At 42.3% G+C, this 144179-nt stretch overlaps 1 protein-coding gene across 3 annotated transcripts; it reads right to left on the bottom strand.

Moving 5' to 3' along the window:
* Positions 1-24660: 24660 nt before the first annotated feature.
* Positions 24661-132782, bottom strand: LOC127584055 (mesoderm posterior protein 2-like). 3 transcript variants are annotated; one of them, XM_052040592.1, is made up of 3 exons: positions 131829-132782; positions 85572-85684; positions 82278-82631 (listed from the first exon to the last, which is right to left on the bottom strand). In XM_052040592.1, the coding sequence occupies exon 1, from the start codon at positions 132501-132503 to the stop codon at positions 131883-131885; it is 621 nt and encodes a 206-aa protein (XP_051896552.1). In that variant the 5' UTR covers positions 132504-132782; the 3' UTR covers positions 82278-82631; positions 85572-85684; positions 131829-131882. The 3 variants fall into 3 exon arrangements, with proteins under 3 accessions (XP_051896553.1, XP_051896552.1, XP_051896551.1); XM_052040593.1 differs by lacking the exons at positions 82278-82631; positions 85572-85684 and adding an exon at positions 24661-24819; XM_052040591.1 differs by lacking the exons at positions 82278-82631; positions 85572-85684 and adding an exon at positions 130215-130358.
* Between the last annotated feature and the right edge of the window lie 11397 nt (positions 132783-144179).

Here is a 144179-nt window from a genome sequence, read left to right as displayed (position 1 = left end):
TATCTCCTGCATTTCCTGTTCTGATTCCAAGAGAAAAAAATGTAGCGGTAATAACTGGCTGTCAGAGGGAACAATATCCTTTGACTAGAGAAACAACTGACAGTGGGCAAAGGTGTTTGAGTGACACCCCTGAGTGATCCAAATCAAGTCCACTGAAGGATCTAATTGCCTTCTAGTTGGTGCACTGGGAAGATGGCAGTTTGGGCAACCAATGGCAGGAGCATGAGGTCAGGGCCACCACTTCAGGAAGTCATGTGATGAGACTTCAAGGAATCTGTCCAATAGAAGCTGATAGTCTGAGATGAAATGAGAATGGTGCATTGGGCATGGGCTAAAAAAGACTCTTGGCTGCATGAAACCAAATTGTTAACCTCACACAGAGGATAGAGGTCGACCGATGCAAGTAGATAAATTCACAATGTAGGACAAACTCATAGAGTCACAGAGTCATACAGCACAGAAACAGGCCCTTCAGTCCAATTCATCCATGCTGATCAAGGTGCTCATCTAAACTAGTTCCATTTTTCCATGTTTGACCCATATCACTCTAAACCTTTCCTATCCAGTTTCTGTCCAAATTCCTTTTAAATGTTGTTATTGTACCTGCCTCAACCATTTCCTCCGGCAGCTCATTCCATATACTGACCACCCTCTGTGTGAAAAAGTTGCCCCTCAGGTTTCTATTATATCTTTCCCCTCTCTCCTTAAACCTATGTCCTTTAGTTCTTGATTCCCCAACATTGGGGAAAAATCATTGATGATTATGCCACAAGTAGGTTGGCATGGAGATGATAAAAGTTACACAATGAAACTCATCATGTTAAAGCTGATTTGGGGGCTCTTAATGTTAACTCTGGGAACTTGGGGGTGTGAAAAATGTTCCAATTCTTGGCCAAGGCTTCCTTTATCTTGGCAACCACAGTTCACCAAAAAATAAATCAACTGTAAAGGGTTTAGATACAGTAAATAAGGAGAAACTGTTTTTATTGGCAGGAGGGTTAACAAGCAGAAGGCATACATTTAATTGAACTGGGGGAAGGGGCAAATCATACACTTATTTTCAAAGTGTGTTGTTAAGAGCTACAGAGTCGTACAGCACGGAAACTGGCCCTTCGGACCACCTCATCCATGTTGACCATCTGAGCTCGCCCCATTTGCTTGCATTTGGCCTATATCCCTCAAGGCATTTTGTATCCTTGTACCTGTCCAAGTATTTTTAAACATTGTAATTGTATCTGCCTCTGCAGCGATACCCTCCAGTTTTAGACTCTTCTATCCTGGAAAAAAGACTGTGGCCATCCACCTTATCTACACCCCTCACAAACAGTTCTCGGGAACCGTACCTTGTAACCTGGGGAGCACCCGAGGATGTCAAAGTGCCCAATCTGGTGGGCCTGCAAACGTGCTTATTCTGAGGAAGAAATGCACTACTCACCAAGATGGAACAAGCATTAAAAGAGCAGTCAGTTTTCCTGTGTCCGAGATGTGCAATAGGGCTTCTGCATTTGTAGATAAGGAGCCTGACACTTTAGGAGCCTACTTTATTTATCTGGTTCCCAATGACATAGATACCCCGCAAAGTGAAAACAGATCACCATCCAGCTTAACCAGCAGTGGTTAATGGGACAATTGACGAACTGTCTGAGGATGCCCAGAAGGAATAATACCTCGACACAATGGGGTAAATGAAACCCAATGTCGGTCAATCTCAAGCCTGCTCACACGATTTATCGGTGGGCCTAATTACCCCAGCAACTCAATATGAACCAGCCTCCAACCCTGTCTATTTGATGCCTGTATTAATGTCCATAATGACAACATTGTGTTAATGACAAAGTCCACATTTCAAATACCCACTTGCTAATAACAATACAGTGTTAATGACAGCCAACTTACAGGCAGTGTGAAGTTAGTATTTGTCATTTATTTTTTCATTCAGTGACTGGGGGATGCTTTAAATTCCTGTCTTTGGAAATCTACCTTCATGAAGCTGAGCTGGGAAAGTTTCTTCTAGCCCCCAATGTACTGGATGTGGTGAAACTGTAACTGTGGTTAGCAAGGGAGTGTTTATGATTTATGACCATGCCAGTGAAAAAAGATCTATCAAGATTAATCCCAGCTCTCATTCTGTAGCCTTGTGATACATTAAGGTCTCTATGACCTCATGATCTACCTTGTTGTGACCTTGCACCTTATTGCACTGCACTTTCTCTGTAGCTGTGACACTTTACTCTGTACTGTTATTGTTTTTACCTGTACTATCTCAATGCACTCTGTACTAACTCAATGTAACTGCACTGTGTAATGAATTGACCTGTATGATCGGTTTGCAAGACAAGTTTTTCACTGTAACTTGGTACAAGTGACAATAATAAACCAATACCAATACCAATACCAGCTACTTTTAAAATGTATTGAAGTTTTTCACCCTTTCAGGTATGGAGTTCCAGACCCCCAACTGCTCTTCTGATGTAAAACTCTTCCTCAACTCCACTCTCAACCACAGAGTCTCAGAGCATGGGAACAGGCCCTTCAGCCCATCAAATCCACACTGACCATAAAGCACCCATTTACATTGATTTTATACCGATCCCATTTTATTCTTCCCATATTCCCATCAACTTCTCCAAGATTCGACTGCCACTCACCTACACACCAAGGACAATTGACAGTGGCCAATTAACCTGCCAAACTGCATACCTTTGGGATGTGGGAGGAAATCGGAATGCTGGGGGAAATCCATGCAGTTGCAGGGAAAAAACGCAAACTCCACATGGACAGCATGGGAAATCAGGACTGAACCCAGGCAACTGAATGTGTGAGGTAGCAGCTCTACTACCTGCACCACCATACCATTCTATAGCTCTGTAAACCATACTCCCATTGCCTTAAAATCTATGCCCCAGAGTTAAACACCACAGTTTGTGGAACTGAATAGACAATCAGAAAGAAATGAGCTGACAGCTCTCACTGGAGTGCAGGAATCTGCATGACGAGTGAATGCTTAAAAACCATGGACTAGGGAAGTACAAAGAAGCAAATTCCTGTGGATGTTGGAAGTCTGAAATAAGAGCAGATAGAGCAAGAGATGCTCAATACATCAGGTAGCATCTGCAGAGGGATGGAAATATTTAATGTTCAAGACCAGTGGCCAATAAGTTCTAAAGAAAATGTTATCAGTCTGAAATATTAACTGTTTCTCTCTCCACATATCCTGTATAAAGTCATGCAGAGACAGGGTGAATGCACACAGTCATTTTCCCAGGGAAAGGGAACCAAGAACTAGAGAGCATAGGTTTAAGGTGAGAGGGGAAAGATTTAAAAGGGACCTGAGGGACAACTTCTTCATGCAGAGGGTGGTGGATATATGGAATGAGCTGCCAGAGAAAGTAGTTGAGACAGGTACAATAACAACATTTAAGGGACATTTGGACAAGTACATGGACAAGAAAGGTTTAGAGGGACATGTGCCAAATGCCAGCAAATGGGACTAACTTAGGTTGGCACCTTGGTCAGGATGGATGAGATGGACCTAAGGGCCTTTTTCTGTGCTGTATAACTCTATGACTCCGCATGTTGCCTGACGTCCAATGTTCCTAACATTTCTGGAAAAATAAATGGGTGTGAGGTATAAATTTTGTTTTGGAACATCTGAACACCAGAATCCACAGAAGTGCATTGAACTCTTGAAGGTGACTCCTCCTAAAACAAGTTTTTTACGACCATGGAGAGAAAAGGTTATTTTTAAATTATTTGTTGGAGGTTACCAGGAAAATCACTGTCAGCAACCGAAGTGATAAAAATAACCTCGCAGGCAATGACGTCTATTTCTGGAGAGGTTAAGCAAACATAAAAATCTGAGGTTCCTGGGCAACAGACTTGTAACAAACATAATAATAAATAAATCAGGAAACGTTGGACCGACAGCTTTGGATTATGAACAGGGCTCTGAGCTGTGAAATTCCCTTCCTGATTCTTCACGCCTTTTCTCCTCTCCTTCCTGCTTTAAGATGCACCCTTTAATCTAACTTTGCAGAGCTTTCCTTTTATGTTTTATTTTATATTTCCTTATGACATGCAAGGAGGGCATTTGACCAGCCAGGTCTATGCTGGTTCTCAGTGTAAACTCATTAATTGCATCACACCAGCCATTTCCCCATAACCTATTCTTTCACACATGCCCAGCAACTCCACCCAACTTCTCCTGCCATGCACTAATACTTGGGATAATTTACCAATTAACCGACTGACTTGGGATATTTGACCCAGGGAAAACCCACAGGGAGAACATGCAAACTCCACACATACAGCTCCAGAATTTAGGGTTGAACCCAGGTCACTGGAACCATGAGAGTAACAGAATTACGTCCAGCTTCCCTCAAATGCTGAACTTCCGTATCTTCTCTTTATGGGTATTGGTGATGAATTTTGTCTCATAATATTCATGTAACTACATTAAAGGCAGTATATGAAATACAAGTTGTTGTTGTGAATAAGAACTGTACATCTTCTCCGTCCAATTTCTTCCCCTTGTCCACAATATGGCTCCCCTTCCTTGGACATCAGGCAATGAAGTGTAAACACATTCAAAAGTATAGGCTGGGCAGCTGGAAATAATAAGATTTCCTATATTTTCCCCTAAATAACTGCCTGACCACCTTCCTCACCCCCAAATGCACTCTAATGCAGTCTCTTGGGTCTCCAAAAATTAAATGTGTTGAGTCCATAAAATTTGTAAAATATCCCTGGTACATGGTATGGACATCCTTAACTTGACGTCACTTTTCAAGTTCAAGTAAGATTTCTTTATTAGTCACATGTACATCGAAACACAGAGTGAAATGCATCTTTTGCGTAGAGTGTTCTGGGGGCAGCCCGCAAGTGTCGCCATGCTTCCGGTGCCAACATAGCATGCCCACAACTTCCTAACCCGTACGTCTTTGGAATGTGTGAGGAACCGGAACACCTGGAGGAAACCCACACAGACACGGGGACAATGTACAAACTCCTTACAGACAGTGGCCGGAATTGAACCCGGGTCACTGGCACTGTAATAGTGTTACGCTAACCGCTACACTACCGTGCCTGCCTAACCTCATTCGAATGAAATTCCCAGGGCATCATTTGCCTTCTGCACCCAAGACAGACCTTAAAACACCAGTTCCACCACATAATTTCTTAATCAGATATCATAGATGCTGATCTTTATTAATATATTCCTTCCACCTCTTATCCTGAAAACCTTTGATGTCTTCAAAGTTCACCGTGACATCCACTGCTGCAGTCCTCCTATTCTTGCAGAAGATGACATCGGTATCCATGTTACCCCTTGATCAAGGTTGAATTTTGGTTCCTGAGGGAAGTTCTGGTGGTTACCTTATCACAAGGCATATTGAAAATCCTATAATGGTGTCTAATTCTAACGTCCTTAACAAATAAGCACCTCTTGGAGATATTTGAAATGGTTTTGTTAATTAAAAGGCAATGTGTAAGCTTCCCGGCCTTTCTAGTTTTATTGTTATTAGTACGATTTATACTCCTCTGAATTTATGTCTCTCCCTCCACTGGAATTCTCACAATTTCCTTTTCTTGCTTTTCTGGGATCTTTTCCTCAGGGTCTCCCTTGTCTTGCACCTTTGGGCTTCTTGTATCCATTACTTTTGTCATTTGGTCCATCATCACTGGTTTACGCCTTCTTCCTCCACTTTGTGATCGTAGTGTTGTCTGCAACTTTGAGACTCCACTCTTTTCCTTGGCCTCTTGATCAAAATATAGTTCAATAAAATTTGATCTTGTCTCTAGAAGAGATCTGGCAAAAGGATAGTATTTTCGATACTAAAATTAGATTATGGGAGAACATTCCATTCTAGGATCAGGAATTTTGAACTAGAATGTTATGCTTGGACGGGGATCCCTATACAATGGCTTTGAGTGGGATGTAATTGGCTAGAAGACTATATTTGGAGACATGAACTGTGAAAACAACATTTTATCATTTGCCATGAATGCACAAGAATTAACTTTTGGTTCTCGGGGCACACTGTGGGCAGGATATGTTTGAGTGATAATATTTTAGTGTCGGCAGTTGTTCACTTCACATGACCAAACATATTACCTTGTATGGCATCGGCAGGCACAATCTGAATCTGGATGCGAATTAGCTGGGAATCCAATAACTCAAGGAGACCAGTTCACCATCAGTGAGTTGGAGCAGGAGCATGGTGGTTGGAAGGAGCTGGCAGGACATCAGTAGGCATTGACGCAGTAACAGTAGAATTTCAGTGAAGTCTTTTACATACTTTGGCATGGAATTTAGGCCATGTCCATCTTTGAGACCACTGGAGAAGGTGCTACTCCCATAGAGAATTGTGTTTAGACCACCACTTTGCTGAGAAGTTCTCAGCTAAATCCCAGAAATAAGTTGGAAGGGGCTCTAGCAGAGAACAAGAAAAATATTTTTAAATTTAATGAATGACTACAATGGGTGCTGAAGAATCCTGAGCAGGTAAGCATATCCACAGGTGTTAACACATTCAAGAACCTTGATTATATTCTAAGCATTGGCTGGGAGCCATTGAAATGGGCTTCATGGACTTAGCACAGGGGCTACACCAGTTATTTTTTTTAATCCAAATACTTTTTACTTCACAGAAAATATTCTGATAGCAAAATATGTTCATGCATAATTCATGTAAATTAAGGCAATGTTTATAGTTAAAGACATTACATTTTATCATTATACATAGTTACAATCAAAATAGTTATACAATTGTGGAGACAGCACTGGTGCAAAAATACCACCAACACTCTCTCCGTTGAATCTTCCAAATTCACTGGCAGGACAAGCAAACCAATGTCAGTGTTCTCTGCCTGGCCAACATGCCTGGCTACACTCAATCAGTTCTGTTGAGCAGGTCACGTTGTTCACAATCCTGACTCCAGACTACCAAAACAGACACTCTATTCTGAACTCTGTCACAGGAAGAGGATTAACAGGCACACAGAGGAACAGATTCAAGGATGTGCTCAAAGCCTCCTTGAAGGAATGCAACATTCCCACTGACTCCTGGGAATCCCTGGAACTGGACTGCTCAATTTGGAAAGAAGGGGCATTCAGGATGTTATTGAGAACCTTGTGTCAATGCATTGGGAACCCACAGAGGATCTGTGTAAGCAGCAGTGGATCAGGCCATCTGACAAATTACCCACCTGGCCCCCATCTGCCACCAGTGAAGAGTCTGCTATTTCCGCATTGGCCTCATTACTGACAAAACTTGAGCAGAAGAAAGTTTTCCTCAGTTCCAAGGGACTGCCTAAGAAGAAGACAAAAAAAACACATTCATTGTGTAGTCTTCCTTTTATTTGGATAACTTCACATGGACTACATCCTCTCATGCATCTTGTGCACATATGACAAAGTGCAGAAGGCATTAGATATAAGCCATCCTTTGTCCGTGTATGCTTTTGCTGGAGAATATCCCCTTGCTAATTGGCGTCTTGTTGTAGTCTACAAACCTTGCCTCTCCATCCCGTGACACCATTTGAATAACCAATTCTCATGTAAATTTCATAAGTGTTAAACGATCTTTCTCTAAAAAAGAATGAACCGACATAAAAATAAACCAGAAGCAGAAGCAGTCTCACCCGAGACTGTGTGAAAATATAAACTGAAGAAAGGTCATTTAGTCTATTGACCTTGGCAATAGTTCATTGTGCCTTACTCAGCTATTTATGCACATTGGTGCCTCTGGACTGAAGTTCTCAAGGTGAGAGCACAAGCCTGGAAGGTTCGACATCAAAGTAGTGACCTGGGTTTCATGTTTGTTTTCTCTCTGCAATTTTCCTTTTGCCAGGGATTGTGTGGGAATAGTCAAGGGTATCCCCACTGCACTGCTCTGCAACTAGAACCTCCCTCCGTTGCTCAAGTTGACAGAAGGTGAAGCTTGTGATAACCGCGTGTAAACACAGAACAAGTGAATGATGGAATCAATAGAAAATTGAGACTGGCAACAGATCAATTCAACATGGACAGTGGATGAGAAAAGGAAAGGAATTAGCACAGAATTTGTACTGAGTAGCATGGACAATGGTTATGATAAAATTGAGCACATTGAAGTTTACTGAAAACTACATTTGCCCTTGGTTTAACGATAAACATGTGAAATAGTGGTACGGTGTGGCTTTTGAATGTCTTTTCTGCTGTTGTCAGTGGAACTGAATTTTGGACATGGAGTATTTGCTTTATGGTGGATTTATCAGTACTGACCAAAGACAAACTTCAGATATTAGATAGCAGTCAAAAATACAAGGGCAGTTTCATTACACATGTTTAACAGCTTCTTGCTTGGACCAAATTGCAGGGTTGAATGACAAGAACAACTGACTATTTTAATTGGAATCGGGAATAGGCAGTGGAGAGATGGAGCTGGGTCTTGTCAACCTCCAAGTGGAAGTTAACCCTTCAGTTAATGTCATCAAGGCAGCATGGTTGAGGATGAATCCTTGACCATCTCCAGAGACACCGGTAAATTAATGCGTTATGGCACAAGTTATAACATGCCCATTTACCTCTTTTGTGGTTATTGTGCTAAATTTGTTTCTTATTAAGTTCAGTTGCTAACAATCCAGAAAAAGCTTCAGAATCAAGAATTTAATCTTTATTGGTCAAACATTTCCATTAAATTAAATACACCTGGCAAACATATACCAGTTTTGGTCAGAGAATATTCATCGGACAGTGGACAGAGATTGACACCAGTACTAACATCTGCACTAAATCTAATCATACAGGTAGTAACTGGATATCACATCACAGGAATAACAACTCACATTTCAACAATGCTCCTCACATAGAAATGCTTTTCAGCATCCAGGAAGGCGTCTGGATGTTGGGTTGCATGGCACTGTGTGATCCAGAATCAATCTTACCCAGAGTGAATCTTGTTAGTGATTGTTTCCGAGTACAATTGTGACCTTTGCAAAATTGGACTAGGCACATCAGTTGGGATCCTCACACTCTGTGTGCTGTTTACACAATGTTGGTCATATGTGTAAGGATATTGTATATTTGGCATTGCACTTTTAATCCTCTGCTGGCCAAATTTGGGAGAATGGCTATCTTTTGATTGTCCTTGAAGCAAAACATGCTGAAATCCCCAAGACACAAGTTAAAGGATCTCCATTCTGTTCTTGATACTTTAATCACTACATCCAGGAGCCTCATTTTACAGTGCACAAAATAGTTATAAAGTTATTATTCTTTTGCCCATAAGTGTTTGCAGCCTTTATACATTATACACCTGAGTGCAAAATGTTACCATGTATACCTGTGATCATCCAAAACCTTACATCGATGTTAGAACGTGCTTGGCACCAGATGATCACATGAGGTTTGCCCACATACACCGATCATGATGCCCCACTTCTGCTGCATTTTACCTCACCTCCAAAGCAGCTTTTAATGCACCCTATCTCAGGTTGCCATGGGGAAATGTCTTTTAAGGTCTGCCCATGTCAAAAATGCAAATGCTGCAAGCTTTTCTGTCCGGCCCTGTGCAGCTTGAGATTTGTCACTTCTTCTCTGGGAGAAAATACTGGAGGACATTTTCAAAGGACTTATAATCCAATTAAACAACTTTCTTTTAAAGAGGCATCAAACTGATGCTGGTATCGTATGCAATGACATTTTAGCACATCTGAATTGTTCCTTTTAATGTGTGCGATGAGAAGGTGGAATCAGCACAATCCAGGAGAAATGTTGGAAACATTCAGCAGGTCAGGCAGCATCTGCAGAAGAAAAACAGAGTTAATGTTTCAGGTCCAAGAACCTGTGTCAGAACTGGGAAAGACAAAAAAAGGTGATATTTAAGTAGGAACAAGTTGGGAGGAAGAGATGGATGAGAACATCTTTGAGAGGTTGAGGCCAGGGTTGCCATGGAGATGAATTGTTAAAGGGACAATTAGAAGATGACAAATAAATGTGATGTGTATATAGAGGGATAAAAAATCTGAGCCAATATCATTGATAATTTGCAGCAGAAATTCCCATTTCTGATATTGACAGAGAAAGCAAGTTATTGGAAGTTGGAGAATTCATTGTTTTAATACTTTGATATTTTGAGAAGCCTTTGGAAGGCAATAATGTGATAAATAATCAAAAATGAGTCCCAAAAATAAGGGACATAAGTCCTGAAAAATCAACCACAGGTCTCGACTTTTTATTGATTCCATTATTCACTTGTTCTGTGTTAACATGCGGTTACCGCAATCAAAAATCAGCCTTGGGAAGGTTAGAATAGGAGTAATTTAAGCTCTTGTCTATTTCACTATTCAATGAGATCTCTTATCATGGCTGATGTGTGATCTATCTCCTTTGCTTCTTATTATTTTTGGCTAAAAAATCTGATCCCAGATTGAAAACTAACCAAGCATCAACTGCCACAGGCAGCAGAGATTTCTGTTTGTGTTCGCTTTGCATCATGTCTTCCAGCAAAGTTAATCACAGGCAAGTTCACTATCTGGGATGGTCCAAAGTATCTCCCATTCCTTTGTAATATCAGTCAAGATATATCAGGTTAAACAAACTAGCAGTCCTTTCATCAAGTTTATGATATCAGGATTTGGAGGTATGATCAGAATGAGCCACAGCTGGTTTTAAAGGTAGAAGTCTGGGACTTTGATGTTTTGAGAAGCTTTTTGAAGGCAATGATGTGATAAATAATCAAGAAATAAGTCCCAGAAAGAAGGGACATTGACCCTGAAAAATCAACCACTGACCATGAGAAAGACCGATTCAGGAGAACAAATAGGAGATATCTCTGAGAGCCATGGAAAGTCCAACACCTATCGGGAAGGTGATCTTGATCATCTTGGGTCTGCAGGAGTCCAGATTGTGTAAGTCTACGGTATAAATGTAATAGTTATTGTATTATTAGTTTCTGGGTAATAAGTTCGCACTGACCAACACACTGGAACCTGAACTTGACTTTCTTTTGTAAGGTATGAGTGGCATAACGGATAAATCATTGGACCAGCATCCAGAGTCATGAGCTTGAATGGCAGCTGGAGAATTTATATTTAACTCATTGGGACTAAAAAGTTATCATTGTTAATAAGTCTTGGGACTGTCATTGAACCTGCTTGATTCACTATCGTCCTGAGCTCTAAATCTTTAGCCAGTCTGGTCCATACATAGTTGTAAACCCACCTATATGATTGAGTCCAAAATGAGTCAGCAACCCAGTTAATTCAGGGGACAATTAAGAATGAACTATAAATAATAGCCTTACCATTAATTATTGAATAAAAGTTCCAAATATTTACTTTCTTTGCACTTTTCTTAGTTTTACTCTTCAAAAAGCTGTCCTTTACCCTTTGGACCATTTTCACTCATAGTCCTTCTCTTCCCAACCAGTGGAAGTAATTTATCTCCTTCCATCCCATCAATTTCCCTCAAAGATTTGGATGTCACTCCATATTTTTAGACATTCAGCTAAATACTTCTGTAGTTTGTGTGATTCCTTACTTACTCTAATAGTTAAATTATAAGGGACTTGGAGGAGCAGAGATTAGGATGGAAATTATCATTGAGATGGTGCAGAAGAGACCATGGAAGTGGGGATTTAATCAGGACTGTATGAGACACAGATAAAACATTGACAGGCAGTAATATTTCCTTTGATGGCTCATTGTCTATGTGGACCCCGCCAATACAACCTAAGAATGTAATGGCTTATTTTAGATGGGAAATAAGGATTTTTAGGACCTGTAGTCTGGGAATCTCCAATACTATTTCAAATTATCAACTGTTCTTCGAATTCAACTATGCAGCATGCAATGTGCTGAATGATGTTAGACAAGTATGGCGTAAAATTGCCTTGGAACATAACTCAATCCTAATGTTCAGAAAAGTCCTGTCACAGCAGCCAAAGAAAGCTGGGGAAGAGAATCTAAACAGCTTCCGAAAACCTCAGTGCTCTCAAACAGTTTATGGTCCTTTTTTGGATTGAACATTCTAGCTCAAGAATTTTTGCATTGAAGCAAATGTTACCTGAAATATTCTTGCAAACTGCTCGCGAGCACCCCCATTGAATCTATAATTGACATGTACTCTGTGTAATGCATTAAATTGGAATTGGAGTCGGTGGTTGCCATGTCAAAATTGGCATTAAAGGGGGTGCTTATTTTCCACAATGATCACTGTTTATATTCAGACTCCAAGATGAGGGTTCCATTCACACACTGTGACCATTTCCTCTTCCATTCACAAATGATGTACCCATCGTACAGTTGGATGTCCTGAGGATGCCCCATCCAACTGAAAACCACAAAGAAAACAGACAAAAGTAGAAACTTCTAAATAAGCAATTGAAGTTCGGGGTACATTTAGTACATGTGTCATAAACATTTTGATACTTCAGTACATCTTCATCTACCTTTTCCAGTAACATTCCCCAGTTCCTTTTATTTCTACTTATTCCTCCTAAGGCGGTCCTCTCCAACCTCTACCTCAACCAAGGAAATTCAGAATCAATGTCTGTCTTAGCTGCGGCTCAGTGGGTAGTTGTCTTGCTTCAAAATTAGAAGATTTTGGCTTTTTGAGAACAAAACTCTCTGTGGATACTCTATTGAGGGAATGCTGCAAGGCCCCATTTTTTCAAAGAAGAGCAGGGTGTGCTCACTAGTGTCTTGACAATTAATTATCCAATCAACATCAAAGAGAAATACATTCTGTGGTCATTAACAACTTTTGCTGTTTGTAAGAGCTTGCTGATTGCTACTTAGCTGCCTTGTTTCCAACATTGTCACAACAACTTCAACAGTACTTTATTGGCTGTGAAGTGCTTTGGGACACATCTAAAAGAAATGTGGAAGGCATTATGTAAGACAAGACTTTCTTTACCAAAATACTACATGCAAAAGAATTATTAAAATAGTCCATGAGAAAATTTGTTAAGTTTGCCGGATTTTTTATTGTAGTGTTGCTGTAGTTATGGTGCAGGATGGTCCTGGTTAGGCTGATGTCAGTGGCATATAGTATTGGGAATCAGTGCCCTTGGCTATAGTATTTCTGCACTAATGATTCCTCCTGAGTATTGTGGAATTGGTTGTTAAATGAAGACAATATCACACTGAATCATGACGCTACACATGATTATATGGCATCTTCAACTGCAAAGGTTGAAATGTGAGGAAAGGTTGATTATATGGCATCTTCAACTGCAAAGGTTGATTTGAACATAGGACATTACAGCACAGTACAGGCCCTTTGGCCCACAATGTTGTGCCAACATTTTATCCTGCTCTAAGATCTATCTAACCCTTATCTCCCACACAGCCCTCCCTTTTCTCTATCGTTTATGTGTCTATCTAAGAGTCTCTTGAATGTCCCTAATGTATCTGCCCCCACAACCTTTGCTGGCAGTGTGTTCCACGCACCCACCACTCCCTGTGTAAAGAACGTACCCCTGACGTCCCCCTTATATCTTCCTCCAATCACCTCAAAAATTATGTCCCCTCATGTTAACCATTGTTGCCCTGGGAAAAAGTCTCTGACTGTCCACTCGACCTATGCCTCTTATCATCTTGTACACCTCTATCAGGTCACCTCTCATCCTCCTTCTGTCCAAAGAGAAAAGTTCTAGCTCACTCAACCTATCCTCATAAGACATCCAGGCAACATCCTGGTAAATCTCCTCTGCACCCTCTCTAACTCTTCCACATTCTTCCTATAATGAGGCACCAGAACGGAACACAATACTCCAAGTGTGGTCTAACCAGAGTTCTATAGAGCTGCAACATCACCTAGTGGCTCTTGAACTCAATACCCTGACTAATGAAGGCCAACACCCCGTATGCCTTCTTAACAACCCTATCGACCTGCGCGGCAACCTTGAAGGACTATGGACGTGGACCCCAAGATCCCTCTGTTCCTCCACACTGCTAAGGTTCCTGCCATTAACCTTGTATTCTGCCTTCAAATTCAATCTCCCGAAGTGTATCACTTCACACTTTTCCAGTTTGGACGAGGTTCTAGAAGTGGTGCAGGTAAACTGCTGAACAAGTCCAGGATTTTGATGTTGCTGTATGTGAGAGAGAACTGCTCTGCCTGCAAATAGAGTGGAATCATTGTAAACTCAGGAGAAGGGGTTGGCTCTGCTGGAGTTGAGGAGAATGTTCTCAGACATATGGGGATTGGCCAGGATGGTGGAGAATTAGTCATGATCTTATTGAATGGAAGAGTAGGTTTGACAGGAGTGAAGTGCAAATGGCCCACTCCTCCTTCTATCACTTGTGTTCTTATGTTCAGCAGCCTACAGGGCATATCCCACACCAACACTTACTGACATGAGATTTATTTGAATCCTTTCATGTACTAATCTTAATCCTGCCCTTACCCAAGATAGAAAGCAATTGGGCTGAAACATAGGATTTAAACAATGAGCAACAAGGATAAACCAATCCATAAAACTTAGTATAAAGCTGTTCTAATTCATTGGCCCCACTATATCATTAGGTGATTGATGTGGAATATTGAAGGGTATCCAACAGAATGGTAGCTTGAACAGTAGATGTGAACATGTTTGGAGCACACTGTTTGACTTGTGTCCATTCCACTGTTGTTGGTCACTGAATAACAAGACAGTGTGGTATTCAGCCTGGTCCAAACCTCGGTTCCCAGAAATCCCATTAATCACATCAGTGAGTAAGAGAGAAGGAGAAAAAGCTAAAGCAGAAAGAATAAGATCACGTATAAAAGAATGACATGCTCCTCTGTCAAGCTATGATATTTTATTAAAACCACAAGCTACCCAAGACAACAATGCAATAACTATATTAGCAGAGAATATAATTCATCAATTTTCCTTTCCACCTTCTCCTCAGATTTCCTTGGCTGTATGGGCTCCTAAGCTGCTTATTGCCTCCAGTACCTTGTCCACATGGATGAAGCCAGGCCGTGATTGTACGACTGAAGTCTTGTTATTTTAACTAGCACTAATAATTAGCTGCTAGTCATCACCAATCAGTAGCACTAAACAAACTATCTGGTTGCAACATCGTCGCATTTTCTGCCTCCAAATTTCAATCCGTTGAAATCAATGGAGCAAATTTCAGAGGGAGAGTGCAATACTCTGATGCAACTACTTAGCAGGTTTAGGAAGAATTTCTAGGCAATTTATCTCCACTCATTGTTCACTGACACGCTCAGTGCTCACTGACATACAGTGGCTCCCAACTTTGCAAAAGGCACAATCTTAAAATTCAGATCCATGTTTCCTAATCAGTCTATGGCCTCATCCTCCCTATCTCTGTTATTGCCTTCAATCTAATAACCCTCCACATTCTGGTCTTCTGAGAATCCATTTATCAGAGGGTTGTTATATACATATAAATTGTTGTTTTGCCTCTGTGACAGTGAACATATCATACAGCCAACATTCCTTGTAAATGGGCAATGATATTTATCTCAAAAAGTAGTGTTTCTGAGCTGAAAAAGTACATGTGGAAAACCCTAAAGGCATACAAGATAAAGAAATGCAAATTCTATCTTTGACTCTAGGTGAGGCATTATATCAGATCATGTTTGGGAATCTGATTCATTCATTTACCTCTAAGTCGAGGGGTACTGAGGACAGCTGCAACTGCCCCAGTGCCACCCTGCACCAAAGCATAGAACAAGTCAAACAATCCAGTAGTATTCTTTGCCGAGACGTACATACTGTATGAAGAAGGACTTCTTGAGCAAATGGTGCCTCTTGGCACCATTTCTGACTGAGCAATGACCCAAGGACAGGATGTTCTTGACAACTATATTAATAACATATCGTTGAATCTTACAGCTCTGAAGGAAGCCATTTGGTCTGTTGTGCCTGCTTAGGCTCTGTGAAAGAACATCAGATTTAGTCCAATCTGTTCACAGTAAACTGCAATATTCCCAAAGGCAATTATGAGAAAAGACTTGACAACCATCCGTTAATTGGTTACATTGCATACTGTGGTAATGTGGAACATCTTCACCTATTATATTAATAAATAAAAATTACACAGAAAGAACAGTAGGCCACTAGAACAGTGGTTAAATTACTAAATTAGAATCCAGTGGCCCAGACTAACGATGACAGTCATGGGTTCAAATCCTATCATTGCATTTAGGAAAGCTAAATTCAAATAACTGGAAATAAACTGCTTGAATGGTGAATATGAAACTACCAGATATTCATGAAAGGTCTGTAGGTTCATTTTCTCATTTATATGAGACTCCAGGCTCACTATTGTGATTGATTCTTAAATGCCCTCTGAAATGACTGAGCAAGCCATTCAATTCAAGTGGAAATTATGGATGGATAGAAAATGAATCTACATCACTGAATTAGAACATAGAACACAAAACACTTCAGCACAGTACAGGCCCTTCGGCCCACAATGTTGTGTCAACATTTTATCCTGCTCTAAAATCTATCTAACCCTTACCTCCCATGTTGCTCCCCATTTCTCTACCACAAATGTCCCTAATGTATCTGCCCCCACCACCTCTGCAGGCAGTGCATTCCACGCACCCACCACTCTCTGTATAAAAACGTACCCCTGACATCCCCCCATACCTTCCTCTAACTATGTCCCCACCTGAGCCATTGTCGCCCTGGGAAAAAGTGTCTGACTGTCCACTCGATTAATAAGATAAGATAATATGTACAAAAAATCCCGTGCAGTCTATTCAATCTGGCAATTTTGTTGTGTTATTCAGTTTGAACATGGTTGATCTTTATATTAAATTCAGTCAGTCAATTTGTTTCTGTGATCTTACTCCCATTGCTTTACAATCATTGGTTGAAATTTTCAATTAAGTTCCAGTCTTAAAAGCAGTTTGCTTGAAATGGTTTCAGGTTTCCACTGCCCTATGTGAGAAGACATGTTTCTTGACATTACCCTTGAGTGGTTCCACCTTGACTGCAGGTACTTGATGTAGAGAATGGGCTATGTGGAGGCTTGAGCAACAGTGATGTGAATGGACCTTATCCTTTATCCAACAGAGGGGAAACACACAAACACCAGCCATCCACATGCTGGTTACATGCCTTCCATTGGAACAATGAAGCTGTGTTGACAAGCTTAAAAATAGAACTTCCCTTCCAGGTATTAGTCTTTGTCCAGCATTACATTCTTCCCTTTCCTGGACTCATGCCTTGTGTCAGAGACTTGAGCACATAATCTGGGCTGCCCCCTTAGCCATCCTAAACTGCCAAAGATTTCATCTTTCAGATGAGGTAACAAACTCTGCTCTCTGAGTTCATGTAAAAACCCCACAGTCTTATTTAAGGAAGAACGAGGTAAGTTCCTCTTTGTGAACTGCACTGAAGAAACAAGTTATCTGGTCCTGGTTTCACTGTTGATGGTGGGAGGGGAGCTTGCTATGCAGACGTTGGCTGCTGCGTTACTGACATTACAAGAATGGAAGCACGCCTGAAGTGTAGAGTCCTCCGGAATGGCCTGCGGCCATGAAAGGTGTTAAATAAATGCAAGTTCTTTTTGAACACGAAATGGGTTTCTTTACATTTGTAAGTTGTCATGATCATAACTGTGTGCATGTGAATGAGATGGGCTATGTATTCATGCATGCATAAAGTAGGCCTGCTAACATTTATAACAGCCACAGCCACATTTGCATGAGTTCCAGATTTGTGAATTTATGTGGAATCATCCAATGTACAGTCCGTACCCAATGTGATTTTTATATCTGAGGGGTTAAAAAAAATCTTCATTACATGGCTTTCATTTCCCTGAAATTGTTGAAAGACCATCTCTAAAACTGGGCTCTGATTCAAAACCACATGGGTGGTCTGCTTATCCAAAATTCAACCACAGCTATTACAGTGCAGGATAACCATTAGTTCTTAATTCAATCCTGTGGAGTATTAACCGGCTGATCCCACCACAAGATAGTCCTCAAAATTATTTGAGGTTGTAAGCTCAAAGCAGAAAATAAACATTTAACATTTTCTTTAAATGTATATTTGAGGCTATTTTTGTGAGGTTTAACTAACTGTTTTAGTTAAAATAAAAGCCTAAATGATTTTTAAAAATGACTTCTTGTTGATTTTATATATATAAATGTGTTTAATTACAGAGTGTTTGATTTTGTGCAATGCACATTCTTCCAGAAGTGCACCATTGTCTAAGTCTGTTGGTATAATATATACATTTGATTTGAAAGAATACTACTCCATAATAAGGTGGCCACATCTGAACACACCAAGTGAATCAAATCAGAAATGCACGCTAAAGAATCACTCATCAATGAGAAATCAAAAATATGTGCAGAAAATTTTGAAAACATACAGTGGGTCAGCAGGGACCTAATAATTTACACGGGATTCTTTGTCAGAATGGTGACAATCAGGTATGTGAAGGGTCTTTGTAGGACTGATTAAAAAAACAGTGACCTGGTATGAAAGACATTAAATCTGGACTTTCAGTGATTTTGTGCAAATATTAGTGTGCACATGCTTCACATATTTTCTCTCTGCTATTTGAACATGATTATAAACCCCTTTAAAATAAATAGATTAAAACCTCAGTTAAAATAACATTATGTGAATATATTATGCACATGTGCACAAAATGAATCTTCAATAAAATAAAACTACTGTTGAAAACATTCAGCAGGTCAGGGAGCATCAGTGGAAAGAGAGACAGTGTTGACATTTCAGGTCTTTGACCCTGTATCAGAACCGGGAAAGAGGGAAAACAAGTCAGTTTTATGTCGCAGAATGGATAGGGGAGGATGGAGAAAACAAAGGGAATATTTCTGATAGGGTGAAGCTAGGTTTGCCTGAGGGATAAGCTGTAGATGGAGTCATCTGGTTCTTAGGTTGAACTTACAGAACATAGAACAAATACAGCACATCACAGGAACAGGCCCTTTGGTCTGTGACAATCATGATGTCAATTTAAACCAATCCCATCTACCTGCACATGGTCTGTATCCCTCCACTCTGTGTCTGTTCATGTATCTGTCTAAATGCCGCTATCGCATCTGTTTCCACCACTGCTCCTGGCAGCCCGTTCCAGGCATCTACCACTCTCTGTGTAAAAATACTGTGCCTTGTAAATCTCCTTTAAACTTACTCCCACTCACCTTAAAGCTATGTCCTCTAATATTTGACATTTCCACCGAAGGAAAAAGACTATCTACCCCATCGATGCCTCTCATAGTTTTATATATTTCTATCAGCTCACTCCTCAGCTTCCAACGCTCAAAATTTTCCCACTTCTTACCTTCTTTGCCACGCATGGAAAATGTAGGTTTGGCCTGGCTTCAGCATGCGACTGACCTGCCCAGCACACTCATCTTCTCTACACAGCATCCTTCCCTTAGGTGTGCAGCCGTGGATTGTCCAAACTCACGCCCCTGGTCATCAACTGCTTGCCAGTTTGGGAAAGAGACCACCAATGTCACGCTTGTGAAGGGCGAGCCTCGAACACAAATGGGCTTCCCACAGATGGCTTTGCCAATGGGCAACTTTCCCACTCTGAAGTTGAACTTCCTCGATGTCAGAAGATGCAGCCATGCTCCCACAATCAGTGTTAACATTCCTCACTCAGATGAACGCAAGTTATAGAAGCGCAGCTTAAGGCATTCTGTTTATACCAGCTATCAGGTGTGGGGTTGTCCATGAATATAGATTGCCTGCAGTTAGACTCAAATCAGCAAAAGATTTTTTTTCTTCACTGTCTGGTATAATTTATGAATGTTTACTTATTTTTATGTATAATTTAGCATTCATTTCAAGAGGACCAGAATATAAAAGCAAGGATGTACTGCTGAGGCTTTATAAGGTGTTGGTCAGACTGCATTTGGAATATTGTGAGCAATTTTGGGCCCCGTATCTATTGGCATTGGTATTGGAACTGGTTTATTATTGTCACTTGTACCGAGGTACAGTGAAAAACTTGTCTTGCATACCGTTCGTACAGATCAATTCAACATGCAGTACATTCTAAAGGAAGGATGTGCAGGTCCAGAGGAGGTTCACAAGAATGATCCCGGGAATGAAAGGCTGAGGAGTGTTTGATGTTTCTGACCCTGTGCTTGATGGAGTTCAGAAGGATCAGGGGGTATCTCATTGAAATCTGAAAGGCCTGGATAGAGTCGACGTGGAGAGGATGTCTCCATTAGTCGGAGAGTCTGGGATCCAAGGGTGCAGCCTCAGAATAAAGGGACATTTAAAACTGATATGAGGAGGAATTTCTTCAGCCAGAGGGTGGTGAATCTGTGGAATTCATAGCCGTAGAGGGCTGTGAAAGCCGTCATTGGATGTATTCAAGGCAAAGATTGATAGGTTCTTGATTGGTAAGGAGGTTAAGGGTTATGGGGAGAAGGCAGGTTGGGTTGAAACAAAATCAGCCTTGATTGAACAGTGGAGTAGACTTGATGGGCTGAAAGGCCCAATTCTGTTCCTTTATCTTGTGTCCTAATGTTCTGTGTGTTGTTTGAACCTACATGCCTGTGATGTTGCTGTAAGCAAGTTTTTCATTGTACCTGTACCTCACCGTACTTGTGCACATGACAATAAACTCAACTTGACTTGATGTGGACTTTAAGGTTCAGAGCTGGTTACTGGCTGGAACAGTGGATGGGGATGAAGTGGCAGATCAAATGAAATGGATATGAGATGTTAAGTCACCCCATATGAACCACACCTGCAGCGAAAATGGATCATGGAAAAATACATTTCACAGTTCAGCAATTTCTGACTCAGAGAGAATCAAAAAAATGAAACAAGTAACAGCATTGCTTAAGATAATTCGGAGATAAATAAACTTGACTAAATTCCTTTATAATAAACATTGAAAAACACTTTCACTAATATACTCCAAGAAGAAATTATTTACCAGATATTGTGAAGGAAATTAAGAGTTAATGGAGTTTCTGATAACTTTGCATCTGGGTAAGTTGTGAGGAATGACTTCATAGTTAACAGATTCTAATCTCATGTCCAACTTTTGTTATATTTTATTAGTGAGTATTACTCTCGTTCCAACTTCCCACCTTAGTGTCCAGACACTGAATAAACAGTGAGGCCTAAATAGTTCAGATTTGGGAAAAGATTCAAAATACCTCTGAAATAATAAGGCACTGTGTGCCCTTGGTGTGTTGCCAAATAAAAAAATTAACCATTGCTGCTTATAGGCCAGCAATGAAATGCTGACTAACGTACAATTCATGATCACCTAGAATGCACTGTCTCAAACGCAATGTCCTTGAAGAACCAATGAACTTCCAATTACCAGATAACTCTCATTCATATCATACCTTATTGAAATAGAGAGAAGTCACAAAGTTGAATCAACTTGAATCTTATTTGATTAAAGGGCCCATCAAGAATGATTTCTATTTTCCATAACTAATGTTGGAGACAGTTTGGGTATTCTTACTATTACTATTGCCTTGGAGTTAGAGAGTTAGGGATTCATTTCTTACTCTAGATTTGAACATATAAACTTTGTCGGAAGTAAATGTTGGGTTGTCAGAGGTGTTGCTCACCAGATGAGATAGAGTTATGGAGTCATAGAGTAACACAACATGAAAACAGGCCTTTCGGCCCAACTCGTCCATGCTGACCATGGTGCCCACCAAGTTAGTCCTATTTCACTGATTTTGGCCCATATCCCTCTAAACCTTTCCTATCCATGTACTTATCCATGGAGAGATACAACATGGAAACAGTCCCTTCAGCCCAATGAGTCTGTGCTAACCATCGGGAACCCATTTACACTAATCCTACATTAATCCCATTTATATTCTCCCCACATTCTCATCAATTACCCCCAGGTTCTACAACTCACCCTTACATTAGGGGAAACTTTCAGCAGCCAGTTAACCTGCCAACCTGCACCTCTTCGGAATGTGGAAAGAAACTAGAGCAATCAGAGGAAACGTACGTGGTTATAAGGAGAACGTGCAAACTCCACACAGACAGTGCCCGAGGTCAGGATTAAATCCGGGTCTCTGGCGCAGTGAGGCAGTTGCTCTCCCAGCTGTGCCACTGTGCTGTATTGATGTTACATCAATACTTGATACAAGAGTTTTCCTATAGTTTCTGCTCAACACTTATTCATCCAACATAACCTGATAATAAGGAAAGAGAAAAGAAAGGAAATTATTTCTGTACATTTTAGCTCATTTTTGTAAGCATTCTCTGTAACAGTAACACTTTATTCTGCACTCTGTTATTGTTTTCCCTTGTACTACCTCAACGCACTGTTGTAATGGAATGATCTGTACGGATGGCATGCAAAACAAAATATTTCACTGTACCTCGGTACATGTGACAATAATAAACCAATTCTAATTCTAATTCCCATCTCCTAGAGAAAGGGTAGAAATTCAATCATGTAGTGCAGTTTTATTTACATGCTAAGGATGTCCTATTCTGCCTAACTTTAATTAAGATTTGCAGTTGTTACACCGTTGTACACCTTTCATTAATTTGAAAGTCGAAGCATGTCGTTCCTTCTGCACTCTACGGACACTCACTGAAACACACAGATCTCCTGTAGAGGTCGATTGACAACTGCCTCGCCTCAATGGGCAGTAGATGTGCACCTGACAGACAGTATGAGGCAATCACAGGAAACCAGGTTTGAACAGCAGTCAGATGGCCTCATCTTGCATTATTTAATGGGACTATCTATCTATTACATGTGAGTTGGATGGGAATCCAATTATGGGTCTGCAGTTTGGAACTGCAGACAGATTTTCCACTTGGTGAACTGGACGCTGGGTGCCTTGCTAGTGGTGTTGGAGGGCCCCCGGTGTGACCAGGAGCAGGTGAAGTGGGTTGAAAACAATTTTAAGTTGGAGAGTAAGGATAGAGAGCTCTAGATAGCAGGGTCTTTTTGTCTATTCCTCAAGAGCAACAAACAATCTGCTGGAGGAACTCACTGGGTTGAGCAGCATCTGTGGGGTGGTGGGACGGGGAAGAATTTTTGACATTTCAGGTCAAAACCCTGCATCAGGGCTGGGCAGGATTTAACTCTTTTCCTTCTTTCTTCTTTAATTCCTCCCACAGATGCGATCTGGGACATGCGGCAGGAAGTGATTCTGAATCTTGACTATCTCCCTATGGAGGAGAAGCTCAGAGCTACAGGTCATTCCAAATAACCACAGACTAATGTCTGCCATATCAGACATTGGCTGCCCACAGTTGCAATTCCAGCATGACAGAGGCTCTTTACTCAAGAAGCGATTTCATCCCTTCTCCTTAAGTCGAGCAGAGCAGGCATTGGATTAGTTATGCAGATTTCCAAATGATGGATTGCACAGGTACGGTGATCAACACTCTGTGTGTGGACGCCAAGCTGCTCGTCATCAGAAACAACAGTAGTCTCTTTCAACAGGACCAGGATTCCACATGGTCCAAGCTCATGGGATTCATTCATTTTGAAGAAATCTGATGTGCGCAGGCTGATGACCCCTCAAAGACATTTTAGAATACTGTAGGGCCAACGACGACATTCTGATACCTTGCCCATGTTTTTGTTACTCTAGTGTGAGTTTTGTGGCTGAGAATTGGCAGATAAGTTGGTGTCACTGGGCTAGTTATTGATTGATGCTCACCAGTTATGTCTATCCCTGTCCTTTTTCAGTATCCAAGTGTTTTTTCAGCAGGAGGTGTGTCAGTCAAGTCTACCCAGACTCTTGCACCCTCCTGAGATTGTGTCACTAATGTGGGTGAAGAACTGGGGGTAAAAATGGAGAAGACAGGAGGGACAGAGAGGAAAATTTATATAATTCATGTGTGAATAAATAGAGATAATCTGTTGCCTCATTTAATGTTAAATGACTTTTTTCCTCTAAAAATAGACTTAGTTATATTAATACAACTGATCACTGCCTTCACATACTGAACATTGAGACTGCTTCAGTCATTTGCTCAAGATTCAGGTACATGGGAACTGTTAACATCCTTGCATCCAATCACATACCCTTTGGACTGATCGACAGGTCTGCAGTGAGATGAACACAAAGCTTTACTATAATTGTGGTATTTTGGGGAGATGAGATGTTAATTATACACAGTTAAAGTTATTTTGGAATTTAGAATTAAATAAAGCAAAATGTGCAGATTTTAAAGAGCTTTCCTGATTTGAAGTGTTACTTTTATTTAGAAGCCTCATATTGAGTGATTTAATTGAGTTACCTATTTTTAAATAGTTTCTACCCCATGATAATTATTTTTACTCCAACAGACAACTTTAAAATTTGAAACCATGAAACAGGATTTTACTTTATGAAAAGCATGGTTTTAAAAGGATCTCCATGTAATCTCTTTGCCTGGTACTGCATTTTACAGCTTGTTATTAGCTGAATATCTTCAGCATAATTACCAGTCCTGGCAAAGAAACTATCAGTCACTACTCTTGTGTACTTACGTGCAGTCTTGCTGATTTCTCAGTAGAGACTTCGAACGATCCTGTGGTAAAAAGGTTAAGTGCCCTGAGGTAGCAACAGTGGCTCCAACTGTGGCCCCAGGATGCCACGTTATTGTAAGATTCACCTTAGATTAGCTTTCGGCAACCATTGGGAACAGAAAAACTGCAGATGTTAGAAATTGAATGAAGAGTCATTGACCTGAAATATTGACTCTTTTTCTCTTTCCACAGATGCTGCCTGACCTGCTGAATATTTCCAGCAGGTTTTGAACCGTTGATAACACATGGACGCAGGTCCACTGGGCAGCAGAGTCTGTTTCAGCAGGTTGCAAACCCTGACGTGAAAACCCGACGTTCCTGAGATACACGTTCAGGGAAGCCGACCTGAAATAAAAACAGAATTTTTGTATTTTGTTTTCCTCTATCAGGCATACCTTCCTGCTCTGCATTTTGCAGATTCCACATTCTTTTGTCTATGTTCTCACTCTCTAACTGTTCCATTCGCTCATTGACCAGATAACATTGTTTACAGCTTATCCCTATGGTACGGCGAGCAATTAGTGAGGCAGACAGTATGTTGGCCTTGATTGCAATAGGACTTGAGAACAAGAATAAAGACAATTTACTGCAATAACATAAGGCCCTGGTATGACTACTCCTGGAATAGAGTATACCAGTCCAGTTCCCCTTACCAATGTTACAGAGGGAGTGAAACAAAGGTTCACCACATTAATTTTTGCTTCACCAGATTTGTCCCATGTTGGAGAGTAATCTCCTGGGTTTAGAAGAATAAGAAGTGATCTTATTGAAATGTAAAATTCTTTCAGGGCTTGAATGGTTAGGCGCAGAGATAACATTTCCTCTGGTTGGGTGCCTAGAACCAGGATTATACCTCAAAATAAGAGGTCAGCCAATCAGAAATAAGATGAGAAGAAGTTTCTCCACCCCAGAAGCTTGTGAATCTTTGGAATTCTCTCCCCAAGTGGGCTGTGGAGGCTCAGCTTATCTATGTGGTCACCCACACCCCAACCCTCCTTGCAACTTCTTTTGTCACCTTTATAGTTCTGTCGGTGCCTGACCTGAAATGTTAGCTCTGTTTCTCTTTCCACAAATCTGGCCGGACCTGCTGAGTACTTCCAGCATTTTCTGGTTTTATTTTAGATTTCCAGCATCTGCAGGGTTTTTTTTACTTTAAGCTTACCAGAAGGCCCTGTTTGCCAGGTACGGCCTCCAGTGAGTAGCCAGTCTCTGCTGATCCCTTTCCTCCCTCCTGCAAAGCTGCAAGGCTCTGAGCTGCAGGTTCCTGCTGTTGTAACTCCTGCTGGAGGTCCGTAGCCAGGGTATAAAGTGCCAGAGAGCAAGAAGTAATAAGTCGGAGCTCCAAACCTCCAAAGTGTGTAAAGTAACCTTTCAGGATAAGGACAAGCAGGCAAAAAAAGAGCTGTGAAGACTTAATATTTGTTGACATGTTTGCCAGTCACTGAGTCAGCACTTTAATTGCTGCCGTGTTCTCTCCTCGTTTTCATTGGCAACTTCCAGGAAGCATGGGAATTTCATGGAGCCAAGGATATCCTCCGAAGACCATGTTTATGTTGCTGCAATAGAGTGATTAACATACTTAAGTTGACAATCATCTCTCATGAGAGGATTACTTGCTGTTCGATGGGGGAGTCAATGTGTTGGAACTGGTCTCCTGTCCAACTTGTATCTTCTGGAACTTCACCCTCTCAAAACCAGAACCCACACTTACTCACATTAAAATAACCTTCTCCAGGTAAGGAAACACTATTGGAGAAATTAATGGCACTGAAAGGCAATAAAACACCAAGTACCAATTCGTACCAATGTCGTTGTCGTTGTCGTGGCTATCCCTCGAGGTCGAGGATGATGGTCTTCATTCTGTTGATCTATTTATGTGCTCTCAAGTGGCTTATTTGGTACCAGTGACAGAGATAGAGAAAGAGAGGAGGTCCTGAAGGAAAATTGCAGGGAGTTAGGAAGAAGGTTGAGAAGCAGGACCTCCAGGGTAGTAATTTCAGGATTACTGCCCTGTCACGTGCTAATGAAGGTAAGAATAGCAGGATCAGGCAGATGGTGGTACCGTTGATCCTTCGCTTAAATTTGAGGAAGTTTGGAGTCCATTTATTCAATATTTTCACATGATATAGATCCCCTTATAATAACCTTTCAATTTAGAGGAACGGAGTTGATGACATAATATTGCTCTGTTTCTATTGAGAAATATTAGTCCAGTTTTTTTTTGTTTTTTTTAAAATTTTTTTTCTTTAGCTTAGTTTAGTTTGATATATTGTTTATAATTTTTCTTATTGTTTTGGGTTTTTTTTCCTTTTTTTATATTTTATAATAAATCTTTTTCTTTTATATTACATTCATTCACTAACAGATCATTGGATCTACAGATTTTTTTTATACTCTATTGGTTCTTTATGATTATCCATGTTATGATTGTTCTCCTGATCTTTTTGTATTACATGTAGAAACATTGATATATTAATCTGTATTAATTTGAAAACTAATAAAAAGATTGAAAAAAAAAGAAAAGGATCAGGCAGATGACTGTGTTGCTGAGTAAATGGTGCAGGGGGCAGGGCTTCAAATTCTTGGATCATTGGGACCTATTTTGGGGGAAGTATGACCTATTCAAAAAGGATGGGTTACATCTGAACTCAAAGGGGACCAATATCCTGGTGGGAATGTTTAATATAGCTGTTAGAGAGGGTTTAAACTAATTCGGCGGGGGAAGGAAAGCAGGATATTAGGATAGAGGAAGAGGTATATTAAAATAAGTCCAAGATCGTATGCAGCAAAGATGGTAAGAGGGACAGGCAGGTGAAAAGACAGCATAATTTGCTGAGAAATAGAAATACAGCAAAATCGGTAGCAAATGCTGGTCTAAATGTACTGTATTTAAATGCACGTAACATTAGAAATAAAGTGGATGACCTAGTAGTACAGCTACAGATTAAAAAATATGACATTGTGGCAATCACTGAGTCATGGCTTAATGATGGATGTGATTGGGAGCTTAATGTCCAGGGGTACACAGTATATAGGAAAGATAGGTGGGTAGGCAGAGGGAGTAGTGTGGCCCTGATAGTTAGCAATGATATAAAATCAATAGAAAGAAGGGACATAGGGTCAGAAGAAGTAGAATCCTTCTGGGTTGAGTTAAGAAATGGCAAGGGTAAAAGGACCCTAATAGCAGTTACATACTGTATAGGCCCCCTAACAGCAGCCAGGATGTGGCCTACAAGTTACAGTTGGAAATAGAAAAAGCGTGTCAGAGAGACAATGTCAAAATAATTATGGGGGATTTTAACACGAAGGTGGATTGGGAAAGCCAGGAAGGTAGTGGACCTCAGGAGAGACAGTTTGTGGAATGTCTACGGGATGGCTTTTTGGAGCAGCTTGTTGATGAGCCCACCAGGGGTTCGGCTGTTTTGGATTGGATGCTGTGTGATGAACCTGAGGTGATCAGGAAACTAAAGGTAAAAGAACCATTAGGAAGTAGTGATCATAATATGATTGAGTTCAGTTTCAAATTTGAAAAGGAGAAGCTGATATCAGGTGCATCAATATTTCAGTGGAACAAAGGAAGTTACAGTGGCATGAGAGAAGAGCTGGTCCAAATTGATTGGAAAAGTAAGCTAGATGGAGGGACGGCAGAGCAGAAATGGATGAAATTTCTACAAGAAATAAGGAAAGTGCGGGACAGACATATTCCAAGAAAAAAGAAGGTTATGAATGGAAAAATGGCACAAGTGTGGCTAATGAGAGAGGTTAAGGCTAAAATAAAAGCAAAAGGGAGGGCATACAAGGGACCAAAAATTAATGGGAAAACAGAAGACTGGGAAACTTAAAAACTCACAGAAAGAAACTAAGAAGGTCATTAGGAAAGAAAAGATGAATTATGAAAGGAAGTTGGCAGATAATATACAAAAGGATACTAAGAGTTTTTTTAAATATATGAAGAGTAAAAGAGAGACACGGGTAGATATAGGACCAATTGAAAACAGTGCGGGAGAGATTATAATGGATAACAAAGAGACGGCAGGAGAACTAAATGAGTATTTTGCATCAGTCTTCACTGTGGAAGACATCAGCAATATACCTGATAGTCAGGGGTCTCAGGGGATAGAACTGAGTTCAATCAAGATTACCAGAGAGAATGTGCTCGGGAAGCTAAATAGACTAAGGACAGATAAGTCTCCCGGAATGGATGAAGTGCACCCTTGGGTTCTGAAGGAAGTGGCTTTAGAGATTGTGGAGGCATTGGTGATAATTTTCCAGGCATCAATAGACTCTGGCATGGTTCCGGAGGACTGGAAGGTCACAAATGTAGTTCTACTGTATAAGAAAGGTGGGAGGCAGCATAAGGGAAATTACAGACCTACTAGTCTGACATCGGTGGTTGGAAAGTTATTGGAGTCGATCCTCAAGGACAAAGTTATGGAATACCTAGAAGTGCAGGAAAAGATAAGTCCAAGCCAGCATGGTTTCATGAAGGGAAGATCCTTCCTGACCAGCCTATTGGAGTTTTTTGAGGAAATCTCAAGTAGGATGGATAAGGGGGAGGCTGTGGATATTGAGTATTTGGATTTTCAAAAGGCCTTCAACAAGGTGCCGCACAAGAGGCTGCTTAACAAGACGAGAGCCCATGGAATTACAGGAAGGATATTAGAATGGGTGGATCATTGGCCGATAGGCAGAAAGCAAAGGGTAGGAATAAAGGGATCCTTTTCTGGCTGGCTGCCGGTTACCATTGGTGTTCCGCAAGGGTCGGTGTTTGGGCCGCTTCTTTTTACACTGTATATCGATGATTTGGATTATGGAGTAAATGGTTTTGTGGCTAAGTTTGCAGATGACACCAAGATAGGTGGAGGAGAAGGGAGTATTGAAGAAACAGGAAGGTTGCAGGGAGACTTAGACAGTTTAGGAGCATGGGCAAAGAAATGGCAGACGAGATTCAATGTTGAGAAATGTGCGGTTGTACATTTTGGAAGAAGAAATAAACAGGCATATTATTATCTAGATGGGGAGAAAATTCAAAGTACAGAAGTGCAAAGGGACTTGGCGGTCCTCATGCAGGATACCCTAAAGGTTAACCACCAGGTTGGATCGGTGGTAAAAAAAAGCAAATGCTATGTTGGCATTCATTTCAAGAGGTATAACGTATAAAAGTAAGGATGTGTTGATGAGGCACAATGGGGCACTGGTGAGACTTCATTTGGAATACTGTGTGCAGTTTTGGGCCCCTTATCTTAGGAAGGATGTACTGATGTTGGAGAGGGTTCATAGAAGATTTACGAGGATGATTCCCGGAATGAAAGGGCTTACATACAATGAGCAATTGTCGGCTCTTGGACTGTACTCACTGGAGTACAGAAGAATGAGAGGGGACTTCATAGAAACATTTTGAATGTTGAAAGGACTGGACAGAGTAGATGTGGCTAAGTTGTTTCCCTTGGTGGGTGAGTCCCATTCTAGAGGGCACAGTCTTAGAATTAGAGGGTACCCATTTAGAACAGAAATGAGAAGAAATTTTTTTAGCCAGAGGGTTGTGGATCTATGGAATTTGTTGCCACATACAGCTGTGGAGGCCCGATCAGTGGGGGTGTTTAAGGAGGAGATTGATAGGTATCTAATTAGTCAAGGTATCAAGGGATATGGGGAAAAGGCTGGAACTTGGGGCTAGTGGGAATAGTTTTGCTCATGGTGAGGTAGCGGAGCAGACTTGATGGACCGAATGGCCTACTTCTGCTCCTTTGTCTTGTGATCTTTTGATCTGATGATCTGCAACCCAAGGTGGCCAAGGAGATTCTGGAAGCAATTGTTGTCACCTTCCAATATATATTCCAGAATGGTTCCTGCACACTAAAAGATAGCTGAATCAATGTCATTATTTAAGAAAGGATATGGAGAGAGAAAAAAAGAGGAGATATAGACTGGCTGGTCAAATATCAGTAATAATAAAATTGTTAGAATCTATGTTTAACGACATGGTAGCAGGGCGCTTAGAAAAGAAATTGGCTAGAGTCAATATTGATACAGTATGAAAGGAAAATTGTGATTGACAAATTTTTTGGAGTATTTTGAAGGTTATAACTTGCAGAATAAATAAGTGTGAACCAGTGACTGTGGTGTATTGGACTTCCAGAAGGTCTTTGATCAGTTGCCACAAAAGAAGCTGTTGAATGGAATTAGAACTCATGGGAAGCAGTGTGATGCACTAGCATGGACTAAGGATTTGTTAACAAACAGAAAACAGAATAGGAATAAATGGGTCATTTTCGAGTTGGGATGCTGTTACTACTCAGCAGCAGAGCTGTTCACGACCCACAGTGCTGCTTTGGTTGAAGGGATCAAGTGCGATTTATCCAAGTTTGAAATCATTCATCTTCATAGAAAAGATAGAAAAGCAGAGTATTTTTAAATGGTGTAAGATTGAAAGGCGTTGGTGCTGTTGTTCAAAGGGACCAGGGTATCCATATCACTGAAAGGTAATACGCAGGTATGACAAGCAATTAGCGAGACAAACAGTATGTTGGTCTTTATCAGAACAGGATTTGAGAACAAGAATAAAGACATCTTACTGCAGTAATACAGGATTCCACTGTGGACACACTTGGAATATAGTGTGAAGGTCCAGTTTAACCTTTGCACTGTACTGCTGCCGCAAAACAACAAATTTCATGACATGTCAGTGATAATAAACTTGAGTCTGATTCTGATTCATCCAACCTATGTAAGTATGTGCTTCCATGTAGTAGAGGGAGTACAGGAAATGTTCACCACATTAATTCTTGATTCACCGGATTTGCCCTCTGTAGGAAAGTTAGCAGACTGGGCCTGTGACGCATGGGTTTAGAAGAATGAGAAGTGATTTTATAGAACTGTAATATTCTTACAGGGCTTGAATGTCTGTATGGATCAGTATAAATATAGTAGGCTGAGGTATCAGCAGAGGAATCTTGACATGTGAACAAAGCTGAGACCTACCTAACAATAAATAGATGCAAACTCTAGACCTGAATGTGTTGATCTTCTCCAAAACCTCACAGTTATCATATGGCCACTCTCCAGAAGTTTAAGATATTGATCAGACTGAATTTTTTAGATGCAGTAAATTCAATTTACACTGTAATTACGGGCAGAGAACATGGTTTGCAAGATATCATCGAAAATAATCTGAGTTGTAGAAGCTTATCTTCATTGCTCTTGGACCCAAGCCCAGCTGCTCCTTTTAGCAATTTTTGCTGCATGGCTGTATTCTTCTGTAATTTTGGAGTACAAATCTGGGACTGAACACATTGATTGAGATGTTATTGGCTGAAGTACTGGATGGCTAATGAATCTCTACCCTATCGATTGTAAGGGGAAAACACAGAATCGATCAAGTATCAGCTCTGTTGTGTGAATACCCTGAAATATGGAACACTATGGACTCTCACTATGTATCAGGAAGTCCATAGAAAGAAATCCCAAATGCATGTCAGATCCTTGTGCGATACAAACTCCATTCACTTGACTGTGTTGGATGGAAGCTTCAGTTCTTCGCTGCAGACATTCTGTCCGTATCAGTAGTCCCGATGGAGGATCTTGACCCGAAACGTCGACAGTTCCTCCCACCTCCACCCCGCCTTCCCCCTCCCAAAAATGCTGCTCAACCTTGAGTTCCTCCAGCAGTTTGTCTTATCATCCTACCAGTACTGGTAGATGTAACATTATCACTCTCCCTTTACACTTCAGATTCTATGGGTGCTCACAGTGTGGGTCTATTTCTTGTCTGAGTGGCCCCTTAACTGAAGAAATTGAAGCTTTAATTTCTAATCTAGAGATCTGACCTATACCCTCAGGTCATTCATATCACCAACTCCCTTTGCTTAGATATATTATTTTGGAAGGCTAAACTCTAGTTTTAATGCAGGTATATCATACAAAATAATTTTCCTCTCTTCTTTGGATAAAAAGTTGAACAAATAAAATGTCTATCCAAGGATTTAGTTAAAATGTGATCATACAGAGACATGGATGTAAAACGTAATTGGTTATTTTTGTCATAAGTACTGAGATGCAGTGAAAAGCTTTGTTTTATGTGTCATCCAGACAGATCATTCTATACATAAGTATGTCAAGGTAGTACAATAGGAAAATCAATAACAGAATGCAGAATATATTGTTACAGTCACAGGGAAAGTCCAGTGCAGATACACAAGTAAGGTGCAAGGGCTGTGATGAGGTAGATTGAGAGATCAAGAGTTCATCTTTGTCGTACAAGAGGTCTGTTCAAGCGTCTTATAACAGTGGGACAGAAGCTGTCCTTGAGCCTGGTGGTATGTGTTTTCAAGCTTTTTTTTAACACTCTGGTTGTGGGTTCAAGCTTCAATCCAGAGACTTGAACTCATAATCCAGGATGGTACTTCAGTGAAGTACTGAAGAACTGCAGTCCTTTGGATACAAAGTTAAACCTAGACTCTCTCTGCCAGTTGGGTAGACGTAAAGATTGCATGCGACTATTGAATGCAAGTTCCTCTCCTGGTGGACTGTGCAAACCAAATAGAAATAAACTGAATGTTATTTTCATTGTTGTTTGCAAGTTGGCTGTTATATCTACCTGTGAAACAATTATTATATTTTAGGATTAATTTATCACGTTTCATGTTAAGTTCATTAAATGTAAATGTGCCATGAGTGACTGTGAGATGTGATGTAGTTTCTTTCTCAATAAACCTAATGTCTCCTTCATATTTTGGAACCACTTCTGTTCCAACTGAAGTTGTTATTAGTCTGGAAACCAGCCATTTATATTGTGGGGCCGTTGTCCAAGCAGTAGCATAACAAGGAAATATCTGTACAGGCATAAAATTGTGCCAGTTGAAAAGTCAACAACTTCGACTTTACTTTTTTGACCAGAGTTTTTATACAATGGTAACCACAGTCACACAGAAGGACACTTACCTGACCTCTACACATGTCAGCTCTCCTCTTCTCTTTCAGAGACCAATGGCCTGCTGTACATAGCAAATATTTTGTTTTTACTTGAACTTCTATACATTTGCAGTTTTAACCCTGAACATCCAGTTGTTTTCCAGAGGAAGAGGCCGAGGAAGCTTTCAAGGCACCTACTCTGCGGCAGGGAGAATAAAAATGGGATAACTACAGGATTAGTGTAAATGGGTGGATACTGGTCAGCACAGACTTGGTGGGCTGAAGGACCGGTTTCCATACTGTACGTCTTTATGACACCAAGACTCAAAGAAAGCATAAGGCTTTAGTGGCAGGTTTCAGACATCTTCAGGATACTTTTGCACTCTCTGCAGTACCACTGGCTACCCTGTGGCAGTATAAATTGGGGTCCTACCATACGCTTTTTCAAATATCTTAGGCCGTGTAATGGAAGCTCATGGCTGCCACGTTAGGCAACTGTTTCAAACACTTGGACTTTACTCATTTGCCTGAACTTTTGATACCAACCCAATATGTACCAAGATGTTGATCATATGGCTGCACCATTTGGTGCTCTGTTTTTCAATTAACCAGATGCATGGATCAAATTTGTTGTACAGTTGTTGAAAGGTTGGAGGAAAAGGAGGCTCATTTTCTTCTCTGCTGATCTTTTCTTTTACCATCCTGTAGGCACTGAATGTTTGATGGGGCAGGGTTTACTTTTCACATTTAATCTCTTATCAATGAATGTGATCACATTAGTTTCCCAAGGAACTTCAATGAGATCCTTGATCTTGGGAGGCATAGATAGAGGAAACAGTGGTATCTTTATCCCAGGGTTGAAATGTCTAATATTAGAGGGCATGCATTTAAGGTGAGAAGGGGAAAGGGGGAAAGTTCAAAGGAGATGTGTGGGGCAAGTTTTTATTTTACACAGAGAGTGATTGATGCCTAGAATGCGCTGCCAGGGGTGGTGGTGGATGTAGATACAGCAGAGGGATATAAGAGGCTCTTAGATAGGCACATGGATAAGCAGAGAGTAGAGGGAGAGGGAGATGCTGGCAGAAGACATTAGAGTAACTAGGCACCATTAGCTTAATTAGTTCAGTACAACATCGTGGGCTGAAGGGCCTGTTCCTGTTCTGTACTGTTCTATGTTCGATGTTAATCATCCACTTAAGGTCAAGAAACAGAGATTCTGATCGATAGGACTCCATGTTTGACAATATAAAATACTCTTGGGTACTGGAGTTGTCAGACTAAACTATGTATTCAAAATCTGGAACATCGGTTAAGTAAACAAGATTTTGACAAGCTGAGTTGAACAGGTTGCCAACTGAGCCAAGGTAAAGAAACGCAAACACTAAATAATAAAGGTCAAAAACTCCTCTTGAGGATAAAACTGAAAGTTCCAATTCAGAGTTGATAAAAGAAGGAATGAAACAATTGCCCAAAATAATATCAGTTAACAAGCATTCATGAATGTGCACTAGGAAGCTCAAGGACTCTGTAAAGACTGACGTTAAAGGAGAATTAGGAGTGTCAGTAATCCAAGGAAACACCGCACTCTCTTCATATTATCCTTAATGCTCCTTTGCTTGTATCCCTCAAGAGGTCATTGTGGCTTCTTTTGCAATACATGACGCATGATTGAGTGAGAACCACTCTAGAATGAAAGGCTTGGAGCTGATTAAACCAGGCTTTGTGCTTCTAACAAACAAGCATGTCACAATTGCAATGCGGAGCCTTGTCTATTATACACTGTGAGCTGCACAAGCCACAGAAGCTTTTCACAGGATTTACACAGTGCAGAACGTTGATTAAGTTCACAGACTGAGTTCTTATATGGCTTCAGGACTCCACTAATTCCAAACATAACGTCAGAGTGTTCTTTTTGTATTAATCAATGAGATGCGGCAAGACGAGCATCAGCGTAAGAATGGCACAGTGACATCACTGCCTCGCAGCACCAGACACCCAGATTCAATCCTAGCCTCGTTTGCTGCCAGCATGGATTTTACATGTTCTCCCTGTGACTGCGTGGGTTTCCTCTGGGTGCTCTGTTTTCCTCCCACATTCCAAAGACAAGACCATAAGACAAAGGAGCAGAATTGGGCCATTCAATCATAGCTGATTTATTTTTCCCTCTCAACCCCATTCTTCTGCCTTCTCCCCATAACTTTTGATGCCCTTACTAATCAAGAACCTATCAACCTCACCTTAAAATACACCAAATGACTTGGCCTCCACAGCCGTCTGTGGCAATGAATTCCACAGAGTCACCACCCTCTGGCTAAAGAAATTCCTCCTCATCTCTGTTCTAAAGGGACGTCCTTCTATTCTGAGGCTGTGCCCTCTGGTCCTAGACTCTCCCACTACTGGAAATACCCTCTCCATGTTCATTCTATCCAGGCCTTCCAATATTTGGAAGGTTTCAATGAGATCCACCCTCATCCTTCTAAAATCCAGAGAGTACAGGCCCAGAGCCAACAAACCCTTTCATCCCTGGGATCATTCTCGTAAACCTCCTCTGGATCCTCTCCAATGCCAGCACATCCTTTCTTAGATATGTGGCCCAAAACTGCTCACAATACTACAAAGGATGTGCTGATTGGTGTTTTAATTGGCTTCTGTGAATGTCTCTTGGAGCATAGGTGATAGAATCTAGGAGAGAGTGGGTGGAAGTGTGGGGTGAGTAAAATGGGATTAATGCAGAATTAGTGTAAATAGGTACTTGACGGTCTCATGGACTCGGTGGGTTGAAGGGTCTGTTTCTGTGCTTCATCTGTCTATGATAATAAAATAGGAGCGTAGGCCATTCAGCCCTTCAAGTCTGCTCCACCACCCAGTATGATCGTAAATGATCTGCCCTAGGCATCCTCTCCCATTCTGTGCCAGTTCTCCATAGCCTTTAAAAATTTATCTACTTCCTCTTTAAATATCCCCTATGGTCTAGCCTCCATAACCCTCTGGCAGAGAGAATTCCAGGGATTCACACCCTTTATTGCCTATTTATGGGATATTATAATAGGGAAGAGTATTTAATGCCCATCCTCCACTACACTTGTACTGAGTGATTTGCTGGGCCATTTCAGAAAGCTTTTAAGAGTGGACCACATTACTGAAAATCTGGAGTCACATAAAGGTCAGACAAGGGAAGGATAGCAGTCTAACTTTCCGAGACTAATTTTATATTGTAGATTTATTTATTCATATCCCCATGTACACAATGCCTCCAGATCATTAGATCAGAACTCTGGTTTACAATTCCAGTAAAATAACTACATTACCCCAAAATACCTTAAGAACCATGATAGAACATAGAACATCACAGCACAGTACAGGCCCTTTGGCCCATGATGTTGTGCCGAAATTTTATCCAGCTCGGAGATCTGTCTAACCCTTCCCTCCCACATAGCCCTCCATTTTTCCATCATTCATGTGGCTATCTAAAAGTCTCTTAAACGTCCCTAATGTATCTGCCCCCACCACCTCTGCTGGCAATGCATTCCACGCACCCACCGCTCTCTGTGTAAAAAACATGATCCTCAATGTTCAGATGATTATGTGTTTTCATAAACCCCCTCGTGACCCTACAGTGACAGCTCTACCATTGTTTTCATCTTCTCCACAACTAGTGCCCTAGCAAGGTGGGCACTCATAACAGGATAAGTATGTGACTGGGTGGTGATCAAGAGAGAATGAATAATACAAAAGGTGGCAGTGGTACTGGCTGAGAGGGGTTCATAGAGAGATAGAGTCGCACAGCCCTTCAGCCCACCAAGTCCACACCGACCATCAACCACCCTTCTACACTAATTCTACACTAATCCCATTTTTATTTTCCCCACTTCCTGTAACGCAGCAGCCAGAACTGCACGTGTGTGGTCCAACCAGTGTTTCGTAAATTGCTATACAACATCCCAACTTTTATATTCTATGCCCTGACCTATGGAGGCAAGCATGCCAGATGCCTTCTTCGCCACTCCATCTACCTGTTCTGCCAATTTCAAGGAACTATGGAAGTTGAGGGTTTGCTGCTCTGCCTTGAGGAGGTGTAAACAGAGGGAGATAAAAGAGGACAGAACTAGAGACACAGGAGAGATTGCAGATGTTGGAAATCTGGAGCAACACACAAAATGCTGGAAGAACTCAGCAGGACTCTGAAGAAGGGCCTTGATCCAAGATATCGACTGTCCATTTCCCTCCATAGATGCTGCCTGATCCGCTGAGTTCCTCCAGCGTTTTGTTTGTAAACAGGACTAGAACCAAGTTTTGGTGAGAGTTCTGGGATTTTCAGTCACTATGTTCTTTACCTCGTGGAGTCAGAGATGGAGGTAGCTGAGGAATCACCTGTCATTGTTGAATTTCCAGGCTCAATCTTTACACCACAACCTGCTGTGTGAAGTATTTCTGAAAATAAACCCAGAAATGCAGCTTTTGTCACAAGCACACAAGTGAATATGTCAGTCCTCGGTCTCCTCCACTGCCAGGAGAATTGCATGCGCAAACTGGAGGAACAGCACCTCATTTTCCATCTTGGAACCTTGCAGCCTAATGGCATGAACATTAATTTTAACACCCCCCCCCCCAACCATGCTTCTTCTCTTCTTCCCTTTCTTAGCCCCTTTTTCCCCCTCTCTTCTGACCTTTTACCTATCCCCCAGTGGATCTGCTCTCCCTTCCCCGCACCTGCCTGTCTCTTACCAGCATCTACCAATCACCTCCCTGTGCCTACCTTGCCTCCCCTCTTTTGTCCACCTATCACTGCTCTGCTTCTCCCCCTTATATATTGGGCTTCCCCTTTTCCTATCTTCAGTCCTGAAGAAGAGTCCTGACCTGAAATGTTGATCGCCTGATTTTCTCCACGGATGCTGCCTGGCCTGCTGAGTTTCTCCAGCATCATCATTTTTTTCATCCAGATTCCAGCATCTGCAGTCCTTTGTTAGTCTACACAAGTAACCTCGTTGTCTGCTTTTAGGTAGTGCATATTCATTGAAATTTGACTGCGGGACATTGTTTTTACATCCACCTGAGAGACCGGATTCAGCCTCAGCTTGACAATTCATCTGAGAACAACACCTCTGGCACAGCCCTCTCTCAGACTGTGTTGGATCGGCAGTCTGCTCATTGTGCACAGGACCCTGCGATGGGACTTCAACCAACAAACTTCCTAACCCAGACCGGGGAAGTCTCTGGATTTGAACTGCAATTTGTGAAAGTTACCAGGGTTCGAGGGGATTACAGAGAGAACTCCATGCCACAGCAGGAGGAAAGGGCTAACCCACCCCCAAACTGGCCATGGACAGCAGGTGTTCGGACAGGGATAGTTGCAACCTGGAAGGTTTCAGGACTAGGTAAAATCCCATGTATGCCAGAGGCAAGAATGCTAACAAGTGAACCACCGCTAACATGGCACTGGATTTAGACTTGGAGACATACCCAGGAGATTCCCCTTACATCAAATTTTCCTCGGAAACATTCAACGCCCTATCTGTTCTGCTTTTCCCTGTGGCTTCGTGAAGATAATGTCACCTTCTCTCATGTTAAACAGTCCTCTTTTCTGTTGAATCGTTCCAACAACAAAGCTGAAATCACACAGGAAACAAAAGTGATAGCTTCCAATTTGCAGTAAAATGATCACAAAAAGGAACAGCGATAGAACAAATTTTTGGTGACAGTAATTCCACAAAACTGGTCAGAGAAACTTGAGCAGAGGGACTGAAGGTGGCTTTAGACTGGTGCCAGTGTCAAGGTTTAACTGATTTACAGCTTGGCCGTACACATGTGGCAAAGTTTAGCCTAATGTGGGTGGTTTATTTAATTTGGTGTGCATGAGTTAATCCCCAAATGACGCATTTCCCTTGTTGAAAATGATTTTCCTTTCCATAGCTGAGCTATTTAACAGTACAGATTCAAGCTGACCAAGAAAGGTTTGGCTGGTTCAAATCTTACAGATTCTATAATCAGAGGTCCTGATAAAATGTGACTTCTGTGTCATTATTATGATGTTAAGAGGTACAATAGAAAGGTTTAAAATTATGAAAGGATGGGGTGAGGTGGATAAAATGGGGCTAAATTTGATATTTAGCTAATATCAAATTAGCTACAGAAGCCACACTTCTGTAACGTACATTGGGGGAATCAGCGGTGGAGAGAGTCAGCAGCTTTAAATTCCTGGGCGTTAACATATCAGATGACCTGTCCTGGGCCCAGCACATTGATGCAATCACAAGGAAGGCATGCGAGCATCTTTACTTTCTTAGGAGATTAAGGAGGTTCGGCTTGTCACCAAACACTTTAACAAACTTCCACAGATGTACTGTTGAAAGTATCCTGACTGGTTGCATCATGGTCTGGGACGGCAATTCAAATGCACAGCAACGTAAGAAGCTGCAGAGAGTAGTGGACTTTGCCCAATACATCACGGGTACATCCCTCCCCACCATCGGTTGTATCTATAGGAGGCGCTGCCTTGAGAAGACAACATCCATCATCAAAGATCCCCACCATCCAGGCCATGCCATCTTCTGGCAGCTACCAAAAGGCAGGAGGTACAAAAGACTGAAGTCCCACACCACCAGGTTCAAGAGCAGCTACTTCCCTTCAGCCATCCACGAGCTCACACAAGTTCAGTGAGTGCAATATGCTACCATCAGTTCGGGCACTACTAAATAAACCATATCCCTTCCAATTATCCATCACCAATCTCTATCAATCAGGGCTTTTATTTAGTCTTTTTTTGGAAAGAGAATCAGAGTCAACATTCAAGTTGAAAGTCTTATGTTTAACCTGAAACTTTAACTGTTTCTCTGTCCACAGATGCTGCCTAATACGATAACCAGCTTATCGTTTCCTGCATTTTCTGTTTATTTTGGATTTCCAACGCTTGCAGTTTTTGATTTGTTTACTGTTAACCTTCATGTGTTCACTGTACCCTCATGTACTTCGTACTTCTGTAAGTCCCATACATACATTTACATTGTGCAGAATTGTTCAGCTATCACAGGCACATCCTCCACATTGTACAACTCAAACTGACACGGTTTCCACCCCCCAGCATGACTGGAAGTGGCAAGAACTGATCGGATGGTGTACATGCAAGTCTCCATGTCCTGGTACTCATGGGGGATGGTGTTGGCTCCTATTGCGCCTCTTGTTGCTGAGGCTGAGCCCACTAGAAGGGCTGAAACCACTGATGATGTTGATTGTTTGTTACCTTACCCTCCGTCACATGTCTTCCTTCCCCTCAGCAAGGGGATAGATTATGAATGGATGGGAACCAGGTAAATACACTCTCTCTTCTGATTTACAAACTGCCGGTGGCGTAAGCAAGGATCTCTCACTCCCCCACATTACCTACATTACAGCCTTTGCCTCTTTCTCCTATCAGATACCAGAGCACAGTAAGAAGGTAAGAAGATGATGACAGCAAAGACACATTGTTACTCAATTTAGCCCCCAGAACGATAGTTAATCCCAGTCTATGCTCTGCTCTGCACAAGTAATTTCCAGCAGTTGAAGAACCCACAATGAATGACCTTAGATACAAGACTAAATAAAAGAGATTTCCAGTGAAGGGCATTAGGGTATTTGGAGAAAATTTAAAGATTGTGGAATTCATTTCCAGGGTTGGTGTTTGAAGCAGAAACTATCCCAACATTCAAGGTTAAACTGGATTGGTGGATGACGGAAAGGTGTTGAATTGATATGGGATTCACGTTGATAATTATTTTCTCAGGATTTTTCAGAAAAATTATGAAAATTAGCCACTGTGTACTTGGAATGGGAAAAAAGTTTGTTTCTGTGCCTGCACTGTGTTAGTGTTACAGCTCTGCACAATAAAGGATTGTCCTTTTAATTCTATCACACCCATTTATTTACCTTTGAGTTTCCTGTTGAGCTCACGTTGGGAACTGTGGCAATATTTACACATCTTGTACAGATTAACATCTAGGAAAAGGGGCGAAGAGTTTGCCAAATATTCTTATCCCTCTCTTGACTTCAGACTTACCATAAGACCCTCAGGAATGGCCAGAATCAGAGTAACAGAGAGATACAACATAGGAACAGGCCCTTCGGCCCACTGAGTCCATGCCGACCACCAACCACCCATTTTCACTAACCCTTCATTTTTATCCTCCCCACTTTCTCATCAACTGTCCCCTCCACATGTCAGATTCTACCACTTACCTACACAGCAGAAGCTACTTACAGAGGCCAATTAACCTACCGACCCACACATCTTTGGGACTTGGGAGGAAACTGAAGCACCTGAAGGAAACCCTCGGTAACAGGGAAAACATGGAAACTCCACACAGACAATATCCAAGATCAGGATTGAACCCGGATCTTTGGCACTGTGGAGCAGTGGGTCTATAAGCTGAAGACCAATTTAACACCTTTCCACTCCCGAAACCTGCCTTTTCTGAAATTTAAAAAAATTTTTTTATTTACAGCGTGGTAACAGGCCCTTCCGGCCCAACGAGTCCGTGCCGCCCATTTTAAACCCAAATTAACCTACCCGTACGTCTTTGCAATGTGGGAGGAAACCGGAGCACCAGGAAGAAACCCACGCAGACACAGGAGAACGTACAAACTCCTTACAGACAGCGACGGGAATCGAACTCCGATCGCTGGTGCTGTAATAGCGTTGCGCTAACCGCTACGCTACCGTCCCTTGGTAGCAGGTTGTAGGTCATTTTGGTAGAAAGACACCTTGTGCTGGGAAACAGAAGCCTGCCCCTTCAATGCACCACTAACTTAGTTCTGGACAGTAGTTGGGAGGACAGTGTGCCATGGTGTGGAAGGGAAGCCATTCCACATATCCAATGGCTTTTATTTCTGTTTCTCTGTCAATGTCCCAGAAGCAAGTTATCTGACTCTGCTGCTTGGAGATGTCTTGGAGCATAGAAAGGGCAAAAAAACAATGGTAGTAATATCTCATGGACTTGATCATAGAGTCATACAGCACAGAAACAGACCCTTCTGCCCATCGAATCCATGCCAGACATCGTGCCCCCATTTAAACCAATACTATTTTTATTCTCCCCACATTCCCATCAACTCCCTCCAGAGTCTACCACTCATCTACATGAGGGGCAATTTACAGTGACAATTTAACCTACCACCTGCACGTCTTTAGGACATGGGAGGAAACTGTAGCACCCCGGGGAAAACCCATGGGGAGAACGTGCATGCAAACTCCACACAGACAGCACTGAATGCTAGGATTGGACCTGGGTGTCTGGAGCTGTGAGGCAGCAGCTCTACCAGCTGACTGGGATCTAACGAAAATGTGCGTGACCACTGTTGCAACCAGGTCCAGTAATTTATTTACTCATTCATTCTCAAAATAGGCACAATATTGGCAAGGTCAAACTTTATTGGCCGTCTCTAATGGCCACCAACTTAGCTGGCTTACTGGGCCATTTCAGGTGAACATTCAACCACAGTGCTCTAGGTTGGACTAGGTACTGATGGCAGATTTGCTTCCCTACATACTAGCCAACTATTTGTATTCTTTTATTACATTCTGGGATAATTTCATGGCCATCGTTACTTATATTATTTAAATTCGGTGTAATTAATTTCAGAAAATGCTGGATACAGTCATTAGGTCAGGCAGCATCTGTGGACAAAGGAACAGGGTTAATGTTTCAGGTCAAAGACTCAGGGTCTTGGCTGGTGGGATGCAGTGCTACCAAGGAGGGGAACGAGTTCGATTGGCCTGAAAGGTCTTTGACTTGAAACATTAACTCTGTTTCTCTTTCTCAGACGCTGCTGAGTATCTCCAGAATTGTCTATCTTTATTTCAGGTCTACAACACCTGCAGTTTTTTTTTGATTTTCATAACCTGCCATGGTGAAATCATGAACTCACTTCTCCAAATTGTTCGTCCAGAACTTGGGTTGCCAAACCAGTAATACCATGAACAAAAGTAACCTGATGGCATCAACATTGATTTCTCTAACTTCTGGTAACCACTCTCCTCTGTCCCACACCCTTTGTTTTCCCTTATCGCTCTACCCCTTCTCTTTCCCCTCCCCCTCCCTCACGATCCGCCCATCACCCACACTTTCCTCCTCCTGGTTCCCCACCTCCTTCCCCCTATTCCATGGTCTACTGTCCTCTCCTATCAGATTCCACCTTCTTCAGCCCTTTGCCTCTTCCACCTATCAGCTCCCAGCTTCTCACATCATTCCCACAGCCCCAACTACCTTCTCCCTCTCACCTGGACTCATCCGTCACCCACCAGCTTGAGTTCCTTCCCCTCCCCCCCCCCCCACCCACCCTTTTATTCTGGCTTCTGCCCTGAGGAAGGGTCTCAGCCTGAAACATTGACTGTTCATTTCCCTCCAGAGATGCTGCCTGACCTGCTGAGTTCCTCCAGCATTTTGTGTGTGTTGCTCAAGATTTCCAGCATCTGCAGTGTTGAGTCAACAAAATGAATATGCTACCATACCCAAAGTGAAAGTGTTAAGGAAGACTTGCATTTGTATAGTAACTTTCACATCCCTTTTAAGAGTTATCCAAGTATTTTACAAGCAAGTGTTGTCATGTTGTAATGTAGGAAATGTGGTCCACAATTTGTGCATAGCAAGATTCCACAAACACCCTGATATGATAATGACTCGATCATTTATATTTATGTTGCTGTTTGAAGCATAAAAATGGGCCAGAACATCTGGGATAATCCCTGATCCAAAACAGCCGCAACAGATCTGTACCTCCACTTGAGAGAGTCATTGGAGAATTGGCTGAATACCTCGTCCAACAGGTGGCATCTTCCAACAATGCATGACTTCCTACGTACTATCCTGGAGTGTCAGCCTGGATTTTTGTGCTTAAGTGGGGCTTGAACCCCATAGGATCAAAAGTGCACCAACTGACCCACAGCTAACAGAAAACAAAACTTGCTGGCAGATTTATACTTCTTAAAAGTTTACATTAAATTGTATCTGAGAAACAGGACCCTCTGAGCAATCATTTAACTGCTCTTCTCTGCTCCCAATCAGAAAAAGACTACATTTTATTATATAGGTTGCATTTCCTGAGGCTGCAATTGCCTTGTTAATTCTCCAGTGCCTTGTAATCCCAAAGGCAGGGTCAGGGCTAAAAATATTGCAGAGCAGCCCCAACTGCATTTAACTGAAACATAATTTGCAATTAATCTATAAATGAGACTGGCTCTGATAGTTGATTAGTATTCTCATTTTCCCCCCTGTGGCGATGTGACCTTGTTTTGTCTAGCTCCCAGCTGCAAGAACTTGTAGACATTCTCTTTAAGTCACTTCATTTGTTGCTGTACATCACAACCTATAAATTCCACTAGGGGTGCAGTAGGGGATATGTAGGTGGGACACACAGTCACTGAGGTAGTTTAGCTGAGGCAAAGTTACTGACAATTTTCTGTGCAAATTAAAATGTAAAACATTGCTTTAATCACTACAATGGAGCCATCAAGTGAAACCAATTATTGTTTAGAGCCCTGAGAAGTGGGTCCTCAGATATACTGAGTTCAACTCTTTTAGGTTGAGTATGGATTCCTATAAATGCTGTAGCTGAGAAAACAGATCAGTTGATATTTTTATTGAAAATCACAAAACTGCAGATGCCTGAAATCTAAAATGTGAATGAAGTGAGTACTTAAAAACCTTAACTGTTTCGCTTTTCACAGATGCTGGCTGACCTGCTGAGTGTTTTCTGCATTTTCTGTTTTTGGTTATGGCAGTTTTAATGGACTCGTGGGCACAGGGCTTACGTAAAATAGTAGAGAAGTTGCCTACACGTTTTAAACTGAATTGACAGCTACACCACAATTAGTTTAAATGATCTTTTTAAATCAGTCATCCCATCAGCCTAGAATACTCAAATTGTTGACCAGATGACGTGTGTTGCATCATCAGAAACACAAAAACATACTGATGATGCCATTTTGAAGGTCAAACAAAATAATTTCAATGTAATTAGTTGTAAATTGGAAACAGTTCCGGATTGGACAGGAATCTGGCAGAGTAAATCTCCACCTATTTCTCCATCTGGTTGCAACGATTATATTCCAGTCAGTTCACTGGCAAAACTATGTATCAATCATTGTGTACAGTTACAACACTACACAAAAGATGTGGTAGCAAAAGAGACAGTGCAGAAGAGATTCAACAGGATGTTGCCTGGAATGGAGAGCTGTACTTATAAGGAGAGACTGGATCGGCAGAAACTTAGGAGGCTGAGGGGTAATGTTATAGAAATTTATAAAAATATGGAAGTTTATAGAAGTTTATAAAATTATGAGGGGCATCGATAGGATAGATAGTCAGCGTCTTTTTCCAAGGGAAGGGAAGTCTAGAACTAGAGGCCACAGGCTTAAGGTTAGAAGGGAGAAAGTTAAAGGAGGTTTGAGAGGTACGTTTTTTCACACAGAGGGTGGTGGTTATCTGGAACAAGCTGCTAAAGGATGTGGTGGAGGGAGATACAATCACAACATTTAAAAGGCATTTGGACAAGTACTTGGACAGAAAAGTTGGAGAGGGATGTAGGCCAAATGCAGGCAAGTGGGATTAAAGTAGGCAGGCAGTGGAGTCGGCATGGACAAGGTGGGCCAAACAGGCCTCTTTTTGATTTTGTCTGTTTGATTCTGTCAACATATTTGAAGTCTTGCATCATTTGTCTCTTGTAAATGAAAATTTAAAAAAAACTGCAGATGCTGGAAATCAAAAATAAAACCAGAAAATGCTGGAAACGCTCAGCAGGTCAGGTTGCAACTTGTGCACCTTGTTATGACTTTTCCCCTGCATTTTTACTTTCATGCTTTCACATTCATGTTCTTTTGATTGCTTTAAAATGAACTAAGAAGTAGGAGAAAGCAGGTTGTCCCTGAAAACTGCAAAGAAAAGTGTACCAAGAATTCTGTAAAATATCTAATCGGAATCACACCAGCACTCCCAAAAAGGAAGTAAGTGCTTTCTGCAAAATTCCCTGGCTTCCTTTTTAAAATTTCCAAAACATAACTAGGGTTTCAAACAAGAAAAAAAATTACATGTTTTACATTTACATTTAAGTTCTCCTTTTGTGTCTCTGAATACTGCCTTGAAAGCCTCTGCCTCTCCAATAAGTTTCAGGTTGGACTTGATATTCTTATCCAGGACTGTGAACCTTAAGGTGAAAGTTAAGTGTAGATCTAGTAGTTTGAGACATATTCAAAGTCCATTATTTGTACAAGATGCATCAGGAGCACCTGGACAATCAAAAATCTTGTGAGAAAAATCACTGTACCTGGGCTTTATACATTTGTATCGATAGACATGTTAAAGAGAAGAGAAAGAGATCCAAATAGGCAAAATTGATGACACAGTAATAATTTGAACAAGGACAAACTGTAATCTACTTGTCAGTATTTTCTGTTTATCAATGTACCTATTTCTTTGTTCTTGAAAATTATTTTAATAGCAACTGGATGATACTGTAGGTGTATAAACTATTTTTGTCACTTCAAAATGAGTGTCAAGCAGAGATATAGAGAAAGAGGAAAAGGCAATGACCAATAAATGTGTTTTGTGTGGCAATGACTTTACACACATTTTATTCACATCTATGAGTTTGCATTGCGGATAACAGCCATAAATATTAGTTTAGTTATAAGATTTTTCCTGAAAATTTATATGTGTCCAACTAACGAGTTGTTTTTCAGAGATTTCTCTACACTGCGCCTGCTTGCACGCTATTGGCTGTTATGGAGGCAGATGTGACCAAAGATCCACCACCAAGAACCTCAAAGATAGGGGTACTGAAAGAACCAGAACAAAATCTGACAGCCTCCATTATTCCCTGCTTGCTTTCTTCTCTTCCTCCTCAGTTGGTGCAACCTAATGTTGGTTGATTGTGCAAGGTTGACAACCAGCCAGTCTGGACATCTGCCATTTACAATTGATACTTCTGGCAATTCCCCAGGCATTTAAAAGTAATGCAAAAGTACAAGGCTCTTCATTGACTGGTCTGAACAATTTCCAATCTGTTTTGAAGTGCATTCAAACCAGAATACAATATTATTGTTTGCAACTGATATTGAATCCCAGAATTAAAATTATCCCTGTGTGTGTCTTCCTAACAAAAGAATTATTTATGTTAAACAAGCTCCTTTGGAAAATTTTGCTGCCTACAATAAAAAAAACATAACTTTTTCAACTGAATTCAAACACTCCAAAGTCATGGTGCATCACAGAGTCATGTAGCACGTAATCAAGCCCATCACCCCAACGTGTTCATGCTGACTTTCAAGTCACCTCATTTTACATTAATGCGACATTAATCCCATTTTATTCTCCCCACTTGCAGTGCCCAATTAACCTATGGGCTCACAGGTCTTTAGAGTGTGGGAGGAAACAAGACTATGCGGTCTCGGGGAGACGTGCAAACTCCACACAGACAGCACCCAAGATCAGGATTGAACTGTGAGACAATACTTCTACCAGCTCTGCCACTGTGAAGCTTATTGGACTGTTTAGTTAATATATTCCCTTTTCCATAGAACACACTTCATCTTCACAAATAGATACCACTGAGTTTTGTGTTCTGAAAATAGAATCCCTGACGTGGAATAAATCCACGTAGACAAGTATTCCTTTAAAAATCAATAGGGACAACCCTTTGACCACATTGTCCACATCTTTCACTGCTTGTCCCCAACTTACAAAGTACCCAAGGTTAGTCTGTATTCCTCCGAACCCAGACTTGAAGAAACACATTCCACCATCAACCTCCATTGGTATTTTGCTACTGCCGGTGATATTACCACAGCTGAATGTTTGTGGCACCCATGACAGGATGGAATCAGAATTCGACTTATTCTGAATTAGCTTGAAAACCAAAATAAATATGAAATAGAGACTTTTTAAAATTTATTTATGGGATGTGGGCATCACTGCAAGGTCAGCATTTAATGCTCATCTCTATTGGTCTTGAGAAGGTTTATTCAAACATTATGTTGACTCAGTGCTGAATAACATGATACTGACACACACAAACCAAGAAGACCAAGGTTTGGGCCACAAGCTGATTTCAGTATCTAGAATGAAACCATAAATGGTCTAAGCGTTAGAGATTTCTTTTTAAGATATATAAATATATTATATAATCCATTACATAGATATATCTATATAATTCATTATAGCAGAGAAAGTTTTGGGAAGGTTCTTTTCTTTTATTCTTTCCCATGATAAGATTATCATTAGCAAGGCCAGCACTTATTGCCCATCCCTAATTGCCCTTGAGAAGGTGTGCCACCTTCGTAAATTGTAGAAATCACCTAGCAATAATGATGGAACTGTGCTACATTTCCAAGCCAGGATGGTATGCATGACTTGAAGGAGCACTTGCAGGTAATGGTGCTCCCATACCCCAGGTTGTCTATGTCCATCTATGTAGCCCAGGTCACTGGTTTTTGAGATGTTGCAGATCTTTGGTTCTGCAGTGCACTTTGCTGCAGAAGGTATATGATACAGCAGTGGTGGTGGTAGTGAAGGTTTTAGGTCGTGAGTGGGCAGGGTGTCAATCAAGTGTGCTGCTGTGTCCTGAATGTGATTTTTGAGTCATGTTAGAGCTGCCCTTATCCAAGAGTACATTACATCACATTTCTTATTTGTTCCTTATAGATAGTGGAAGGACTTTAGGGAATCTGTGACCAAGTTACAAATTACCTAGCTTGTAGTTACAATATAAGTCCAGGTGAGTTTCTGGTCAGTGGTGACTCACAGAATATTGATGGCGGTGGCTTTGGTGATGGAAGTGCACTTGAATGTCAAAGATGATTGGTTATACCCTATTTTGTTGGTCATTGGAACTTTTATGGTGCACATGTTATACCATTTATTGGCCCGTGAGTAAATGTTGTGCAAGTAGACATGGAATTCTTCATTTTATGAGAGGTAGTGAATGAAATAGAAAACTGTGTATCAACTGTGAACATCCTCGCTTCTGGTCTTATGATGGAAGGAAGGGCATTGATTTAGTCCTTGAAGATGATTGGATCTGGGATGCAGACCTGAAGAACTACAACCATGTCCAGGGATTGAGATGGTTCACCAACAACTGCAAAAGATCTCCTTTCAGGTTAAGTATGATCCCAGCCAGAAAAGTGATCCCCGCTGACGTCAGTTTTGCTGGAAACGAAAACAGAAAATTCAGGTATCACTCAACTTGTCAGGTAGTGTCCATGGCAATAGAAATAGAGATAACATTTCAGGCTGAAGACCCTTCATTAGTTTTCCTTGGGCTCCTTGAAGCCACACTCCGTCAATTGCTTCCTTGAGGCCAAGGACAGACACTCTCTGGAATTCAACGGTTTGATCCATATTTAAATCCGGGCTGCAATGAGGCCTGGAGCAAGAGCAGTCCAAATGAATCCCACACTGAATTAGGGAATTAGAAAAAAGTTTATAAAGGGAAAATGATTAAAGATTGTTGCTGCTGGTTGGTGAGGGACTGTAGAGTAAGATATATTGAATCTTTACAATAAAGGCAACTGAAGGAAAAAAATGCATCATTATTTAAAATTGAACAATACAATAGTTTGTAATGGATGAATATAAAAGGATATGGGGGAGACCAGATAAATGGCTTTGGTGTAAACACCTCCCTTTGAGGAACTGGCACAAGAATCCTCTTGGCTGTAATTATTAACAACTAACAACAGGAGATTTCCTGCTCTGTTTCCAAAAGGCCATCCAACAACTCAACAGGTGAAAGAACATTTGACAAAGTCTGTGAAGCAATGGTGCTTGGCAGTGGTGTGGGGGAAGATCCCAACACAGGTGGCAAACTTTCCCATGTCTGCTTGCAGGGTAGACTCTACATCATGCCACTGTCGTCTTTCCCCCTTTCCATTAAACTGTATGCCCTGGAGTATGTGAGTGATGATCTAGTGCAGTTTTATTAATATTACTAAACGTGGGCTGATCACCAATGATAGGGGACATCTAGATGCCACCTGTGAACAATCCCATTTAAAATCTCTGAAAAAAAATACAGGGAAGTGTGTAATAGCATAATTGGTCTGTAATCCATTATTCAATGTGAAAAATCTTTAAAAAATATTCTGACTAACAAAGCCTCTGCCCTTTTGTAAGTAAAGCAATTTGAAGAGCCTTTTTGTAACAAAATCTTGCAGTTGCAAGCTGGAGGGATGGCCACTTCAGTGGGAGACCGTGCACCAGGTGAACTGAATTTTGAAGAAGTGTAAAGATCGCAGAATACAGGAGTATAATTTGTTTGGGGTGTAACTTATGTTCAACTCATGTTTTGTGTTTTGCTTTGGCTGTCGAGGCTTCAGCTATGCTAAAAGATCTTAGGGCACATTTTTTAATAATCTAAGCAGGTCAAAGTATTTTACAGTCAATTAATTGCTCTTAAATGCTGTCAATTAGCATGAGCAAATATGGAAGCCAATTTGTACACAACATCTCACACAAACTAAATAATGTTTCGAGTGACCAGACTGCTTGTTTAGTGGTATTGGTTGGAGGAAGAATGTTCACCAGAACCCTGCCAGAATTCCCCTTGCTTTAACACCTCATCAGAAAGGTGGCATCGTTAATGATGCGTTCAGCTATGCACAGAACCAAAATATCAGCACAGAGTCCTGTAGTACGACTTCCGTACAACGTCTTCTGATTGGGAAGTGAAATGTGTGTCTCAAAATTTACCCCTAATTAAAAGTACCATCTGCGTCTTGTACTCTGCCTTCATTAACTTCAATAAAGTGAATTTTAGTGGTAAAGCAACACATGGACATCACAGTATAATGTGATTAGTGCTACCAGTCAGAGATGAATTTTCAGCTAATTAAGTTATCTTCTATTTTCAAAAAATTTGGGGCACATAAAAATAGGTGATTTCAACAGGATAAGTACATCTGTAGTCTTATCACAAACACGTGGTCCCGTACACGGATTCAGGCATTCTCAACATTGCCATTTAGACACCAAGACACAAACATTCTCTTCACACTCTAACAGAAAGATTCCCTGAACAATCACACACACATAATGCTCTATCACATCTCTCAAACATCCGAGTCCTTTGTTTATAATAAATTACTTTGAATCACAGCAATAAAATGGAATGGCAGCTATTTTGTATGTGGCAAAATCCCATAAAGAAAAGACAACAGATAGTTAGGATCTCACATTAATGTCATCTTTCAAGGACGACAGTTTGTATACTCTCAAATTGATTAAAATCCTGCATGATATTTAGGACTACAGTTTCAATGCCCAATTGTCTGAAACTGATAGTGCATTTATTTAATCTCTTAATTACAATCTTTTGCTAATTTGGGTGTGAACTTTCATTTGACAAGGTCGAGACTGGGTTAGACAGAGTAAACAGGGCAAATAGAGGGAAGATGGTTCCTTTAACAAACATTGGAGAAATGAGGGACATAGATTTAAGTTTTGTGTAAAGGGTACAAGGGGAATAGAATCATACAGTCAGAGAGATACAGCATGCAAACAGACCCTTCAGCCCACAGAAACCATCAAGCAACTATTTTTACATTAATCCAACCATGTCATCAACAGTGCTAGATTCAACTACTCAGCTACACACCAGTCATAATTTACAAAGGCTAATTTACAAAGGCTAATTTACCTACCAATGCACGTAGTTTTGTTTTGGATGTGGGAGGAAACCGGGCTACTCAGAGGAAACCCATGCATTTACAGACAGAATGTACAAACTCCACACAGTCAGACCCAGAGGTCAGGCTTGAACCCAGGTCACTAGAGCTGTGGGGCAGGGCCTCTACTAGCTGAGGAAAGACTTTTTTTTAACTCGGAGAATAATTAAGATCTGGTATTCACTGTCTGTAAGGGTGTAAGAAATAAATGCAATCTTGGAAGGGAATTGAATAGGTAGAATATTTTGCAGGACAATGTGGAAAAGGCAGGAAAATAGGACTGACAGGATTTTTTTATGAGGAGCTGGTATAGACTTAATGGGCCACATAGCCTCATTCTATTCCATAATTCTCTGAATTCTAAAATAGTTTGGGATGTAGCCTGTGAGAATTAGGTACATTAGGTACACAACTGTGCATAGTATGTGTCTCTCACTAAGTGCAATACTGCACGTATCACACAGCTTCAGGATGATGCAATGCCCACTACCTCTGACATTACAGTGGGTCTCAGTTATTGCAAGAACCCAAGAGATGACAAATTTCACTCAGATAATTAAGAGGTCGGAGAAGTGGGTGCAAGACAACAGCAGCACTGAAATCAGGCCTCCAGACCAGAAGCAGCCTAAACACTTTGCTTGTCCCTGTCTCTGGATGATTAATGGTTGAAAACCACAGGCTTGTTCTAAGGAGGCTCTGTCCATGTTGCTGGAGGAGAGAGAAGAGACGCTACAACATGTACCATTTCCTCTACAGTGGACGGGTGGAAGGCAAGGACAATGTTTACACCTCATAACTCAAATTTGCTCAAACTTTTCTGGGACTTTAAAAATTATATTAGAGAGGAAAGACGGTCCCATTAATGGATGGGTCAAGGATCAGATTTAAAATATGGGGCAAAAGATGCAGCCCACAGTTACATGTAGAGTGAGCACAGGATTTACCTGCACTGCAAAGTGTAGGCTGCATTTACAGAGACTTCCCTGGCAACCTTCTGGTGGGAGCACTTGGTTGTTATCCTAGAGGGTCTCCTGCACTAACAGCATGCCTCATGTGGATACTGCCCTTCACCATCCTGTCCAGCCCCCTTGGGACCCTCTCCCACCCAATCATTGTGGTATCCATTCATTCAGCAGCAACCCTCCAGTGTAGCCAGAAGGGCTTTGCTTATGTTGTTTTGTGTGCCCTTTAAGAGCAGGCTGCAGAAATCCTGTCTACTGGGCTACATGATGACAGGTGCAAGAACATCAACAGGGAACACCCTGCATCAAGCTGACAGTGTCAGTTTCAGCACGTATTACACAGAGCAACCTGTGAGGCAGGTTCTATCAACCTGGTATTAAGTTTTTGCTGCTGATATAACTTCTGAGATGACTTATGACTGTTTTTATTCATGTTTATATACATGATTACACATGGAGAGTTGAAGGCTTAAGGCTTGGTTATTTTGGTATTGGTTTATTATTGTCACTTGTACTGAGGTACAGTGAAAAACCTGTCTTGCATACTGATCGTACAGGTCAATTCATTACACAGTGCAGTTACATTGGGTTAGTACAGAGTGCATTGAGGTAGTACAGGTAAAAACAATAACAGTATAGAGTAAAGTGTCACAGCTACAGGGAAAGTGCAGTGCAATAAGGTGCAAGGTCACAACAAGTAGGGATGAGAGACAGAAACACAGAAAGAGGAAGTGTGGTGGCAATGACTAAGTGCACTTCTACTCATTCAGTAAATCACAATGTTATACAGCAGGGGAAAAGGCCCTTCGGCCCATCGAATCTACATTAACTGATTTTACATCCAAAATCTACCATGGGCAATACACAGGCTGTAGCTTGAATAGAAGGAGTCAGCCACTTAAATTTGGTAAACTGGGTTTATTATTGTCACATGTACCGAGGAACAGTGAAAAACTTGTCTTGCATACCGTTTCATTACAACAGTGCATTAAGGTAGTACAAGGTAAAACAATAACAGAATGAGGACGTGGGTTTCCCCCGGATACTCCAGTTTCCTCACACACTGCCAAAGCATGTGGGTTGATGGGTTAATTGGCCACTATAAATTGCTCTCAGTGAGAGGTAGAATCTGGGGTGGGCAGGGGGAAGGGGAAGGGATGGGGGGAAAGAGTTAATGGGAACATGGGGAGAATAAAATAGGATTAGCATAAATGGGTGCTTGATGGTTAGTGTGGACTCAAAGAGTCAGTCGGTCTGTTCCATGCTGTATGACTACTGAATATTCACCATAAGCACCCTTCCTCTTCTTGTCCTACTGTCTCTCATCACTATAACCAAGCCTTGAGCCTTCAACTCTTCATGTGTAATCATGAATAAATTCAGATACTCAGTTGGTTAGGGAGCAAGCTTACAAAAGAGCAGCACAGTAGTACAGCTAGTAGAGCCGGTGTCTCATAACCCCGGTACGATCTGACTTCTTGTGCTGTCTCTGTGGATCTTGCATGTTCTCTCTGTGAACATGTGGTTCTCCAGTTTCTTCCCAAAGACATGTGGGTTGGTAGGTAAACTGGCTGCTTTAAATTACCCATAAAGCGTATGTGGGTGACAGGACAGTCAGTGGGGGAGTTGATGAGCATGTGAGAGATAATAGGTTACAGGGAAATTACTAAAGGAATACGATTGCCCTGCCAGCATTGACTCAATGGGCCAAATGGCTAATACATTGTAAGAAAATATCAGAAAATAATATGAGAGGTAAATAGAGTTAATGTTTCAGGTTGACGACTTCCATTAGTGTAGGTAATGCTAATATGATATTTCCTCTGCATCAGGAATGTTGAGGCTTTTGAACTCCCCAGGGACTGAGATGACAATTGTCTCCTCTGTCCTCAGTAATTCAACATTCTTGAAGGCCCAGAGTCTGGTCTCGGAGACCCTACTGCATCTAATCTCCACTGATCCTAAACAAGTAGCTTCCTCCTGTCCTGGCTTTGGGGGATGTTTGGGGCATGGACATGTAACTACTTCTTACAGTCCATACAAATTAAGCAGAGACTGGGTCAAGTACTTGAGAGCAGGTTACATTGCTATGAGTTACCAAATTTGTTCTGAAGGAACTCGAGATAAAAATCGGATCAATGCTGGAACCATTCAGCAGAGTGGCCAGCACCTGCAGAAAGAAAAAGAGTTAACGACCCAGACATTAATTTTTCACCATTTGTTTGCGTTAAAATAGGGTTAGTAAATTCTTTAATATATTAAGGTAAAATTCATTGGTGCCAGCTCCAAAGCACCTATGGAGGACTCCTTTATGTAACATCACTCTGTTTCAGGAACAATGGAATTTAAGGATCAAATTTCCCATGCCGGCAGGATCTTTCCTGAATGGCCTTGATAATGTGGATGTGGAGAGGATGTTGCCATTAGTAGGGGAGTCTAGGACCTGACAGCAAAGCCTCAGAATAAAGGGATGTCTTTTTAAAACTGAGATGAGAAGGAATTTCTTCAGCCAGAGGGTGGTGAATCTGTGGAATTCTTTGCTATGGAGGGCTGTGGAGGCCAAGTCATTGGGTGTATTTAAGGCCGCGATTGATAGGTTCTCGATTGTCAAGTCGGTTAAAGGTTACAGGGAGAAGGCGGGACAATGCGGTCGAGGAAAAATATCAGCAATGATTCAATGGTGGAGCAGACTCGATGGGCCAAATGGCCTAATTCTACTCTTATATCTTATTGTCTTTCCTCACAGGAAGTAAAGGGTCACAGCACAATACGACCTTCATTCTTTCAGCTAGACCGATCTCAAATACCAAAAAACACACTCTCACAGTAGAAGTTAGTGTCACCCTCTCACATTCAGAAGCCTGGTCTCAGGATCTGCAAAGGTTGCTTCCTCCTACGTTAGTCTTTCTCCAGTTTTTTTAAAAAATCATTTCTGATATGACTAACAGGGAGCCCCTTTTTTTGCAGGATTTGTATGGAATTTCCAACCAATTAATTTTGAGGGGGAACCTACTGAAATCACATGGGGGCTGGGCTCAGTCTAGTTGAGGTATGTTTTTGCAGAGAGCTGCACTCTTCCTCTGACTGCAAGAGAGTTGTGCCTGGCCCTTTAAATAGCACTCAGCAGGAGCCTCCACTGTTATTAAAAGCTCTCTTTTTTTCCGCCTGTGAGAGAACAGTGTCAGTTAAAATTCAGGCCAATGAGGCTGAAAAATATTGCCAGAAACAAATTTTGGGAATTGCACCGCTATTGACATTACTTAAACAGCAAAACAGTACACAGAATTTGAAACAAGAAGTCCATCTTTTTTAACGTCCAGTTGTTAACTCACATAGAAACAGGCATAGAATTCTTTAACGTGATTTTTATTTGTGTATTGCCAATTTTTGGCCATCACCTGGACAAATTTATAGGCCTCTGTTTCAGCCTAATGACTGCTGGCAGAATTGAAAAAGACTCTTTTGCAGTAGCCAATTAACCTACCAACTTTCAAGCATCCTTAATCACTAATCTCCTTTTATTCTCCCCACATCCCCATCAACTCCCCCAGATTTTACTTCACTCTAGGGACACTTTACAGCAGCCAATTAACCTACCAGCAAGTCTTCAGGACAGGGGAAGGAAACTGGAGGACTCAGAGGTTCCCCTGAGTGATAAGGAACCTTGGGGAGGGGTTGGGGGAGGAAAAAGATGAAGGTATCAATGGGAAGGTCTGCAAGAAGATGGAAGAAAGAGAGATTTAATGCACAGCAGAAGAACTGACTATCTTGAAAGAATGGAAGTAATGGTTAGCTGTTGTCTCAAACTGTTGAATTCAGTGCAGGAGGGGGCAAAGCATCTATCTGTCACTTTCCTTGATCCTTCACTCCGAGATTCAGGACAGAGTGGGAATGAGATCAAGGAATGACAAGTAACTGAAATTTCTCCCTGGTAGTCAACGCTGCATGGGCTCACACACAGGGGCGGGGAGGGGGGAGCGATGATGGTACCAGAACCCCCTCCTTCCTATTACATGCATCAGGCTCTATAGGAAGGCAGGTTGCAATAAAAAGCACCTTAAAGGTTGCCTTGTGATTAGAGAGAAACGCCTGCCCTTCTTGACTTCAAGCATTTTGAACAATAATGAAAAGGCAAGGGTTATACGAGGGCACTTAAAAGCTTCTTTTGGGCAGAATGCTTGTGTTGTTCAGGGAGCCAAAACAGAACTGCCAAAATAACCACTTTCCACGAGTGCAAGCAACTTTTCCATACTTTTTAAATGCAATGAAATTGAGCAAGACTTTTAGAGAAAAGTAAAACCATTGTCCAAAAGTCCCTCATTGCTTGAGCTTCTGATCTATTGCTGTTAATGTTTTTTTTTACAAATCAAGAACTGATGGAGACAGTTGAAATAGGGGTGGGCAAGAGCTGAGTTTGAAAATGGTTGCTGAGCAGCAAGAATGAGTTAACAAGAGTTGTCCTGTCTTGCCCGCTCATTGAATTAGAGCACAGTGCTTCGTTTTTAACAAGCTGCAACATTATGAATCTGGGCATTCTCCCGGAATGTTTGTATTGGAAGTGATTCAGGATTTTTCTCCCTTAACCTCAGAGGCCATGGAAGCAGGAGACAGGCTGCTGCTTGTGTCTGACCACATCCATATAACATGGCTGATTTATTTTTCAGAACGGCAATTTATCCTCAGATTTTTGTACAGGAAATTATTGGGGTTGGGGCAGTCTTCATTTTACCCTGCTGCACCCAGTTAGTAATTGCCACTTTCACGTTAAGTGCAAAAATGAACCTGTACCTGATAAGCACTCCCTGTTAGCCTCTCCACAGATACTTCAAGAACAGTGGACTTTAGTTCAAGAAGGTCAACGAATTAGTAAGCTCTCTGTTAATTTTAGCGGCAAAGTAGAAATAACCTTGAAATAAGCATTTGGCCATTAAGAGCACTTCTTCACACAAAGGGGAGTGGAAATCTGAAACTCTCTCCCCAGAAATCTGTTGATGATGGGAGGGAGGGGGCAGTGATTGAAGGTATCGAGACTGAGATTCAGGGTTTTGTTAAGTAAAGTATTAATGGTCATGGAACCTTGATAGACAGATGAAGACAAGACATAGATCAGTCATAATCCAACCGAATAGACTTGTGAAGATGAACAAGCTATGCCTCTTCCTGTGACAGATGGCGCCTGTTCCTAATTTTCTTCCCTTATTCCGCTTCTTCAGGAGTAGAGTTCTTTGGACACTGGCATCCTTTCAGTAATTTGCCCAACAAGGTCACTGTTCATGGAAAGCTCACCAGTGAGTGTAGGGCTAGGTTAGCCTCCCAAACTAAACTAGCCGCAGGATTAAGTTTGACTGCGAAACCTCCCACACTAATACTGGCTTCCCAATGCCTTACTCCTCCGCAGCCACTGGGAAAGGAACTCGGGCTCACCGTCCTCTGTAACCCATGCAGGGTGAGCTCTGCCTTATTCTCAATGGTCAGTAAATATGGTGCCGATCTTCCGAGCAGGAGATGGGAGCGAGCAAAAGGAATGGGAACAGGAGTAGGCCAATCAGCCCTTTGAGCCTGTTAAACCATTCAAGAAGATCATGTTTTAAAACTCCCCAGTGGTTTAAATGTAAGTCAGTCTCCATCTTGAATATATCGAATGACTCTTTGGATTAGAGGATTCCAAAGATTCACGAGCCTCGGAGAGAAAACATTTCTCACTAGAGGAGAAATCCACTCAGCCTACACCCTGTCAATCCCCCTCAGGATCTCATATGTTTCAATGAGATCATCTCTCTTTCTTCTATACTCTAATGAGTATAGGCTCAACCTGGCTTTATACATTGATCACTTCTATCCAGAATCAACCTGGTGAACCTTCACTGTATTGCTTCCAAAACAAGCACATCTTTCCTTAAATATGGAGACCAAAACTGTATGAAGTTCCCTAGGAATGGTCTCATCTTCACCCTGTAGTGGTGCATCAGGACTTCCATACTTTTATAGTCCATACCCTTGCAGTAATTAGCCTACCTAATTACTCGCTGCACTTGCTTGCTAACATTTTCTGTTTTGTTTTCTAGAACCACAGATCCCTTTGTACCGCAACATTCTGTAGTTTGTTTAAAGTGGATAACTTCCCACTTTCCCACATTAAACTTCATCTGCCAACTCCTTGCCCACACATTTACCCTGTCCATATTCTTTTACACACCCTTTATTGCTTCCTCACAACTTGCTAAATTATCTGTCTTTGTACCATCAGCAAACTTGGTGACAATACACTAAGTTCCTTCATCCAAGTAATGAATACAGATTATAAACCATTGAAGCCCAGCACTGATCCCTATGCCACCACACTCGTTACTGATTACCAGTTCAATAATGACCCATTTATCCTGGCTCTCTGTTCTCTGTTGGTTAGCCACTCCCCTATCCATGTCAATCTACCTAACCTTGTTCGGTAAACTTCTATGAAGCACTCTCTCAAATGCTTTCTGGAAATCCATCTTCTGGTTCCCCTTTATTCACCCCAAGAAATCCAACAAATTTGATTAAAAAATTGTTTCCCTTTCATAAAGCTACATTACCTTTTTGATTACCTGATAATTTTCTAAATGTCCTGCTATTACCTCTTTAATAATGGAATTATTCATTTTCCCAGTGACAGATGTTGGGCTAATGGGCCATGGTTTCCTGCTTGCTCTTTCCTTTTTTGAATAGTCGCACTACAGTTGTGGTTTTCTAATCCTCTGGGACGTTGCTGGGACCTAGTGGTTGGAGGAGAAACTGGGGCTGGAGATTTGATTTGCTTCTGATGAGAATTATTTGAAAGCCTTGACTAATAACCTGTAGAATCTTGCATCTTGAGACAGGTCAGTTTGGGGGTGGAGGGGGGGGGGAAGAAATAAAAGTGCTCCCCCAATTGAATTTTCTACCCAAAAGGGTTGTGGATGCTAAGTCATCCAGGTCCATAACAACATAGGAACATAAGAAACAGTAGCAGGAGTACACCATTCAGTTGCTCACAGCTACTCTACCATCGGATGTGTTCTTTCATTTTACAACCATTTACCTCTACCAACCCCATATCCCTTGATTCCTTTCATATCCAAGTACAGTAAAAGTTCAATAGTCTTCTATCCATCTATACAGAAAACTCAATGGTTCACATCTGGTTCACGAGGTAACATTTGCAGTGTTCCTTTCCACTCACCCTGGCCCCAGTTCCCCTGCTCCCTCTAACATACTTGGATCCCAGTTCCTGTGCACCCTTCCAACTCACTGGATCCCCAGTTCCCTCACTCCCTTTCATTCACCTGGGTCCCAGTTTCCTCTAATATTCCAGGACCCCAGTTCCCGTGAGCCCTTCAACTCACTGGAGTCCCAATTCCCATGCTCCATTTCATTTACTGGGGTCCTGGTTCCCATGCACCAGAGCACCAGTCTCTGCAGTTTCTCTCCACTCGACCAAGACACGCTGGGGCCTCTGATCCTGCAATCCTTTTCCATTCGGTGTGTCCCTGTTTTCCACGTTCCCTTTCAACTTACCTGGTTCATTGGAAAATTTGTCATCATACCATGTAGCATTGAAAAAAAAGTGAATTAAAAGAGCATCGAGGTATTAATAGAAAAAACAGCCAATAGACTGGTAAATCTGCCAGTCCTGCGCCAAAGTCACAAGTGTGAAATTTTAATCGAAGTTTTAATCTCATCTTGAATACACTCAACAACTGAGACTCCACGGTCTGATTGGGTAGAGAATTCCAAAAATTCACTCCCTTCTGAATGAAGAAAAGTTCTTCTCATCTCCGTCCTGAATGGCTGGCCCCTAATTCTGAGATTATGACCCCTGGTTCCAGACATCCCATCCAGCATACATATCATCTCTTCACTTTCCAATGTGTAAGACCAGTATGTACTTGGTATGTTTCAATGAGATCACCCCTCATTCTTCTAAACTCTGGAGTATAGTCCCTGCCTGCTTAATCTCCCCTCACAGGTCAATCCCCCATTCGAGGAATCAATCTGGTGAATCTTTGTTGTGTTCCTGCTAATGCAACATAATCTCCACCAGACCTGGGCACAATATTCCATGTTGCTTGTTTCACCAAGGATGTAAATAATTTTAGTGAGACAACTTTACTCTTCTACTCTTGCAATAAAGGCCAACATTTCATCTGTCTTCCTAATACTTTGCTGTATCAGCATGTCAACATTCAGTGATTTGTCTGTAAGGACAGCCAGGTCTCTCTGAACACCAACACCATTCAATCTCTCACTGTTTTTTGAAAACAAAACCCTAGTTTTCTATTTTTCCTACCGGAGTGGATGACCTCACATTTTTCCACCTCAGATTCAATTTTCCATGTCCCTGCTCACTTAGCCCTTTCTTTATCTCCTTGAAGTCTTTCTGTATTCTGCTCATGACTCAGACTGTTACACAGTTTTGCATTATCAGCAAACATGTGGTCTGCTGCTGATATCAGGCTAACAGGTCTATGATTCCCCATTTCCCTCTCCCTCCCTTCTTAAATATGTTTACTGCCTTCCAATCTGTGGGTTTGTTCAGGAATCCGTAGAATTTCGGAAAATGATGACCAGTGCGCCCACAATCTCTGCTGTCACTTCTTGCAGAACTGTGAGAGGTGAATCATCAAGCCCTGGGAACTTCTCACCTTTCAGTCTCATTAATTTCTCCAGTACTTATTTTTAAACGAACGGTAATTTCCTTTAGATCCTTCTCTCTAGACCTGCAGTTTTCCACAATTTCCAGGAGGGTTTTGTGTCTCCTTTCATGAAGACAGACACAAAATATTTGTTTAATTTCTCTGCCATTTCCTTTTTGCCCAATATAGCCTCTCCTGTTTCAATCTGTAAGGGACCTGTATTAACTTTTGCTAATCTTTTCCTTTCTACAAATCTGTAGAAGCTTTTACAGTCTGATTTTATATTTTTTACTGGTTTATCCCATAATTCTACTTCCCCTTTCTTTATCAATTTCTAAAATATGCCCAGCTCCCAGGGGTGGCACGGTAGTGTAGCGGTTAGCATAACGCTATTACAGCGCCAGCGACCCAGGTTCAATTCCGGCCACTATCTGTAAGAAATTTGTATGTTCTCCCTGTGACTGTGTGGGTTTCCTCTGGGTGCTCCAGTTTCCTCCCACATTCCAAAGACGTACGGGTTAGGAAGTTGTGGGCATACTATGTTGGTGCCGGAAGTGTGGCGACACTTGCGGACTGCCGCCAGAACACTCTACGCAAAAGATGCATTTCACTGTGTGTTTTGATGTACATGTGACTAATAAAGATATCTGATCTTATCTTTTTGGTTATATTGACAACATTCTAAGCCTTTCCATTTGATCTAATACTAACTTTAACTTCTCTTGTTAGCTAAGGTTGGTCCTGTGGTGTGAGTGGACTCAGCACTGTGGGGTATGGGCAGATTAATCAAACAGACATCATTGTTTATGTGTGTTATGCATAATTTAAAAAAATCAGTTATAAGCCCTATGTGACCCAGCAATGATGGAACAAATATGCAGGGCCTTAAAAACTGAGGTGGACAGAAACAAATCAGCATCACACTGATGTTCCAGCCAGGGTCTTTAATTTATGTCTCCTGTCAAATTGCTCCAAGGTTTGCACCTTGTTTATCTGGGAGGCCATAGTTTGCACATTACTGGTCCTACAGGGATGAAGGTTGCCCAGGCTGGAACTATGCTAGTTGTACTGAAGGGAATTGTGGTCAGAACTGTGTGGTCCTGTTTGCAGAGGGCCTGAAATTCCCATTTCATTGGAAATGGCCATTACTGAGTTAAAACATGCATTGGATAACTTCTTTGTATGTAATAAACAGGCACTTTGTACCCAATTTTTAGGTATAAGTATCCTCAAGGCTGAGATAGATAGACTTTTGGGTTATAGGGGAGTCAAAGGTTTTGGGGAAAGGGAAAGAAAGTGTTGAAGCTAAGAATCAGGTCACAATAATCATACTAAATGTTGGAGTAACTTTGAAGGGTCCTTCAATCTGAGGTTCCCACCTGCTTTAAGAAGACCACTATCATCCTGGTACCTGAGAAAAACAAGGTAATGTGCCTTAATGACCAATGCCCAGTGGCTTGACATCCACTATGATGAAGTGCTTTGAGAGGCTGATCATGGCACGCATTAACTCCAGCCTCCCAGACAACCTCGACCCACTGTAATTCGCCAACCGCTGAAACAGGTCTACGGCAGATGCCCTCTCACTGGCCCTACACTCATCTCTGGAGCATCTGAACAGTAAAGACACCTATGTTAGACCATAGTTTATTGACTACAGCTCTGCCTTCAATACTATAATTCCAGGCAAACTCATCACCAAACTCCTAGACCTTGGACTCAACACTTCCCTCTGTAACTGGATCCTTGACTTCCTGACCAACAGACTACAATTAGTGAGGATAGGCAGTAACACCTCTGCCATGATTATTCTCAACTCTGGTGCCCCACAAGGTTGCGTCCTCAGTCCCCTACTCTACTCCCTTTACGGTCATGACTGAATGGCCAGATTCTGCTCGAACTCCATCTACAAGTTTGCAGATGATACCACCGTAGTGGATCACACCTCAAATAATGATGAGTTGGAACACAGGAAGGAGATAGAGGGCTTGGTAACATGGAAACATCATGACAACAACCTTTCCCTCAATATCAGCAAAACAAAAGAACTGGTCATTGACTTCAGGAAGGGGGGCGGTGCACATGCACCTGTTTACATCAACGATGCTGAGGTCGAAAGGATTGAAAGCTCCAAGTTCCTTTAACATTTTATTCTACATTCTGTTGTTGTTTTCCCTTCAATGCACTGTGTAATGAATTGATCTGTATGAATGGTATGCAAGACAAGTTTTCACTGTACCTCGGGCAGGCACGATGGTGCAGCGGTTAGTGAAACACTTTACAGTGCCAGCGACCTGGGATCAATTCTGGCTGCTGCCTGTAAGGAGTTTGTACGGCCTCCCCGTGTCTGCGTGGGTTTCCTCTGGGTGCTCCGGTTTCCTCCCACATTTCAAAGACGGACAGGTTAGGAAGTTTTGGGCACGCTATGTCGGCGCCCGAAGCGTGGCGACACTTGCGGGCTGCCCTCAGAACACTCTATGCAAAAGATGCATTTCACTGTGTGTTTCGATGTACATGTGACTAGTAAAGATATCTTATCTTATCTTACATGTGACAATAATAAACCAATTCCAATTCCAAACTTGAAGGGCTTTTTCTTAAGTTGTTATGTTCAAATGGAAAACAAAATAAAATCATTAATGTCTGGTTTGCAGCTTTAGAAGTTTCTGTCTTTTCACTCATTTTTCCCAATTCCCTTAAACTGATCTCCTTATTTATTAGCCATTTTCCTCAGTGGTTGACAAACCAGCCAGAATCCCCTGCTGGGAGCCCGTTCAGACATTGTCCAAGTATATCATGTTGCTGGAAGCACTAAACAGTTCAGTCAGAGAGTTAATGATTCAGGTTGAAAACTCATCCTCAGAGCTGGTGACAACCTCAGTCCCTGATGTGAAATCCATTTCACCAACTCTATCCCTCTCCTGGTTATTGCATTCAGCAACTTGACGCTACACTTATAATTCAAAGCGAATTCTGGTGACAGGATTATAACAATAAAACAAATGAACTGTCACATATGGGAGACAATTCAGGGATTTTAGATTAACAGTTTTTACTTTACACAATTTAGCAGTTACTCTGCCATCCACCAAAGGTTTTTTTAAAAATTTGATTTACAGCGTGGTAACGGGCCCTTCCGGCCCAACGAGTCCGTGCCGCCCATTTTAAACCCAAATTAACCTACCCGTACGTCTTTGGCATACAGTGAATAAAGAGTTGCTCTTTCTTTGAAGTTTGCCACAACTCAGAACACCTAACCCAAATGAAATGACAGTCTACAAACATAGTAGCTACTTTGTCACACAATAGAAAACTCACAAATGGCAATTGGATTCATTTGCTACATATTGTTTGGTGTTTGGTAAATGCTTATGACTGCGTGGCCAGATTCTGCTCTAACTCCATCTACAAGTTTGCAGATGATACCACCGTAGTGGGCTGGATCTCAAATAAAGAAGAGTTGTAGTAGAGGAAGGAGATAGAGAGCTTAGTAACATGGTGTCATGACAACAGCCTTTCCCTCAATGTCAGCTAAACAAAAGAGCTGGTCATTGATTTAGGAAGGGGGGAGCGGAGTACATGCTTCTGTCTACATCAACAGTGCTGAGGTCAAGAGGGTTGAGAGCATCAAGTTCCTAGGAGTGAACATCACCAATAGTCCGTCCTAGTCCAACCATGTAGACACCATGGCCAAGAAAGCTCACCAGTGCCTCTACTTCCTCAGAAGGCTAAAGAAATTTGGCATGTCCCTGTCGACCCTCGCCAATTTTTATCAATGCACCATAGAAAGCATCCTATCTGGATGCATCACAGCTTGGTATGGCAACTGCTTTGCCTGTGACTGCAAGAAACCACAGAGAGTTGTGGACACAGCTCAGCACATCACAGAAACCAGCCTCCCCTCCATGGACTCTGCCCATACTTCTCACTGCATCGGTAAAACAGCCAGCATAATCAAAGACCCTATCCACCCGGGACATTCTCTCTTCTCCCCTCTCCCGTCTGGCAGAAGATACAAAAGCCTTAAAGCACATATCACATTGCTCAAGGGCAGCTTCTATCCTGCTGTTATAAGACCATTGTATGGTTCCCTCCCTGAAAGCACGTACCACTAGGCTCAAGGACAATTTCTATCCTGCTGTTATAAGACTGCTGATAGGATGGACTCTTGACTTCACCATCTACCTCATTATGGCCTTGTACAATATTGTCTGCCTGCACTGTACTTTCCCTGTTGCTGTGACACTTTATTCTGCATTCTATATTGTTTTATCTTGTACTACTTCAATGTACTGTGTAATAAATTGATCTGTATCAATGGTATGCGTCAAGTTTTTCCACTGTATCTTGGTACAAGTGACAGTAATAAACCAATTCCAATTCATGGTTGGCATACATTCAAAGCTCTTCTACTGCACAATAACAATTCTATGATTCCAAGAGTTGAATTGTAACCAAAACATTTTGAAAATGACAGCTTGCATTTTTACGTTGCTCTTAAAATTGTAAAATGCCCAAGTTGCTTCCTCAGACCAATTATCAATCAGAATTTGACACCAAGCCACATAAGCAGACATATTGGGACATGTTGGCCAAAGGTTTGGATAGATGGATGGGTTTTCAGACATGCAAAAGGAAGGGAATTAGAGAGTTTAAAGCCTTGGCAATGTAAAGATGGTGGAGCAAAGGTTGTAGAGAATTGGAGGAAATGCAGAGATCCTGGAAGTTTGTAGGCCTGGAGGTTGTTTGTGGAGATTACTGTCTTGGAAGGATTTGAAAACAAGGATGAGAATACTTCAAGCTCGAGGTCAAGATCAGAACAGTTTAGCAGGCCTGATGCGATGTGTGAATGGAAGTTGGTGTGAGCCAGAATAAGCATAGCAAAGATAAAAAACAGAGAATGCTGGAAACCCTCAGCAGGTCAGGCAGCATCTGTGGAAGGTGAAGCAGAGTTAATGTTTCAGAACTTGTAACAGAACTTCGGATGAATTTGCTTACAGAGATCAGAAAATTGTCAAGTCTGGAGGATTGAAAGGCATAGGTAAACATTCCTGTGGCAAATGAGCCATGTCAGGAATACAAACAGATGGTGCTAAAGAGTTGGAGGTGGACACAATTTCTAAATTCACAGGTGACAGCAAACTTGGCAGTATTATGGACTGTGAAGAGGATAGTTATAGATTGCAGCAGGAGATAAACAGGCTGGGTGGAATGGGCAGACGTGGGGCAGATGAAATGTGAGGTGGTGCAATTTGCTCTGAAGAATGAGGGGTGATATAGAATAAAAAGGGTGAAGGAGCAAAGTAGCCTAAGGTTATGGGTGCAGAAATCATTGAAAGTTGCAGGGCAGGTTGAGAAATTGGTTAATGTGGCAGATGCAATTCTGGGCTTCATCAGTTGAGGCACAGAGTATAAAAGTAGGGTCATGCTTTATAAAACACTGGTCTAATCTCTGCTGGAGTACTGTGTTCAGTTCTGCTGCATTAAAGGAAGGATGTGAGCTTGTTAGAGGGTCCAGAACAGATTTATGTGAATGGTTCCTGGGATAGGGCTCAATGGTTACAGGGATATGTCAGGGAGGCTGACTCTTTGCTTTAGAGCTATAGAGTCATTGAGTTGTATTGGTATTGGTATTGGCTTATTATTGTCACGTACCGAGGTACAGTGAAAAACTTGTCTTGCATACCGTTAGTACAGATCAATTCATTACACAGTGCATTGAGGTAGTACAGGTAAAAACAATAACAGTACAGAGTAAAGTGTCACAGCTACAGAGAAAGTGCAGTGCAATAAGGTGCAAGGTCAAACAAGGTAGATTGTGAGGTCAAGAGTCCATCTCATCGTAAGGGAACCATTCAATAGTCTTACCACAATGGGATAGAAGCTGTCCTTGAGTCTGGTGGTATGTGCCCTCAGGCTCCTGTATCTTCTGCCTGATGGAAGAGGAGAGAAGATAGAATGACCTGGGTGGGTGGGGTCTTTGATTACGCTGGCTGCTTCACCAAGACAGCGAAAGGTATAGACAGAGTCCATGGAGGGGAGTGTGGTTTCCGTGACGTGCTGGGCTGTGACCACAACTCTCTGCAGTTTCTTGTGGTCCCTGGCAGAGCAGTTGCCATACCAAGCTGTGATACATCCAGATATGGAAAAGAATGTGGGGGCAGAGCTGGGAGTGAGTAAGGTGGAGCTAGTGAGCTCTTCTGGTGGAGAGGCAGCACAGACCCAATGGGACAAATGACCACCTCCTGTGCTGTAATTATTCAATGATTTTATTTCAATTATTAAATAATTGTCCTAGTAGTCATACAGTTCATATTGCAAGACCATGAAGTCTTACGTGGTGGGCTGCTGAGTAAGATTTCTGAACTGCCCAGTTAGAATTTAATTGGGATCTTTGGTGCATCGAATGAGAAATGTTAAAGAAATGTCTGCCTGTTTCCAGTGGGTACATTTGTCACCAGATTCTGTTGGCCCACTTCTGGAGGGAATGGGATGGCAAGTCAATTCCTTCCAATAGAATGGGCCACTCACACTCTTGCTGGGTGCATTGGGTTAAAATTGTTTCCCAAAAAACACAGTCACAATCATTCTGGGAAATAAGATGACTCAAAAGTGTTAAGCATCAATCACCCTCTTAATATTTTCTGGAGAAAATTCAGAAAATGAATTATTTGTGATAGGGGATGGTGGCGTGTTTCCAAGGCACATGAGTGGTGCATTGTTTGTCCTTGCTAATTTATGTGGCAAATCAATGAGGCACAGAGGGGTTCAACGTTAATATTTTACTTCACTTGCTGCTGTTTAATCTTCCTTTGACTGTTCCAGGAACATGTCATGCCGCCTGTTAGAAGCCCTGGAAAATTATTTCTAAGAAAATGGCAACCTGAAGTTTATTGAGGCACCACAATCTCCCCAAGGCACCGAATACAATGGAAAATAGCTCCAGACACAGATTACTTTGCTTCGTACTGCTTCATAGAACATGATGTACTCTTTTTCCATTCATTGTCTCCATTTGTGTGCCAACGGCCCTAATGGCTTGGAGTGGAGTAAAGATGAGAGGTTGCAAGATTTGATTCCTGCTGAGCTTGCTTGAGGAACAAGGGCTTGGACTAGGAATGCTGAGATGGAGCAGGGCTGGGCAGCTGAAATTTAGCAATGGATCCCTGTGTTATTCTGTTGGCTTTAGGGCAACTGGATAACATATTTACTGCACAGTAGAAATTGTCCTCTGTGCATGCATATCGTGCACCTTAGTGACGTACTCCTGTTGAATTCTATTTTTCAGGCAAATTTGATACCTACATCATTTGCCGATGACACCACTATTATTGGCGGAATCTCAGATAACGACGAGGAGGAATAAAATAGATCAGTCGCTTGAGTGGTATCGCAACAACAACCTCGCACTCAATGTCAGCAAGACCAAGGAACTGATTGTGAACTTCAGGAAGGGGAAGTCGGAAGAACACACACCAGTCCTCATTGAGGGCTCAGTGGCGGAAAGGGTGAGCAGCTTCAATTTCCTGGGCGTCAACATCTCAGAGGATCTACCTTGGGCCCAACACATTGATGCAATCACAAAGTGGGCACGCCAGCAGCTATACTTTGTTAGGAGTTTGAGGAGATTTGGTCTGTCACCAAAGTCTTGCAAATTTCTATAGATGTACAGTGGAGAGCATTCTGACTGGTTGCATCACCTGCCTGGTATGGAGGCTCCAATGTACAGGATCGAAAGAGCCTGCAGAGAGTTGTAGACTCAGCCACTTCCATCACCAGTACAACCCTCCCCGCCATCGATGACTTCTTCATGAGGCAGTGCCTCAAGGTGGTGGAGTCCTCCATTAAGGACCCTCACCATCTGGGACATGCCGTCTTCCTGTTACAGCCATCGGGGAGGAGGTACAGGAGCCTGAAGACCCACATTCAATATTTTAGGAACAGCTTCTTCCCCTCCGCCGTCAGATTTCTGAATGGTTCATGACCCCATGAACGCTACCTCGTTATTCCTCTTTTGCACTATTTACTTATGCAACTTATAGTAATTTCTATGTCTTGCACTGTACTGCTGTCGCAAAACAACAAATTTCATGACATACGTCAGTGATAATAAACCTGATTCTGATTACAGGGCATACAATAGAGAACTCATTTCCACCCAGTATACCTGCAGGTCAGCATTTACTGGACAGGACAGGGTAATAAGTTGGAAGAGCAAATATGTGCAAATCATTCTGAGAATAGTTTACACTTTTCCTACACATTTTGATTTTGTTCAATGAGCTTTTAAAGCTTGGCTCCATTCACCTCCTCCTCAGAGCCATTAGTTAATGAGGAACGGCATTGATTACAGCTCAAATCCATTGGGTGTGGAAAAATCCAAGTGCCATAAATTGCAAGGTAATGTGAAATGTGACTGTCGGTCCAGTGTTTGTGGTAATAGCACCTGCCGTTGAGAAAGCTGGCCAAAAAGATCTACTGATTGCCACAGTGATAATGCCTGCATTTCCACCATCAAGCAGCAGTTGGAAGGAATCCCTGGTGTACAGAACAATGTTGTCTTTAAGATGACATTGAAGAATTCTTGAAGACCACAAACCAGGAAGCAAAACACACAATTTTTAATTAGCTTGTTAAGCACTTTTCTGAGCACTAAAACAAGTTCAGAGAAATACGCAAGAAGCTGAAATCGAATGAAAAATCTTCTTTAACATGTTTTGCTTCAGCTCTGTAATTGCTTATCTCTAGAGGAGAGTTCAATTTTGAACATTTCTGAGGTGAATTACGCCACTCTGGTAAATCGGCCGGCTACTGCTTGTTGCAATTCATCCTTGCGTGTTTGATGTGATTCCCTGTAAGTTTCATGTAGGGTGAAGTCATTCCTTATCTTGCCAAAAATAGACACTTTGTTGAGTGGTGACTATCACTGGGCATTCTGGAATAAGCATGGCTTCTACAGAAAGGTAATGTTATTTGAAGTGCCTTCAGGAGCATATCCTACCACAGTGCTAGAAACCCAACCCAACCCAACCCAACATAGGTCCTTTGTTTTGTGTAATTTACCTGCTCTCCTCACGACCACTGCCCTCTGCACAAAATAAAAGAGCAGCAGCCAGGATATTCAGCAACAGACTCACAACCAAAACAGTCGTTGGCACACAGCACAACAGCTCTCTGTGTGTTCCTGATAGAAGAGATCAATTACTAAGCTGTTTCTAGTTACTTACAGATTCAATAAACACATACATGATACGACTGAACATTTAAAGATGTGCTTAAAAAGATTTTTTTATTCTTCTGAGTTTTCATTGAAATACAAGCAACTTATGAATTGTAGACAACATCTAGAGAGGAATATGCAATTTTAGGGGAACGTATGAAAGTAGAACTGCCTATCAGTGTGTTTTCTTCATTTTGGCTGAATGAGGAAAATTAGACCCAGAGGATATGTTGGCATAGAAACAAGTTGATTCTTCAGATCAAGAGCTCCAAAGGGAGCATTCATATCAGAGGGAAGTCTGCAGAGGCTTTAAAATGGTACATTTTGATGACATTTGAAGGTCAAAATTAATTAAATACACCTTATTTCATATTCTTAGCAGGTGCATTGAAATAAAATGGCCACACACAAACACACACACCAGTTTTTCATGAGTCTGCAATTATCAAGAGAATTGCAGTCTGAATTCACTAACAGATTTTTTGTTTTATGTACAGGATTTGGGCATTACTAACCATCTTTTATGCAGTATAGGTGCTGAGCAATAATTGTTGGTATAATGCTGTTATTTCTTGAACAATTCTATCATGAATCTCGCTGATACCTGCAACAATATTTTGGTTCTGGAGTTCTGGAGAAGGAAACCTTGACCCTCGACTAAAGAGAACACACCCTGTTGTTGGCTCTTTCTGCATCGTGTATTTGTCTGCACGTGCTGGAAATGGGCTTTGTTGGATGTTAAGATCAAACCCTGCACACCAATAATGTCAGAATTTAATGCCCATTCCTCATTACCTTTGAAAGGATGATGTTGAGCTATCTTCTTCAACCACTGCAGTCCTCGTGATGAAGACGCATCTATGTACTGTGGTACAGGGAGCTCCAGGATTTAGATCCAGCTGTTGTGAAGAACTGGTGGCGTTTTACCAGAATGGTGTGTGAATATTCACATTGCATGATTTATAGGCAACTGATTGAGAGGAAACGATAAAAAGGTACAAGTTTCTGTGGGATATTTGGAGTGTCCATGTGGAAAGAATGTATTCTCTGGTGGAAAAATTTAGAACAAGGATTAATGTTTGAAAATAAAGGGTATTTGAATACTTTTAAGGCAAGGTTACTCAAATTCTCGATATGCTGTAAGATTACAGGGAGTAGACAAGAATGCAGATGTGAAATTACAGATTGGAAATTTATGAATCAGGAACAGTCTTGAGGGTCTGGGTTACCTATTCCCTGTCCTAACTTGTACATTTGTATAATGCATGTTTTTTCTTCCTCAAGTCGTTCCCATACTTTATATCCAACTCAACATTAATAATTGTGTTTGTATAACCTGAAAATTGTTGTTCTAATTGAGTATTTCCACATATATGGGCTCACATCTCATTAAAATAGCACACAAATCCTTAATGCATGGGTTCCAAGTTTCCACCTCCTCATCTGCTATTTTAATTTAATAAGCAGTGTAAGATATTACTTTCAATGCTCCCCCTACTTCTATATTCAAATGTCTATCCTTTTAATTATTGCCAGATCTCTATTATTGCAGGTACTCATTACCACTGGAGAACTCTTGCAGAAAGGTGTGTGAGTGTGTAAGTCTGTGTGTATATCAGCTACTGGAAGGAAGCCCTTCACATCCATTAGGGTCAATGGGCCAAAATGTCTAGGACGTAGTTGATAATCTCCTGGTCATTTTATGCAAGCAACCAAGCTCAATTTCTCTCCCTGTACTTCCTTCATAATTCATCCATACTGGGCAGAACATAACGATACCCTTCAGATACTCAGCTTGAAGTCCCATAATTATATTTATTAAAGATCTTTTGTCAATTAACCCAAAACTCACCCAATGTACAGTATACAATCGGAGATTTAGACAAAGGGATTCACCCAACAGATATCAATGGTTTCCAGCTCCAGTATTGTGGAAACACTTGAAGAGGGCTTATTTGCAGGATTATTGGACTAAAGGGTAGTCTTTTCAAGAGACAGCAAAAATATGACAGACCAATTGGCTTCCACATTTGGAACAAGATGAAGCTACCAACTCAGAAAAAGTACAAGAGATGTTCAAAATTGAAGAATGATGATTTTAAGATATGAGATGTGACTGCAACCTTGAGCAAAATATTTTCTGATATGCTTACCAGTGTTATGAGCATGATCACATCGTGACCTAAATTTCGGATTATTATCAGAATATTAGAAAGGAGTTTACAAAAACTTTCTCTTGGAAAGAGTTATTACAGTATGTTGAGCTCATGTTGTTACTGAAGCTGAGTCAGAAAATGATGAGAGTTAAGGAGAAAGTTAGTGAATTTGATTAGATAAGATATCCTTATTAGTCACATGTACATCGAAACACACAGTGAAATGCATCTTTTGCGTAGAGTGTTCTGGGGGCAGCCATGCTTCCGGTGCCAACATAGCATGCCCACGACTTCCTAATCCGTACGTCTTTAGTCACCTATCGTAATATGTCGCATAGACTTAAACATGAATTACAAGACTTGAAAGTAAAATAAGGGTGTAGAGAAATGACAGAGTTAATCAGCTGGATCAATAACTGGATGAAGTTTTAGTTTCATCTGAAACATTGCAATGCAAAATAGACCTCCTTGCAGGGAATGGGATAAAATCAGAGTGCTAACTACTTAAAAGGTTTTTTGAAAAACTTATTATAAAATACATTAAAAGCACCATTAAAAGTTATTTACAATGTCAGTTTCTAAAACTAGTATCTGACGATGGAGGTCTTCTTGAATAAAGTTCACAATGGTACTTGTCTGGGCAGTTTTGGGGTATTGCTGGAAACACTGCAAAGGTGATAGGAAAATTGTTGTTGGTTTGCTCATGTTATGACAAACAAGAGTGGTGGACTTGATATTAATGTGGGCAAATCCCACATCTGTAAACTTTACCAGAGGTACATAGGAACACGATTACCTGCAGATTCCCTTCCATCTCACCCACCATCCTGACTTGGAAATACTTTGCTGTTCCTTCATTGTATGAATCCTGGAATACTTGCCAACAACACTGTGTAAGTACATTCACCAGAAGGTCTGCAATGGATCAAGGAGGCAGCTCACCACCACCTTCTCAAGGACAACTAAGGATGGGCAATATATTCTGGCTTTGTCATTGAGACCCATCTAACTTTTACTCAATCCCAAAGTCCAAATCCTCCAAAATTCCTGACCACAATATTTAAGGTTTTGACCCAGTGATGATAAAGTCTAACTTCTCAGGGCAATATGCAGTGAGTGAGTAGAACTGGGTCAGGTACACTGTTGAGGTAAGCTTTCATGAATTATACCCACATCCCACAGAACTGAGGCAAATTGTTGGAGGCTGTAATGGTTCAATGTGAAGAAAAGATTGAAAAGCACAGTGGTCAAAGTTAGGAGAAAGCCTAAGTCAAAGGAAAGAAGCAACACGAAGCAAGTGTAGGTAAGATCTACTCCAACAGTAAATAAACTAAGGAAGATAAAACATATTTCTTTGGATCTTTCACACTCTACAGGATATTCCTACAGGAAAGAGAGAGAGGGGGTAAAGAGAGAGAGGGAGAAAGAAAGAGAGAGGGGTAGAGAGATAAAGAGAGGGGAATAGAGAGGGCAAGAGAGGAGGGGGTAGAGACAGAGAGAGAGACAGAGAGAGAGAGAGGGACAGAGAGAGAGAGAGAGAGGGAGAGAGAGAGATGAGGAGACAGAGATGAGGAGAGAAGAGAGAGATGAGGAGAGAAAGATGAGGAGAGAGAGAGAGACGAAGAGAGAGAGAGATGAGGAGAGAGTGAGAGATAAAAGAACGGGGAAAGAAAAAGAGAAAGTATAGTATGTTAAGAAAGACATGTAACAATAAACAGAAGGAGAGTGTTACAACCGAGACATGCTGCTGTGGCCTTTGAGAAGTCATTGAGTAAACAACGTTGTGGCTGGTGTGCACAGAAGTTCTTTTTCCATGAAGTATAGAACCGGCGGAACTGGTTAGGTTCCGGGAAGGATCAGGAACAGTAGAACATGCAGTGGGTATGTTAATGTGGCACTCTAATAACTCAACTTCCCAGCAATTGCTGGTCCATTGACTTCTGTTTTAAAAAGTCATAATAAACATCACCGAAACACATACTGATGTCTTTCAGCTAGGATGGGCAGGTGATTCAGGAATTCTCTAGCCATGAAACTTTAGCAGTTCAAGCTCCCCTCTCTGGGGGAAAGCTCTTTGCAGCCACATGTTATCTCCCTGAGATGGCCTTGGAAAGCCGGAACTGGCTGATTACAGATGTACAATATTGCCCCATGGTACAGTTGTGAGAAAGTCCTGTGGATAGTGTTATACAGGGATTGAGAACTTGGATATTTAGATCAGTTAATCGCTCACAAACATCAGTCCACATTGAAAGCTGGAGGAAATCTTGGACTAGTTGGCAAGATGCTGGAGTATATAATCAAGGAAAAAAATAGCTAGTCATTTAGTGAAGCTGAATGTCATCAAACCAAGTGAACATGGTTTTATGAAAGGTAAGTCACGTTTGATGAACTTGTTGGAGATCTCTAAGGATGTAGCAAACAGGGCCAATAAAGGGAGGCCTGTAGGTGTTATGTATTTGGACTTCCAGAAGATATTTGACAAGGTGCATAGGATAAGAGATCATGGTATACAGTGAACTGGATTTAAGGTTGGTTATTGCACAGAAGACAGCAAGTGAGAATGAAAGGGTTTTTAATCAGGCTGAAAGGATGTAGCCAGTGGAGAGTCCCAAGGATCAGTTCTTGGCACTTGGTTATTTACTATTTATATTAATGACCCGGAGGAGAGCACAGAGTGCAAGGTATCCAAGGTTGCCTGAAAATGGGTTGGAGGGGATTTTGTGATGAAGATATTGTGACTCTGCAACAAGATGTCGATGGGTTGAGTGAGTGGGTGAAACTTGGCAGATGGCAAGTGTGAGGTTATGCACTTTGGTAAGGAGAATATAAAGACAGACTAGATTGCAGATGAGTGAAACACAGAGGGCTATTAGTGTTCTTGTATCCAATCACAGAAGGTTAACAGGCTGCTGCAACAAAAGATCAGGAAGGCAATTGTACAATGGCCTTCATTACAAGAAGGTTGGAGTTTAGAAATTGGGAAGTTTTGTTGCAATTGAACAAGGTACAAATAAGGCCGTACCTGGATTACCGGGCATAGTTTTAGTTGCCTTAGTTAAGGAAGGATATACTGGCATTGGAGGTAGTCCAGCAGAGATTCTCTTGGTTAATTCATGGGATGAGAGGGATGTCCTGTCGCGTAGCTAAAGAAATTGGATCTCTATTCTTTGGAAGAGGGAGGGATGAGCTCATTGAAACATATAAACTCCTGAGGGGACAAGACAGCATAGATGTTGAAATGTTTCCACAAGTGGGAGAACCTTGAATGAGGGGACATAATTGCAAGATTTTGGGGTGGTCATTTAAAACTGAGGTGTGCAGGAACATCTTGATGAGGGTGGGGAGCCTCTGGAATTCTTCACCTCAGAGATGTGGAGACCAGATCATTGGGGGTATTTAAAGAGAAAGTAGATACCATTTTGAAACATCAGGGAATTGAGAGTATGGGAAACTTGCAAAGAAGAGGAGATGAAGCCTGAGGAAGATCAGCCATAATCATATATGGCAAGAAAGGCTTGAGCAGATGTGCAATCTCCTCCTATTTTCCTATATTCTTTTATAATATTGCCCCAGATGTAATGCAATGTACAGGAAGACTATCTCATTTCAATAACCCATGTGAGCTTCCACAATCACTGTTATGTTATCCTGTTCTCAAGCAATTCTCCGCATGGATTTTCAACAAGAAAAGAAAATGGGAATTTAGGCCATTTCTATTGTTTAATCAGGGGCTCTTATGGGGCAGCTAATCTCTCTGTGTCTCAAGTTTGACCTGAAGTCTCCAGGGGTTTACAATTAATCTCCAGGCCACTCTTAAGAACAACCTAGGAGAAAAAAAAATCATACGGACGTCAAAAAGATTTGTTTTCTTTGTCAGTTATAACAAATATCAGACATGTGAGAAAAGACTCTTTAATTGGAAGCCAAGAATCAAACCATTGGGCAAATGAGAAGTTATTCATTTTCTAATTGGTGTGGAAAGATGATGCACTGTGAAGAAGCTGTGTTGGCTAACCAATGACAGGAGTGACGAGGTGGGGAGGTTGGATTCAACAGGTCATGTGATGGACCCTCTAGGAATATGTCCTACCAGAGCTGGCAACTCAGGCCTATCCTCAGCACCCCCACCAACATTTTGCACAGTTGATTGCAAATGAAGGTGAAAATATTCAGTCCACTTTATTTTAACATTGAGGACACTGACAACTGAGAAGGAAGGAAAAGCAGAAGATGTACTTCTGATAAGACCATCTCTACTGGCTATTTCCATGGGTTAGAGCATGGAGATTTCAGAACTTCTCACGTTTGCTTTTGCCTGCGAAGGTTAATTACAAAGAAAACACAGTTACTATTTCACTGTTGATGCCAAGATAGTGAATAAAAAGGCTAGTTTATACTGATTTTCTATGGAAAGCAGGCAAGGTGTTCTGGTTGGCGGAGATGCCACAATTTTTCTTTTAAGGAGTTAATGGTTCACTTCCAGGAAAAGAATTCGTCTTTGCATATGCAAAATTATCGTGTCGTTAATGATGTTGTTGGGACCTGGCTGCAATCGTAACCCTGGCCTACATGGGGAACGTGTTACAGCTCCTGCCTTCGAGGATCCTGACCCAGTTCACTCACCTGGCCAGGTTTGGAACAGAGACCAAGGAGGATGAAGTGCAGGGGTCAAGTCTTCTGTTGGTTTTCCAGCCACCTCTCTGCTTTGTGCACATCAACAAAAAGGTCTGTTTTCTTTATTAGTTATCACAAATATCTGGCATGTGGGAAAAACTCTTTAACTGGAAGCCTAGAATTAAACCATTGGGCAACCGAGAATTTATTCATTTTCTAATTAGTGTGGGAAGATAATACTCTGTGAAGATATCATGTTGGCCAGCCAATGACAGGAGAGACAAGTTGGGGAGGTTGGATTCAACATGCCACGTGATAAACCGTTGAGGAATACTTCCAACCAGAATAGGCAACTCAGGCACCTGTCAGTGGTTAAATATGGAGCCCTTCGTAGTTAAATTAAAGCTGAGGTAAGGAATGGGTTTGAGGTTCTTGAAGGTTTCTGGGTATCCCACATTCCTGTTAGATGGTGGATTGGCAGTGAAAGAAAATTAAGGGACAAAATAATTACAAAAATATAATTGCTAGAAAAACATTTTTTTTAAACAAAACATTTATTGTAGGGAAGTCCACACAATTATAAAGCTACGTGAACACTTTCTTGAATTAAGTAGAGAGTGAACATGGGCTTTGGATGAAGGTTGCATGGACTGGATGAGGTGAATGGTACCTCTTGTGTTGGAACCTCCACTAATTTCATTAGTTGTCCAGAGAGGAATTTGGTGTGAATGTGTTAAGTGTTGGCAGACATTACAAGATGGAAATCTTCACACACATTTTTACCATATTCCAGCACTTAGTAACCAAAGGAATTCTCAACCATAACATATTCAGGGTGTCTTGCATAAACAATGCTGAACTCTGCCCTTGTGGTTTATAGGATCATCAAAAGCCACAGCTATGTTATTGCCTTGTAATACTCTCTATACGTATCCGTTGTCCCACTGTGCATCAATTAGAAACTGCAGATTTAAGTCAATTAATAGAGTTTTACTGTCCCTTTAAAGTAGGCTAAAGTTTTGCCTTGAACACATGGTTTCAGATAGCAAACCCACCCAACAAGGCTCTGCTACCCATACACTTGTTTGGGTGCCTGGCGGCAGGTTAGAAACAAAGAACTTTTCTTTGCAAACCCTTAAGCAAGAAGGTCTGGCCCCTGCAGTGTGGCAGTACTGGCACAGGAAGCTGCAGAGTGTGCTAGTTGCTTATAATTGCATGGCCCAGTTCAGGGAAGCAGTGAATGAATCTCACCCGTTTCTGTAGACATTACATAATCAGGGGGCTATGGTATCATTGGCAAGGTTGCTGATATTTGCAACAGTGATTCCTTATGTGTTGCACAGCAGTGCTATTCTTCGGCCTGATAAATTCGGTAAATTTGCTGTATTTCTTTGAAAGGGAGGTCTCTTTACCATTTCAAACTAAGTATAAGGGAACTGATTCAAGCAATGTCAGGACCACATCAATTCTCCCCTTCAGAGTGGGCGCTTGGTACTCACAGCACACCATCAGCATAATCCACCCAGGACTCGGGGCTGAACCAGTTCTGATCAGGGAGGGATTTGAGAAAAATGTTTCACATGTTATTGAAAAATCTCAGAGAAGATTCAGTCCCTATCCTCCTGAGGTTGAAAAGATGAAGAGGAAAAGGTGAGGTTGAATGGAATGCCTGGTTGAGATCTGGTTTAGTTTAAGAACCTGTAGGTTGGAGACTCTGGGAGATGAGAGGGATACCAAAAATAACACCAGAGAGTACTCAAAATACAGTAAAACTCCGTTAATCCATCCAGCACACTTGGGACTTAAGGTGGTGCAGGCTGGCAGATTTTCCCAAAATATATTTATGCTATTCCGATTATTACACCAACACATATTTAATTCACTTTTTTTTAATATGTTATACAGTACAGTTATATAATAAATTTTCCATTGAACTCAGTAAGTTTCAAGCCAGCGTGGGAAATAGGACCCTGATGAGTTTAAAAGGAGCATGAGAACCAAGACCGCGGTGTGCCAAAGGGATAGTGGGAACTGAGACCACGGTGTGCCAAAGGGATAGTGGGAGTCGAGACCGCGGTGTGCCAAAGGGAGTGTGGGGATCAGCATGCAGTGAGCCAGAGGCCGAACCATCATAATTTCTGAACAACCGGATAGCAGATTACTGGAGGTTTACTAAATTGGTTGGTCAGGCAGCTTCTGAGGTGGGAGAAATGAGCTGATGTTCCAGTCACAGACCTTTCTTCAGAACGGGGTGTAGTTGGAGGCAAGACAACTTTTAAGAAGCGGAGGGGAGGTGAGAACAAAGCCAAGGTCTGTGATGAGGTAGGAGGAGGAAAGATTCAATGACAAAAGGGGTGACAGACACAGAGAAACGGGGGGGGGGGGCGCAGTGTAAACAAAGGATGGTCTGGTGAAAATATAAATGCAGAATAATTACTTAAAATCACCAGAGGAAAGGGGAATGAATAGTGAAAATTTGAAATAAAAGTCCCAGAATTTCTGATTATCTGAAAATGTTGGATTCACTGTTGAGCCTAGAAAGCTATAATATGGGAAGACAAGGTCCTGTACCTTGCACTGAGCTTTGTTGGCAGACTGCAGGGGGCTGACAGTGGGAGTGAGTCAGAGAATGGAAGTAAGAGATGACAGGAAACCCCTGATATTCTTGAAACCCTCCTGACTAGAAACTCAAATGGATCAGCCACATAAATACTATGGCCACAAGAACAGGTCAGAGGCTGGGTATCCGGGGACAAGTGTCACACCTTCTGATCTCCCCCAAAGACTTTTCATCATCTGTAAGGCACAAGTCAGGAGTACGATGGAGTAATCTCCATCTACCTTCTTGACTGCAGCACCAACAACTCTGCAGAAGCTCAATACCATTGAGGACAAAGCAACCCTTTTGTCCTGCACCTCATCAACCATCCCAAAGACTCATTTTCTCCATCGTGGCTGCAGTGTGTACCATCTAGAATATACACTGCAGTTACACACCCAGGCTACTCTGACAGCACCTTCTAAACCGGCAACTTCCACTGCCCAGAAGGACAATGGCAGCAGGTGATTGTGAATTCCCACCTCCTCCAGGTTTCCCTCCAAATTGCACACCATCCTGCCTTAGAAATATCTCACTGGTCCTTCATCACTACTGGGTCTGAATCCTGGAACTCCCTCCCCAACAGCACTGTGGGTGTATCTTCACCTGGTAGTTCAAGAAAGTGGCCTACACAACCTTCTCAAAGGCAGTTAGGGGTGGACAATAAATGCGGCCATTCCTTTGATCCTGAAAATTCATTTAAAAAAAGAAGAAATCGAGGAAAAGCTATGCAAAGATATTTAAATAATTCTCAGCATTTTGGTGGTAACTGTTATTTTATAAAGTCTGGTTTCAATAAGTGTTCTTTTCTAATTAACTTGTTGAAATGTTGTTCACTTTTAGCAACCTGACAACTCATCACAAGCAGGAAAGGAGGCAAATAGATGAGGCAGTGTTAGCTCAATAGATCCATTAAGGTTTCATAACACATGGGACGCAGGTGTGGGGAAAGGTTTGAGTGGTTCAAGGTGTTCAGCCCACCCATCCTGAAAGGGTGGTTAGTCACCACAAGCATCACACTGCAGCTCTGAGGGAGGCCCCTGAACATTTTACAAATTTATTATCTGAAATAAACACCGAAAGATAAATATCAAAGCCAATGACTTCACAATGGTCAATGGTGACATTGTTGGAGATACGTGCAATGAATTGTGGATTTTTGTGTGGCCTGAAGATAAAGACATACTGATCTTACCACAAAGGTTTTCATGTTCCCTGGCAAGATGAAGGCATCTTTTCTGGAGAATAGTTAATCTTCTTGTTAGGCAGTCCCTTGGGGTTGAGGATGACTTGCTTCCCTGCCAGTTCTGTGGTTTCTGTGGTGACTGATAACGTCAATGTGTGGTCTGTAGACTCTGCCACAGGTGGGGCAGGAGGTGTTTGACAGGGTGTGATGGGGATGGGTTATCTGGGACGTTCTGTGTTCCTTCCATTCCTCCATGTGCTCCTATTGAAGAGACTTCAGGCTCTCAGTGTCTTCCTGGATATTCCTTCCCATTTTGAATGGTCACAGGCCAGGGGTCCTAATGAGTGGATTAGAATTTTATATTTTTTCAGTAAAGCTTTGAGAACATCCTTGAATCATTTGGAATTTCTTGCTACAATAGTGCTTAGAACAGAGTGCCTATTTCAGGAGTCTGGTGTCAGACATTCATACAATATGGACTATCCATCAGTACTGGCTGAGTATAATTAGAACCCTGATACTGAGGGTACTGGCCTGGGAGATGATGCTGATGTTGTTTTGTGTTTCTGCTCAAGGATTTGGAGGACTTTTGCAGAGACAGCATTGCTGAAACCTCTCCAGTGGTTTGAGGTGCCTACTGTAAGTGGCCCCTGTCTCCAACATAAACATTTCCCAGCTGTTCTAATGGGATTAACGCACATTACTAGTAATTTAACCACTTGCTGTCATACACCATTACAACTGGACACATAAATATTCCCCCCCCCCCACCTTTCCAGCAGGACCCACTGCAGAATACTCAAGTCATTTCCCTTGTTCTGGAATACCAATCTTAATTGCTTGCCTATGCTCAATGAACTCGGTTAAGTATCATTCATTTTAGCATACATTTGTTTTCCAACTTGCTAAATGGAACACTTGAATGTTCCAACACATTTGTTCCATATTAAATCAAAACAAACTTTCACTTCCTTCAAGTTCTTTCCTATTTCCCAATTTGACTGATTTGATGTGACTTTAGCACTTTTTCTTGTCTCCAGTTTGACGCCACTTTCCCAGTACATTCAGCTTTAGTCTGCTACTTGAGAGTGGGAGATACTGTGGTCAATATAAAGATGCTTTCACCACTCTCCAGCCTTCAGCTGCTACCTTGGGCATTGAGTTCCTGTAAGTGAGACAAAAACACATGGTAAAGCAACAAAGAGCACAATGTGCTGGCAATTCCTTAAATGTTACCAGCAGACATCGATACTGTAAAGAAAGCTAATGTTGCTTTTAAGGCCTATTGAGTAAAATCATTGCCCATGGGAAGACTGAGACGCAAGATTGTCATCACAAGCTCCAATTAAATAATGTGCAGCCCAAAACCATAGACTTTGATCTCCATCACAAACTCAACTTCCTAACCACCAACATAATCCCCCTCTTTAGCAATTACTTGAAATTAGAACAAGTTGTTTGCAATTTTAGATGTCAAAATTGATCCTGAAATCAGCTCCTTACATAACCTTAGCATAAAACTCCTCCATTTGCAGCCATCTAACATTTTCACACCTTTCATCTGCCTCTGCTTGTCTGCAGGTGGAACATCATCCATGCTCTTGTTACATCTGGATGGCTATTCCAATGGTATCCAGACCAGCCCATCTCATTCTACCTTCTTGAGGTTGTTAAAGACCATTCACCAGCTAGTCCATTGCTTGTTGACCTGCAAGGATTCCTGAATACGTATGTCTGGAAGTTAAAATTCTCATTTTTATTTTCAAATGCCTGCGTGCTCCATCCCTCCCCTATCAACAGGGCTTCCTCCAGTCCTAACACTGAAAATGATCTGCATTCCTTATATTTTGGTGTCTTGATCATCCCTAAAAGTGTACTGGGATTACCAGTGGGAGCCGTAACTTCAACTAGCAAGCTTTAATTGCTGGATTTTCCTTTCTCAACCTCTCTGCTTCCTTGGCCTATTTCTTCCTTCAAGACATTCTTAAAACCTACCTCTTAGACCAAGCTTTTGATCAACTACTGCAATTGCTCTATGAATGACTCAGAGTGAAGTTCTACTTGATAATGCCCATATGAAACTCTTGGGGACATTTGCTGTATTAAAGTTTGATCAAAATACAAGTTATAGCATAATAACACAGCTGGTAGAATTGCGGTCTCACTACTCCAGTGACTCAGGTTCAATCCTGACCTCAGGTGCTCTTTGTGTGGAGTTTGCACATTCTCCCTCAAGTTTCCTCTGGGTACTCTGGTTTCTTCCCATATCTTAAAGACTTGCAAGTTGGTTGGTTAATTGACCACTGTGAATTATTCCTAGCGTGTAAGTGAATAGTAGAATCTGGTGGGAGTTGATGGGAATGTGGGACGAATAAAATGGGATTAGTGGTGATGGCTGGTGTGGTCAGAGGACCCACTTCTGTTTTGTATGGCGCTAGAGTCGAAGTTGTTGATGTCATAATTAGCAGAGGTTCTGAATTAGTTGATCACTGCCAAGACAATTGGGAATACTTCAATTTTCTTCAGATGAGGTTGAGGGAAATGGAAGGATTCAACCAAGGCTACTGATCCTGATTAGTATTCAGTGGCCACTAGAGAATTTGGAAGTGTATACCCAAGGTCAGCAACAAACAAAATGCCAGAGAAACTCAGCGGGTCAGGCAGCATCTATGGAGGGAAATGGACAGTCAATGTTTCAGGTCAAGACCCTTCATCTGGAAAGGTCAAGATCAAGACTATAACAATAACCAAACAACCTGTCTTCAGGGAGGATGAATAGAATATTGGAAAGGGAACAGTGGAGAGCTAAAAAATCGGAAACTCTGTCAGGACAGCAGAGGGAGGAAGAAAGATGACCAAGAATATCCAAAGGTGACTTTGCTATCATGGGAAGTAGGACCTTCTAACATAACATCAGTGATACAAAATGCTTTTCCCCAAACTTCTTTAAAAAAGAATAGTTCAAGATGGCAACTGGGTAGCACTAAGGAATGACATTCTGTGTAGAAGTATCTCCCTTTCTCATAGTTGTAGTCAAGTTTATCATATGCACAAGTACATGTGTGCACAAGTGCAATGAAAAACTTACTTGCAGCAGCATCACAGGCACATAGCATCAGATACGCAACATTCACAAGAAAAACAAATTACACAAAAATAATCCAAGGAAGAACACAATTAGAACAAAAAATTCTCGTTGCATAGCTCTTTTCAATAACAATAGTTTCATAATTTTGTTTAAGTTCTTTGAAATAAGAGCTGTGGCTTAGATGGTAGCAAACAAACAGCTGAACCTCATGCCTCTGAATCAATAGGTCGCGTGTTCAAGTCCCACCCTAGAGTCTTGAGCACTAAAATGTCAGCCTGTAAGGTACCAAGGCAGTGCTGAACGACTGGAGGTGATACCTATCAGTTATGGTATTAACCCACAGTCCCATCCCCTCTATCAGATTAACACAAAAGATCCTAAAATGCGATTTAAACAAAAAGAATAGATGAATTGCCCTTGGGTCTTGAGGCCTTGTCAGACAAAAACCTGGGTATTTGGTGGATCTCAAATTAGTATTTATGAGAGCTTGCTGTGCACAAATGGTTTCTGTGTTTCCAACATTACCTCAACAACTATACTTCAAAAGTGCTTCACTGGCTGCAAAACTGTTTGGGCATCTGAAGGATGTTGAAGGACCTATATAAGTTTCCCTTTTCTTTGTATTTGAAGTTATATCCCTTTTCATCTTCATATGACTGGTGGTGACTGAGTGTCAGTGATGGATCAACATAAAACCACCTCTTCATTAACATCCTTTAATGACAGAAAGCTGCTCTTCTTGCTCAGGCCATCCAACACACAGCTCCAGGTTGACAGGAAGGTGCTTGACTCTTAATTCCCCTCTGAATCGGCCCAGCAAGCCACTCAGTTCAAAAGGTAATAAGGGATGAGTAGTAATTTGCCAGTGACATTGAATCTCATGAATGAAGTAAAAAAATTACCTTCAGTGAAGTTCTGGCCAATAACCTACAATGCTCCGGTAATTTTCTGTCATTAGCAGATTTAACATAAAGACCAATCACGTCATTAGAGGTTATTGGCCAACAAGTTACTCACGTCTCTTCGTGCTTCACCACTAACCCTTTAGGTGCATCACCGAAAGCAAACTGCTGCCTCTCCTTGCTCTGGGTTATGGGTGTGAACTGGGTACAGACAGAACTGGACTGGATCTGTAGTCGGGGGGTGTTGGGGTGGGGTGGGACAGGGAGAAATGAATCATTGGGTTGTATTTAGAGAAGGAAAATATAAAAACAGTTTCACTTCACTCCTGACCAAACACAGAGTACCCTGGAGCAATTATTCATTTACTTCTACCTTTAAGGTGATGCCAAGATTTACAAAATCCAAACAAAACAAATAAACTCCCCAGATTGGTGTAACATACTGGGTGATAAAGTGGTTTTGGAGTTGGCAACATGTTTTTTTTTTGCAAAGGGAGGGCTATTTATTTATTTGTCCTCAATGCTGCCTGCACTAGAGTTTTGATGGGGCCACTGATGCAGAAATAAAAATATATTGGTTCCATGGAGCTGAGGGAGACGGGGTAAAGGATTTCTTTCTGAAACAGAGTCAGAGGGTAGTGAGAGGAGTAAATCTGCTATTTATTTCCTTCTCCCTGACAGTATTAGTTCAATATCACTTCCTTAAAAGACATGCAGCATGGAGGTGTTGAACAGATGTGAAACATTTTTCAGCTGAATTGTGACTGAGGAGAATTGACAGAGCACTATGAACTGGAGTATACTTTCTGGGTCAGCCTGAGGCTTGGAGAGAGCAGAGTTAGGAGAGAGCCTGAGCAGTGAGGGAGGTGTTAACATGTCACTGGTGGTGAAACTATATATTTTATTATGAATAAGAAAAAAACAGTGCAAAGCTCTTTCGATTTTTAGTGTAATTGGGTCAATATATTTAGTACCATTGCTGCTCATGTGGCCCCCAGGGTTAATACACCCGTTCATTGTTTGAGGGGCTTCCCCACCCAACTCAGCTCCTCCTTGTGCGGTAGCGGAAGGAGCCCAGACTGTGGTCCTTCCCCACAGAGCCTTTACATCAGCTGCACCGAGCTTCAGTGTGTCCCCCAGCACGTACTCCTGCAGCCTGGAATGTGCCAGTCGGCAGCTTTCCCTTACGGACATCTCGCTGTGCTGGAAGGCTAACAAGTTTCAGGCAGACCAAAGAGCGTCTTTCACTCAGCTGATGATCTTCCAGCAGCACTTGATGTTTGTTTCTGTGTGTGTCCTGGGGAACAGCCCATAGATCAGAGAGTCCTCTCTACAATATATTTTCTTGGTGGTGAAAATATATGTTGCTGCTATTATCAGATTACTTTGGTTTACAAGGACAGGAGGCCTTTTAGCTCCTCAAGTCCCTTCTCACATTCAATGAGGTCACAGCTTGTCTGTGACCTAATTCACTTGCTTTTTGTTACTTCACAGCTTTGGTTAATTAATATCAGATTTAAAATTACATTGGACCAACCATCAATTAACATTGTGAAAAAGACTTTCAAACATTTATAATCTTTGTATGTAAGTGTTTTCTTAACTTCATTGCCAAGTAGCAAGGAACTCCCCAACAAACAGAAATGAATTCGCTCTTTATACCCTGAAAACACTGATCATCTTCCATAAGCCTAAATTTAGAGCCACAGAGAGAATGGAGCAGACAGAAAACTATGGCTGAAGTCTTTCATGCAATATGCCTCCTGTTTCCTTGGTTCAAGTTCATTCCTCTTTTACATAAGCATAATTAACTACAACTTCAAAACAATCTACTTTCCAAAAACAAAAATGATTAGCAGAAGGAAACTATCAAGCCATCTCATTGTCATATACATTGATTGATGTTTTCTATTCCTGATTCTTGTCAGATACAATTTATCTTTTGGTCATTTGCCACTGTTTGCAAAGTCCATCATGCAAGCTGAACTGTGACCCAGATTTCCAAGTGTGATGCCAAAGGTCAAATAAAAAAGTTTTAAACAAAATATTACAAGAATATTTCTGGCTACAAAAGGATTACATTTATTTTGCTGTTTGATGTTTAAATGAAAATCAGTATACAGGGCCTGTTTTACCTGAGGAGGTAAAATGGGCTAGAAACTGGATTGCACAGCACCAGGAATTTATACCGCTTGATCCAACGACCACAAACAATAAAACATCACTGAGTATTGGTGACTTACTTTGGAGATTACAAAGTCTGTGATTTCTCATTGCTGATTTTCTGTGCAGCTAATCTGTCAGTGCTTTGAGATGCCCAAACATGTGCCAAGGTGTCCAATGCCTTTCAGTGTACCTCTGGATTCACTTGTCTCCTCTATGCAACCCCTGGACGTGGACTCAGTTTCTTTCACATTCTTTGCACTGGCAAGGTGCTCAAAAGGATTGTGTTGCCACTATTTCAGTTACGCACAATAACAATCTTCACTGGCCAAACATCCACTGACTGCTTAATGCACCACTGAAGTTGCGAAGCAAAATACAATGTGTTTCTCCCATGGGAGGACTCACCAGGAGGCAGAGTCAAAAGAAGTCAGGTGTTCATAAGAACATAAGAAATAGGAGCAGGAGTCGGCCATCTGGCACATCGAGCCTTCTCCGCCATCCAATAAGATCATGGCTGATCTGGCCATGGACTCAGATCCACCTACCTACCTTTTCGCCATGGTTCCCAACGATGTAAACACCTATCCAAATAGGTCTTAAATATATTTAATGAGGTAGCCTCTACTGCTTCCCTGGGCAGAGAATTCCACAGATTCACTACTCTCTGGGAAAAGCAGTTTCTCCTCATCTCTGGCCCAAATTTATTCCCCCCAATCTTGAGGATATGTCCCTAAGTTCTAGTCTCACCTACCAGTGGAAACAACCTTCCTGCCTCTATCTTATCTTTCCCTTGCATAATTTTATATGTTTCTATAAGATCCCCTCTCATTCTTCTGAATTCCAGCAAATACAGTCTCAGGTGACTCAATCTCTCCTCATAGGCTAACCCCTCATCTTTGGAATCAACCTGGTGAACCTCCTCTGCACTGCCTCCAAAGCCAGTAGATCTTTTCTCAAGTAAGGAGACCAGAACTACATGCAGTACTCCAGGTGCAGCCTCACCAGTACCCTGTACAGTTGCAGCATAACCTCCCTGCTCCTAAATTCAATCCCTCCAGCAATGAAGGCCAACACTCCATTTGCCTTCTTAATAACCTGTTGCACCTGCAAACCAACTTTTTGCGATTCGTGCACAAGCACTCCCAAGTCCCTCTGCACGACAGCATGCTTCATTCTTTTACCATCTTCTATTTTTTTCCTTCCAAAGTGGATAACCTCACATTTACCAGTATTGTACTCCATCTGCCAGACCCTTGCCCACTCACTTGACCTAACTATATCTCTCTGCAGACTCTCCACATCCTCTGAACAATATGCTTTTTCACTCAGTTTAGAGTCATCAGCAAACTTAGATATACTACACTCGGTCCCTTCTTCCAAAGTGTTATTGTATATCGTGAACAGTTGCAGGTCCAGCACTGACCCTTGCGGCACCCTGTTCACCACTGATTGCCAGCCAGAGAAATACCCATTTATCCCAACTCTCTGCCTTCTATTGGTTAACCAATCCTCTATCCATGGTAATACATTACCCCAAACTCCATGCATCCTTCTCTTATGGATAAGTTTTTTATGCAATACCTTATTAAATGCCTTATGGAAATCCAAGTATACAACATCCACCTGTTCCCTGCTATGCACTGTGCTCATTATATCCTCAAAGAACTCCAATAAGTTAATCAAACAGGATCTGCCCTTCCTGGATCCATGCTGTGTCTGCCTGATGGAACCTCTTCTATCCAGATGTCTCGCTACTTCTTCCCTAATGATAGCTTCAAGCATTTTCCCGACTATAAGCTAACTGGCCTATATTTACCTGCTTTTTGCCTACGTCCTTTTTTAAACAGTGGCGTGACATTCACCGTCTTCTAATCCACTGGGACCTGCCCAGATTCCAGAGAATTTTGGTAAATTATCACAAGTGCGTCTACTATAACTTCTGCCATTTCTTTCAGTACCCTGGGATGCATCCCATCAGGACCGGGGGACTTGTCTACCTTTAGGTCCACTAGTTTGCTCATCACTACCTCTTTAATGACAGCAATTGTATCGAGATCCTCACCTCCCATCACATCCGTAACATCTATCTTTGGCATGTTAGACGTATCCTCCACCGTGAAGATCGACACAAAATACTCATTCAAGGCTTCAGCTATTTTCACATTACCCAATATTAATTCTCCCTTCTCATCTTCCAAAGGACCTACACTCACTTTAGCCACCCTTTACCACTTTATCTAATTATAAAAACTTTTACTATCTGTTCTTATATTTTGTGCTAGTTTACTTTCATAATCTATCTTCCCTTTCCTTATTGCCTGCTTGGTGGTTCTTCGTTGTCAACTTGATTCGCCCAATTTATGTGCAAGTTAAAGTTCCCCATGACAACATTCTTACATGCATCAAATATTTCTTGGTTTATTGCCTGTGCCACTGTAATCTTATTATTCGGTGGCCTAAAGACAACTCCCACCAGTGATTTTTTCCCTTTACTATTCCTAATCTCTACACAGAAGGACTCAACATTCTGCTCCTCAGATCTTATACCGTCTCTCACTATCACCCTGATCTCATTCTTAATTAAGAGACCTACCCCACCTCCCTCACCTTCCTGCCTATCCTTCCGTATTACCTGATACTCTTGGATATTTAATTCCCAATCATCTCCACCCTGCAACCACGTTTCTGTAATGGCCACTAAATCATACCCCTTTCTACTGATCTGTGCTACAAGTTCACTGACCTTGTTTCGAATACTATGGGCATTCAGATAAAGTGCCCTTACACTCATTGTCCTTTCAGAATCTAAACTGTGTCCTTTGCGTTTGACTTTTCTGTACTCCAATCTTACTTCTCTCTTTTCTAACTTTTGCTCTGGTCTCTGCTTTGCTTCCCTCTGGCTTTCTGCATGGATTCCCATCCCCCTGCCCAACAACACTAGCAAACAATCCCCCAAGGACATTGATCCCGGTCCTGCCCAGCTACAGACTGTCCAGTTTGTACTGGTCCCACCTCCCCCAGAACCGGTTCCAATACCCCAGGAATCTGAACTCTCCCTCCTGCACCACTGCTCAAGCCACATATTCATCCTAACTATGCTCCTGTTCCTCCTCTGACTGGCAAGTGACACAGGTAGTAATACTGAGATTATTGCCTTTGAGGTCCTGCTTTTTAATCTATCTCCTAGCTCCCTAAATTCGGCTTGTAGGACCTCATCCCATTTTTTTCCTGTATCGTTGGTACCTACATGCACCATGACAACTGGCTGTTCACCCTCCCCTTCCAGAATGCCCTGTAGCCGCTCCGAGACATCCCTGACCCTTGCACCCGGGAGGCAACACACCAACTGGGAGTCCTGTTTTTGGCCACAGAAGCTCCTGTCTATTTCCCTTCAATGACTTCCAGTTTCATGTCCCATGTAACATTAATCTCAGTAATATTTAAGTCAAGAACCTTTATCTGTTTACAGGGTGACAGATGCAGAAGAAGTATGCATTGACAGAAAGCAACAATAAGAGAATAAGCCCAACGAGGTCATCAATGACACCAAATCCCATAACTCCTCAGTCTTCAGGTAATTATCTTTCCTGACTTCCTGAGTTCAAAACAGGATCCGACTGCAAGTTCCAGTCGAATTATGTTCCAAGTGATATCTATGACCTGCTTTGCTTGCAACCTTGGTAACTTATTTCACACCAGGCAGTGTTTCAGACCTCACAGCTGTGTCATGACCAAGAACACCAATATCCATCTCCAAGCATCGCTTGGATTGGCCCACTCTTACCTCAGCTCATCTGCTGCAGAAACCTTCAAACATTCCTTTGTTACCGTTTGACGTGACTATTCAAAGCTTTACAGTCCGATCTCCCTCATCTTACTCTCTGTAATCTTGAGGTCATCAAAGATTCTGCTACTGTGTGTTAAATTCCACCAACTTCCATTCAGCCTTTGCTCTGTGCTTACTGATCTACACTGACTCGCAGTTACACAACACCTCCAGTTTAGAGTTCACAACTTTGTGTTCAAATACCCTGACCTTCTCCACCCTTGCTATCTCCCCCAGCCCTATAACCTGCTGAGGTAACTACATTTCTGCAATTTTGCTTCATGTGTTCTTCAATCTATAATGACTGATTACCAGAAAAAGATACAAACTGAACCTTCAGATCTGCACACATTCCATGTTAAATATTGTAAAGGAAATATATTTAAACATAGAGCAGTACAGCATGGAACAGGCCCTTTGGCCCACAACGTTGTGCTGATCTAATTAAATTAGTAATCAAATGCCCAACTAAACTAATCCCTTCCACCTAAATATCCATATCCTTACATATCCTGCATATTCATGTGCCTATCTAAGAGCTTCTTGAATGCCGTCATTGTATCTACCTCCACCACCACCCCAGGCAGCACATTCCAGGCACCCACCACTCTCTGTGTAAAATGATATCACCAGTATACCTCTCTGTATATCATGCTTGCCTCGTCATTAGTTGTGCCACCGTGAAGCTGGCATCAATCCTTGCCCTCCACTGGTGCTCTTACAGCAATGGATTGCCCACTGCTCGGTGTAGAAAGCTGGTGGGGACTGGTGTTAGGTGGGCTCAGAAACTAGCAGAGGCTGCTCCTTGAGTAGGTAGACCGCCTGCGTCCTACAACCTCTGTTAGATGTGATGGAAGCTTCTCTCTCCCACTTGTCTTTCTCTGGCTGCACAGCTCTTCCCAGCCTGGAGATTTCTCTACAGTAGAAAGCTCAATAGTCAGTGACCACCTTCCTGTGGCCTCTCCACACAGAGAACTAGGCAATTTTTTGTGCTGTGGGAGGGAGTGCCAGCGGGGGCAGTGGTTCATGCAGGTTCCCAGTACAACAGTGGGAGGCAGTTATCCATGCTTAGTTACCAAACTATGAGTGTTTCCACTGGAAGATGAAGAGCACTATAATGAATCAGCATTAAGTGGGGTACTGGTGTATGGGATGTGTCATCACCAAATCTAATATCATGCTCTGCTGAGCTGAGGGAGGTCAGCTCAGCAAGATAGCACACGGTTCTACAATGCATTCTTTTAAAATCCCTTTTCCAGTTTATTAACATTTACACAGCACTGCTGCTTCATTAACTTGCACTAAAATTTGACCAACACTCTAGTTTGTGAGCTCAGCTCTGCACACTTCACCCAAGGGTGGCATGAAGCCAACATTTATACCAGCTCGGCTCAGTGGGTAATGCTTCCAGACTTGCAAGGTTGATGTTTTACGGTCTCAATCGGGAATGTTTTACCATGTTATAGACATCATATTAATGCAAGCAGTGTTTTTAAAATTTATAGCTTGTAGGAGGTGGTGAGCTGCTTTCTTGGACCATTCCAGTTCTTGTGGGGAAGGTACCCCCACTGAGCAGTAGGGTTGGACTTCCAAGACTCAGTCCCAATGATAATGCACAACCACATTCCCAAGTCAGGATTCTGTTTGACTTGGAGATGTAGTTAGTCTTTGGCAAGAGTGATCTTAACTCATAATAAGCCAACATGGACTCAAAATTGACCACAATTTCTATTCTGGCATGCAGTGAGGAACCAAAATGGCTCGATAATGAGCATTTCAAACAGACTGGGACCCGAGAGGAAATACTGAAGAACCTGTTTATACAGACTCAAAAGGACTTCTTCTAAGCCCTGTAGTGTGGCTATCAACAAAGATTTATAAGTCAATGCACAAGTATCAAAGACAGTTCTGACATGGCTGGTTCTATTCACAACGTTTGGTTGTGGTAAGCATCAGGATCATCAATGGAGTAAAAGCCACTTACCAACTTTTCAGAATGCCAATAAGCTCAGACATTTCCCTATCAAATGTTTTTGTTGTGCTAATGGTTGAACAGAAGAACACAAGAAAATAGGAGTAGGAAAGGCTATCAGTCCCTTTAACCTTGTCCCACCATGTGAAAGATGATCATGGCTGATCTGCCATAGGCCCCAAGTCCCCTTTTGTGCCAGGTGCACAATTCCGTGATCTTTCAAAAATCTATCCACCTCCTCTTTAAATACCCAACCATCCACAACCCTCTGGGATAGACAATTCTAGAGATTCATCACCTGCTGCAAGAAGAGATTCCAATACACTTGTGAGTGGAAACAGTACAGTTAAAGACTAAAGCTGTGTAGGTGTATAGGGCAGTGGTCATGTTTTCAATGACTGCCCTTTACTTTCTAATGCTGTCCTCTGATTACAGATTCTCCTACTAGAGGAAATATCTCAACATCTGTCCTCTCATGCTCCCTTAGGACCTTATATGTTTCGATAAGTTCACCCCTTGTTCTTCTAAACTCCAAAGAACGTCAAACATTTCCATGTTGAACAGTTCATGGATTTGCGGCAGGAAAACAGGAGAGAGACACTGCAATCAAAAGGGAGGTTGCTTTAAATTGTCACAAGTATGTTTTTTTAAATTATACATAAGAAAACGTTCAGCAACATGCAGGAAGTTGCAAAGAGGACTCATTCCTGTACACATGGGAACAGATTCCTCTGACTGATCGCCTGGGTGAGTTCTGTTCAAAACTGTCTAAGGTTAAAGAGTGTGTAACTTTTTAAAAGTTGCGAGGTAACTGTGGAGAGGGATAATCACCTGTACAGATGGAGACAATCTCCTTTGGGTGATCACTGGAGTGAGTTGCATTCATAGGCAAAGTCAGAGGGAAACATATGCAAGCGGTATGGTTAAAGATTAAAGCTGTGTAGGGCAGAGGTCATGTTAAAGTACAATAGTTTGCAATATTTTACATTATACAATCTTTGGCAGTCCCATATAACATTTTATAATATTTGCAGTGTTTGAATTTATATTATTTTATTTGTGCTACCTGCTTCAACTTAACAGTTCTGGGCTGTGCTGCTCTCTGAGTCTTGACCAGTTTGACCCCATCTGGATGGGTTCAGGCTGAACTCAGAGTAGTGATGTAACAGGAAACTACTCACAGAGGACTCTTGCTGCAGGTTTGAATGACAATTGAGCATATTTTCAGCAATGATAGCATTAAAATGTAATGACAAAGCAGGAAGGAATTGTTTCCCATTAACTGTTGCTCTTCAAAATCATCCCTCAAAATAACGAGAGAAGCAAATGATAGATCTAACTGAGGAAAAGTCAGAATGAGGCTTGAGTGGACTATAAACATTGGCACGGACTGGTTGGGCTTAATGCCCTCTTTCTGTGTCAAATTTTTAATGCAATTTTATTTCAGTTTACCAATATATCAAAGCATTTCAATTTAAGAACCCAGATATATCCTGGCATTCTGGAATTCTGTTTTGATTAGTATTCTGGATTTGCATCACATGTCCTGTCTTCTTTATAAATCCACGCATGCTGTGGCTTGCAATTAAATTTTATTCTTTCTTTGGGCAGCACTCTATCACAGCTAGAAGAATTGCTGCCTCACAGCTCCAGCAACCTGGGTTAAATTCTAATCTCCTGTGCTGTCTGTGTGGAGTTTGCACTTTCTTCCTTTGACTGCATGGGTTTCTCCTGTGTGTCACAGTTTCCTCCCACATCCCAAAGACATGCAAGTAGACGGGATAATTGTGTGCTGGAAATTACTCCTAGAGTGTAGATGAGTGGTAGAACCTGGAGGGAGTTGATGGGAATATGGGGAGAATAAAATGGGATTGGTGTAGGATAGTGTAAATGGGTACTTATGGAGAATGTGGACTCAATGGGCTGAAAGGTTTGTTTCCATGCTGTATCTTTCAATGACTCTAAAAGCTAATGGCCCAGATTTAGTGGTTACAATGGCAGTGACACTGGCTGTTTTCACTGTAATTTCATTATAAGCCCAATAGCAACTGTTAAACATGGAAATCCTGAAATCAGTGTCAGAGGGCCCTTGCTCATTCAATGTAGTCTGAAGAAACTGGTCAGCCAATAAGAAACTTAGGTGTTCACAAACTGTTTGTAGTGTAAAACAAATCGAAAATGACATGCTTTGTTTCACAGGATGTAGGTTTAAAAAACATAGAATGCTCTCTTTACTACAGAGCAAGGCACAATTTTCTCCATGGACTTAAAAGATTTACTTTACAAGTGTGGATTTTCATGACTGCTTCAATATTCAATGGGTTTTTAAATAATAAAAATACATTTTTTAATTTGATATTTCAGTGTCCATCTGAATCTCGTGTCTGTCCCAATCCTTACCTTATATCTTGTGAAACATTTTAAATGTTTTGTAAAGCAAACTGCCTGTTTTACCTCTCAGCATCACTGCTTGTGGAACTGTTGCTGAGGAGTCCACACTACCCATCTCTATATCTTTGCTGATAGTTTCCTTTGAAATCAGCAGTAAATGTTGCCACTTTACTACTGACTGCCAAATCCATCCAGTAGTCATTATTAACTCCGAGTTATAAGGTTTTGAATTCATGTTCCACTCCAGAGTGCAGAAATGTAGACTGATTCGTCAGTTCTTTCTTATGGGAGTGCTACAGATTTGGGGGTGCCATCTCACAGATGAGACATTAAAATGATGCTCTGTCTGTCCTTTCAGTTTGCCTTAAAAAGTCACACACTCTTTCAGAGATGATCAAGACAGTTTGTCCCAGTTTTCTGGGCAATAATCAACCAACATAATTGAAAAAAGCAACACAGGTTATCCGGTTTTTATCGCCTTCCTGTTTGTGGGAGCCTGTGATATGTTAATTGGCTGGTGCATTGCAAATGACTAGACTCCAAAAGATCAAATGCTTGGATGCAACTGGAAGTCATGAAAAAAAGTCTTCCTGTCGTGGTTTGACAACAAAGTCCTTGTTCATTGTGCCCTAAACAATATGGGCAAGTTGCAGATTCTGCTGTTCACCAGCGTTTTGATAGGAACTTTTACAGTGAACGGTTCAGTAAAATGAATGTTCAGTTTTCAACTCAACACTGTTTTTGATTAAGGGATGAATAGAGTCTTTATAAGGGCCCCACTATGTGGGTATTCATAGCAAAAAGGCTACAACAGGTAGAGTAGCAAGCTAGAACTTTGGCTAGCAACAAATCAATGAAAAGCGCTTTGCAATTCAATGAAAAAAGATTTACTTCAGGTACCTTGGTCCCACATTTTGCTATTTGGCAATCTGTTTGAGTAAGCCCTTTATTAAAAGAGAGAGGTGAGGACTCAAAGTGCAACATCTGGTTGCACTACAGGGAGTACTGTTGTAAAGCAAAATAACTGCGTCTTCTGTCTCAAAACTCAACTCTCAAATGGTTTGTCTGTGCAAGATTAAAACTGATTTATGCAGTGAAGCCCAAAAAGACTTCTGAGACATACATGTCTCTTTTTGTCCAACACTCCTTCACTCACCATTCACTAAATAACCAACTCAGCCGCTGGTTCAGAATACATTATTTCAGGTTTGTGTAACAACACTGAGAGAACGAGAGAAATGTAAGCAAATGGACACTAATGAAGTTTGAAGTATCAGGGATAGAGTTCAAAATCCCAGGGGTACAACAAAAGACAGTGAGAATGGTAAGGATAATAAAATTCAGTGCAAACGTACCCATAAGAGTTGGACTTGGGAGGAGAGACTTAGTGCAGAAGGGGAGTGAAATAGACAAGAAACATTTGATGCCTGGAATGGGTTACCAGGGGTCGTAACGGAAGCAGGTAGTTTGGTGGCATTTGAGAGGCTTTTAGATAGATAAACATGAAGGGACTAGAGGGATATGGATGATACACAGGAGGAGGACATTTAGTATAAATGGCCTGTCCAGCGCTGTACTGTTCTATGTTCTTTGTTCATTGTAGCAGGGGAGAGAAGGGATTGTGTTGGGATGGGTGGTGGGGGGGGGAGGTAAGTGTTGTGGTGGTGGAGGGGTTTTGGGTTAAGTGAGGGTGGCTGAGAAGGAGAATAAATGAGGCAGGTTCTCATTTTGCAGTCACTAATAATAAGGCTGATATTAGTAGATTTAGCCTGTGTTTAGACTGGACTAATTTTTGTTACAAGATTTTAGTGTATCCATGATTTCAAATGCGATTGACGGTTTTAAACAGGATACGGCAGCTGGCCTGGACGGTCTGAGTCCAGCTGAGGTCCGCAAAATGGACACCAGTTTGTGAGCCAGTATGTTTTCTTCTTGGGTAAAGGTTAGTAAAATTCCTTCCCTTATGAAACACAGCCCGACAGTCCTGATTCCCACGTCTGATGATGCTGAAAAATTGAAACCTATTGACAATAGGCGACCGACCACTATTGGACCAATTCTATTAAGACTATTTAGTAAAATTCTAGCCAAAAGGCTAATGGATTCAGTTGTCCTTAATAGTCGTCAGAAAGGATTTGCCGCGGCCACCCCTAGTTGTAATGAGAATATTGCAATATTGAATAATTTAATGAAGGAGGTCAAGAGGAATCATAAAGATCTGACTGTTGTATTCAATGACCTTTCTAAGGCTTTTGACTCTGTCAGCCATAAGCTTATTATTAAAGCTCTTGGTCAGACGGGGGTTGATGCCCATTTTGTGGACCTTACAGGTGACATGTATACAGATTCCAACACCCGTATTGAGAACGGAGAAGCCAGGATTGGACTCATTCCTATGTTAAGGGGGGTAAAGCAGGGTGACTCACTTTCCCCTATCTCACTTAATATCGTGATAGATTTTCTTTTATGTTCATTAGACAGGGATGGGTCTGGGTTCCATCTCGGTACAGAAAATACTTTCTGCCTTTTGCCAATGATGTGGCCCTTGTAAGTGACTCTGACAAGGGCATTTCCAAAAACTTTGAGGTCTCAGAGATGTTTAGCAAGAAAACCAGCCTTGAGATGTATCTCAATAAGACAGCTGGATTTTTCAATGACTTTTAAAAGCAAAACTTTCATCTTCAAATCCATCAATAACTGGCTCTCCAATAAAAGTAAGATTAGTTTTATTAGCTGTGGAGACTGGGTAAAATATCCACGGATAGGTTATTCACCCAATGATTGGAGTAGTAAACTCGAGGGATGGGATAGAAGTCTCCTTAGGGCTAGGCTTAAGCCTAGCCAAAAGGTAGAGCTTTTTAAAACCTATGTCATCACTACTCCTTGATTTTAAATGAAGCCTCTCAGAATATTTTAAACAAACTTGATGAAGCAATAAGAAGTTTCATTAAAGAGTATCTATACCTCCCCAAGAGTGTGAATGAAAGTTTGTTTTATTCCAGGATTAGGGACGGTGGTTTATCGATCCCCAAACTGCAAACTTAGATCCCCCTGTCTATTATAAGGAAGTACATTGATTTTAAGAAACCAGTTGACAGGATGGTGGGTCTGAGCTTCCAGTTTGTGGGTGTCAATGTGGATACGGTCATTGAAAAATACAGGAAATTGTGTCATCTCAATGCCACATGCTATTTCAAGGATGTTGTCAGGGACGAGGCCAGCAAGGTTGAGGTCAGTGTAGGGATGGACGTTGAGTTCAACTGCTGGAGCAGGCTGGGTCATCAAGGGATTGGGGTTCACTATTACAAGAATGATCCCCAAACCCATAGCTAGATAAAGGGTTTTACACCTCTTAAGCAGTCTGAATATATTACAGCCCTGCTCCAGCGGTCGAACTGATACCAGGTAAGGAATACACTGGACTTGGCCAGACCAAGTATAGATAGGATGTGTAGAAGATATGGATTGGCTAGGAAGACCCTGAGCCATGAGTCAGGCATGTGTCTCACAGTGAGACAGCCGAGAATACACAGGCATAACAAGGTTTGAGATATTTTATGTTCAAGAGGCACCGGGGCTGGCTTTACTGTTTTTCAAGAGCAAAGGTTTTTAGATCAAGACAAACACGCTTGGATCCTGGATGTTGTTTTTGTTAAGGAAGAGCTGCAGTGGCGGATGTCTCCATTTGCTTTAAAAACAACTCCGGTTCCCTGAGCGCTGTTTTTATTAAGAAATTGAATAAATATTGACATTTGGAATCGACCATGAAGGACAATCTAGATGGACCGTACGAGTTCAATGGGTGCTTGACCTTGTCTTGTGCTTATCATCCAACTGTCAATAGTTGACTTATGGTACAACACCAATCTTTCCCCAACATCCTTCTCTATTAAAAAGTGGGATCATTATTGTCTAAAATTAGAAGGAAATATTATCCAAATATGAAATCACTTGCTTTAGTTGAATAATCATAAATTCTACCCAAAATGATGATCTAACCCGATCATCTTGACCCGGCAACCTAATTCAGTAATTGTCTTTATTTATATTTCCCTCTTTGTGGCTGTGACACTCTTGAGTCCAGCAGGTTGACAATTAGTCTCTTTCAACCCATCTACTCCACCTTTGCTCACAGAACCTTGGGGCTATTCTCTGGAGCATTCCCTTCAACCAACCTCACCTTTCCTGCCCTACCATCCCATTTGTATTTGTTTCAAAGCCCACCTTCTTGACCCTGCCTCCCTGAACGTTTCCCTTGTTACTGTCTATGTGCACTTCCATCCAACTGAAGACTTTGGAGTGTTAAAGGGTCTTTATAAATGCACAGGAGTTAAATATTCAAAGGATTGCAATGAACAGCATATTAAAACTTCACAATGAAACCACAAATGATACCGTTTACTTTTTCTTCACAGCGACCATAACTCCTCTCTCCTGGAGGACTCAGAGTACTTGATGGGACCCATTCCACTACCAACAGTACACCCCTCACTCCAGTCAAGTCGACATTGTAAGTGTGGGTTGCTTAGCCTAATTTCCTCTGATAAGGCTCTTGTGAAACCCCTTGCAATGTCTTTCAACTTTAAAAGGTAACTTTTAAATGCAAGCTGTTGTTTAACCATGGAGGGGATGTTTCTCGATGGCTGTATTTGCAGGTGAATCCCCACAGCATGCAACATGAGCCCTCGCAATCAGTACACAAACACCACAGCATGGATTGCGGGCTTCCTGGAACCTAACTTAGTATTTTTTTTAAAAGATGTTTTTGGCCTTTTCTCACTTTCCTGTTGTATATTGAACATATGTTTTATAAATGTAGTGAAAGCATCCAACGGGCACTCCATTGACCCCTGCCTAACAAAAATTACATTTGGAAACCACACAGTGAAGTAACACGCAGCAACAGAGGGAGGGGCTCATAGGAATTGCGAGGTTGTATTGAACTGGTCGCTACTAATGCTGCATCAAGAGATGTCAGTCTTCCAGGATTGTCCTGCAGTTTTCAGGGAAGTGCAATGGCCAATGCAAGACAAAATTAACAGAGGAGTTAAAAGAAAGGTTAATTTGCCATTTTCCTTGAATGCTCTTGATCATTACTTGTGAAAGGTACTGAAGGCAGGTAAAGAAAGGATGTTTGATTGGGCAGGATATGGTTGGAGGCCAGCAGTCAGGTGACCTCCAGCAATAGGACCAAATTTGGAAACAATAACACTGTACAAGAATAGCATGAAATGGATATCAGGGCCTCAAGGAAGAACGTGACCCTGGAGAGGAAAGTAAGTTCTCCATCCAGTCTTCATTGAACTTGTTCTGTCTCTCTATAAGCTATGTGAGGTTGTGACAAGTACTGCATTGGAAGGAGTCAGAAACGTTCCATACATCCCAGTGTAACTGGAACTTCAGTTCCCAGTCTGCTGAGGTATAACTGGTGTCAGAGGTCAGTACCCAAGGAGTGGCTGCAGAAATATCAGCCAGGACTTGTGCAGTCATCTAGCAGTGCCGATCAGAAAGTGAATGTGGGTATAACACAAAAGAATATACAAGACTAAGATGTTTGGATTAAGTGAAATCGGGATGAATGGGCATTGAGCAGTAGAGGGGAGACCAGATCAGCCATAATCTTTTTGATGGTAGAACAGATTTCAGAGGCCTTATGGCCAACTCCTATTACTCGTTCTCATGTCCCATGTGATGTCTAGATCAGGCTACAAAGATTCTCCTCATGAGCTTACACAAGAACAATCATGGCCTCCATTACTGATACTAGATTTTCATTCCATGAGTAGTTAACTTAAATTTCCGAGCTGACACGGTGGGCTGTGAACTTCAGCCTTCGGATAAACAGTCCTAGGCCCCTGGATACTAGTCCAGTAACTTAACCACAAAGCTACAGTATCCTGTTGCTCACATAACTGCATCCCAACATTCATTAGAGTCTCTGGAGATTTTGCAGTTCAGTAACTCCAGCCTTTGACTTAAGTATACATCATTCCTGCAAGCCATTGAGGAGTTTCCAAAGAAGACAATGAGCCTTTAAAATCACGTTGACTTTACCTATATTTCTTCATGCTCTATTTCCCTTTGGAGGAAAAAGAAGGATGAAGTGTGCAGTGCAAATGAATGGATGAACTGTTCCCATTAAAATGTTTTCCTTTCTCCTGTCTCTCCATGTGCAGAAGTTGAGAATGAGAACAGAAAAGAATGAGGTTTAGCAAATGCTTATTTAATTGTTAACAAACTGTAACTGGATCTATAAGGTGGACTTCCAGCTGACATTTTCCAACTGTTACCAGTTAAAGCACACACTCCAAGAGTCCAGCAGTCACACTCCAAGAGTCTAGCTGTAGCAATTAGTTGGTCCCTAGACTCTTCCATTCCACAGCAGGCTGTGCTCGAGCCAAGATTATCAAATGAGTAATGATATCACCGTAAAACTGGTAGTAAAACCTTAATACTAAATACACTGGATTTATACATCTCTCCCTCGTATGTTTTTCTTCTTTTCTCTTTGCATGTTAATGCTTTCCTCTCTATGAAAGCATGTTGTAGTTATTAACCAGTTCACTAGTGAGCCTGTCATTTAATGTTTCCCTGTTGATAGTTGGTGGGCGATGGAATGTTCCAACTTGCTTTACATAATGACCACTCAATGACCACCCAACATCCTGACAAGTGATGGGACCAGACAACATGATTTAACCAATAGGTTGTTGACAATTGTGTAATTGAGGAAACCTTCTTGAAGACGGCACAGTTGACACATTGAGGAGGCCTCTTTTTAATAATCATTTTCAGAGTCTGGGTATTGCAGACAGCCGAGCATTTATTGCACATCTCTTTAGTGACACCGAAGCCAGTGTGTGCTAGTGGTGGAAGGAATGACTGTTAATGGAGGTTAAATGGGGTGCCAGTCAAGCTGGTTATTTTGTCCTGAATGGTGCTGAACCTCCTGAGATGATTGATGCTGCAACCAGCCAAGTAAGTGGAAAATATTTTTTTGTACTCCTGACTTGTGGACGTGGAAAATTGGGGTGTCAAGAAGTGAGTAATTCACCACAGGATACGCAGTCTCTGCCACGGTCTTACAGCCGCAGTATATATGCGGCTTGTCCGGATGAGTTTCTGGTCACCGATGAATCCCAGGAGACTAATGGTGCAATAATAATGCTGTTGAATGACAAGTTGAATGATGGTTTCACTTTTGCTTATTGGAGATGGTCAATGCCTGACACTTATGTGGTCTGAATGTTACTTGGCACTTAGTCCATTCCTCAATGTTGTCAATCTCTTGCTGCAAGCAGGTAGGGGCTGCTTCATTTGTTGAGGAGTTGCAAATGGCATTGAACATTATGCAAAAATTAGTGAATATCCCCGCTTCTGACCTAATGATGGAATGAAGGTCCTTGAAAAAGCAGCCGAAGGTGGTTGGTCCAAGGACACTGATCTGAGAAACTCCTGTAGTGATGGCCTGGGGCTGGGATGATTGACTTCCAACAACAAGAGTCACCTTCCTTTGTGCGAGGTTTGACTCCAACCATGAGTGATTTTACTTTTGATGTCAATTAATTTCCCCTCTACTAGGACACCTTGATGCTACACCCGATCCAATGTCAAGGGCAGTCACTCTCACCTCACCTCAAATTCAGCTCTTTGGTCCATGTTTGGACCAAGACTATGTTGAGACCTGGAGCCAGAGAGTAATCAGTCTTGGTGAAACCCAGACTGAGCAACAGCCAACAGGTAACTGGTGAATAAATGCTGTTTGATATCACTGTTAATGGTAGCTTCCATCGCTTTGTTAATGATGAAGAGTAGGTGGACCTGGCAGTAATTAGATGGATTTGATTCGTCCTGCATTTTTGTAAATGGGATTTTCCAAGACAATTTTCTACGTTAAGTGCCAGTGTTATAACTGTGTTGGAGTAGCTTGACTAACTCGTACTGGAACACTTAGCACTCTGTACTATCCCAATATAACTGCACTGTGTAATGAATTGACCTGTACGATCGGTATGCAAGACAGGTTTTTCACTGTACCTCAGTACAAGTGACAATAATAAACCAATACCAATGTGGAATGCCATCTGCTCCTGTAGCCTGTGCTCTACCCAGTGGTCTCAGCATTTCTGGATATCTTTCAGCTTGGGTAAAGCAGCCAACATAACCAAAGACCCCACCCACCCCAGACATTCTCTCTTCTCCCCCCTCCCATCAGGCAGAAGACACAAAAGCCAGAAAGCATGTACCACCAGGCTCAAGGACAGCTTCTATCCTACTGTTATAGACTACTGAGCGGTCCTCTTGTCTGATAAGATGGACTCTTGACCTCACCATCCACCTCATTATGGCCTTGCACCTTATTGTCTGCCTGCACTTTCTCTGTAACTGTAACACTTTATTCTGCATTCTGTTATTGTGTTCCCTTGTACTATCTCAATGCACTGTTTGTAATAAATCGATCTGTATGGACAGTATGCAAGACAAGTTTTTCTACTGTATCTCAGTACATGTGATAATAATGAACCAATTTATCACATGGAATGAATTGATTGGCTGGAGACTGGCATACTTGATGGTGGGGATCTCAGGAGGAAGCCAGGATGATTCTTCTATTCGACACTTCCAGCTGAACATGGATGTGAATTCTTCAGCCTTTCCTTTAACATTCACATACTGGCCCTTGCCATTATTCAGGATGGAGGTATTCGTGGCATCCCTTCCTCCTGTTAGCTGTTTAACTGTCCAACATCATCCATGACTGGCTATAATAGGACTGCAGAGATTCGATCTGACATGTTGGTTGTGAGCTCACTCAGTTTTGCTTATTGCGTGCTGATTTTATTGTTTAGTTCACAGGTAGTCCTATATTTACTCAGCTGACATGTTTCAGAAAACATGGCTGCAAGGCAGGGCTGCAGGTAAAACTGAAACGCAGGGTCCTAAGGCCCCAACCCCTCCCTACCATCCTCCTGGTTAATGTACAGTCTCTGGAAAATAAAATTGAAGACCTCAGAGCAAGCCTGCAGTACCAGAGGGACATCAGGGACTGTTGTGTACTCTGCTTCACAGAGACGTGGCTCACCCCCAGCACTCCAGACACAGCGCTCCAGACCGAGGGCTTCACCACCTACCACATGGACCGGATGGCGGCATCAGGTAAAGGCAGAGGCGGTGGTGTTTGCTTCATGGTTATCTCATCATGGTGTACAGACGTGGCAGTTCTGTCACAGTCCTGCTCCCTTGACCTGGAACATCTGGTGGTCAAGTGTCATCTGTTTTATCTGCCGAGGGAGTTCTCCGGCGTCATCCTGGTAACGGTGTACATTCTACCTCTGGTAAATGTCAAGCTGGCACTGGAGAAGCTGAGCACCGTGATCAACAGTCACGAGGCAGCGCATCTTGATGCCTTCCCGACCATCTCGGGGGACTTCAACCAGGCCAGCTTCAAGAAATCTCTGACAAACTACCACCAACATATCACCTGCAGAACCAGCAGAGCCAACACACTCGATCACTGTTACACCACCATCAGAAACACTTATCATGCCATCCCACGTCTGCACTTTGGCAAGTCTGATCACCTGGCTGTACTTCTACTCCTGGCACATAGGCAGAGACTGAGGACCCCAGCACCAGAGGTGAGGACCGTGAAGGTCTGGTCAAGGGAGGCAGAGGAGTGTTTACAGGACTGCTTTGAATCGGTGGACTAGACCATATTCAGAGATTCATCTTCGGATCTGAATGAATATGCCTTGGCCGTCACCGACTTTGTCAAGACCTGTGTGGATGAGTGTGTGCCGTTGAGAACATATCGAGTTTTCCCAAACCAGAAGCCCTGGATGAACCAGGAGATTCGAGGTCTGCTGAGGGCTAGATCTGTGGCGTTCAAGACTGGCGATCCAGAACCCTAAGAGAAGTCCAGGTACAACCTATGGAAGGCCATCGTGAGAACGAAAAGGCAATTCCAAAGTTAGAGACATGGACGCATGACAGCTGTGGCAGGGTTTGCATGCCATTACGTCCTATAAGGCAAAACCTAACAGCATAAATGGCAGTGATGTTTCACTCCCTTGCAAGCTCAACGCCTTTTATGCACGCTTTGAAAGGGAGAATAACATTACACCTGTACGAGTCCCCACAGCTTCTGGCGACCCTGTGATCTGAGTCTCAGAGGCCAACGTCCGAACATCCTTCAAGAGGGTGAAGCTTTGCAAGGCGTCAGGCTCCAATGGTGTACCTGGCTGGTTACCGAAAATCTGTGCCTACCAACTGGCTGGAGTGTTCAAGGACATCTTCAACCTCTCACTGCTGCAGTCGGAGGTTCCCACCTTCTTTTAAAGGGCATCAATCATACAGGTGCTCAAGTAGAACAGGGTGAGCTGCCTCAACAAATATCACCCAGTAGCACTCACATCTACTGTGATGAAGTGCTTTGAGAGGTTGGTCATGGCTAGAATTAAATCCTGCCTGAGCAAGGACCTGTACCCGCTGCAATTTGCCAACCGCCACAACAGGTCTACAGCAGATACAATCTCACTGTCTCTCCACTCAGCTTTGGAGCACCCAGACAACAGTAAAACATATGTCAGGTTGCTGTTTATCGATTACAGCTTGGTGTTCAACAACATCATCTCCTCAGTATTAATCAACAAGCTTCAAAACCTGGGCCTCTGTACCTCTCACTGCAACTGGATCCTTGACTTCCTTATCGGGAGACCACAGTCAGTACGGGTCAGTTGCAACATCTCCTCCTTGCTGACAATCAACACAGGCGTACCTCAAGGATGCGTGCTTAGCCCACTGCTCTACTCTCTCTCAAACACCATCTATTAAATTTGCCGATGACACCACTGTTGTTGGCAGAACCTCAGGTGGCGACGAGGAGGCGTACAGGAGTGAGATAGATCGGCTGGCTGAGTGGTGTCGCAACAACAACCTCGCATTCAATGTCAGCAAGACCATAGAATGTTTGTGGACTTCAGGAAGGGGAAGTCGGGAGAACACACACCGGTCCTCATTGAGGGGTCAGTGGTGGAAAGGGTGAGCAGCTTCAAATTCCTGGGAATCAGCATCTTGGGCCCAACTCATTGATGCAATCATGAAGAAGGCACGCCAGTGGTTCTACTTCATTAGGAGTTTGAGGAGATTTGGTATGTCACCAAAGACTCTTGCAAATTTCTACAGATGTACGGTGGAGAGCATTCTGACCAGTTGTAGCACCGCCTCGTATGGAGGCTCCAACGCACAGGATCGCAAGAGGTTGCAGAGGGTTGTAGACTCAGCCAGCTCCATCATGGGCACAACTCTTCCTGCCATCAAGGACATCTTTGAGAAATGGTGCCTCAAGAAGGCAACATCCACCATTAAGGACCCTCACCATCCGGGACATGCCCTCTTCACGTTACTACCATCAGGGAGGAGGTACAGGAGCCTGAAGACCCACACTCAACAATTCAGGAACTGCTTCTTCCTCTCCACCATCAGATTTCTGAATGGTGCATGACCCCATGAACACTACCTCGTTATTCCTCTTTTGCACTATTTATTTTTGTAACATAGTAATTTTTATGTCTCGCACTGTACTGCTGCCACAAAACAACAAATTTCACGACATATGTCCGTGATAATAAACGTGATACTGACATCATCTTTAGATATGCCTGGGCATGCTCCTAGTAAGCCCTACTGCACTTCTCATTAAAGCAGGGTTATTCCCATGCCTCGATAGTAATGGTAGGATGAGGTATGTTCCATCTTATGATGATGGATGATTGAGCCCATTTTGAGCTGCCAGATCTGTTCTGAGTCTACCCTATGGAGCACATTAGTAGTGGCACACAACACGGTGGAGGGTGTCCACAATGTGCAGATAGGACTTCCTTTTCACAAAGATGCTGCAGTAGTCAACTCTACCAATTCTAGTGTGGACAGATGCATCTGTCTCAGTATCAATGGCAAGGACAAGGCCACAATGGTTCACCGCTCGTGTTAATTAATTCACTAATTGATCTAAGTCTGGCAGCTCAGCCCTTCAGGACTTGGTCAGCTCAGCTTTTGCTGGTTCTACCAAACCTCTCTTGGTGATGGGTATTGAAGTTGCCAATGCAGAGGACATTCTGTATCCTTGCTGCTCCCAGGTCTTCTTGAAAGGAACAACGATTCCTCAGCTGAGGTAATAGAGTTGGCGATAATGAGTAGTAGATTTTCTTGCCTGGGTTTGACCAGATGCCTTTAGACTTCATGGGATCTGGAGTCAATGCTGGGCACTCTCAGGGCTACTCACTCTGTCCATTAGCTGGCCATTAGCCAAAGCTGTCCATTAATTTTAATGGCAGAAGGTGGGAAATTAATTTTCCTTCATTTGGTTTCCAATTATTTGATCTACGTACATTCCTTTTTAAATCTATCCTTTGTGATTCACTAATGTTCTTATTCTGATATCTCCTCAGAATGCCTATGATGATAATTAATTTGTCCTCATAAGAGCTTAAAACTTAGTCAACCTGTTGCACTTGCGCCATCCATCATTGGTATTTCAAAAATAGGAACTACAAAAAGGACCAAAAGTCAACTTGTGTTCTGATTTGACATTCATTTCTTTTCACAGGAATGCAGGCTCACTGTATTTACTCCCCAATCCACAATTGCTTATTGGGTATCAGAGAACACCAAAATCAATCACTCAATCTGTAACTAGGGCTAAGGACACTAAGTTCCCTGCTTTGAAGGGTTAACAAATGAGCTGGGTCTTTAAGCAGCTCAGCAGCTTTCAATGTTTTTTTCCAGGGGATGTCACAAGTGGACCTTTTATCACATTCAGAAACCAAAACCTTTCTCCACATTCATTTTAGGCTTCACAGTACTTTGGCCAGGAAACAGCCTTAAATTCACTTCACAAGACACCACATTCAAATTCTTGTTCTTATGTGGGACAGGGAGAGCTCAAGCAGGTGGGACTATTTAATAAATATCTAGCCTTTCATTGGCTGGTCAGAATATAAAATCAGGTAACTCAATTATCCAGAAAGGGAGAATGTTAATTGGGTGATTGCTTGTGGTTCTTGATGGGACAATTATATACAATTATTGGGAAGGGCAGAGAGTGATGGGACTAGCACTGCCCCCACTGTGTCTTCCCCCCCAACGAAGAACAGGCTGGGAAGATTTAAAGACTATACCCCAATCCTTGCAAACTCCTCTGAACTTCATAAGTGTTATATTCATTGCAGATGGGGAGGTGATAATGTATCCTGTCATATAGTCTAAATTTTTTAGGCTGGATTTGTTTTATTATGAGCGTTTGAACTATTTTCTGGAAAAGACATGTATTTTTTCAAATTCTTAAAGAGACTTCCAAGATCTTAAATCATTAAAGGATTCCATCCTTCCATCACCATGGCCTGCCACTTCTAATCTCCACCCTGAGTGTTGTTCTAGGGGTGTGAAACTTCTGAATGGGAGTGAGGGAAACTACTTCAATTACATCGATGATCCTGCAGTCAGGGTCAAGTGATATTCTGTGGTTGGAGGTGTAAACCTCAGTGTAATTAGAGGTTAGTACTTCCCTCCATAATTACAACTAATTAGAACATTTTGTAATTGCCTATTGAGTGGTGGAATCAGAGCTTTCAGAAGGGAATTGGAGAGGCTATTTTGGGAGAATAAATTGCAGGGCAATAGAGAAGGGTGGGGATGGGGGGAATGGTCTGCTTTTTAGTTGAAGCTCAAGTAATGAGTAGAGATGGGCTTTTGTCTGGAACAATTCCATAATTCTACAATTCCTTCCTTCCGTTAATAGATTGTAAATGATTGACTACATGAGTTCCTATTGATATGTAACTGAGAAAAACTGTTGGAATAAAGAGGACACAGCAATTTTGTCTTTTGTACTTCCACGGTCTTGTAGCTTTGCAAGGAACAGCTAACGTCATCCATCAAATTGCAGCCCTTGCCCTACTTCACTCTGCTGTGTTTGTACACGGATACCTATCCTGATAAAATTGTTGAGTCTGCCCTTGTTTCCTGGAAAGAAAACAAACTCACTTCACATTTGTTCATTTGTGTGAGTTACCTAATTCTGAGGGATGGTTGTAAGAGCTTGGACTGTTCTCCTTGTAACTCAGAAGGTTTAGATGAAACTTAATTGAACCTTTCAAGAGGAGCTTTGATAGAGGGAAGGCTGACTAAATATCATGGACTTAGTCATTTGTAAAAGAGTTAGTGGGAAGATGAGAAAGGTTTTTCCAGTCTGAGTCACTGGAATCTGGAACAGTCTCCTTGGTGGAAGCTGATTCCATAAATAATTCTACGAAGGAGTGGTCAGGTATTTCAGAATGAGGGTCCTGCAAGGTTATAGACAAGAAGTGTAAGAGGTAGACTGGAAAGCTCGATGGAAAGATCTGATGACTAGAACGGCCTCTCACTGAGGTGTAAATTTCAATAATTCCCTTTAGATCCTAATATCCAGAATCATTGTTTCACTCTGTCTCATAATGCAGTAACTCACCAGCTACACTGGGGAACCTGACCATGACCTCACACGGAAAACCTCTTGAAATTTCTTACTGGAGTTGTAAAATGAAAAAATGATTTAATCTTTGTTTTAATTTAAAAAGTTGATGGTCCATGTTACAGGAACCAAGGAGGTTGAAAGGAATGGGAGATACAAAGTTTGGATTTTAAAACAAATATTACAGATTATAGAGGAATGAGTAATGCTTCGTAACCCTCACGTTGTGGGAGTGATGGTTCTCGTTTGAAGAAATGGATTTGACTCTCAAGGACATGTGAGAGAGTAACAATGAATCAAACTGCAGGCAATCAATAAGTAATTTTCTGCAATAATTGATTGTTAATACTCTGTTATTTTTATTAACAGTTTGAGCCTACAAGGTTTGTGCTACATTTTAATATTAATTTGCAGGATGTATGCATTTTTACTAATACAAAAATTTTCTTGTCCTTCTCTAATTGTCCTTCAGAATCACCCTCTTGAACTGTGCTTTCCATTTGAAATTATTAATGTGCTTAATAATACTCTACTAAGAGTGGGATAAGCACGCGCTCTTTTACTTCCAACTGAGAAAAAATCCAATATTATTTTAATTTTAAATACACCCCTGCCATCCCGAAACCTGAAGGAAGATGAGTCTCTGGTCAATTACTTAGTCATGGCTGAGGAGATGGTGGAAACTCAAGTTTACTGTTTTAACTCTTAATGGTTTTAAGATCTATTTTCTGTCTAATGTGTGCACTGACACTCTCTCATGCTCTCTGATGTATACACATACATTCATATGGACAATATCTCACTCTCACTCCTGCACCCTCCCTTTCACATAGAAGTGTGCTCCAGTATAAAATTTAAACCTGACCTGACCATGACCAAACCAAGCACTTCTAATTTTGTTTTCCATACGTGACTGAGTCTGACCATTACCATAAGTATAACAGTCTCTCTCATGCTGATTACAGATCCTCCCCCAGGTTATGACACGGTTCCATTCCCAGGAATTGTTTGTAACCCGAACAGTTTGCAAGTAGGAACAGCAGCTGAAACCAAGTTCCCACGTGGCAGAAGATGCCTGAAGCACCGCAGTAGCTGACAAATCCATCCCACCGGTCTCCCAAACACTCCTCCCCATGTATGATCTGTAGTTGGGCATTTGTAAGCTAGGGAGGACCTGTATCTAATTGAGGATGAAAGGCCAAATATTGATCAAGAACAGAAGACAATATATGGTAGTTCAAAACAAATCCTGTTGACCTGGATACAGTCGTTAACCAGGCTGGTGTTATATCACCTGACCTGACCCAAACTTAAATGTTTTTTTCAGAATATATCTATCCAGTCCTACCAACTGCAGCACCCTCATTCACAAGCAGTGAATTCCAGACCCTGATCATTCTTTGGTTGGAAACATTTTTCTTCTGCATTCTAATCCTTCAACCAGTTACTTTAATCCTACTTGCCTTCATTTTTGACCCCCCCTGTTAAAAGAAATGGGTCAGTCTTATTTACTCTTTCATGAGCCCTCCTAATTTTATACACCTCAATTAAATCTCCCTCCATCTCTGTTCCAAAGAAAACAATCTTAGCTTATCCAATCTTTCCACATAACTACATTTTTCCAATCCTGACGACATCCTCATAAATCTCCCCTACACCCTCTCCAGTGAAATCACATCTCTCCTGTAATGTGGTGACCAGAACGGTACACAGTACTCAAGCTGTGGTCTAACGAGTGTTGTATGCAGTTCCAGCGCAACCTCTCTCCTCTTATATTTGGCACCTTAGGTAATAAAGGAAAGGATCCTAAAGGCAGTTTTAATCAACTTAATGACTAGTACTGCTACCTTTAAGAATCTGCAGACACACATAGACACACACACACACACACACACGCGTGCGCGCAGTCTGCAGTAATGTCCTCTGTTGTTATGTTTCACCCAGCAATGCATTTTATCACCTATTTTCCCTGCTTTTCGCTGGAATTACTTTCCTGCACTAATAGCTTTAACCAATTGACAAATCTTAATGTGCGAGCCTGCATGAAGGGTGTTAGTTGGTTGTTCAATTAAGGAGTGCCACACAGCAGAACCAGATTTTTGCTCACCTTTACACCGTGAATCATTTGGTAGCTGATTGCCTCTGAGCTAGAAGTCCCACTTGAGGTTTAAATCCCAGCCCAGTGACTTGTGTACAAACATCTAGCCTGCCTCTCCCATATCATACAAAGGGAATGCTCCCTTGCCTGAGGTACCATTTTCCAGATGGGGCATTAACCTGCACTCATTTTTCTCCCAGGTGGATGTAAAAGATTCCAAAGCATTATTTTAAAAGAGAATAACAGGAATCTATGCCTGGTTTGCTGGCCAATAGTAAATGATGGATTCTGAATGGATCTGCACCCAGTAGTTGCTATGGGCCATTGGCAATAGTGGAATTGTATTCTACCATAATGGCCTGACAACTAACATCACACAGTGAGAGAGCGGTGTCTGATCTGATTATTTTCAAATCTGCAGGTTCTTTCAGGAGTCCAAAAATGAGTTGAAAACAACTTGGTGCTTCACAAAGTTTTATAGGAAAAGTTTAAAACAAAGAAAAAGTCACAGAGCACATGGCACTAGCTTTACTACTATGAGATGAGCTGAGACAAAGGAACTGAAATGAGCTTAGGGGGAGGTGGGAGAGATCAAGAGAATGATTGACAAAAAACAACACCTTTTATGCCTGAGATAAGAGGTACTCCTTAGCTAATAGTCCAATCAGAAAACTTATTAGATACCTGTGGCAAAACAAACCAATGAGAAAACACGTATTCACCTGATGGACGAACCAATAAGCTAAAAAGCAGTTATACCTTGTATAGCCACTTAAGGTGTATTAAACACTATGCATGTGAAAAAACTAATTAAAAAGTCGAATCCAACAGTAGTGAAGGGTGAGTGTAGAGGGTGACGATGACCAGTGACACCACCATTAGTACCATTCAGTCTCTGTTATTCTTCACTCTATAATGGGCGGCTCCTTTTGTCCTCTCTGCCTTTCTCCCTTCTCTACAACTTAAAATAAGTTCGATTTCTATTTCTTTCTGGTTCTGACGAAAGCTCATCGACCTGCAACATTAACATTGCTTTTCTCTCCACAGGTGCTGCCTGATCTATTGAGCATCTCCAGGATTTTCAGTTTTTTATTGCAGGTTTCTGATATCTGTAGTTTTTTAAAATTATTTTTTTCTGTCTATGCTTTTGTACCTGATGCTTATTATTTTACCCGCCACTGCCACCAAGTGGCAATGTGCAAAAGCACACCCTCTGCAAACCTGATTTGATTTACTGTATTTCAAATTCATGTCATCTGGAAATATTTATCCTGGGGCAACTTATTAATTTAGCACTTTAGGACTGCAATATTCAATAAGAAACGAGGTGCATTTTAAATCTGCCTTGTTGCAGTCGGTAGCAAATAAACAGAGATGTTATCCCTTTCTACTATAGAGTGAGAGCAAATCACATATTAATTTCCTGGATTATTCAGGCGGTTTGGAAGCTTGGCTTTATGTATGGCAACAGAACCAAAATCTGAGTCCTCTGCTGCTCCGGGGAAGTTTTGTGGAAGTGCGCCAATGCAAGGTTTTGTCAGGACAAATTGGATTTGGCTCTAACAAAGTCCAAACTAAAATTTGAGAGCTCGGGTCAAGTTTGAATTGGACCCATCCAGACCCAATACAACCAAGAAAAGCTTAACATCCATATGGAATCTAGGGCACCTACTGTGTTTCCTTTTGAGATACCCAACCAGGGAGACAAGGGGGGAGGTGAAGAAATTTCACCTCCATCACAGTCTGAAATGACACCATGACACCACGAGCTCTTTCCTCTGGGCTTTCCTCTGAAGGGAAATTGCTTCTGTCAATCCTCTCTAAATTCCAGTCAGTACTGTATAGGCTTAATTCTCAGCCTGTCATGGTGACATTTAAACATATTCCTTGGATTATTGGTTCAAACCTCTGGATTAGAAGTTAACATAACCACCATGTTATGATTGTGCCCTCCATCTACCAAAGAACAGGGATTTCTCAGACATTTAGCACGAATATATCCCCAATATTTACCAGAAATCAAGCAGAATAATTCTCCAGTTGGCCATTTGGTTACGCTACCTTTGAGACAACTGTGCAATTGTAAATGAAACAAGTTCTCACAAATCTGTCTGAACTTTGACCAACGCCATGAATGACATCTGTGTGGCTCCTCAAGACTGCTTCGATTGTGGAAACACTGATGGTTTAAACTATGCCAGCACTGTTTCAAAAGGACTTGTTGAAAGGCAAAACGGCAAAGTACAAGACTTGCTGCACGGCTCCCAAAATACATGTGATCCAGCATGCTCAATAGTGCAATTATGCAGTGCATGCTAGATGAAAGCTTGCATCACAGGGCTTGCATTCACTACGGATGGTTACCTCCAGATCCAAGAGTACAGCATGAAAGGGACTGCTGAAGACAAGACATTGGAGACAGACTCCAAGTTGCACCCTTAAAGAAGTGAAGGGATGGATTAAAAATTATGAAGAGCTCATTGTAATTTACGTATTAAAGTAAATCAACCAGTTATAGATAATGGACAAGGCGATTATGTTCTAATCCAATCTATCTTGTGTGTGTCTCTTTGTAATTCACTGGTCATTTAAGGGTAATAAAGGAGCCTTATATGGAGATAATTCTCAATTTTCACTGCATTTCACGTGGAAAAGATGAGTCCTAATTGCATTCCTGGCTCTGAACAGCCACACCAAGGGAAACAGTTGTTTTGTATCTATTGCATCAAATCCCTTTTCCAGTTCTGATGAAGGGTTCTGGATATGTTAACTGCTCCCCGCCACAGATGTTGCCTGACTTGCTGAATGTTTGCAGCATTTTCTGGCTTTGCTTCATGTTTCCACCACCTGCAGTATTTTTTTGATTTTCTTTTACCTTCAAATACCTTTGAAATAAATCAATTAGATCTTCCTTGATCTAAACTGAAGAAAATAAAAGCCAACCTTGTGCTGAGATTTGACCTCGCAAACTGGGGACGATTTGTTCAAACCTCCTGAACTCTGAATTTATCCTTTTTAATCCCACGTATCAGAACACACAAAACTGAAGTAGGACTGGGACATTCAGCCCTTGTCTTCCAACAGGATCGTGCTTGATCTTGTAGCTCAGTACCAGTTTCTTGTACTGACTCCTAACACCATGCACAAGTTAAGCATTCTGGGGATTGCTAAATAAAGTTATAGAACATAGAACATTACAGCACAGTCCAGGCCCTTCAGCCCATGATGTTGTGCTGACATTTTATCCTGCTCTAAGATCTATCTGACCCTTCCCTCCCACATAGCCCTCCATTTCTCTACCATTCATGTGCCTATCTAAGAGTCTATTAAATGTCTCTTATGTATCTGTCCCCACAACCTCTGCCGGCAGTGCGTTCCACGCACCCACCAATCCTTGTGTAAAAAAAACTTACCCCTGACATCCCCCTTATATATTCCTCCAATCACCTTAAAATTATGCCCCCTCCTGTTAGCCATTGTCGCCCTGGGAAAAAGTCTCTGACTGTCCACTCGATCTATGCCTCTTATCATCTTGTACACCTCTATCGTCACCTCTCATCTTCCTTCTCTCCAAAGAGAAAAGCCCCAGCTCACGCAACCTATCCTCATAAGACATGCCCTTCAATTCAGGCAGCATCCTGGTAAATCTCCTCTGCACCCTCTCTAAAGCTTCCACATCCTTCCTATAATGAGGCGACCAACACTGAACACAATATTCCAAGTGTGGTCTAACCAGAGTTCTATAGAGCTGCAACATCACCTCGCGGCTCTTGAACTCAATACCCTGACTAATGAAGGCCAACACACTAGACGCCTTCTTTACAAGCCTATCGACCCGCGCGTGATGGTCTTTCCACCACCAATCCTCTATCTCTTTTCCTTATTTAACCTGGACTTTTGCTGTAAAGGTGAATAAGACTTTTGAAAGATGGTTGTGATGTGAAAGAATTTAATATATTGCACCAACCGGTGGATGGAACAGACTGAGATCTGCCCTGACCTCAGATCTCTACTGCTGAAACCCTTTGGTACTGTAGACTTGCCCACACCCACATAGTCCTCCTACCTCCCAGCCTCCCCTCCATCCATTCTGTCTATTACATCAAGGAAACCAGCCTCCCCTCCATGGACTCTGTCTATACTTCTCACTGCCTCGGTAAAGCAGCCAGCATAATCAAAGACCCCACCCACCCCAGACATTCTCTCTTCTCTACTCTCCCATCAAGCAGAAGATACAAAAGCCTGAAAGCACGTACCCCCAGGCTCAAGGACAGCTTCTATCTCGCTATTGAACGTTCCCCTAGTACAGTGAGGTGGACTCGACCTCATTATGACACTGCACCTTATTGTCTATCTGCACTTTCTTTGTCACTGTGACACTTTACTCTGCATTCTGTTATTGTTTTACCCTGTACTACTTCAATGCACTGTGTAATGAATTGACCTGTATGAACGGTATGCAAGACAAGTTTTTCACTGCACCGCGGTACATGTGACAATAATATTCCAATTCCAATAAACTTATCCAAGAGGCCACTGCCTATGTCCTAACCCACATCAAGTCCCACTGACCTTTGGCTCCCAAGAAAGCAATGCCTCAATTTTAAGTTCCTCTGTCAAAGTTCTGAAGAGGGCTCTTTGGCCTGAAACATTAATCCCTGTTTCTCTTTCCACAGATGTTGCCTGATCTGCTGAGGGTGTCTAACATTTTCTGTTCTAGTTCTGATTTCCAGCAACTACAGTTTTTTTGTATTTTGAATAAAATTATTTCAGATTTCTCCCTTTCACTGTGACCTCCTCTTGCCCTCCAGCTTAGCACCTTCTCTAATTCTGGCCATCCATGAACTTAATTGCTCCACCATTGGCAAGCGTACCTTTATCCACCAAAGCAATAAGCTTTGAAATTCCCTCCCTAATCCTCACACTTTTCTCTTTCGCTCTCTCGCTTGCGCTCTCTCTCTCACACTTTCTCTCTCTCTCTCTCTCTCTCTCTCTCTCTCTCTCTCTCTCTCTCTCTCTATCTCCCCTCTACCACCTACTTTCTCTGTCCCAGTATCTCTTGCTGTGGCTCAGGATCAGACTGTGTTTAACAACACATCTTTGAATGCCTGAGGGAGATTTTGTTGTGTTAAAGTTGCTATATAAATGGAAGATGTTGACATGGATTGGATAACTGCAACAATTTAGAGAAATGCCTTCCTTCTTGTAGCAGCCAGTATCCAGATAAATCTGCGCTGATCCCTCTTTATAAACTTGCTGCTCTACAGCCCAAACTGGCGCTAAGCACTGTGATGTGGACACACTATTCTCTGGAACTAGACAGGAAACCAGAGAGCAGGTACTTTTTGCCAGGTAATATGTTGCCTTTTTGTGGATTCTCAATGTCCAATACGTACCTACCTGATTTCAAAATAATTTTTTTCTGTTAGAATTTCCTTTGTCTCTTTCAATGAATGAACATTTGCCATATCTCCTAAAACTGATGTGCAAATTTCAAATATTACTCAAACTCAGGTGCTGGAGTCCCTGATCCAGAGAAGGTTCTGGGTTCTGCTGAAATGGCCAAATTCTACCTGATTCCCCCTGGGTTTAGTTTAACATAAAATATACAACATGGAACAGTACAGCACAGGAACAGGTCCCTGGGCCCACGATGTTGTGCCCAACTGAACTAATCCTGTCTGCCTACACAATATCCATATCCCTCTACTCCTTCCACATTCATGTGCCTATTTAAGAGCCTCTTAGAAGGCCTCAATTGTATCTACCTCCATTACCCCCCCAGCAGTGCATTCCAGGCATCCACCACTCTGTGTAAAAAAAACTTGCCCCACACATCTCCTTTGAACTTCTCCCCTCTCACATTAAATGCATGCCTTCTAGTATTAGACACTTCAACCCTGGGATAAAGATACTCCATCTTTGCCTCTCATAATCTTGTAAACTTCTATTAACCCTCCCCTCAGCCTCCACCATTCCAGAGAAAACAACCCAAGTTAATGTTCCCTTTCTCAATTTCAATTCTCCCTGGATTGCCTTATTTCTTTAGCCATTTCCTACATTCATATACATGGTCACCTTAAGTGCCTCTGCTCTTGGTTCAATCCTCATCCCTCTGTCCCTCCACTTTACCACAGGAGGCTGCTTTTTCAGGTACCATGCCTCAAAACTCACTGGAGGAAAAGGCTGAAGAATGCGATTGCGCTGTAATACTCAAGACCTGTGATTATTGAGAGAGGCAGACCATACAATACCTTTCAGTCTGTTCGAGGGTGGCCCATGCATAGTTTAGAATTAAGCCAAGGTCAGGGTGTGCACTCTGCTTTGTACACACCAGTGGGAAGATCGAAGAGTTTGTCGGCCTTACTTTTCGACACACCCTTATGGGTTTGGTCTCCGAATGAATTATTTCCCATTTTCCTTCCTTACTGCTCTCGCTTACTTCATGAGTCCGCTGGCCAATGTTCTCTGTAAGCGAGGGTACTATGGCAATGCAGATTGTTGGTGATTTTAATTTGCCTTTATTCCAACTTTTCCACTTTTGGTTACAAAATAGTCAAAAATGTTAATTTCCAACTTCACCAGATCAGATATACAAACTCCTTAGCCGAGTCACATCTTGGAGATGAAGTACTTTGATCCAATGAGATCTTTGTATCTCAAGGCTAATTGCACTCTGGTATAACTTTTCTTCTAATGGAGCCAGCATAGGTCCAAGCCTGAATTAATGATGTCAATCTATTTCTACCTGTTATCGTCATCGCCACGCAAAAGCCGAGATAAAGACACCCAGTGACTTGCAATGAATTGCCGTGCTGTTACCTGTCAAAGACCCTATCCAGTTTCTTTTGGCTGAAGATTATGTTTTGAGTTTGTTTGTGCTCGTGAAGCAGTCTCTCTCGAGCCAGCCAACTGAATCAGTGATCCAAGTGTTTTGACTGGAAATGAGAAAGCCAGTTTGACTCTCTATGTGCTAAGTGATTTCAGTTTCTCTTTCTTCTTCCACAGTGCGTCCTGTCACTGATACAAGCAGCGTAGTGAGGCGCATGAATAGGCCTGTTCAAAAGCCTTTTGGCAGCCAGCATCTTCGCTCATTAACGAGCCAAAGCTGAGGGAGAAAACGCACAGAGCACAACATTTTGTAAGGTCCTCTGTAATAATGAGAAGATAAACTACCTGGCACAAAATTCCTCTCCTGTTCTCGCCTGAAACAGGCCATTTTTTTTAACCAATGAACAGTAATAACTTATTTTCTGTATCTGTGGTTTTGGGTTAGGACCAAGATAGGTTGAGCAGCAGCCAAAGAGGAAAAAAAAAGGCCATTCAAGAAGAGAAGTCCTTTATTCAGTGTACTTTATTCTTTATCCTAGAGGACCTCCACAAGGACACTTATACAAAGAGGACTCCTCATCAATGATCTTCATAAGGACGTAGGGCCAAAGGTTAATTCTAACACAATTAATGTTATGAATACGTTATGGTTATTGGATAAAGCTTTGGGGTCGCAGAGAGCTTAGTCAGACAACACTGCACATCCCCCCACCATTCAACCATGCACTCTCTCAGTTACTTGCAGACGTGGGTGCCCTCCCACTGATTCCTTTGCTCCCCAGTACAACACTGGTACAATTTGCTTCCACATAGCAGGCAATCTGAATCCCTTGCCTTCCACATCCAGACACTTTGTCAAAGAAAGCTTGCAAACATAATAAGAATTCATCTTTCCAAAGGCTTAAGGGGCTGTTTTGCAAATGGAACCTTGACTGTGCAGCTCTTCACTGTAGGAAAGAAGCCTCCTCCTGCTGATGAATCATGATTCTTAGACTGAAAATTGTATATTCGCCACATCCAATAGTGTAAATTTGAAAATATCATTGTATCTTCCGTTAATGTAGTATTTAAACAATGTTTTCTTTTTTTAATTCATATACAGGATGTGGATGTCTCTGGCAAGGCCAGCATTTATTGTCCATTCCTCATTGCCTTTGAGAAGGTGGTGGTGGGATCTCCTCTTAAACCGCAGCAGTCTATCTGTGAAGCTGGTTTCGGTGCCACTGGGAAGAGAGCACCAGGATTTTGTCCTGGTGTCAATGAAGGAACAGCAATACATTCCTAATACATTTCAAAATTGATTCATGTTTTGAGATGTGGGTATTGCTAACAAGGCCAGCGTTTGTTGCCCATCTCTATCTGCCCTTTAGCGGGTGGTGCTGAGTCACCTTCACTAACCACCACAGACCTTCTGGTGAAGGCACTCCCACAGTGCTGTTGGGAAGGGAGTTCAATGATTTGGACCCAATAGTCTGGATGATGTACTACTTGGAGGGGAATCAACAAGTGGTGATGTTTCCATGTACCTGCTGCCCTTGTTTTTCTTGGTGTTAGATGCTGCAGTCTCTGGAGTTGTTGGAGTAGCCTTAGTGAGCAATTACAATGCGCCTTATAGATGGCCCACATTGCAGCCGTGGTACACCAGTAATGTTTAGGATGATGGATGAGATGCCAATCATGCAGGCTGTTATATCCTGGATGGTGCAAAGCTTCTTCTGTTTTTGGTGCTCCACTCACGCAGGCATGTTGAGAGTATCCCATCATGCCCCTGACTAGTGACTTATAGATGGTGGAAAGGTTTTAAGGTGTTAGGAGGTGAGTCATTAATTGCAAGATACCTAGCCATTGGCCTGTTCTTGTAGTGAGTTTAAATGTGTTTCTTGGTCAATGATGATCCCCAAACACTTGTGTGTTTTTGAGGTGGTCGTGTACCCACATGGCTGTTGGAAGGCACACCTGTTTTGTCGAGAATTGTCCTCCACATTCTTGGTTTAGGATGAGCAAATGAACCTTCCTGAAAAAGGCACCAATGTGAATTGTGGATAGATTTTAAGCTTTTGTTAATGTTTTCAGATAATGTCGCAAGTTGTTGTTCCTGGTCCAACAATGACAGAATCAGCTTTGCACAGTTTGTTCTGACTAAAAAAAAAATCCGCTAGACTTGGGGAGAGGCCTTACTTAACCTTTTGGATTAGGCATAAGAGATCAGACAGGAATCGTGGGATTATACTGTAGCATGAACCACCAAACATAAACTGTTTAGCTACAGTGTACATTTATCCACTAAATCACCAGGCAGTTCCCTTCTCCTCAGACTAGAATATAAAGAACATCATGTAAAGTGGTAATTGCCTTCACTAACTTCTGGATTTGTAACCTTGCCCCAGTGATCTAAAGGATGGATGTGAATCTGAATGGTGGATAAAGAGTAGAAGATACAAACAGAGAGTAAATTTCAAAGCCGATATAACGGTGGGATCACTCGCACCTGACAGTTCTTATTCAATGTTTGAGATCCATAGACTTTTGATCACAAAGGCATTTGAGGGAAATGGGAAATTGAGGGGGAAGCGGCAGGGCGTAGGATCAGATGTGATCTGATTGAATGGTGACGGAGGTTGGAAAATGGTGGTATGACCTAATTTCTCATGTTCTTAAGTAGGAGGACCTGACACTCCAGCACGTAATCACATATCCACTGTTATATCAGCCTGCCCTGGAATAAGTGCTGCATTATTGGAGTGGCTTTCTACCGTCTGCTGACATTAAGTAGAGGCCCTCCCAAGTTGACTGGCTTCAAGAAGAACAGAGAAGTTGCCATGTGTCCTGGCCATACAGGAGCCTGAGGGCACACTCGAGCAGGCTCAAGGACAGCTTCTATCCCACTGTGATAAGACTATTGAACGGTTCCCTTATACGATGAGATGGACTCTGACCTCACGATCTACGTTGTTAAGACCTTGCACCTTATTGTCTACCTGCAATGCACTTCCCTGTAGCTGTGACACTTTACTCTGTATTCTGTTATTGTTTTTACCCTGTACTACCTCAATGCACTGTGTAATGAATTAATCTGTACAAAGCGTATGCAAGACAAGTTTTTCACTGTACCTCGGTACAAGTGACAATAATAAACCAATACTAATACCAATACCCACATTTCTTTCTTCTGATCGATCACCCAGAAATAGTGTCACATTTACTTTCATGTCAATAGGGACATCAATGCAAACTATTCATTTTTTTGTCATTTATTCACTTGTGGGTTAGGGATATCACTTGTGAGGCCAGAATTTGTTGCCCATCTCCAGTTGTCTGTGAACAGAATTAATCTCTGGACCATTCAGAGGACAGAGAAGTTGCTGCATGGGTTTGGAGCCACACAAGAGCCAGACCAGCTACTTGTGGGTAGGTTTCCTTCCTCAAAGGAACCAGGTAGAATTTTACACTAGTTTATTTAGTTAAATGATTTGAAATTTCTGAGCTGCCATTACAGGATTCATGCTTATCTCTTGATTACCAATCCAAGCCTCTGGAATGCTGGTGCAGCAACTGCTTCCTGCTACTATACATGAAATGTTGTGAGCCGTATCTGAGAGACTACAGTCGGGGTCGTGTAAAGATAAAAGTAAGCCTGTGCTTTTGTTCCAAAGGAATAGTTGTCCTTTTACCTTGCCCCTCCCCCTTCAAGGTAGTCAGTGGACTATGTAGATAGAAAGACCAGAAAATTAAAGTTTCTGCAACCCCTCAATAAACCCAATATTATTGGAGACCTAATTTATAAGATTATGAGGGGCATAGATAGAGTAGACAGCTGGTATCTTTTTCCCAGGGTCGAAATGTCTAATACTAGAGGGCATTCATTTAAAGTGAGAGGGGGTAAATTCAAAGGAGATTTCTGGGGCAAGTTTTTAACACAGAGAATGGTGGGTGCCTGGAGTGCGCTGTCAGGGATGGTAGTGCAAGCAAATCTGATAGAAGTGTTTTAAGAGGCTCTTAGATAGGCACATGAATGGAGGGATATGGACCTAGCGTAGGCAGGAGGGATTCATTGCTAGTTTAACTAGTTTGGCACAACCTCGTGGGCCAAGGGGCCTGTTCCTGTGCTGTACTGTTCTCTGTTCTATTGGTACGACACAGGGCTGAAGGAAAGCAGGGTCTGAGATGAAGTTAGCTGATGTGTTCAATGAGAGAGAGAGAGAGAGAAAGAGAGAGAGACGACAACTGAGAACTTAGAGCAAGATACTTATAAAAAGCCTCTCTCACTGTAAGCACAGAGCATGCCTGTCTGCTGAGCTAATTCTCCCCCTTTGGGCATTCGTGTATTTGACCTGTGTGACACAGAAGCAGCGATAGACAGAACACTCTGGTCTGCATTCAGCTTCAACTCTGCCTGAAGACAAATCATTTCACATGATTAAATCTGTTTCCTATGGGATACTGCTTCCAGGGCTCTTTGATATGGGACGCTGGTAGACGCCTGTAGTGTTGGCCCCAGATGTTCTCCGAGCAGAGGTCTCACTAAAGCTGCATTATATTCCTCCACGATATCTAATGAACAAACCTACATATCGCCAGAGGTGTGTGCTTGAAGAACATGTACTCAGGCCAAGTCACAGCCCCAAAGTAATTAGGATAAAGAGCATCTAATGCTCTTGAGTAAAAGGCATGGTTAGAAATAACACACACAAAGGAGATGCTTCCAGATTGGTCACAATGGATTTCTGCAACTGACCAGACTGTCAATGAATCTTTGAAAATCAAAGAGATGGCAGATGCTGGAAATCTGAAATAAAACTAGAAAATGCTGGAAAGTCTCAGCAGGTTAGGCAGCATCTGTGGAAAGAGAAACAGTTATCGTTTCAAGATGGAGACACAAGAGATGTAGACGCTGGAACTGGGAGCAACGCTCAGGATGCTGGAGAAACCCAATGGGTCAGACAGCTGCTGTGGAGGGAAATGGATGGTCGATGTTCTGGGTTGAGACCTTTCACCTGGACTTAATATTTCAAATCTGGGATCCTTTATCGGAACTGGAAAAGAGAGATGCGAGTTAGTTTAGGTGGCAGAAGAGATGGGGAAGTAGGATGGGTGGAACAAAGGCAATATCTGTGATAGGGTGAGACTGGATGGCCTAATGTGGCAGTTAAGAGAAAGTTCATGTCCAGTTAAGCTTCTTGTCTGTATTTGCCTCTTAAGTGCCACACTTTGCATCCCCTTTAACTCACTGGTTTACATTGTTTGTTTCCTATTATTCCCAGCAAAGCATAAGACTTCATATTTTTCACATTAAATTTCATCTACTACCTATTCCACCATCCAGTCTCGACTTCCTCCAAGCCGAATAGCGTCCTCCCCGCAGTTCACTCCACCTCTGCAGTTTGGAAACTGCGCCCCAGCCTCTAACTGTTGGTGTCGCCACAGCACCGAACACTCGGCCAAGCTCCACCTCTGATGAGATATTCATAACCCGTGGCTCATTACCAGGGCTTGGATTCTGCATCAATCATTTTATATTGCATTTAAATATTACATCTAAGTCACAGCAGGTGGGGAGGTGGGAATGAGGGGAAAATTTGACATGAGACTAATATTCATGATAGCTAATCAAATGACTCCTGAGTTCTATTTTTACTGACTCCTCAGGAGAACAATTTTATTTGTTCACAGACTGTTCCTCACTAGCAGGGGCGGTATTTATTACCCAATCAGAGGGCAGCTAAGAGTCAACAAAATTGTGCTCACAATCTGAATGAGAAAAAAAGAAAGGCTTGAACTTCACCATCTCTCAGTAAGCATTTCACAGCATTTCACGTCTGTGCAGGCACAGATTGGCTATCCTCTAACTGAATGGTGGAATGGGACCTCACCCTCTTGCCGTATGAGTACTCTCGGGAAAGAAGAGAGGGGAAAATGGATCACAATGGATAAAGCAATACTGAGCTGGTGAGGGAGGTGATGGGAACAAATGTGGATAAGGGAAGGAAGGACATTAGCCACAATCCAGATCATGTGGAACCAGAAGTAATTCAGTATGAATGTGCCAAACATATGTAGGGAAGGGAATCCGAAAAGGATTAGTCGTTAAAAGGAAAAAAATCACGAGATTTAAGTCGAAGCAGTCTGGAAAGTTAGCCAGAGCTACCCCTCATACATAGGCTGTTGCGTCAGCCAAGACAGTCACTCTGTGGCTGAGCTGCAGTGGGTGATATTATTTACAAAGGCATACGGTCTACACAATGTTCTTACACACAGCTGGAACTTGGAACCAGATTCTAAAAGAAAAAAGGCCTGAACTTCTCAAACTTCTCCTAATCATTTCACAGTGCTGAAGTGCCTTTGAAGTGTGTCTTTGTGCCCCACAAGGCTGCGTCCTCAGCCTTCTACTCTACTCCCTATTTACTCATGACTGCATGGCCAGATTCTGCTCTAACTCCATCTACATTTGCAGCTGATACCACCGTAGTGGGCCGTATCTCAAATAATGATGAGTCAGAGTACAGGAAGGAGATAGAGAGCTTAGTGACATGGTGTCATGACAACAACCTTTCCCTCAATGTCAGCAAAACAAAAGAGTTGGTCATTGACTTCAGGAAAGGGGGCAGTGTACATGCACCTGTCTACATCAATGGTGCTGAGGTCAAGAGGGTTGGGAGCTTCAAGTTCCTAGGAGTGAATATCACCAGTATCCTGTCCTGGTCCAACCATGTAGATGACATGGCCAAAAAAGCTCACTAATGTCTTTACTTCCTCAGGAGGCTGAAGAAATTTGGCACGTCCCCTTTCACACTCAACAACTTTTATTGATGCACCATAGAAAGCATCCAATCTGGATGCATCATGACTAGGTATGACAACTGCTCTGCCCGGGACCGCAAGAAACTACAGAGAATTGTGGACACAGCCCACCGCGTCACAGAAACCAGCCTCCCCTCCACGGATTCTTGTCTATACCTCTCACTGACTTGGTGAAGCAGCCAGCATAATCAAAGACCCTGCCCATCCGGGTCATTCTCTCTTCTCTCCTCTTCCATCAGGCAGAAGATACAGGAGCCTGAGGGCACACACGAGCAGGCTCAGGGACAGCTTCTATCCCACTGTGATAAGACTATTGAACGATTCCCTAATACGATGAGATGGACTCTTGACTTCACAATCTACCTTGCTATGTTATTGTCAACCTGCAATGCACTTCCCTGTAGCTGTGACACTTTACTCTGTATTCTGTTATTGTTTTTATCCTCTACTACCTCAATGCACTGTGTAATGAATTGATCTGTATGAACGGTATTCAAAACAAGTTTTTCACTGTACCTCGGTACAAGTGACAATAATAAACCAATACCAATACAGGAAACGCAGCAGCCAATTTACACAAAGCAAGATCCCACAAAATGTGCTCTGTGATGATGATTAAGAGAGATACTTTTGTAATGTTAATTTTTAAACGTGCTGGATGTTAGTAATAACACCTTGATCTTCTTCAAAATAGTGGCCATGGGGTCTTTTCCATCCATCGGACAGAATAGGCAAGCTGTCAGTTTATCTTCAAATCCATGATGTAGCTTCAACAGTGCAGAATTTCCTCAATACCGTAATAGAGTCCCTGGAGTCGGACTTGAGAATCAAACATTTCATTCAGATGTGTGAGTGCAATGCTCTGAGTCTTGACCAACACGATGTTGACTAGAGGCTCTAGGAGAGATGTTCCTATGCCTGGGGAATTGGCCATCTGGGCACTACTTCCGTAGAGGGAGACACTGGCCTCAAGGTGGCTTCCGCACAACTTCATCAGAATGACATCTGGAGTCAAAGGGTCTTATTGAGGGCAGTCTGAACGAACTTGACTTTACCTTCCTGAGTTTAGAAAGATGACTTAATGGAAGTATTTAAAATGGGGGTGGGGGGAGCGGGAAGGATTTGATAGGCTAAATAGAATGTTTGAACATGCATCTCTGAATCGTTGGGTTAGGCCTCTGGATATCCATTCACCCCCCTGTACTTCCCATTCCCAATGTAGCTTCAGAGATGCAGGAGAGAAAATCACAGACCTCAACAGTAAATTATAAAACAGAAATACATAGTTTACCCAATTGCCAACCAGACCATATTTTCACTCCTGTGACCATTGTTATTGTGAGACTGGGGAACGGGAACTGGTACAGTGGAGACCAGAAGATGTTTTTCTTTTCCGTTCATTGTCCTGGGCACGGAAACACGTACAGGTGACATTGTATAAAACCTCTAGGAGAGATGTTCCTGAGCCTGGGGTACTGGCTACTCCCCTGGATGGGGACATTTGGCCTCAGAGTGACTTCAGCACAAGTTTACCAGAATGACATCTGGAATCAAAGGGTCTTATTATGAGGTCAGTCTGAATGAACTTGACTTTCTCTTCTTGGGTCTAGAAAGGTGACAAATGGAACTGTATAAAATGAGGAAAGAAAAAGGCTTGATAGGCTAAATAGAAAAAAAAATCTAACAGGGACAAACCATAATGCAAGAGATATTCAAATTAAAGATAGACCATTCAGAAATGAAAGCAGGAAATGCACCTTCACCCAGAGCAGAAATTTGAAACTCTCCTCATGAAAGCCTATAGTTGATTAAACCAGCAAGCCTGATCAATAGATTTTAATCAACTGAGGATATCTGAGATAAAAGGAGTGCAGGCACAGATCAAATATTTTCTAACTGAATGGTGGAATGGGACCTTACCCTCTTCCTGTGTTTTTGAATATAAATATCCTTGAGAAAGAAGAGAAGGGAAAATGGATCACAATGGATAAAGCAATCCTGAGCTGGTGAGGGAGGTGATGAGCACAAATGTGGAGAAGGGTATTAGTCACAATCCAGGTCATGTAGAATCAGAAATGTATGTGCCAAGTGTATGTGGGGAAGGGGATCTGAAAAAGATCAATTGTCAAAAGGAAAAAATGAAGAGATTTAAATTGAAGCAGTGTGGAAAGTTTTAAAGCCGCCTCTTTGTAATATGGCATCATGGGTTGTTCAGGGAGCAGGAGCTGGATGTATCTGAAGGGTTGGGCACTGGTGTCTCTGTACATGATGGAAGTGAAACCTTGTGGAAGCTCCCCTCATTGTTAGAGGTAGATTATATGAACTAGTGTGCTCCCTGCAAAGTTTCAAGGACATCTGCTGGGTGACTGTATACAGAGACGTGTGTGCCTGGTTTGTGGTCCAACTCACAACGATAAAGGCTGTTAATGAGGTTCAACAAACACAGTTCATGTTTCCATCATACTAAATCAAAAGCTGAATAGGCAAAAGTGAGAGAGCTGACTATTGGATTGTTTTCTCTTTGTGCACATCACAGGCAAAGTAAAGGGGCTGAAACTCATTTAAAAAATTTCCCGATCTGAGACAGCTGATTGCTGCCACCTACTGTTCACTGAATAACACAGGCACTTCCCTGTGAGAGTCATGCCAAGCCAAGAGAAAAAATACACTGTGTGGCTCACATTATCTGTTACTCTGGTGTGGGTCAATTTTGATCCAATTCTCGAATCAGTGTAATAGAGAGAGAAAGAGAGAGCGAGAGAGATACAGCACAGAAACAGGCCCTTCGGCCCACTGAGTCTATACTAACCATCAACCACCAATTATCACTATCCCATTAATCCCATTTTTGTTCTCCCGACATTCTTATCACCCCACCCCCACAATATTATAACAGTCACCTACGTTGGGGGGCAATTTATGGTGGCCAATAAACCTACCAACTAATTGACCTACACTTTGAGCAGCCTTAACAATGGGCTTTAGGGCTAACATCTCTGTTTTGCATATTCCTAAAGGTGTTTACATGTTCTCCTCCCTCCAAAGCTTCTTGTCATCTGTTGCCTGAGATATACCAGTCTTTGCAATGTAGAGAAGGGCTCCCTCCTCTCCAGAGATGGAATCTCATCTCTTCTTGCTGGCAATACATGTGGACTGGTGGGTTTATACCATATACTACATACATTAGAACAACAGTAACAGTTTACATTATATAGGTGCTTCACAACATCAAAGTAAATTTGACACTGGGCCACACTGAGGGACATTAGGAGATCCTTAAGGAAGGAGAGATGGAAAAGTGGACTGGTTTAGGAAGGAATTCTGAATGTAGGGACTTGGTAGATGAAGGCACCTCTGCCAATAACAAAGTGTTAAATTGGGATGGTCAAGAGATCAGATTGGCGCCGGAAGAGTGGCAACACTTGTGGGCTGCCCTCAGAACACCCCAGGTAAAAGGTGCATTTCACTGTGTGTTTCGATGTACATGTTTCTAATAAAGATATCTTATCTTATCTTATCTTATCAGATTGGGACGAGCACACAAGAAACAAGGAACAGGATAGGCCACTTGGCCCTTCAAGCCTGTGTCACCATTCAATATGATCATGGCTGATCTGCCTCTGGCCTCATCTCCTCTTCTGTACCAGTTCCCCATTGCCCTCAGTTCCCTGATGTTTCAAAAATATACCTGCCTCCTCTTTAAATACCCTCTGATCTAGCCTCCGCAACCCTTTAGCATAGAGAATTCCAGAGATTCACCATCCTCTGCAAAAAGTGTTTCCAGCATTGTTTTTATTTAAGAGTAATAGATCTTCATTGGAAAATCCCATTAAGCAATGTGGAACCAATTGAAACTGATTAACCATGATCCAGTTGAATGATAGTCAAACTGGAGGGGCTGAATGGCCTCCTCCAATTCCAAAGTTATCACATTGAATGTTGGAAGGTTTATTGTCTGGGATGACATGTCGCATAGAACTTGTACAACTGAACCCAAAGTTCTTTCAACAAAAGCTTTAAAACTACCCAGACACCCGTATTCCCAGAACAAAACAACAATAAATTTACCAAACTTAAAATGCTTTATTGCCTTTCATGATCAAATATACAGACAGTAAAACCAGATTAACAAAAATATATCAAATAATTTTCACAGGCTTAACAAAATAAACATCTACATGAAAAAATACTTAAATTAATATAGTTTTCAAATGAATAATTTCTCGGAATATGTTAGACCCCGAGGGAATCTTAATGTTGCCATGGATACCAAGGGGCCAGCTGCAGATTCGCATTGTTCTCGGTGAAACTCTGTAAAGATGGAAGCAGGTTATTTACAGAGTGACTTTATCAGAGTGCGTGGTACAGATATGATGCAGTGAGTTCATTTCACGCTGGGCACCGCCCCTCCTACTGATGCTAACTCCCATCCCCCTGAAATTCCAAGGATGAAGTCTTCCCTCTAGCATTTTATTCTCATTTCGATATTGCGGCCTATTTGTTGAGTATCAAGTGTGGTAAACGTAGCTTACCCTTGACCGGAGCACACTCTGTGATCATGAGCTGTAATATGAGGTGTGTTTCCTCTCTTTCTAGTCTGAGAGTCTGAGGCCAAATAGAATCTCTTTCCAAGGGTCTATGACTCCATGACCTTCCTAGCCCCTGCCCTCTAGTTGGCCAGCATCAAAGGAATGGATTGGGGCCCTTGTAATCTGATTGGCCCAGCCCTCTCCTGTGTTGATTCATTTTTCACGATCTGGGTGTTGGTGGTAAGGCCAGCGTTATGCCCTTCCCTAATACCCGTCATACAGCACAGAAACAGGCCCTTCGACCCCACTTGCCCGTGCCGACCATGGTGTCCACCTGAGTTAGTCCTATCTGTCCGCATTTGGCCATATCCCTCTAAACTTTCTTATCTTTCCTATCCATGGACTTATCCAAATGCTTTTTAAGTGTTGTTATTGTACCTGCCTCCTTTACGTTCTCTGGCAGCTTGTTCCATATATGCACCACCTTCTGCGTGAAGAAGTTGCCCCTCAGGTCCCTCTTAGATCTTTCCCCTTTCACCTTAAACCTACTGTATGTCCTCTAGGTTTTGGTTTCCTTTCCTTGGCAAAAAGACTCGCCTCTATATTGTCACCCCTCAAGTCTCCTGCATTCCAAGGAATAAAGTCCTAGCTTGCCCAACCTCTCCCTATCACTCAGGCCCTCGAGTCCTGGCAGTATTCTCGTAGATCTTTGTTGCACTCTTTCCATCTTAATGACGTCTTTCCTACGACAAAGTGACAAAAACCGAACACAACTTACACCTGCGGAACAATCGGTTTGCTTGTCTATTTTAGAGAGCAATTAAATGTCAACCACATCGGTGGGGTTTGGAGTCACTTAGAAGCCAAACCAGGCAAGGACAACAGAGTTCCTCCCCTGAAGGACAGGGGGTTTTATGGCAGCCCAGTAATTTTGTGGTAATCATTACCAATGACTTGTTGGTTTCATTTAATTCCAAATCCTGAATCAATTAAAATTTCACAGATGCCCTGGTGAGACTTGAACTTAGGTCTCAGGGTTGCTGGTTCTGGATTACTATACTCATACCTGCTGTACCAATGATTAGTGCAAGTGCCAGAGGAACACATGAGCCTTTTAAAATGATGGAATACAGAGGCTCATGAGTAATTATCCATTGGCGATGGATTTTGCTTTGATTAGTCAACTACGTGACATTAGTTAATGGGGCAGACATCTCCAGTATTGAAAGCAGGAGGTGAATGGTTGACGTACCTGACCGTGCGAGATATCCTGAAAGGCAAGCCGCCAGCCCACTCCCGTTGTTCGTCACCGACCCCCCTGGATAGAACGGACAGTCTGGTGGGGGGCTCGGGTTGCCCGGACACCAGCCTTGCGGCATCCCACCCGGCGCATGCCCTCCGTGTCTCTGCCCGCTGATGGGCACTCCTCGCTCAGCGCCAGCAGTTCGGTCAGGTGCGCGATGTAGCGGATGGTCAGCCGCAGGGTCTCCAGCTTGGTTAGGCTCTGGGCGGCGGGCGCCACGGACGGAGGGAGGTAGGTCCGCAGGTTGTGAAGGGCTTTGGCCAGGCCCCTCATCCTCAGCTTCTCCCTCTCGCTGGCGTTCTGCCTCTCCCTGCTCGAGTGCCGCAGTCGCACCTTCCTAACCTGACGGCCCGTGTCGCTCTTGTCTTCTGAGGGAACTGCGTGAACCTCAACCTTGCACGAGTTGGCGGAGGCCTCTTGAGCAGTCGTGCTAGGGGGAGGCTGAGGGGAGTACTGGCAGGAGTCAGCGGACGAGTCACTGGAACGGTTAGTCTCCGAGTTGATGCTGTTCCAATCAGTTGCTTCGTTACTCCCTGAACTGAGAGAACCGCAGTCTAGCACTGCCCCATATCCCGAGATTGTTACGTATCCCTGGTGCAGAACCTCTTGTGGAGTCACGTCCATGATGCCTATCTGCAGGGATCTTCTCTCTCCCCCTCCTCTCCTCAGCCTGTGTGGCTTCACTGACTCCCGAGAGCTGCTCACCGGGTTGAAGACGCCAGATACGTGCTGATGGAGCACGAGCAGCTGTTCTTTTCCAAAGGCTTTGAGCCGATACTTTCCCCAGAACACATGGAGCAGTGGACAAGCCTTTCTGGGAAAGGAATAAATAACAAACAGAATTCCAAGGCAGACGACTTAACTTCAAGGAGACGAGAGGCTGTTTTACCTCGATAACCAGAACCCGTGGAGGATCAGTGTTCGAGGCTGGTTACTTAATATGCTCTGATAGAGTGTGCAGTTCAGATGAAGTGCCATCTGTCACACATGGGAAGTGTGGAAGAATCAACGTTAGAGAGAGAGGAGGGGGAGCGAGAGAAGGAGAGGTGGGAGCAGAGATTTTTCAGACTGAGAAGATTTGGCTCATAATATAGAAATATTATTTTCAATGAGCAGCTGCGTGTGCCATAACCGGCAATGATGCTAACGCTTACATCTTTCACTGTGTGTGCTTGCTGGGAGAGGGAGAGTAGGCATTCGCTTCTGTATGGCTTCAGCCAGCATGTGATGATACAGTAAGGGCTGGATTCAGCATGAGTCAGATGACGTGCTTTCTGCTGCCACTTGGAACAGCTGCAGGCCCATTTCTCCTCTCCTATTTCTGTACCTGGGCTTTGTTCATCAAAGGGCCACGTGCCGGAGGCTGTCTGTCACTGGGTTTTAACCGTTTCCTGGTCTGCACTGAAGAAAATGTGCTGGTTGATTTCCCCTTGACATCACCTTCAAAGTAGCTCAGCGACTAAATGTAAAGATCATTTGACTATCTCCTGGTCAGCACTGAATCCCAGTCCTCAGCAAGTTCACTAACTTCAGGTGGTTGAATCAGCCCTGATTATTATCCAGTCTCTTTATTTGGATTGTGTGCGTGTGTGTGCATGTGCATGTGCGTGCGTGCATGCCTGTGTGTATACCTGTGTTTGTGTGTATGCGCGTGTGTGTGCATATACATATGCCAGTTTCTGTATGTCTGTGTGTGTGCCTGTGTGCATATGTATGCACGTGCCTGTGCATGTGTGCGCATGTGTGTTTGTGTGTGTACATAAATGTGGAAGTGTGTGCATGTCTGTGTGTGTGCCTGTGAGTGTGCATGTGCCTGTGCATTGCACACATGTGTGTATTTGTGCACGTATGTGTATGTGCATGTGCCTGTGTGTGCACTAGTGTGCACGTGCATGTGCCTCTGTATGTGTGTGTGCGCATGCATGTATGTGCATGTGCCTGTGTGTGCACACGTGTGTGCATGTGCCTCTGTGTGTGTGTGCGTGCGTGCTAGTGTGTATGTGCATGTGCCTGTGTGTGCATGTGTGTATAGCATGTGCCTCTGAGTGTGTGTTGTGTGTGTGTGTGTGTGTGTGTGTGTGTGCCAGTTTTGTGTGTCTTCATGCTGAACGTTACCTCTGGCCTCTTTTACTACGTCATGACAGTTGGACTTCAGCCCCTGCACTTTACCAGCGACAACAATGTTTACTCTCACCTGCACATCACACTTCCCTCAGCTATCCACACTGGCACAACCTTTATTCTTCCTGCATAAATCTCAATGGCCATATGATCACAAACTTGGGGCCTTCTGCTGTCCCCCGACATTAAATTTATATTTCTCATTCTTTTCTTCAAAGCCCTCTGGAATCCTGCCCCTCTCATTCCCTTCACCTTCCTCCAGCCTTGCAACTCCTCACACATTCTGCTGTGCTGATTGACCATTTGTGTCTCTTCTCTCAGTCATTACTGGACGCTGCACATTCTCTCCATCTCAACAATCTCTCCTTAACCTTCACAATCTCTTTAAGGCTTCACCATTTCTTCCTTCATCTTATTTCATATGGAGCTTGAAACATAAAGATTTGCAGTGCATCCCAGAGTGTGTGGAAATTTTCCAATAATCCAAGCTTTCTCTCCTCCCCTGTCATTATTACAAAGAGCAGGGGAACTATCTCCAGTATCCTGATCAATACTTATGCCTCTCTCAATGCAACAAATTTGTGGGAGTGTCATGGAGCCATGTTGGTGACCATTTATCCATTGTATCTTTTTGTGGGAGCTTGCTGTGTACAAGTTGGCCACCTTTCAATTGTGACTGTACTTCAAAAGTAACTCTTGGATGTAAAGTGATTTGAGCATCCAGAAACTACTGAGGCCTAGTAGAAATGAAATTCTTTCATTCAGTTTAGAGTCTAGAGTAATACAGCCAGAATAGGCCCTTCCACCTATTTGTCCATGCTGACCAAGGTGCCCACCTAAGCTAGTCCCATATCCCTCTTATCTAAATGTCTTTTAAATGTTGTCTTTATATTTGTCTCAACTACTTTCTCTGGCAGCTCGTTCCATATATGCACCACCCTCTGAGTGAAGTTGCGCCTCAGGTCCCTTTTAAATCTTTCCCCTCTCACCTTAAACCTATGCCCTCTAGTTTTATGGTTCCCTTTCCTCTGGAAAAGACTGTGTACATTACCCTATCTATACCTCTCATGATTTTAGACACCTCTTTAAGGTCACCCTCAAATCTCCTACATTCCAATAAATAAAGGCCTAGCCTGCCCAACATTTCCCTATAACTCAGGCCCTCGAGTCCTGGCAGTATTCCTCGTAGATCTTTGTTGCACTCTTTCCATCTTAATGACGTCTTTCCTACGACAAAGTGACAAAAAACCGAACACAACTTACACCTGCGGAAACAATTGGGTTGCTTGTCTATTTTAGAGAGCAATTAATGTCAACCACATCGGTGGGTTTGGAGTCACTTAGAAGCCAAACCAGGGCAAGGACAACAGAGTTCCTCCCCTGAAGGACATGGGGGTTTTATGGCAGCCCAGTAATTTTGTGTAATCATTACCATATGGAAGTCCCGGCTTACGAACGAGTTCCGTTTTGAGACTGTTTCGTAACCCGATTTTGTATGTAACTCAGAATAGTGTCCATGCACGCGCACTTGGCCCGGGGATCGCGGCGCACATGGCCCCAGCTGCACGTGCGCACTTGGCCTGGGGTTTCCCGCCACAACGTGAGCACTTGGCCTGGGGTTCCACGGCCACACGTGCGCACTCGGCCTGGGGTTGGGCCAAAGAAGGTGTACCGACGCCGTGGTAGGATTGGGGGCCGGGCCCACTTACGGACTGAAGGTCGTTAGACCACGAAGGTCGGTTTCGTATGTACAGAGGCGTTCGTAAAGTTGGACGTTCGTAAGTCGGGGACGTCCTGTAACTTGTTGGTTTTGTTTAATTCCAAGTCATGAATAACTCAGTTCCTCGAGTTCTGGCAACATTCTCTGAAATAATATTTTGTAAAATGACTGTGGAAATATTTGTTCAATGATTAAATGTGTTGCTGCACTTGAAGCATGATGGGTAGTTGTATTGTACTTGGAAAAACATGATGGTATCAACTGTGGCAAAGTATCCTCTGGTACTGAGTCCCTGTGACTACGTCCCATGGGGTTGGTGGAGAGACTGATTCTATTTGACATGGGTGGGGTTTATTTTCCAGTGTGTCTCTGGGAGCTGGAATCACTTCTCGCAGCAGCTGAAATGCCAAGTGTCACTCTGCATGTGCTGGAGATTGACACCCTACAGCGCAAGGAAAGCATGTTTGTGCAGGCTCTCAGGACACAGTGAGGTGTGAACTTGGGAATGCAGACCTTGGGAGCATCAGGAGGATGACAGACCCTGGGAATCACATGTTGGGATGACAAATGATTGCCCAACTTAAAATTCTGCAGTACTCTGATCAGGATGTGGAGACATCTCGAGCTTCCCATGGTAGAGTCGAAGTAAAAGTAGATGCATGGGGAAAAAACAGAAAAGCTTGCCTTTATATAGCACCATTTTCCCAGGGGTGACAATGGCTAACGTGAAGGAACATAATTTTAAGGTGATTGGAGGAAGTATAAAGGGGCTGTTCAGGGGTAAGTTTTTACACAGGAGAGTGTGGGTGCGTGGAACACACTGCCGCAGAGGTTGTGGGGGCAGATACATTAGGGACATTTAAGACACTCTTAGATAGAACACATGAAGGATAGAAAAATAGGGGGCTATGTGGGAGGGAAGGGTTAGATGATCTTACAGCAGAAATAAAATGTCGGCACAACATTATGGGCTGAAGGGCCTGGACTGTGCCGTAGTGTTCTATGTTCTATGTTCATTCACAGTCTATCAGGCTGTCCCATGGCATTTACAATGGATAAAGTACTTTATTGTATTGAACACTCATCGGCCAAGTTTGTGTTCACCATTCTTCCATAGTCCCTTTCACGCCCAAGTTTCCCGGATACTCTCCCTTCCTTGAAATACTGTCAGGAGCCACTCCAATAGTCACACTTTCTCTGGAACTTCCCTTCCCTTCCCTCCTCATTAGTTCATCTCACCACCTCCCTCATCTTCTTCAAGAACTTTAAACGCCAACTACAGTCTCGCAGAAACAGGAGTGTGACGATCATCAGTTCATCCGGTACTTTTTTTCTCCAGTGCTGTTGATTGGGGGATGAATATTGGCTGGAAACCAGGGGAACCCTTGTACCATCTAACCCAGTGTAATGTGATCTTTAACCTCACTTGAGAGTACAGCCGGGTCCTTTCCCTGGGATATGCAAGCACATGGCATATACAGTTATGTGTATGGTCACAGTACTCCACCAGCCTAGATCTTTGGACAAACATGCAAGCTTCTAATGAAGAATCAAGAATGTTGTCAACGGTATTGAGGGTGGAACTTCATGGTGGGCAGGAGATCTGTATCAGCAGGAAGTATAAGGCAATGGAAAATGTTAAGGAGAGGGCCTGAGACTGTGGTCGACATATGAAGTTCTTGGTGCAGCTGAGGGAGGTGGTGAGATGAATTAATGAGGGCAAGGGGGGTAGTTCCAGAAGAAAGATGAACATTGGCATGGCTCCTGATGGTATTTCAAGGAGATTATCTTGGACTTTGTGTAGCGGAAGGATTATGGAAGAATGGCAAACTGGTGTGCAAGGTATGAGGAAAAGGGAATAGCCTGGTGTCAGGAAAGAGAGGGAATGGGGAGTAGCCTGATGTTGGGAAAGGAGGGAATGGAAAACCAGGTGGTACCAGGTATTGAGGAATGGAGGGATGAGGATGGAATAACCGAGTTTAAGGAGGGGAGGGAACAGAAAACACACAATGCTTGAGGAAAGATCACAAAAGCATCAGCGCTATTTCCTCCAGCTGATACTTCTGGTGAAGTTGGCAATATATTACTCGAGCAATGGTGTAGGATTCACAGGAAACAGCATGGAGGAAATCCTCACATGGTTGCTATGGCCACTGAGCTGAGTAACGCTTGCTCCTCTCCCTCAAGATCTTGTATATCGTCGACAATATTCGTCTTTCTCTTGCTATCAGTGCATCAAGACTGGTGTATATAGGAATGAATTTTCTTGCCCTTGTAAAAGCTGCTGTAGGTGAGGCCAGCTGCCAGATTTTTCTGACCACTCAGAGGTTCCCCAGTTCCACTGGTTGGGGAAGGCAAGGGTAGCACTGGATCTGAGTTGTGACTCTAAAAACAACTGCGTGCTCAGCTACATTGCCCATTACCGCAGGGAAATGGGTTATAGAATCCTAGAGTTATACAGCACAGAACCAGGCCCTTCGGCCCAACTCGTCCATTCTGACCAGTTATCTAACTGAGCGAGTGCCACTTGCCTGCATTGGACAATATTCCTCTGAATCTTTCCTATACATGTACCAGTCCCAAATCTCTTTCAAATGTTGTAAAGTTGGAAGTTGTGGGCATGTTATGTTGGCGCCAGAAAGCGTGGCGACACTTGTGGGCTGCCCGCAGAAAAAACTCTACGCAAAAGGTGCTTTTCACTGTGTGTTTCGATGTGCATGTGACTGATAAAGAGATCTTATCTTAATTGTACCCACCTCTACAGCTTCCCTAGCAGCTTTTTCCACATACCCACCACCCTCTGTGTGAAAAAGATTATCCCTCAAAATCCTTCTAAATCTTTCCCTTCTTACCTTAAATCTGTGTCCTTTAGTTTTAGATTTGTTGTGTTCTAATCCGGAAACAGGATAGAGGAAATTCCACAGAGATTTAAAGTGTCGCTGAATTTTTAATCGAAGTGATGGAGGAATTTAGCGTAGGGCAATTTGATCCTTAAGCCTGGGCAACGAGTTACAGATTCACTGTATCTTAATTCCTTCATATCTGTTCCTGCCAAAAACCTAGTAATCTCAAAATTGAAAGTTATTAATTGAGGTCGTGTTGTGTGACTGAGAGTATCACATTTCTATTAGCTTTAAATAAAGTAAAAGTGTCTCCAAACCTTGTCTGAATGGTACTGATTTTGTTCAAGAATTTAAATTCTTCCGTTCTTGAAGGGCTCTACATGCATGTCCTTAATGTAATGGGGCAAGATGTGTTCAATCTCATTACCTCCTGTGATAACTGACTATCTGGGGGCTCATTCTTCCTGGGGCCACTCCAGGGACTATATGCTTTGGTAACAGAGGGGAGAAGACATTTCTTCACCAGAACATGGTCATTCTTTGGCCCCTCTGTCCAAAGGTTGTGGAGGTCTCAGACAACTGAGTAAATACAAGAAGGAGATTGATAGATTTCCAGAAGTTAAGGGAAACATCTAACAATAGTGTTAGAATTTGTCTGTATTTACCATGGAGGACAGGGAAGCCAGTGAGTTCAGGTACGGAATAGTGATATTCTGGAGTTTATCATCATTATGAGGGAAGGAGGTGTGGGAGATCCTGAAATGCATAAAGGTGGATAAATCCCAAGGGCCTGAACAGATGTATCCTTGGATGTTTATTGGAAACAAAGGAGGAGATTACTGGGGTCCTGACAGAGATTTTTGTAACTTGGTTAGCCACAGATGAGGCACCGCAGACTGGTGATAGCAAATGTTGTGCCTTTATTTAAGAAAGGAAGCAGAGATAAGCCAGGAAACTACAGGCCTGTGAGTCTTATAGCAGTATTGGGAAAGTTATTGGATGAGAATTCTGAGAGGCAGAATTTACTTGGATTTGAAAAGACAAGGACCAATTTGTGATAATCAGCATGGCTTGGTGCGTGGCAAATCATGTCTCATGAATTTGACCAAGTTTTTTGAAGAGATGACCAAGAAGCATGATGGCAGGGTGGTAGAACGTTGTCTGCATGGAATTTAGCAAGGCCTTTGACGAGGTCCCGCATGGGAGGGCTGGTCCAGAAGTTCAGCGCACATGGGATCCAGAGTGAGTTGGCCAATTTGATACAAAAAATGGCTTGCTGACAGGAGGCAGAGGGTGGTTTTGGAGGGTTGTTTTTCAGATTGGAGGCCTGTGACCAGTGGTGTGCAGCAGGGATCGGTTCTGGGTCCCCTGTTGTTTGTCATATATATTAGTGATTTGAATGAGAATATAGGTGGCCTGATCACTAAGTTTGCAGATGACACCAAACTTTGTGGCACAGTGGACAGTAAAGAAGGTTGTCAAATGTTACAATAAGATATAGATCAATTGGGAAAGTGGGCTAAGGAGTGACAGGTAGAATTTAACTCAGACAAGTTTTCTGTGTACTGTGTTTCAGGTGCTCCAGTTTCCTCCCACATCCTAAAGGCATGAGGTTTGATATGTTAATTGGCCACTGTAAGTTGCTCTTAAAATGTGGGCGAGTGGTAGAATCTAGGGGTTAGTAGATGGGAATGTGGAGAGAATAAGATGGGTTGGGATAGGATTAGTGTAAAAATGGGTTCTTGATGGTCAGCGCAGAGTAAGTTAGGCAAAGGCCTGATTCCGTGCTGTATCTCTCCATAAATCTGAATGTGTGAAGCACTGCATCTTGGGAAGTTAAGCCAGGGCAGGATATACACAGTGAATGGCAGGGCTCTGTGGAGTATTGTTAAATAGGGAGACCTAGAGGTTCAATCACATAGTTCCCTGAAAGTGGTAACATCATTTGATAGCATGGTGAAGAAGCCATATGGCATGCTTGCCTTCATCAGCCGAGGCATTGCGGACAAGAGTTGGGATGTCATGGTACAGTTGTACAAAACATTGGTAAGACTGCACTTTGAGTATAGTCTGCAGTTCTGGTCACCGCACTTTAGGAAAGATGTGATTAAGCTAGAGACGCTGCAGAAAAGATTCACAAGGATTTTACCTAGACCGGAGGGCTTGAGTTATAAAGGGAGATTGGGTAGGCTGTGCCTATTTTCCCTGGAACAAAGGAGGCTGAGAGATGACATGATAGAGGGATATAAAATTATGAGAGGCATAGATAGCCAGAGACTGTTTCCCATGGTAGGGGTGCCTTAAACTTGAAGGCATAGGTTTAAGATGAGGGGGAGGAGATTTAAAGGGATCTGAAGGGCAAATTTTCACACAAAGAGCAGTTGGTACCTGGACGGGACTGCAGAGGAGGTGATGGAGACAGGAGCAGGGACAACATTTAGGAAGTATCTGGACAGGACCTTGGATGAGCAGGACATTGAGGGATTTGGAATGATTGTTGATAAATGGGATTAGTATAGAAAGGCATGGTGGTTGGCATATAGACAATGGGCCAAAGGGCCTGTTTCTATGCTGTAGAACTCTACGACTCTATAACAGAAAAATAAGGACAAACTAGGAGCAGGAATAAGCCACCTGGCCACTCAAGCCTGTCCCATCATTCAATATGATCAGGGATGATCTGCCCCAGGCCTCATCTCCTCCTCTGTGCCCATTCCCCATAGCCCTCAATTCCCTGATCTTTCAAAAATGAATCTACCTCCTCTTTATTGCAGTAAAGTGGCACTGAGGTAAAAAAAATCAGAAACAGTTGATTTTATTGGTAGGTCAGTGGCAGGGGACTGATTGGCCTATCCCTGCTTCAAGTTCTCACATTCTTATATTCTGATATGTCCCGGACCCCATCAGTGCAGAAAGTATTTCTCCATCCACCCTTGCCTCTCTTCCCAGTGGGGTAAAATGATGATTACCCCTGAGTTTAGGTAGAGAAGCTTGTTTTATTAAACAAGCTCTGCTGATGGTTTATTCAGCCTGAGAGGAAGGAAGTGGTCAGTGTCCACCAACCCTATCATAGAGATGCCAAGTGTTAAGGACTCCTTGTTGTACCTCACTGTGAATTTAGTCCCACATAAAAGTTGCTTCAAATTGGCAAGAGCGTTCTAACATCATTGTTTAAACCAGAGGCTGCCTATAACCTTGCCTCTACTCCCCATCATTTCCCACTATCTGGGACTGAGGCACACAGGCCAGCATGGAACAAGAACCGGTAGCCCTATTACAGGAAGGATGTGGAGGCTTTGGAAAGGGTACAGAAGAGGTTTACCAGGACGAGTTATAAGGAAAGGTTGGATAAACTTGGGTTGTTTCTCTGGAGCATCAGAGGCTGAGGGGAGACCTGATAGAAGTTTATAAGATTATGAGAGCATAGATAGGTAGGCAGCCAGAATCTTTTTCCCAGGGTAGAAATATCAAATGCTAGAGAACAGGTGAGAGTTGGAAAGTTTAAGGGAGATGTGCAAGGTAAGTTTTTTTACACAGAGAGTGGTTGGTGCCTGCAATGGGCTGCCAGGGGTGGTGGTGGAAGCAGATATGATAGTGGTGTTTAACAGGCTTTTAGATAAACACATGAATATGCAGGGAATGGAGGGAAATGTATTATGAATCAAGATGAGGTTTATTATCACTGACCTACTGTATGTTGTGAAATTTGTTGTTTTGTGGCAGCAGTACAGTGCAAGACATAAAAATTACTAGAAGTTACAGAAATAAATAGTGCAAAAGAGGAATAACGAGGCAGAGTTCATGGACTGTTCAGAAATCTGATGGTAGAGGGGAAGAAGCTGTTTTGAGACATTGAGTGTGGGTCTCCAGGATCTTGTACCTCCTCGCTGATGATAGTAGCATGAAGAGGGCATGTCCCGGATGGTGAGGGTCCTTAGTGACAGATGCTGCCTTCTTGAGGCACCACCTCTTGAAGATGTCCTCGATGGTGGGGAGGGCTGTGTCTGTGATGGAGTTGGCTGAGTCTACAGCCCTCTGCAGCCTCTTTCAATCCTCAGCATCGGAGCCTCCATACCAGACGGTGATGCAACCAGTCAGAATGCTCTCCACCGTACATCTGTAGAAATTTGCAAGAGTCTTTGGTGACGTACCAAATCTCCTCAAACTTCTAATGAAGTACAGCCAATGGCGTGCCTCCTTTGTGATTGCATCAATGTGTTGGGCCCAAGATAGATCCTCTGAGATGTTGACGCCCAGGAACTTGAAACTTCTCACCCTTTCCACCGCTGACCCCCTCATGAGGACCTGGTGTGTAGGTGCTCCAGACTTCCCCTTCCTGAGGTCCACAATCAATTCCTTGGCCTTGCTGATGTTGAGTGTGAGGTTGATATTGGGACACCACTCAACCAGCTGATCTATCTCACTCTTGTACACCTCCTCATCGCCATCTGAGATTCTGCTAACAACTGTGGTGTCATCGGCAAATTTATAGATGGCACTTGAGCTGTGCCGAGCCACACAGTCACGAGTGTAGAGAGAGTAGAGCAGTGGGCTAAGCACGCATCCTTGAGGTGCGCCTGTGTTGATTGTCAGTGAGGAGGAGATGTTACCACCGATCCGCACTGACTGTGGTCTTCCCGATAAGGAAGTGGAGGATCCAGTTGCAGAGGGAGATACAGAGGACCAGGTTTTGAAGCTTGTTGATTAGCACTGAGAGGACAATGGTGCAGAACGCCAAGCTGTAGTTGATAACAGCAGCCTGATGCATGTTTTGCAGTTGTCTAGGTCCTCCATGTGCAGGCAGAAGAGATTTAGTTTAATTTGGTATTGTGTTTGGCATCAGACATTGTGGGCCGAAGGTCTGTTTCTGTGCTGTACTGTTCTATGTTCTAACTGATCATAGAGAAGGCAGGTGCTAATGGAGCTCCAACTGGGCGGAGTAGTTGTAGAAGGGCATCCCCTCTTGGTATAACTGCACCTTCTTCATTGGTGGTTCATGATCAAAGGTGATTTGCTTGCACTCCTGTTCTGTGGATTCTGATGAGGCCAATTTGATAACTACAGACTCTTCCATAGATAGAACATGGAACATGGAACAGTACAGCCACAACACTGTGCTGAAACTAATTAAATGTCGAACTAAACTAGTCCCTTCTGCTAAAACAGGTCCATATCCCTCCATTCTCTGCATATTCATGTGCCTATCTAAGAGCATCCTAAATGCCTCAATCATATTTTACTTCACTACCACCCTTGGCAGGGCATTCCAGGCACCCACCACTCTCTGTGTAAAGGTGGGGCGCAGAAGGTGTCAGGTGGGAGATCCTGAGGTGATGTGCTCCTTCTGCTGCTTAAGCAGGTTGCTGTGTGCTCCTGATGTACAGACTCAAGGTTCTCAACACCACCCAAATGCTTCTTCTTCACTCTGAGTGGCCAAGGGCCAGAAGTTCCCAGGATCTACATACAAGTGTTTTTTTTTTATATTTCAAAAATAGACTTTATTCATGATAAAAAAATAGATAGACAAAGGAAGAAAAAGTGTAAAGCAAAACCTTAACATTCATGGTTGTTACATTCAGTAGTGTAACCTTTAAAGAACAACACAAACAAACATAG

This window comes from Pristis pectinata, chromosome 28 (genome assembly GCF_009764475.1).
Source record: "Pristis pectinata isolate sPriPec2 chromosome 28, sPriPec2.1.pri, whole genome shotgun sequence".
NCBI lineage: Eukaryota > Metazoa > Chordata > Chondrichthyes > Rhinopristiformes > Pristidae > Pristis > Pristis pectinata.
The sequence above is the reverse complement of the archived record's forward strand: the minus strand, read 5'-3'. Positions and strand labels throughout refer to the sequence as shown.

Bases quoted from the DNA above. Each gene is read 5' to 3' on its own strand.
- LOC127584055 (XM_052040593.1), bottom strand. From the start codon at position 132,503: ATGGACGTGACTCCACAAGAGGTTCTGCACCAGGGATACGTAACAATC.